Source organism: Sphaeramia orbicularis, chromosome 1 (assembly GCF_902148855.1).
Source record: "Sphaeramia orbicularis chromosome 1, fSphaOr1.1, whole genome shotgun sequence".
Classification (NCBI taxonomy): domain Eukaryota; kingdom Metazoa; phylum Chordata; class Actinopteri; order Kurtiformes; family Apogonidae; genus Sphaeramia; species Sphaeramia orbicularis.
Window position 1 is genome coordinate 58,182,325 of NC_043957.1, and position 144,179 is coordinate 58,326,503.

The 144,179-nt window shown below is 37.4% G+C and overlaps 3 protein-coding genes and 1 long non-coding RNA gene across 7 annotated transcripts; all 4 read left to right on the forward strand.

Annotated features, from left to right (window-relative positions):
- Positions 1-17,834: 17,834 nt before the first annotated feature.
- rasal3 (RAS protein activator like 3) lies at positions 17,835-67,300 on the forward strand. 2 transcript variants are annotated; one of them, XM_030142974.1, is made up of 19 exons: positions 17,835-18,040; positions 25,864-26,009; positions 28,391-28,469; positions 33,954-34,021; positions 34,118-34,203; positions 38,359-38,488; positions 41,020-41,118; positions 41,213-41,884; positions 43,334-43,478; positions 45,064-45,208; positions 46,040-46,276; positions 47,473-47,674; positions 48,611-48,702; positions 50,993-51,094; positions 51,184-51,367; positions 52,607-52,717; positions 52,810-53,000; positions 64,109-64,193; positions 66,725-67,300. In XM_030142974.1, exons 3-19 carry the CDS (start codon positions 28,397-28,399, stop codon positions 66,830-66,832), a joined length of 2,730 nt encoding a protein of 909 aa, XP_029998834.1. In that variant the 5' UTR covers positions 17,835-18,040; positions 25,864-26,009; positions 28,391-28,396; the 3' UTR covers positions 66,833-67,300. The 2 variants fall into 2 exon arrangements, with proteins under 2 accessions (XP_029998834.1, XP_029998845.1); XM_030142985.1 differs by lacking the exons at positions 17,835-18,040; positions 25,864-26,009; positions 28,391-28,469 and adding an exon at positions 31,385-31,565.
- On the forward strand, positions 66,047-94,077 carry trim25 (tripartite motif containing 25). Of its 2 annotated transcripts, XM_030143023.1 has the most exons (11): positions 66,047-66,051; positions 70,782-70,794; positions 71,126-71,744; positions 76,581-76,676; positions 76,801-77,034; positions 79,272-79,440; positions 79,535-79,585; positions 79,745-79,912; positions 80,035-80,178; positions 80,333-80,392; positions 93,154-94,077. In XM_030143023.1, exons 3-11 carry the CDS (start codon positions 71,133-71,135, stop codon positions 93,681-93,683), a joined length of 2,064 nt encoding a protein of 687 aa, XP_029998883.1. In that variant the 5' UTR covers positions 66,047-66,051; positions 70,782-70,794; positions 71,126-71,132; the 3' UTR covers positions 93,684-94,077. The 2 variants fall into 2 exon arrangements, with proteins under 2 accessions (XP_029998883.1, XP_029998891.1); XM_030143031.1 differs by lacking the exons at positions 66,047-66,051; positions 79,535-79,585 and having other exon boundaries at positions 70,682-70,794.
- Positions 94,078-94,499: 422 nt separating this feature from the next.
- On the forward strand, positions 94,500-94,988 carry LOC115425550 (uncharacterized). Its single transcript, XR_003936248.1, has 2 exons — positions 94,500-94,613; positions 94,806-94,988. It is a non-coding gene; the product is annotated as an uncharacterized LOC115425550 (long non-coding RNA).
- Positions 94,989-105,392: 10,404 nt separating this feature from the next.
- Positions 105,393-109,544, forward strand: LOC115425462 (tripartite motif-containing protein 16-like). Of its 2 annotated transcripts, XM_030143072.1 has the most exons (2): positions 105,393-107,337; positions 107,374-109,544. In XM_030143072.1, the coding sequence occupies exons 1-2, from the start codon at positions 106,134-106,136 to the stop codon at positions 107,913-107,915; spliced, it is 1,746 nt and encodes a 581-aa protein (XP_029998932.1). In that variant the 5' UTR covers positions 105,393-106,133; the 3' UTR covers positions 107,916-109,544. The 2 variants fall into 2 exon arrangements, with proteins under 2 accessions (XP_029998932.1, XP_029998922.1); XM_030143062.1 differs by having other exon boundaries at positions 105,401-109,544.
- Positions 109,545-144,179: the final 34,635 nt, after the last annotated feature.

Genomic DNA, 144,179 nt, shown 5'->3' on the forward strand with positions numbered 1-144,179 from the left:
TACACTAAAACAAAGTATAATTTCGCAAAAAAATGTGAATAACCTGAACAAATATGAACAACCTGAAATGTCTTAAGAGAAGTAAGTACAATTTTAACAAGATCCTGCCTGTTATTAAACGTTTGGTGTATTTTTTACATTATAATGTAAATGTGTAAATGATAAACTGAGGCAAAATATTGTTAAAATTACACTTATTTTTTCAGTTTTTTCATGTTATTCACATCTTTTAAAACGATAGTTTGTAGATGTAAACCTTTTCCTCATATAGATAATAATAATAATAATAATAATAATAATAATAATAATAATAATAATAAACTTTATTTGTATAGCACCTTTCATACAGAAATTGTAGCCCAAAGTGCTTCACATTGATTGAAAAAAATACAATATTAAAATACATTAAGATTTGATTAGAAATACAATAAAATAAAAGTAAATATAAAAACAGCGCACATTAAAATATTTGATTATGCATAGAATTTTTGAAGTGCAAGAAATAAGATAAAATTTGAGAGAAATACAATAAAATAAAAATAAAAGCAGCGCACATTATGCATAGAATTTTTGAAGTGCAAGAAATAAGATGAAATTTGAAATACAATAAAATAAAAAATAAAAACAGAAATACAATAAAATAAAATAAAAATAAAAAACCGCACATTCCTGGTTCCTGAATTGTGACCCCATTTTTATCTCCTTTCAAAGGCTGATGAGAATAAAAATGTTTTTAATTTGGTTTTAAATATATTCAGTGAACTGGCTTCTCTAATGTCTTTTGGAATTGTATTCCATAACTTTGGTGCATAGTTAGTAAAGGCTGCGTCCCCCATTTTCTTTGTAATATTTCTGGGAGTCACTAGTAACCCTGCGTTTGATGACCTCAGTGTTCTAGTTTGTACATAATTGATCAGTGAGTTTGCAATGTAACTTGGTCCGGTTCCATTTAGAGCTTTATACGTGAGGAGTAGTATCTTCAAATCAGTTCTGTAGGTTACCGGTAGCCAGTGCAGGGAAACCAACACTGGAGTAATGTGCTCTCTCTTCTTGGTTTTGGTTCATAACCTAGCTGCAGAGTTGTGAATCAGCTGAAGTCTGTCTGTGCTGCTTTTTGGGAGACCTGTAAGGAGTGCATTACAGTAGTCCAGTCTGCTGGAGATAAAAGCATGGACCAGTTTTTCAGCATCCTTTCCATTTATAACCAACATTACTTTGGCTATGTTTCTGAGGTGGAAGAATGACGTTTTAGTGACTTTCTTTATGTGGGACTTAAAGTTTAAGTCTGAGTCTATAATGACTCCCAGACTTGTCACTTCTGGTTTGATCCAGGAAGTGAGTTTGCCCATCCTACTCATCAGCATTTCCCTTTTTGCTTTTGGGCCAACAAGCAGGATTTCAGTTTTTTCCTCATTCAGTTTCAGAAAGTTCCTGCACATCCACTGATTCATTGCTGTGAGGCAGTTTGTAATGGAATGGATGGCTGTCACGTCATTGGGTTCTGCAGAGATGTATATTTGTGTGTCGTCCGCGTAGCTATGGAAGCTAACATTATGTTTTCTGATGATATCTCCAAGTGGTAGCATATATAAGGAGAATAGTAGTGGACCCAGGCAGCTCCCTTGTGGAACCCCATAGCATGTATCGTGTGTTTGACATGTGATCTCCAAGCCTGACATAGTCCTGTCTTCCCTTATACGTTTTGAACCACTGTAGTACACTGTCAGAGAAACCTACGAGCTTTTCAAGCCGATTAATCAGGATGTCATGATCAATTGTATCAAATGCAGCACTTAGGTCAAGGAGGACCAGGATTGAGACCTTGAGACCTAGATGAACTTTTTTTTTTCATTCTAAAACAGAGAAAAGTTTGGAGTTGACATTATTTCTATATTATTCTGTTATTATTTTACTGGTTCAGCCCACTGCAGACCAAATTTAGCCGAATGTGGAACTGAACTAAAATGAGTTTGACAGTGGGCGACACGGTGGTGCAGTGGTTAGCACTCGTGCCTCACAGCAAGAAGGTCCTGGGTTCGATTCCAACACCATTCGACGGGGGGTGGGACCTTTCTGTGTGGAGTTTGCATGTTCTCCCCGTGTCTGCGTGGGTTCTCTCCGGGTACTCCGGCTTCCTCCCACCATCCAAAGACATGCACTAATAGGTTAATTGGTTAATCTAAATTGCCCATAGGTGTGAATGTGAGAGTGATAGTTTGTCTCTACATGTTCAGCCCTGCGATGAACTGGCGACTTGTCCAGGGTGTACCCCGCCTTCGCCCCTATGTAGCTGGGATAGGCTCCAAGCGACCCCCGTGACCCTAGTGAGGATAAAGCGGGTTCAGAAAATGAATGAATGAATGAGTTTGACAGCCCTGCTCTAGATGTAAGGGAGCATAACATACATAAAATACATTATCATTCTATTATAAAACCCAAATGGCCTCTGTGTGTGCTTTATACATGATAACTGGACAGATCCAGCCTTTGCCTTGTGCAGAACTTTTATGTTTTAGGTCAAGGATCAGAGTGGTGAAAACAGTTCATTGGTACGACCAATACTTTCGGAGTTATTAGTTGTTTTTAAAATTACAATGGGCTTACAGGCGGCCTGCAGAGGAGTCCATTCACAGCTGCAAAGGGGGGGTTGGATACAGATCAACAGAACCACCAGGATGGTTCACTTAAACTAGGGGTGTCAAACTCATTTTAGTTCAGGGGCCACATTCAGCCCAGTTTGATCTGAGGCAGGCCAAACCATTAACATAACAGCATAAGAACCTCTAAATAAGGACAACTCTAAGTTTTCTCTTCGTTTTAGTGCAATAAAAACACTAAATTATGAAAATATTTACATTTAGAAACTGTCCTTTCGCTAAAAAGATGTGAATAACCAAAAAACCTAAAATTTCTGAAGAAAAATAAGTGCAATTTTAGCAATATTTTTTGCCTTATCCTTTGTACATGTGAATTACAGACAATGTTACACAAAGACTTGGTAACATGCATAATGTTGTTAACATTTTGAAGTTGGGACGTAAAATAAGAATGATTTGTACAAAATCATGTGTTAGATTATTATTAACAACTTACAGATCTGATCTAAAAATGCACAAAACATTTACTAGAATATGGTTAAAATTGTACTTCATTTCAGGTTTACATTTTATTGTTTATTTTATTCTTCAACTTGACATCACACAGGGCTGAATGTGGCCCCTGAACTAAAACCAGTTCAACACCCTGGACTGTTCATATCTTCAGTGTCATTTTTGCACTGTGGGCCAGATTGGACCCTTTGGCGGGCCGGTTTTGGCCCATGGGCCGCATGTTTGACACCTGTGACTTTAATGAATCAATTGAAAGATTGACCTGTGAATCCGAAGGTCGGACAGATATTTTTGATTTTCAGCTGTTCATATATCATACATAACAGAACATAGGACCTTCATTTTACACAGATCCATTCCCTAAGTCGCCAAGATATAGCACAGAAAATTTCTAATGAATATGATGATTAGTTTTTGTGTAATGGGTGGCCAAAAGTAGCATTTTAGAAGTTCGCAATGGATAAAATCTCAACTTTGTCATTCTCTGTAACATGTAATTATAAATTTTAAGTAAATATTGTCACATTTCTTAGGACTATAGATTCCTGTGAAATGGTTCTGAAAATTTCAGACCTCTAGCTCTTGTTGTTCAGAAGTTATAGAAGCCTGAAAATAGCCGAAAATTTCAAGTCTTAATTTTGGTCGCAATTTTAGGGTAGGCCCTACCTACTTCAAATGGTCATAACTTTGGAACTATTTACAATTAAACCTTGGAATTTTGGATTTTTTTTATCATATATAATGTACTAGAAGTATGTAACAATTTAGAAAAATCTGAGAGGGTCAGGTGACACTTGATGAAATGACATGGAATGACCCTACTATGAAATATTTAGTAGCCTTCTTCTCACTGCTCCTTTTTACCTGCCCTGCATCGTTCTTTTGTGTGAATTTCCTTCCTCTGTCGTTGGATGAATGTCTGGACTTTGCTTTGGCCTCTAAGCATCTGTTAGGTCGTCAGAGTTAAATACACTCACATCCTAATTATGTAAGAGGTTTAGCGGCGATGGCGGAGGATGATAGTGGTAAGGCGATTGTGTTCCACAGGGCAGGAGAGCGGAGTTTGTGCAGCTTACGTCAGGATGTGCCGTGATACCAAATGTTAAAGAACAACAGCAGAATGTGGGCCATTGTTGAATCTGTTATAGAGAAAAACAGCATTCAGTCCCCAAACATAAAAGAACAGGATGGAACAGCAAATATCACAGCTTTGGCACAGAAGGCCATGATGTTGATATTGTGTGTGTGTGTGTGTGTGTGTGTGTGTGTGTGTGTGTGTGTGTGTGTGTGTGTGTGTGTGTTATTCAGAGACTGTGGAGTGGGCTTAGTTAGATAAAGACAGATGCTATGAAATGTGCAGTATGTGACACCACAAATCCAGCCCGCTTTGGTGTTGAATATAACTGGTCAGCACTGGAGAAACTGAGACTATGGCAAATTAATACAGAGTCACACTGTAAAAAAAAAAAAAAAAAAAAAAAAAAAAGATTAAAGACAGTAAAAAAAAAAAATTATTATTCCGGCAGCAGGGGTGCTGAAAAAATACTGTAAAATAACGGAAAATAACCATCTCATAAAAATACAGTAATTTTCCATTATTAAAATACAGTTTTTTGCCCTAACTTTACATGAGATTTTGCTTTTTTTTTTCTTTTTAATGTTTAATAAAGAATATTTTCATGCATTAAAACAATCAAATTCCCTATAAATATATATAGAAATAATTTTCAATGAGACTCAGTTGTCCAATCCACTGATAAAAACTGTATTTGGACAGTTTATCAGTGCTTATACATGTTATACATTCACAAAAATACATTTATTCAACATTTTTGTTGTGAAACCTCCTGTAATTACACAAGATATTTGTCAATTAACAAAGAAGTCTGGTTAAACTGACAGAACAAATACTTCTTTTACGGTTAATTGTCAGTAATTTTATCTCGTTTTATTATAATTTTTTTTTTTACAGTACTAAACTTTAAATTAACAGTTTAATCTCATAAATAGAAAAGAAATATTTGTGAAATTATCACACATTTGCAAATGTATTTTAACTGTATTTTTCTGTGAAAAAAGAAAAAAATTCTTAAAAAAAAATTTTTTTTGGTTATTCACAGTTACATTTTTCGTGTTATTTTACATTTGACATGTAAAATCACAGCCTGTTTTTGGAATTTCATTGATATTTTCCTGTATCTTAAAAATACAGGAAAAATCTGTAAAATAAGCAGTGAAAATTCTGTTAAATTCCAGACTTTTTTTTTTTTTTTTTAGTGCAGTTAAGTGTTCTGATAGCTATTGTTGTTGTTATTTGACCAAAAACTCTGCATTTTTTCATACTGTTGGATGTATGTTACTTAATATTTGTAAAACACCTGACAGAAACAAATCTGATGAACACTCCATTCCTCCTTTGGAAATAACAAATGTCTCCCACAGTTTAAAAAAAAAACTCCAGAGTTTTCTTTCAGGTAAAACAGTTCAGTTTGATGCATCAAGTCTTCCAGTGCTATGGGAATCCCTACTGCCTGGTCTCTGATGTATGACGAAACATCAAAACATGAAAGAAGACGTATGGGTTGTAGGCATTCAAAAAGCAGATGTGAACAGCTGCTGCAGGCTAACGTCAGCTGGCCTTCGACGCTGAACTCTTTCGATCGACTGTTCTGAAGTTTTCTCAGTCTTGTGGTTTATGACACTAAACATCATTCAGATCCGACCACAGGACTGTAGACATGGGCTTTCTATTTTTCTGTCCAAATGATCCAATGTACTGTAGGTCATTTATGATATTCTATTTTTTTCTGAATTGTTTTTAATGTATTTTTTCTGTACATTCCACTTGTTTCCAGATGACAGACTGACACATGCACAGTAAAAAATGCAGTGTCAATATTTCAGAGTCAAATGATTTTAACCTACATCGAGTATTTCTAGCTCAATGGAGAGTAAACCAGCTCAAACAGTAGAGTTAAAAGTCAGTGTAAAGTTCTGCACAGATGCAGAGTAAAATTCAACTCTACAGAGTGATGATTAGTGCACGTCTGCTGCAATGCATTGTGGGTACTGGTCATTTTACTCATTATGTTCTATTTTATGTGCAGGGGTTGGGGGGGGGGTGTGTGTTAATGCTTATTTAAGTTAATGTGTCTGTTTTACAATGTTTATTGGCCTTTTCATTTTTTTTTAGTTATTATTATTAATGTGACACCATTAGTTAAACCTGTAGGCAGAACAACACCTTACCTGACTGTCACTGTGAAGCTGAAATGAAATTTTAAGTGGGAGGATGTAGTTCTTTCAAAATAAAAGCAGTTCCTGAAATGATTGAAACCCATGGTGCAATTTTTCTCCCCTCAAATTATAAATGTAATAATTATTCACTTTAGCTCTAATTACAAATTAAAAAGCTGCATCAAGACATTTCTGAAAATCATCTCTTGACCCCCACCATGGGAACCCCTGCAATTTTATATTGTTTCAATATTAACACATTATAGAGTCATTTTTAAACTTAATTTGGAGTAAAAATAGCTCTATAAAGTGTACTCATATTACTCTCACAGTGTGAAAATGCCACAGTGTTAAGTATCTTTATACATTTCATTATTAATTTTGATACTGAAGTGAGTAGAATTAACTCTGAAAATTTGACACTGGCCATAGAGTAAATTTTACTCTAATTTTGAGTGATGCCAAATGTTATCTGAAACAGAGTTAAATTCAACTCTGTAAGAGTTAAATTGATACTCTGTTTTTTACCGTGCATGTATGGTCAGTACAATTTAATGGAGACCCAAGACTTTAATACAGTACTGTAACTGAAATAAAATGAATCACCACTACTTCCTGAACTTCAGGTGGGTCCTTTAATTCTTATATTTCATTATTGGACACACTGATTAATCCAGGTGTGTCTGCTACTCCTTGTTGTGACTACTGATTAATTAGGCACACCTGGATTAATCAGTGTGTCCAATAATGAAAGACAGGAAATAAAGAACCCACCTGAAGTTCAGGAAGTAGTGGAGCTGTGCAGAGAGTCCATTAGATTAAATCAGTGTTTTTCAGCCTTGGGGTTGGGACCCCATGTGGGGTCACCTAATATTTCTAGTAGTTGGTAAAAAAAAAAACAAAAAAAAAAAAAAAAGAAAGAAAGAAAGAAAGAAAGAAAGAAAGAAAGAAAGAAAAAAACTTACAAAAAAAAAAATATATGGTGTGTTGACAGAGACAATCACAATCCATAACAGACATGACAAACTGAGTGTGAACCTGCAGCACTGTGGTTCTGTTTCTCTGTCACATGTTCATTGTGGTCAGTTTCAGATGCTGCAGCTCTTTCATAATTCATAGTTTCAGTTCTTGTTTGTTCAGTATTAATTGTCCTCCTTGTAAATCACAGCTGGACTGACTGGACAGATCCTGACCAAGGAAAATCACATTCTCCCTTTGTGCAGTAATCTACACCTGGATTTACTGCCTCTGTCCACAATAATAGACATTATATAGACTAAATGTCCTCTAAAATTAACGTTTATTTGCAACATTGTATAGCAAACTGTTACATGATCAAAAACAAATTAATTTTAGCAAAAAAAAAGTCTCCGTTTTGAATGTCTGGGGTCGGCAGAAATTTGTGATGTTAAGATGGGGTCACGAGCCAAAAAAGGTTGGAAACCACTGGACTAAAAACTTAGGTTGCATTTTGTACATTTGATTTGATTAGTACATTTCAGGTAATATTGCACCTTTAACTCTTTACCTTATTGTCATAAGTATGTTTTGTATGTTTTAAGTATGTTTTGAAGGTAAGGAATTACACACATACACAGGCTTCATTTTGTAAAAGAAATACTAATTTAAAAACTAAATGAATAATTCAACAGAAAAGATATTCTGAAGACTGAATTTGTGCATCAGTATCCTGTGGACATACTTTGATTTAAGTCGTTTGGGGTACAGATGGGTTTTTACACACATGTATTTTTGACTTTTAATGGTTTTCCTTTTTAAATGCTGCTGATTCTGTTTGACCCACTCGTGTGTGTTTTAATATCAGCACTTGTTCTCCATGTGTTTGTACCATTTTTACTGATGAATCTAAATGTGTACTGAGACTCAGTCAGTCCAGACCCTGAGCTTGTTTTCTTACTCAAATGCTAAATGTGATGGTTGCATCTATAACACATACTCCACATGGGTGTAAAACACTTCAAATGCAGAACTAAAACTGCTTCAAGTGGAAAAAGGAAGAAGAAAAGGTTTGATGTTGAAGTTTTCAGTTGATGTGCAGCGCATTCTGTTGGACAACAGCTGCATCTGCAGCAACGTGCAACAAAGATCTCAAAAGTGCAGTTTACTCAAATAAACCAGAGAGTTTTAAGAAATTATTATTTGAATTATCCCATAAAGACCCAAGCATCCATCACCGACCAAAACCATCTACTGATCTAAACTGTTTAATACCTGCTGATCCACTAATCCTGTCAATTCATGTCAATAATTGGCGTCAAATACAGTTCTTCATCTGTTCATGGTCATCAGATATGACCCATTTGGACGTTCAGAGGCTCCATAGTTACTGTGGAAACACCGTCATCTTCTACAGCACTGATTCACCAGTAAAAGCCATGGAGTTGGATCAATGACAGTGGATGGACACACTGGGTTTGTGTTCATTTAATGATGTATTTGACTGAAGTCATTTTTTTCTGCAGTTTTCTCTGTTTTTTATATAATAACCTTCAAGTTTAATCTGAGCTTTAATGAACATCTACACAATCAGTGAAGTAAATACAGAGAAATATCTGATTTATACTGAGAAAACACAAAATACAGGGGATAATATTATAAACAAATAAATAGTGATTACAATAAAATTAAATATTTATTTTGTTGTAATTTTCTTTGCCCGTTTGTTTGGGCTGCCACGGCACAGATGGTAGAGTCATGCAATAACTGAAGGGTTGGCGGTTCGAATCCCACTCTGCCCCAGTCATGTGCTGTTGTGTCTTTGGGTAAGACACTTCGCCCTCCTGTCCTCCAGTGTCACTCACACTGGTGTATGAATGTGTGTGAACGTTCAGTGGTGGTGGGAGGGGCCGTAAGTAAATTTTATTTATAGAGCCCTTTTCACAGACAGAGTCACAAAGTGCTTTATCAAATCAAATCAAAATCAAATCAAATTTACAGAAACCCAACAGAATCCTCCAGGAGCAAACACTAGTGACTGGTGACAGTGGAAGGAAAAAGTACCTTTAACAGCAGAAACCTGGAGCAGAGCCAGACTGAGGAGGATGGACGAGTGACAGGACCAGTTGGGTTAAAGAGAGAGAGTAAAGGAGGAGAAAAGAGAGAGCGATAGAGATAGAGAGAGACTGGGGGAGAGGGGGGAGGTAGGGGGAGACACATGGAGTACATGTAACAGTGTAAAGTAGTAACTTTACATTGTGAAAAACGAATAAAACAGTACAAATAAAATACAGTTAGAAGGCGCAGATTGGCAGCCACGCTTCCATCAGTCTGTGGATACGTACTGTGTGGAGTTTACCAGCAGCAGCAGCAGCACAGTGGGAATGTGTGAGTGAATGAAGAATGGAGCCACTGTGCATGCTTTGTGTATGCATTCATAGAAAAGCACTTTAGAAATCTAATCCATGATTATGTTTGTTTTTCTTTCTGCCCAGTTTACTCAGTTCTTGTTTAAGTAATTGTTACCATCATAATTATCACTGTGGGTATTTGTGAGGGTCTTCTTCCTTGTGCCCCCCCTCTTGTCAGGTCCAGCAATGAAATGTGGTTTAACAAAACTCAAAATAAGGACAGTAGAATATTCATATCAAGGGGAGCCTCATATACTTTCTGAAGTTTCCCTTTGCAAAGCAAATTTGTTCAGCACAAAAAGGAGCCAGACTACCATTCTGCTGTTAGGATGCTGGACAAGACAAGATAAAAAACAACAACAAATAAAATACAATAAAATAAAATACAATTAAAATAATAAATAAATAAATAAATAAATAAATAAATAAATAAATAAATAAATAAATAAATAAATGGTGACAAATCACTTAAGAAAGATCATTTGGAATTGACATTAAGTACCACTGGGTCTTTATGGGTTAAATGAAATAATTTATTGATAACATGTAATCTAATTTAAACTTAACTTTAGAATGAATATGATTTCCTCATTTTTAAAGTCATTTCATTTCATTTATTTATTTATTTTGAACATGGAAAGAAAAATAAAACAAAACAAAGAAAATTAAGACATAAACAAAATAACATTTAAATGGACAGAATCTATCTTCAAGCACATACAAGTCTGAATATTGCATGGTCGAAAAGGAGCAGGAAGAAGTATGAACTTATAAAGTCAGTCAGTGAGTTTTGTGTCCTTTTTTATGTTATTTTTTTATGTCTTATTTTGCATCCTGAACCTTTCATTTTTTTCTTTTTTCTTTTTTAGTGGACCCCAGGAAGACTAGCCTGGTGTTTGTGCGTCGGCTAATGGGGATCCTCAATAAAGAATAAACACAAATATGAGGATGAGATTCTTTTTCTGTGTTTCATAGTTAAAGTCAGAGATCGTACTTATTCATTTACCACCAGGTGAAGGTGGGGTACACCCTGGATGTGTCACCAGGTCACATGCACAGACAAACAACTATTCACTGTCACATCCGCTGTGTTCTGACTGTGGTAACCAGTGCACCACCGAGCCAACCCACAGACAACGTTGTCAAAACATATAATTTCCACAGCATTCCATAAAGTGTCCACCAGGTGGCCTCAGTAATCCAAAACACAGATGGAGGAACTTATTCTGACATTCATTTAACAGGTGTAAACATGTTTGTGTATTTTGCAGACAGACTTAAAAAAATAAAAAAAAAAAACCCTCAAAGATAAAGATAAATATTAGTTGTTCTAAGTACTATTTTTATATATATATTTTTAATTTGAAAGTCCTTTAGTGAATTGAATGTGTACCAGTGACACTGATAACTCTCTGTCCACTCAGGTCACTTTGCTCAGATGTAAGTACCATCAGTAATGTGTGTCTGTGATGGGAACAGGGCCGTAGAACTGCGTATGGACTCTATGGACCCGTCTCTACCAGTATCCATCCTCTACTGTGTACTCACTATCAGTCCAACCGCTGTCCGTAGTGTTTAGTTAATGATTCTGGCACACAAAGGGTTAACAGTCGCTCTCTGCTAGAAGTCCCGCCTCTAATGTAAATATCGCTCTCCGATTGGCTCTTTGGTTTTGTTAACGTACATGTGATTGGCCATCCCCACTGTCACTCCATCTACTAGTGATGGGACTGTTGGTTCTTTGAAGGGAGTCGTTCAATCAGGAGTCGTTCACTGGAAAGAGTCGTTCAACAGACTGGCTCTTTTATGTTTTTTGTATTATTTTGAAACACCAATGTTTTAATGACTAAATCGGCTACATGTGATGATTGACATTACATTTTAAAGGTGTTTAATTGACGCGGCAGTAAATATTATCTTACCGTAAAAAAGAATTGTTAGTTCAAATGTGTGGGTTAAATCCATGACATGAGAGGTGACATTAGACAAATGATGGAACTGGAGCAAAAACGTGACGGTACATTATGTGGACTAGTCTGTAGAATAAAAATGAAGAAGAAAATAAAACATTTTCTTCTGAAATAACATTTTATTCTCCTCAAAACAAGAACAATAAATGTGTGTAAACATATGGAAAAAACTGCACAAAACACAACTACATACTCCTCCTTTTCCTTTGGCTCATTACTCACAGGTGCTCACTCACTCACTCTCAAACTTTTCTCCGGTTTCGACCAGTCTTCCAGCTCCGCCTCCTCCAGTCTTCCAGCTCCGCCTCCTCCAGTATGCTCACCTCATGCTTCAAACTGTTGTTTTTTTGCTAACTTCTTGCCATGAGACATGCGCAGTGCACAAGCACTCTTTTTTTTCTGCTGGAACATTCTCCTCCTGCCCAGTGCCTCCTCAGTGACACTAAACTGACAGGCAATCGGACACTCCCTCCTTAAAAAAAAAAAAAAATGAACGGCTCTTTACAAAGATTCGGTTCCCATCGTTCATTTCAAAGAGCCGTTCAAAAGATTCGATTCGTTTGTGAACGTCACATCACTACCATCTACTTGTAAAAGGAACCTGCAGTTGGAGCACTAACGTAAATTTTCAGTATGTTTGTATTTGTTCTGTCTGAGTCACATCAGCTACATGGATTTGAATATCAGTGGTGATATACACATGTACATTTGGACATGTGTGTGTTTGTGTGTGTGCTCAATAATTAGGCTTTGAAGGACGTCAAAGAAAAGAAAACTGGACAGAAGACACTTCAGTAGGAGTCCCAGTGTGAGTTAGTTCAAGGGTCTAGAACTGTAGAGGCTCAACACAGATACTGAAGAAAAGACACTATTTAATACCAAACAGAAACACTTTTAAAAGTTACTTTACTTATTATTTTAATGCATTTCTATGGAAGAGCAACTGTTTAAAAAACACACATAAAGAAAATTTGCGGGGAAAATACAATAAAACCTCAGACTGTAAATGTGATTCTAGATGTGATTTTATCCATATTTTTGGGGAATAAATTACATGTAATAATTGAAACTAAAGCCTTTTTTTGCTCATGCAGTAACTGTACCATCAAACTGTATGATCTGTGTGTCCAGAATCTGTTCATATGTCATGAATCAACATATTTATGTCAGGAGACAGACAGTAGAGAGGAGGAGGAGGAAGAGGAGCAGAGGCTGTAAATTCCCAGTTGAGGTTCAATAATAATGCATATGTTTGTCATTAGAATAACTTTGCAGAATGCATTACATTCTTGTATTGTTGTTAGATAGTCAGATATACTTTATAAACTTGTCAGTTACTGAATTTTTTTTCTGACTATGATTGTTTGCTTGTTTGATCAGCTCTATGACATGAAATTATGATCGCAAATGCAAAAAAAACCTCATCTTCCAGGAGTGCTGCCTTGGAGCACTTGAGTGTCCACACCAGTGTCAGAATCAAACCTCCTGCCTTGGTTCCATCCCTGTTCAGTTTCTTCGACTTATACACATGCTGTGTCTATATGTCATCAGTTTTCCAATAAAAAACCCACGGTGAATGCATTTAGAACAGGGGTGTCAAACATGCGGCCTGGGGGCCAAATCCGGCCCGCCAAAGGGTCCAGTCCGGCCCTGGGGATGAATTTGTGAAATGCAAAAATAGAAATTACGAAACTAACAGTCCTTTTCATTCAGGTTCTACATTCACACCAATTCAATCTCCAGTGGGTCAGATCAGTAAAATTCTATCATAATAATCTATAAATACTCACAGCTGCACATTTTTCTCTTTGTAAATGTAAATATTTTCATGTATTTACACTAAAACAAAGTATAATTTCACAAAAAATGTGAATAATCTGAACAAACATGAACAACCTGAAATGTCTTAAGAAAAATAAGTGCAATTTTAACAACATTCTGCCTGATACTAAATGTGTTTATTAGTAGATCCACTGTGATCTGTATGTTACAATGAACATGTGGAAATGATCAACTAGATCGACAGAATAGTGTTAAAATTACACTTATTTTTTGCTGTTTGTTCAAGTAATTCACATTGTTTGAAAGGACAGTTTGTAGGTGTAAACGTTTTCATTGTTTAATTTTACTTTTTTCACCATAAAACACAGAGAAAAGTTTGGAGTTGACATTATTTCTATATTATTCAGTTATTATTTGTCTGGTCCGGCCCACTGCAGATCAAATTTAGCTGAATGTGGGTTTGACACCTCTGAGTTAGAAGCTCTCCACAGTGCGACGCCTCACCTGTTAATAAAGATGGCGTGCTGCTCCGACTCTGCAGTTGGGCTTCTTGAGTTTCTGGGACACGGTCCTCAGGTACTTTTTGAACAGCGCCCCCCCGCCTCCTTTCTGTTGGTCATAGGTCATGAATCAACATATTTATGTCAGGAGACAGACAGTAGAGAGGAGGAGGAGGAAGAGGAGGAGAAGAAGGAGGAGGTAGAGGAGGAGAGGCTGGAATTTCGCAGGTAAGGTTCAATAATAATGGATATTTTAGTCATTAGAATAACTTTGCAGAATGCATTAAATTCTTGTATTGTCTTTAAATATTCAGATATACTTTGTAACATGTCAGTTACTGATTTTTTCTCTGACTATGATTGTTTGCTTGTTTGATCAGCTTGACATGATGTGAAATTATGATCGCAAATACAAAAAAAAAAAAAAAAAATCAGCTTTCAGTAGTGCTGTCTTGGAGCACTTTAGCGTCCACACCAGTGTCAGAATCAAACCTACTGCCTTACCATAAAGTGTCCAGCAGGTGGCCTCAGTAATACAAAGCACAGATGGAGTCACTTACTCTGACGTATTCATTTAACAGGTATAAACATGTTTGTGTATTTTGCCCAGACTTAAAATCAAAAAGAAACCCAAAAATCTAACTATTTAAGAAGAATAAGATAAATATTAGTTGTTCTAAGTACTATTTTTTATATTTATTTTCCTAATGTGAATGTCCTTTAGTGAACTGAATGTGTACCAGTGACACTGGTAACTCTCTGTCCACTCAGTACACTTTGCTCAGACATAAGTACCATCAGTAATGTGCCGCTGTGATGGGACACACAAATATGGTGCAGGTGTGTACGAGTAGAAAGCAGAGCAGTGTGCAGGAAGTGGTTTTCAGAGTCTGACAAGCTGATCTTGGCAGGAAGTGCAGCATGGCTCTAACAGGAAATGGATCTTAACAGTCAACAGTCCATACACCCACAGGTATTTGAAAAGAAATGAGTAAAGACACTGTTTCACTCATGCATCACTGTATCGATCGGACCATATGACTGTGTTTGATCATGAGTTTATTAAGTTTATTTCCTCATTTAGTGCAATGTCAGTATTTTTTAACCTCTTCATCACCAGTGAACCTGTGTAGGGTTCAGGTTAGGACAGAAATCTGAAGCAAAACTACATGCACCAGACACCGTTTGAAAGGGAACATGTAGTTTCTGTAATTAACATGTGGCCAAAACACAACCTACACTGTAAAAACTGTAACTACACTGTAATTTAAAGGAATTTTCATTGTTTATTTGACAGATTTTTCCTGTGTTTTCAAGATACAGGAAAATATTAATGAAATGACAAAAATAGACTGTGGTTTTACAGTCAAATGGAAAAGAACATGAAAAAACTGTGACTGTGAATAACCATAAAATTTCCATTTTTTAAAAGAATTTTTTTCTTTTTTCACAGAAAAATACAGTTAAAATACATTTGTAAATGTATCAAAATTTCACAGATATTTCTTTTCTATTCATGAGATTAAACTGTTAATTTAATTTTTAATACTGTAAAAAAAACAAACAGATAAAATTATTGACAATTAACCGTTAAAGAAGTATTTGTTCTGTCAGTTTAACCAGACTAGTTTGTTAATTGACAAATATCTTGTGTAATTACAGGAGGTTTCACAACAAAATTGTTGAATAAATGTATTTTTGTGAATGTATAACATGTATAAGCACTGATAAACTGTCCAAATACAGTTTTTATCAGTGGATTGGACAACTGAGTCTCATTGAAAATTATTTATATATATATTTATAGGTTGTTTTAATACATGAAAATATTCTTTATTAAGCATTAAAAAGTTTTTTTTTTTTAAATATGCAAAATTTTATCTAAAGTTGGGGCAAAAAACTATATTTTAATTATGGAAAATTAATGTATTTTTATGAGATGGTTATTTTACGTAATTTAACAGTATTTTGTCAGCACCCCTGCTGCCGGAATATTACCATTTATTTTTAAAATGTTTTAATTTTTTTTTTTTTTTTTTTTTACAGTGTAACATACTTTAGCTAAACATTCAACATCTGCTCTTTTTACAGTGCCCTAGGGTTTGGGTTTGGGTTAGGTTTCCATTTGAGCCATATTTAAAGTCATATAGTTTCAGCCTCGTGTTAAAAATAATGAGGACATTTCTTGCCACACTAAGTTTAATACATGCATAAAAACAATGCACTTCTTCTGTTATAACTAACTCTACTCTAGATTCCAGGAGAGTAGAGGAAGTTCAAGTATTAATAACAAAAGACAAGGTGTGATAATACTGCTAAAATGGAAAGATAAACAACCTCCAACATTTAAATCTTGGTTTCTGGATCTTTTACATCATTTAACATTGAAAAAAATCAAATATTCTATAAGAGGATGTGCCGATAAGTTTTTCAGTACCTGGCAACCTGTTCTGAATCACACAAAAGAGGCAGATCCCTCACTTATTCCAGTGTAGTCTTATTAATACGAGTCTGTGACTAATATCTGTGTTCCTTATTTATTTATTTATTTATTATTATTATTGTCAATTATCTTTTTATTTTTTATTTTTTTGGTGCAACAGGGTGGGAATGTTCATGGGTTTGGGTTAAAAAACCAAAAAACAATGACTGTATTGTGCTTTTCTGTGACTTGATATGTAATAAAAACACTTAGAACATAAAAGATAAGGTGTGAGATGTAGTGAGTTTTTAGAATTCTGTCAGTTCAGTGATGGTAGGCTAGCATTCAGACGAAACCGTGAGTTCAACCACATTCAAAACCTGACAGACAAATGACTGAGAGGAAAAGGTGGAGCCACGAACTACCTATACCTAACACACACACACACACACACACACACTGTGATTACACACTTTTAAAAAGGTATCTGTGGACATTTCTTTGGATAAGGTGCAAACATAAGTGGGTTTTTTTTTTTAAATAATTAGTTTTTTCTAAATATCCTGAGTCATGTGTTCAGAACAGGAGCTCATCATTGGTAAAGGATACTTTTGGGGATAAAACCCTCAGACATAAAAGCAGAACAAGAAGTGAGGAAGAAGGGAAGTATTGAGTGAAAACATGAAGGGCTGAAAAAAATAGTGAGATTTCCGCAAATAGGTGAACTTCTCTGTGTCACTTCATGAGGAAGCAGTAAACGCGAGGGTTTAGGGCGCTGCAGCAAAGAAACCACAGAGTGCAGCTCATCTCATTTTGTTGACGGATGGCATTTTGTAAGACAGGAAACAAGAGAAGAAGACTGATAGAACCCATGCAAATAAGGACCAATAATCTGTCAGAACAACCTGCAAGAAGATCCTGTGTGCAACTTTGGATTTGAGGATTGTGATTTTTGTTTTTTTTTTTTGTATCTTTGAGAGACGAGGAAATATTATTAGTCCCAAAAACTAAATCTGAAATGGGCACCGAGGAGAAAGACTCAGAGCCAGCAGCTCAGCAACTGCTGAAAGAGCAGGGCTCGACAGAGAAGGAAAGTGATTCACCTGTGGAACATCCTCAAGGATCTGAAAACACCGACCCCCTCAACACATACAAGTGGCACACCGGCGCTAAGGGGACGCTGGACGAGGTGAAGGAGGAGGGACAGGCTCCGACGGCCTCCCCGACGTCAACCATCGATAAGATCCACAAAGCCTCCACCAACAAATGGAACAAAATGCAAAACTGGCGCAAAGCCCTGAGCGAGGACACTGGAGAGAAACTGTCTTCTGGTGGGAAAGGCGGAGACGGAGCCAAGGCCGACAAAGCCCCGAGCGGGACCAGAAAAAACCCCTTCAAAAGGGCCCTGTCCGAGCCCCCCGGGTCTCTGTTCGCGCCCTGTCCCCGTCCTCCGGCTCGTCCAGCTCAGCCCAGGGAGCTCCACCCTCAGCCGCTGCAGAAGCCTCGGGGGCCTCGGGGGCCACGGGGGTGTCCCCTACAGACCAGAAAGGAGGCGGGGGGGCGCTGTTCAAAAAGTACCTGAGGACCGTGTCCCAGAAACTCAAGAAGCCCAAACTGCAGAGTCGGAGCAGCACGCCATCTTTATTAACAGGTGAGGCGTCGCACTGTGAGAGCTTCAAACTCAGAGGTGTCAAACCCACAGTCAGCGAAACTTGATCTGCAGTGGGCCGGACCAGCCAAATAATAACAGAATAATATAGAAATAATGTCAACTCCAAACTTTTCTCTGTGTTTTAGAGCGAAAAAAGGAAATTTACATTATGAGAAGGTTTCCATCTACAAACTATCCTTTCAGAAGATGTGAATTACATGAACAAACTGAAAAAAATAGTGTAATTTTAACAATATTCTGCCTCAGTTTATCATTTCCACATGTACATTAGAACTTACAGATCACAGTGGATCTACAAACACACAAAACATTTAATAACAGACAGAATATTGTTAAAATTGTACTTACTTCTCTTAAGATGTTTCAGGTTGTTCATATTTGTTCAGGTTATTCACTTTTTTTGCAAAAATTATACTTTGTTTTAATGTAAATACATGAAAATATTTACATTTACAAAGAGAAAAATTTGGAGTTATGTGTATTTATAGGTTATTGGGTAGGATTTGACTGATTTGACCCATTTGAGACTGAATTGTTCTGAATGTGGAACCTGAACTAAAAGGATTGTTAATATCTTAGTGGAATTTTAGCATTTCACAAATTCATCCCCAGGGCCGGACTGGACCCTTTGATGGGTCAGATTTGGCCCCCGGGCCTCATGTTTGACACCTGTGTATTAAACAGTTTATATCAGTAGATAGTTTGTGTCGCCGGTGGCTGTTTGGGTCTTTAAGGGTTAATTGTTGTACATTTTCTGTACATTCCCGTTGCATCTTGGTACAGGCCCTGCGAAAGGCACATATATGGTCATTCTAACTGTGATGATTCAACACACTGTATGGTGGACCTCTGCACAGTACAGGATATTTGATTAAAATGGAGTCCACATGTTTTCTTCTGTTCATGAACGTGGTGTCACCTGTAAACACTGTACCTTTACCTGGGTATGTGTTATTATGATTTTTATTTAGCATTTGACTGGTCCCACCCACTTGTGGTTGAATTGCTCTGAATGTGGAACCTGAACTAAAAGGACTGTTCATATCTTCAGTGTAATTTTTGCATTTCACAAATTCATCCCCAGGGCCGGACTGGAGCCTTTGGGGGGCTGGATTTGGCCCCCAGGACGCATGTTTGACACCTGTGCTTTAAGAGGAACTTAATAGTGACAAATATCAGAGTGAGAAATGGGATTAGAGCAGTGGAAAACAAATCTGACTACAGTTAGTGAAGGTACCCAGGTGAAGGTACAGTGTTTACAGGTGACACCACGTTCATGAACAGAAGAAAACATGTGGACTCCATTTTAATCAAATATCCTGTACTGTGCAGATGTCCACCATACAGTGTGTTGAATCATCACAGTTAGAATGACCATATATGTGCATTTCGCAGTGTCTGTATCAAGATGTAACGGGAATGTACAGAAAATGTACAACAATTAACCCTTAAAGACCCAAACAGCCACCGGCGACACAAACTATCTACTGATATAAACTGTTTAATACACAGGTGTCAAACATGAGGCCCGGGGGCCAAATCCGGCCCATGAAAGGGTCCAGTCCGGCCCTGGGGATGAATTTGTGAGATGATAAAATTCCACTAAGATATTAATAATCCTTTTAGTTCAGGTTCCACATTCAGAACAATTCAGTCTCAAATGGGTCAGATCAGTCAAATCCTACCCAATAACCTATAAATACTCATAACTCCAGCTTATAACTCCAAATGTTTCTCTTTGTAAATATAAATATTTTCATGTATTTACACTAAAACAAAGTATAATTTTTTTCCAAAAATGTGAACAACCTGAAATGTCTCAAGAGAATTAAGTGCAATTTTACCAATATTCCACCTGTTACTAAATGTTTTGTGTGATTGTAGATCCGCTGTGATCTGTAAGTTCTAATGTACATGTGTAAATGATCAACTGAGGCAGAATATTGTTAAAATTATACTTAGTTTTTCAGTTTGTTCATGTTATTCACAATGTTAGAAAGGATAGTTTGTAGATGTAAACATTTTCATAATGTAAATTTCCTTTTTTTGCTCTAAAACATAGAGAAAAGTTTGGAGTTGACATTATTCCTATATTATTTTGTTATTATTTTACTGGTTCGGCCCACTGCAGACCAAATTTAGCAGAATGTGACCCCTGAACTGAGAGCTGTTTGACAGCCCTGGTTTAATACCTGTTGATCCACTAATCCAGGGCTCTCAAACTCATGTTCTTTCAGGTTCCACATTCAGCCCGATTTGATCTGCAGTGGGTCAGACCAGTAAAATAATAACAGAATAACCTAGAAATAATGACAACTGCAAAATTTTTTCTTTGTTTTAGTGGAAAAAAAAAAACATTAAATTATGAAAAATACTTAGTTTTAGAAACTATCCAAACAAAAAAGATGTGAATAACCTGAAAAAACTGAAATTTCTTAAGAAAAATCAGTGCAATTTTACCAATCTTCTGCCTCAACTTATCATTTCTTCATGTGCATTCTGGATCAGATCTACAAAGACACTAAACACTGAGGAACAGGAAGAAAAGAGTTCAAATTGGGCTGAATTTTCTTTAGACATTTCAGGTTGTTCATATTTGTTGAGGTTATTCATGTTTTATTGTTTCAGGATACTTTGTAAATGTAAATATTTTCATAATTTATTGGGGTTTTTTGCACTAAAACAAAGACAAACATTTGAAGTTGTCATTTTTTGTAGGCAAAATGTAATATTTTTTTTCACATCAAACCGAGAAGAAAATATGGAGTCATTCTTTTTTGTCAGTTATTATGTTACTATTGGACTGTGGATCAAATTGGTCTGTATGTGGAACCAGAACTAAAATGCGTTGACTGTAGAATTTTTGTACTTTGTAAATTCATCTTGCGGGCCAGATTTGAACCTTTGGCGGGCTGCATTTGGCCCCCGGGCCGCATGTTTGAGACCCCTGCACTCATCCTATCAATCCATGTTAATAATTAGTGTAAAATACAGTTATCATCTTTTCATGGTCATCAGATATGACCATATTTGGACGTTCAGAGGCTCTGTAGTTACTGTGGAAACACCGTCATCTTCTACAGCATTGATTCACCAGTAAAACCCCTGGAGCTGGATCAGTGACAGTGGATGGAGATGCATGTTTTTACATTCAGTTAGCAACATCTTTCCTGAAAAAGTCAAGTTTTTTCATATATTTCTGTTTTGATATAATTAACTTTCAATTTACTCTGAGTTTTCATGAAAATACATGAACTGCGAATTAAATATGGGAAAATGCGTGATTTACACCAAAAAATGCAAAATACAGAGGATAATAATACAGTGGCCCAGAGGTGCAACAGCCCAAAAAATGATCCACTGTAAGAAAAAAAAGAGAACAGCCCAAAAAAGTATCCACTATAAGAAAAAAAAAAAAACATCATCCACCTTTTCAATTAAGGGGGCACTTAGCCCAAAGGTCTCTTGCTTTAAAATTAAGGCCACCACAAAAAATAACAGCATAGGCTGAAAATTTTAAGGCCTTCAGCTAATGTGGCTAATGCTAATTTTTGGGCTGTTCTCTTTTTTCTTATAGTTGAAAATTTTTTGGGCTGGTGGATAAATTTTGGGTTGTTCTCTTTTTTTTTTCTTATTGTGGGTAATTTTTTGGGCTGTTGCACCTCTGGGCCACCGTATAATAATAATAATAATAATAATAATAATAATAATAATAATAATAATAATAATAATAATAATAATGATTATTTAAAAAAAAAAAAAAAAGTTAGTGATAAATCAATTAGGAAAGGTAGAAATTGAGAAAAAGTAATTTGGGAACTGCCACAGGAGTAGCGCTGAGTTTTTATGGGTTAAACAGTAGAAAATAACAGAAAACACACATCAGTGTGTCAAGTATTTAGTGTGACCTTCAACTCTTTATATGACAATATAAAATTTACAGCACTTATATTCTGTTGTTTTATATTTACATATCACATATCAGAGGTCACAGTAAATACTGACTTTAGCCTGTAGAAGACATTTACAGCTTCTTTAATGCTGTTCATATATTTCCTGTATTTTCTTGTTGTTCTTTGGAAACACACATGTATGTTCATTCCATCCCTGTTGAAGGGGACTGTTTTGTCAGTGTTGTGTGCTCATGTAAAAGTGTATCTTATACATTTTAGCATAAACTCTCAGTCTATTATGCAATTTTTTTAAACTCGCAAAAAAAGTGGCACAAGAGTGGAGGCATTAAGCAAGGCTATTACCTCAGCTCTAGCCTTTTTCAGTCAAATGAAGTGACCTTACAGGAAAAACAGAACTCCCTCATCTGTTTCAGTCCTCCTGCTCTTCAGCTTCATCCTTTTTCATCAGATTCATCAGGACATCACAGTCCATGAATTATCTCTGGCACCAATAGCACTGTATGTGATACACACATACCTGTGTGGAGGTTAAAGAACAAGAGTTTTGAATACATATAATAAAATGTAAGTAGCTGGGATAGGCTCCAGCAACCTCCGCAAATAGAGAGTTTAGAAGATGAATGAATGAATGAATGAATGAATAATAAAATGTCTGCTGACTCAGACATTTCAACAAGTGATTTAAGACAATGATCTCCTCTGACACGATATACAGAGCTAATCAACGCCCATATGACAGAATAGAATAGAATAGAATAGAATATATATATATATACGAGATAAAATAAAGAAAAAACAAGTTGCAATGTTATTATTCAGTGATAATATATTAATACATATAATAACATGTACTAAAAAGTATCTATGTTCAGCACAGATCACAAAACATAAAGTAAATATAGCAGGGGAAAACACTACAGAGAAACCACTGGATGTGAATACTTGAATCCTTCCTCCTGGTTTATGACGTAACAGACAGATAGCATCAGTTCAGACAGCTCTACAGATGGGAGTGGCCAAGGACTCACATGTAAAACAAACAAACAAAGCAGGAGCTGCGTGTGCCTGTAATTACTGTCAGTCTGCTGATGATATGGTCTGTGAGGAAGGATATCTGACATTTAGTGGTGATAAATTAAATAAAATGTTTGTGGTTTTATAGTGCAGATTAAAGTCTTACTGTTCAAAGACCAAATGCAGGGACAGGTCCTCTTCTAGAATCTGGACAGAATCGTCTCTACAGACGTTCAGTTCTTCACATTATCTCTTGCATGTTGCAGGCTGTAGACTGTCTATAGAACTGGAGTTGTCATACAGTTTTGGTTCATAACACAGTCTTGTCCATTGTGTCAGGTTTTGTACTTTAAAACATCAAAAAACAGAATGGTACATGGAGTTCTGTTTAGCATCAGAGCGTCAGATACTAACATGTTTTAAAATGAGTGTTTGCTGTGGAAAATCATTTCAACTGTGAACAGATGATCATGTTAGCAGGGCATAGCGGTCATTTAGGACGCCTGAAGGCAGGGACGTGCACACACAGACCTGAGGTGTCCCTCAAGACCTGCCCCTCTGGCCTCGGTGCCCTTCTGGTGATTGTTTTTTTTTTTTCCTCGTTCAAAGAAGACAATAGAGTCTGCATCGACATGACATTAAAATCATATTCTAATATTAAGTTAAATCCAAATAATTCCCAGTCCTCCTCCTGTCTCTGCCTCTCTCTCCTGCTCAGTGCGGTCGGAGCTAACCCTAACTCTATCATTTCGTTGCATCATTGCATTCTGGATCAGATCTACAAAGACACAAAACACTGAGGAACAGGAAGAAAAGAGTTCAAACTGTGCTGAATTTTCTTTAGACATTTCAGGTTGTTCATATTTGTTCAGGTTATTGTTACAGGATAGTTTGTAAATGTTAATGTTTTCACAATTTAATGTTATTTTTTGCACTAAAACAAAGAAATATTTGAAGTTTGTATTATTTATCGGCATAATGTAATTTTTTTTTTTTCACATCAAACTGAGAAGAAAATCTGCAGTCATTCTTTTCTGTCAGTTCTTCTGCTGTTCTTATTTGACTGTAGATGAGATTGGTCTGTGTGTGGAACCGACACTAAAATGAGTTCCACAGCCTGGACTGTGGATTTTTTACACTTTGTAAATTCATCCCAGGGGTCGGACTGGAACCTTTGACGGGACCCATTTGGCCCCTGGGCCGCATGTTTGACACCCCTGGTGTATTATGTGTGTTGTGCATAATTATAGTGGTGTCACTGAAGTTAACTACACTGTTAAAAAAAAAAAAAAAAAAATTGTAAAAAAAAAAAAAAAAAACCCTGGTATTATTCCAGCAGCAGGGGTGCTGAAAAAATACTGTTAAATAATGGAAAATAACCATCTCATAAAAATACAGTAATTTTCCATAATTAAAATGCAGTTTTTTGCCCTAACTTTACATGAGATTTTGCATATTTTTTTGACTTTTTAATGTTTAATAAAGAATATTTACATGTATTAAAACAATCAAATTACCTGTAAATATATATATAAATAATTTTCAATGAGACTCAGTTGTCCAATCCACTGATAAAAACTGTATTTGGACAGTTTATCAGTGCTTATACATGTTATACATTCACAAAAATACATTTATTCAACATTTTTGTTGTGAAACCTCCTGTAATTACACAAGATATTTGTCAATTAACAAACAAGTCTGGTTCAACTGACAGAACAAATACTTCTTTTACGGTTAATTGTCAGTAATTTTATCTCGTTTTATTATTTTTTTTACAGTATTAAACTTTAAATTGACAGTTTAATCTCATAAATAGAAAATAAATATTTGTGAAATTTTGATACATTTGCAAATGTATTTTAACTGTATTTTTCTGTAAAAAAAGAAAAATTTTCTTTTAAAAAATGGAAATTTTTTGGTTTTTCACAGTTACAGTTTTTTCACGTTATTTTACATTTGACATGTAAAATCACAGTCTGTTTTTGTCATTTCATTGATATTTTCCTGTATCTTAAAAGTACAAGAAAAATCTGTAAAATAAACAGTGAAAATTCTGTAAAATTACAGATATTTTTTACAGTGTAGTGTTAACAGTTAATACTTACTTCCAAAGAAAATGTCCCCACAGAGCAGAATGACGACAAAACAGGTTCAGCATCAGCTTTAATGGATGAAATACTGTTTCAAAATAAATGGGTTTATATTTAACACATTTATACATATTTTATCTGGGGATGGTGGTTATATCCCAACCCCCCCCCCCCCCCCCCCCCCCAGACCAAGGTTCTAATAGTTTTGGATTTTTCCTTATAGTTTAGTTTTACTTAGTTTTACCTTTTTTTCTGTAATTCAGTTCGTTTTAATTCGTTTTCAGAGCAGGTTTGATAGTTTTTATTAGTTTTCATTTTCTTCTCAATGCTTAGTTTTAGTTTATTGATTTATTTTTTTCATATCTTCACTGTGGTATTCAAATAAATCCCATGCAGGACTTTGGTCTCCATGTTTCCAGGTAGAGTGGGGACGAGAAGACGACTCTAAACGACAAGTGATGATGAAGTGTCGTATGGTGCCAGCAGCTAAAATTCCTCGAGCGAAATAAATCGATTTCATATCAATCCGAATTTGACAAAGACGAAAACGAAGGGAATTTTATTCATAATTTTTATACGTTTTAGTTAGTTTTGTAAACACACAGTACAGTATCAGTTATTTATTTTTTTATTTTTTTATTATAGCTTTTATTTATTTCAGTTAACGAAAATGTTTTTTCAATTCTAGTTTTCGTCATTTCGTTAGTTTTCGTTAACGATAGTAACCCTGCCCCAAACCAAACCTCCACCCTGGGTTTACATACGTCCTCATATGTGGCAGATGTGGCGGACGTGGCTGAGCCGGCTCCAGCTGTGCCCTCTGAACCCCTCAGACTCCCATGGGTCCCACCTCAGGAGGTCCCCTTATGGGACATCAGCAACTGTATCCTAGAAGATGGACAGATTCTCATCTCCCCAGAGGAAGAGGTACAGTCACACAAAAACAAACACAACTACTACTTCTGTGTGGTCAGCCCAAAAATGTTGAACACCTACAAAATATTCCATAAACATGTGAACGCACCATGAACTTACTGATATAATTATACAGTTAACCCTTTCATGCATACTGGTCACTCCAGTGGACAGTTGTTCTCCAGCTGTTCTCTTGTATATTCATGGAATTTGTTGTTTTTGTTGTTTTAGTTCCATATCAGCCGACACAGCGGACGCTTATGCACCATCCCATACACTGATATTCAGACCATTACTGGAACTGTGCTGTTCTTGATGAACCTGATCTGCACTAACATGTCTGAGTGTAAATCAATTGCTTGTTATTGTTATTAGTCTGTAATTAACAGTTTTTGTAAAAAGTTTTTGGTAACACTTTATTTGAAGGTCTAGTTTCTAATGCATTAAGTGCACATTCATAAGACATTCTAATGCATTTAGAATGCATTAGAAAAGTCATTCCAACAGTTTAGGATCATGTCCAACTTCTACCAAGGTTCATAAAGTATTCTAAGTGTAGGCCTAATGTATTCTAAATTCAGCTTTCATCAGGTTTTCTACATCCATACCAAAGCAGTGGGAAGGAATTCATTTTTTTAGGTGGGAACTTTTGTTCGGTTTTGTCACTGGTCTCTATACCCATCTATTTTAGGGATTTCATATTTATTAAAAAAAAAAAGTATGTGTTTGAATTAACAAAGATTTAGAGCTGCCACTTTATTTTTTATTTATGTATAAAACAACATGTAACACTTTTATTTACTGTCTCTGTTCTTTGAACTCTTTCATACATGAATTATGAGAACCTTAGTTGAGTTTTTATTTATTTATTTATTTTTGAGTATTTTTATTCCTCCTTAGGCATGAAAAAAACAATGAGATCGAGGGTTTTTTTTCATAGATTTCCAAAAATGTCCACTCAACTCCACCATGAATTTTATTCTTGAAGCTCACAAACATGTATTTCAAACCCAATATCATAAAGTGATGTGAAAACAGTCAAATGAAACCATGTTTAATGCTGCTAATCTGATGTTTTCTCACATTTGAACATATTCTAATACTAGTTAATACTCACTTCATGGAGATAATATGCAAAAAATAACAATTAACAGTTGATTTCCACTCCAGAACCAATCCAGAACAGCCCAGTTCCAGTAATGGTCTGAATGTCAGTTTATGAGATGGTGCAGAAGCGTCCACTGTGTTGGCTGATATGGAACTAAAACCACTAAAGCCATGAATATACAAGAGAACAGCTGGAGAACAACTGTCCACTGGAGTGAGCACTATACATGAAAGGGTTCATGTTTGGTTTTGGCCAAATCCAGAGTTCTTCCGAACCCTTGGATGTCTAATTTTGGACTCAGCCTTTCCTCAGATCCAGCAGATACTGCTCATACGTCATCAGACTTGTGTTCTAATATCATCCAACTGCTAAGAACCTTAGACAGTGTTGTCACTTTACTCAAAGCTCTGAAAGTCCTCCTGTAACTTATTCTTGATGTTTCTAAGGCGTTCTTCAGTTTCACAAACTCCATGTCACAGCAGTTCTCTGTGTGTTTAGAAGTGGCTCCAGTTCTGATGGTTCGAATGTGTTCTGGAACCCAGGACTGGAGATTCTTCCTCCAAACACTGGTGTCACTTTGGTATGGATGTAGAAAACATGATGAAAGCTGAATTTAGAATACATTAGGCCTACACTTAGAATACTTGATGAACCTTGGTAGAAGTTGGACATGATCCTAAACTGTTGGAATGACTTTTCTCATGCATTCTAAATGCATTGGAATGTCTTATGAATGTGCGCTTAATGCATTAGAAACTAGACCTTCAAATCAAGTGTTACCAAGCTTTTTTTTTTTTTTTTTTTGCATATTGTCTCCATGAAGTGAGTAATGACTGGTATTAGAGCGTTAAAATGTGAGAAAACATCAGATTAGCAGCATTAAAAATGTCTGCTAAAGGTCCATACTGTCTTCCACACATATTTTTTGTAGGTAATTCATTTATCAGACAAACTAGTAAAGCAGGTAAACAAACAACTACCCCGTCTGATAAATGAATTACCTACAATGAGCATTCAAATGTTTTTATTTCACACTTTTCACAAAATATATCAGTAAATACATGTTTCTTTGCTCCAAAAATTAAACGTGTGGTGTCCAGCTGAGCGGACACTTTTGCGGCTCCATGAAAAATAGGTTCAGAAGAAAATTAAACATGCCCAAAGAGGAATAAAAACACTCAAGAAAAAAATGTAGATTAAGGGTCTCATAATTCATGCATGAAAGGGTTAAATGTCCAGGGTTGTTATTCTGATTCAGTAACAGTTTGTGCTTTTTGTTTCTCAGCCAACGATGTGGACCCGCAACCGTGTCAGCAGCTGTCTGTCCAACTTCAGCATGCAGAACCTGGTAGACATCGAGTCAGGTCAGAGGCTTCTGTCACACACACACACACACACACACACACACACACACACACACACACACACACATAGTAGGGATGTAACCATATGAAAATTTCATATCACGGTTATTGTGACCAAAATTATCACGATTATCAAGATTATCGTGGTATTATTGAAACTGTGCTCAAAATGTTCAAAAAGTACTGATACACACACTGAAAGAATTTAACCAAGTTGTATTTGGAAAACAACAACAACAAAAAAACAAATAAAATAATTGGTACAATGTACTTTCTGTGTCAGAAACATTCAAATATTAACCCTTAGTGGTCTGAGTCTATTTTGACCGTTTTTCAGTCCTTTTGATTTTGCCTTTATATACTATAGAAACAAATGTTTACTATTTTATATATTTTAGCACAGCTTCATTCATATCATCTGCCTCTTATTTTTTTCACCTTTAACCTACTGTATCAACATAAAAGGACAGAAAATACCAAAAAAATACATAAAATCCAATTTGAAAAATGTATATAATTTATTGCATAAATAACACACAGATGCTTAACGAACCTTTTCACAGACTTTAAAAGTGAATATTGGTTCCAAATATTAGGTATGTACAATTAAAATTGTCATAAATTAAAGCTATACTCAAATATTTGACATTAAAGCAGATCTTTACATAGGCGTTTTCACTGAAAAAGTGTGGTAATCAAACACAGTTATCATGATAATTAGAATTTAAACGGTTAAACTAACCACCTGCAATTTTACCACCGTTTATCATTATACCGGTAATCGTTACATCCCCAACACATATACATAACTTCTAAACTGTAAAGGAAAAAAAAAACACACATATGTATTTTAACCTCCTCAAACCCAGGAAATGTCAGCAAACTACCAGCTTTTTTTGTTTTTATTAAATCAGTGCCTATATTAGAAACATCATGATGCAACAGTTTTTTCAGATGCACTTTTTACATTTTTATGGAATGTCCTTTGTGGTGGACAGATTTTACCTCCACCAGGAGGTATTGTGATCACTTTGCTTTGTGTGTTTGTGTGTTTGTTTGTTTGTTTGTTTGTTTGCTTGCTTGTTAGCACCTTTACAGGAAAACTTTTCCACCCATCTTCCCCAAATCTTCCCCACAGATAGGCCTAGGCCCTGGGACCAACCCAGTCCATTTTGGTCCCAGTAGGCCAAAGTTCAAGGTCACAGCAAGGTCACAACATCTACAATTTTCCATCTGTCATCATTGACACATTTTAGAAAATTCATTAAAAATTCAAAACAACTCCAATTAGCCTCCAATTGGATCCACCTGTAGCTTAGAACTAGGGATGTAACAATATGAAAATTTCATATCATGATTATTGTGACCAAAATTATCACAATTATGATTATTATCGCGGTATTATTGAAATTGTGCTCAAAATGTTCAAAAAGTACTGATACACACACTGAAATAATTTAACCAAGTTACATTTTGAGAAAAAAAAAAAAATAGGCACAATGTACTTTCTGTTGCAGAAACATTTAAATATTATTAATATTATTATTATATCAAATATACAAATGTGCATTAAAGATGGCATCTGAAAGCCACTGTCTGACCATTTTCCATATCGGGTTTGAGTATAGATAGATAGATAGATAGTCACTCTCTCTCTCTCTCTTTCAAAGTGTGTTAGTCAAACACGTTATCATGATAATTAGAATTTAAATGCTAATACTAACCATTGGGAATTTTACCACGGTTTATCGTTATACCAGTAATCGTTACGTCCCTACTTAGAACAATATCTTGTATCTGGACCTAAATTGTCCACATTCATTGTGGAATGTGGACTCTGTGGACATTTACACTGAACATTGAAAATCCCATTTACCACACATTTAAAATTAGAACTCAACTAATACTGATGTGAATTGAATCTAATTGGACAGACACATGACTGGGACCAAGCTTCAACTGTTTCTGCTGTATGGAACAACCTGGAAACTGTTGAATTTAAACAGAAACAGTCGATCCACACATGCACACTGTTCAGGGTGAAGGAGGAGGTTTGAGTTCTGAACACTTGTCTTTTCTTTGTTTTTGTATAAAGTGGTGAAACTCTTGTCCATGAATGTGGACAGAAAACCCATCGCTGGGTCTGAGCAAGGATCTAATAGTTTTGGATTTTTCATTCTAGTTTAGTTTTATTTAGTTTTGTCTTTGTTTTCTCTAATGCAGTTAGTTTTAATTAGTTTTCAGGGTAGGTTTGCTAGTTTTTATTAGTTTTTGTTTTTTTCTAAATGCTTAGTTTTAGTTTAGTTCTAGTATTAGCTTTAATTTTTTCATATCTTTTCTCTTCTTCTCTGTCGTCGTATTCAAATCAATCCCAGACAGGACTCTGCTGCTTTAGTCTCCATGTTTCCAGGTAGAGTGGGGACCAGAAGACGACTGGAAACCACAAGTGAACACAAGTGACGGAGCATCATTTTTATCCGTTTTAGTTAGTTTCGTAAACACACAATACAGTTTCAGTTAGTTATTGTTTTTTTTTTTCTTTTAATTCTAGTTTTTATTTATTTCAGTTAACAAAAATGTTTTTTCAATTCTAGTTTTGGTCATTTTGATAGTGTTCCTTAACGATAATACCCTTGGGTCTGAGGAGTTTAAAAGGCACCGAGTACAACAGAAAAACCACCCAAACCACTGAAGGATCCAGCAGAACACATACTGACATCACAGCAGCATTATGTGTAATTTAGTCGACAGTAACAGAGGAAATAGCTGAATGTTTCTGCGTGCGAGTAGTTGTCAAATTGCTTCCTCTACATTTTTTGGGGAAGATAACATCACCCAGGGGTCCAATGAGATCTTAGAGAGAAAAAAGAGAAAGAAGAAGTCTGTCTGTCTCCAAGGCATTTGACTCAGAGTACATGCATTTGCACGGTCGTAGAGGCTGGTTTTTGGCTAGCTGGTCTGACCAACACCAGCTGACACTTTACAGACTGAGAAGGGCAATGATAAGGACGCTGACGTCCAAGGAGAACGGCTGTGCTGCACCTCTGGACTAAATGATGGGGTTTAGACGATGGATTGTATGTGGTGGGGCTTTGGGTAAGCAACGACTATTTAACCCTTTCACGCATGAATTAGGAGAACCTTAATCAAGATTTTTTTTTTTTTCCTGAGTGTTTTTATTCCTCTTTAGGCATTAAAAAAAAAAAAAAAATAATAATAATAATGATGTGACTGAATTTTTTTTTATCAACCTATTTTTCATGGAGTTACAAAATGTCCGCTCAGCTGAACACCATGCGTTTAAGTTTTGAAGCGAAGAAATATATATCGTCGGTTTCCTGATAAAACCTGCTAAGTGACATTTTTGGTTGGGAATAAAAACCTGCTGTCTCCCCTGTTATAGCTTCAAATTTCAGTCTCCTGTGAAAGTTGTTTACATTCCATCATAAGTACTAACATTAAAGGAACAGATATTTTTTGTCATATTTCACAGTTTCCTGTTGTATAAAATGTTTTTTGTTTCTCCTGTAAAATTTGCCAAAAGTCACATAGCAGGTTTTATCAGGAAACCGACGATATTTACTGATATACTGTGTGAAAACTATGAAAAAAAAAACATTTTTAATGCTGATAATCTGGTGTTTTCTCACATTTTAACATACTCTAACACTAATTATTACTCACTTCATGGAGATATGCAAAAAAAAAACCCAACTTTTTGTTTAAAAAACTATTAATTACAGTCTAATAACGATAACAAGCAACTGATTTACACTCAAACATGTTCGTGCAGATCAGGTTTATCAAGAACAACAAAGTTACAGTAATGGTATGAATCGCAGTGTATTATGGGATGGTGCATAAGCGTCCACCGTTTTGGCTGACATGGAACTCAAACAACAAAAGACATGAATATACAAGAGAACAGCTGTAGAGTAACTGAATAACTGTCCACTTTTTAATTTATTATTATTATTTTTTTTTTTAAGAGAAAAAACTAAAATAAATTAAAATAAAAACCAAATAAAAAATAAATAAATAAATAAATATAAAATAAATGAAGTAAAATAAAATAACTAATAAAATAAAATAAAAACCAAATAAAAAATATAAATAAATAAATGAATAAATACAAAATAAATAAAATTAAATTTAAAAAAAATAGCTGTCTGCTGTAGTGACCACTATGTATGAAAGGGTTAAAATCTGCCACAAAATCTTACTATATTGAACTGAAAACATGTTTCATTTTTAACAGAAAGTGTGCTGAGGAACATCAATGAGTCTAAATAATAAAAATGTTCGCTCTGAGGATGTGTAAATTTAACAACCTGCAGCTCTAAGTGGAAACCACATCCTGTATTTGTTTGTGTTAGATAATAGGTTGGATCAGTGTTTTGATATTTAGTCCTCAGCAGTGGAAGTGAACAAATGACTAAGTGTAGAACAGGACAGGACTGTGAATTCTCCCAACTTTAGTCTCCATGTTGTCAGGTAGAGTGGGGACGAGAGGCCGACTCTAAATGACAAGTGAGCAGAAGTGTCGTATGGTGCCGCTAGCTAAATTTGCTAGCGCGAAATAAATCACTTTTGTATCAGTCTGACATTGACAAAGACGAAGACGAAGGGAATTTTATCCATAATTTTTATCCGTTTTAGTTTGTTTTGTAAACACACAATACAGTTTCAGTTAATTATTGTTTTTTTCTTTTAATTATAGTTTTTATTTATTTCAGTTAACGAAAATGTTTTTCAAGTCTAGTTTTCATCATTTCGTTAGTTTTTGTTAACGATAATAACCTTGGGACCAACCCATTACATTTTGGTCCCAGTAGGCCAAAGTTCAAGGTCACAGCAAGGTCACAACATCTACAATTTTCCATCTGTCATCATTGAGCAATTTTCCAAAATTTATAAAAAATTCAAAACGACTCCGATTCTCCTCCAATTGGATCCACCTGTAGCTTAGAACAGTATCTTGTATCTGGAACTAAATTGTCCACATCCACTGTGGAATGTGGACTCTGTGGACATTTACATTTAACACTGAAAATCCCATTTACCACACATTTAAAATTAGAACTCAAGAAATACTGATTGGAATTTAATAGAATTGGACATAATTATAATAATTGGACTGCATGGAACAACCTGGAAACTGTTGAATTTAAACAGAAACAGTCGATCCACACATGCACACCGTTCAGGGTGAGTGTGAGAACCCTGCTGTATATAGATATATATAGATATAGAATTTTTTGGGTGTCATTGTCACAGTGTTCATTTATTTATTTATTTGTTTATTTATTTATTTGCACATCACAAACAACAATAACAAAAAGAACAGGAAAGTGCAGGACAGGTTAGAAGCTAAAAAGGCTTATATAAACGCCTCCCCAAAAAATAAAGAAAACACACAAAAAAGAAAGAAAAAAAAAAGGAATACAAATGTGCTAATTTCTTGTCTTTGTTGCTCATGTCCAGAGTGCAGCCCGGACCATGTGGGTCAACCAGGAGGTCCTCGACCAAAGGTCCAAGACGGTGGAGTGAGGGTGAGTACACTGAGGGTCAGAGTCTCACTGATAGCCCCTCATGTCCTGTGTGTGTATCATCTGTAATGGCGGCCACGCTTCCCTTCTTCACCTCAGGCGCTCATTAAAAGACGTCTTGAGAGCAAGGCCAAGAGGAATAGCAACCCCCCGCCGAACCCCATGGGACTGCACAAAGGAAGCAGGTACAGTACAGAGGCTTCGAACGCACATATCTGGGTTCAGTCGCATCTGTGTTGCCTAGACTGTGTTCTCCAGGGGATTTACAATGAAACCATGACTAGGAGGGGATCTGCAAAGAGGGTTTTTTTTGTCTTTTGTGATCAAGTTTTTATTGTTTGCATCAGACATCATTATTGTACACTGTAAAAAATGACTGTAGAACTAACACCAAAAAGTTGTAAAATTACAACATAAAAAAACTGTCGGTGACAACACAATGCAAAGTTGTTTATTTGAAAAGACTTTTGTGTCAATGATTAAATCAAATATAGCTGTAGATTTTACAGGAAGAGTATGTGAACAAAACCAGATTAGTATGAAGAAATGATGGATTTGTATTGTTTTTAGAAAATAAAACTGTAAAATGAAAAACAATGTGGTGCCGTTTAAATTGCAAAGACCATAATGTTGAAATAACGGCATATTTGCTTTTTTTTTTTTTTTTTTTAATAAAAAAGTTATATAAAAAAGTAAACATTTAACATTTTAAATTTGTAACTGAATGTGTTGGTAGAGTTGGTAGAGCGGCTCGTCCAATAACCAAAGGGTTGGTGGTTCCAATCCTGGCTCTGACTGTCCATATGTCCAAGTGTCCATGGAAGACACTGAACCCTAAACTGGTCCCAGTTGGACCTGGTGGATTTGGAAAGAGCTGTGGACACCATGAAGGAGGAGAAAATGAGCTAAAGAAGTGCAGAACATTTACCATTTAAATCCACTGTTAAATCTACATGTTTAAAAATGTTAAATCTACATGTTTAAACTGTTAAATCTACATGTTTAAACTGTTAAATCTACATGTTTAAACTGTTAAATCTACATGTTTAAACTGTTAAATCTACATGTTTAAACTGTTAAATCTACATGTTTAAAATGTTAAATCTACATGTTTAAAATGTTAAATCTACATGTTTAAAAATGTTCAGTCTACATGTTTAAACTGTTAAATCTACATGTTTAAAAATGTTAAATCTACATGTTTAAAATGTTAAATCTACATGTTTAAAAATGTTCAGTCTACATGTTTAAACTGTTAAATCTACATGTTTAAACTGTTAAATCTACATGTTTAAAAATGTTAAATCTACATGTTTAAACTGTTAAATCTACATGTTTAAACTGTTAAATCTACATGTTTAAACTGTTAAATCTACATGTTTAAACTGTTAAATCTACATGTTTAAACTGTTAAATCTACATGTTTAAACTGTTAAATCTACATGTTTAAAATGTTAAATCTACATGTTTAAAAATGTTAAATCTACATGTTTAAACTGTTAAATCTACATGTTTAAAATGTTAAATCTACATGTTTAAAAATGTTAAATCTACATGTTTAAACTGTTAAATCTACATGTTTAAAATGTTAAATCTACATGTTTAAACTGTTAAATCTACATGTTTAAAAATGTTAAATCTACACGTTTAAACTGTTAAATCTACATGTTTAAACTGTTAAATCTACATGTTTAAAATGTTAAATCTACATGTTTAAAATGTTAAATCTACATGTTTAAAATGTTAAATCTACATGTTTAAACTGTTAAATCTACACGTTTAAACTGTTAAATCTACATGTTTAAACTGTTAAATGTACAGGTTTAAACTGTTAAATCTACATGTTTAAAATGTTAAATCTACGTGTTTAAACTGTTAAATCTACATGTTTAAAAATGTTAAATCTACATGTTTAAAAATGTTCAGTCTACATGTTTAAAATGTTAAATCTACATGTTTAAACTGTTAAATCTACATGTTTAAAATGTTAAATCTACATGTTTAAAATGGTAAATCTACATGTTTAAAATGGTAAATCTACATGTTTAAAATGTTAAATCTACATGTTTAAACTGTTAAATCTACATGTTTAAAAATGTTAAATCTACATGTTTAAAATGTTAAATCTACATGTTTAAAAATGTTAAATCTACATGTTTAAACTGTTAAATCTACATGTTTAAACTGTTAAATCTCCATGTTTAAACTGTTAAATCTACATGTTTAAACTGTTAAATCTACACGTTTAAAATGTTAAATCTACATGTTTAAAAATGTTAAATCTACATGTTTAAACTGTTAAATCTACATGTTTAAAATGTTAAATCTACATGTTTAAACTGTTAAATCTACACGTTTAAAATGTTAAATCTACATGTTTAAAAATGTTAAATCTACATGTTTAAACGGTTAAATCTACATGTTTAAAATGTTAAATCTACATGTTTAAAAATGTTAAATCTACATGTTTAAACTGTTAAATCTACATGTTTAAACGGTTAAATCTACATGTTTAAAAATGTTCAGTCTACATGTTTAAAATGTTAAATCTACATGTTTAAAAATGTTAAATCTACATGTTTAAACGGTTAAATCTACATGTTTAAAAATGTTCAGTCTACATGTTTAAAATGTTAAATCTACATGTTTAAAAATGTTCAGTCTACTTGTTTAAAATGTTAAATCTACATGTTTAAAATGTTAAATCTACATGTTTAAACTGTTAAATCTACATATTTAAAATGTTCAGTCTACATGTTTAAAAATGTTCAGTCTACATGTTTAAAATGTTAAATCTGCATGTTTAAAATGTTAAATCTACATATTTAAAATGTTCAGTCTACATGTTACTCTGTAAATATGTTTACAGTTGGATGTGTTTTTTACAGTACAGTTCTGGAAACCACAGCTGCCAGTTTTTTTTCCATAAAAACAACAGGATTTTTTTTTTACAGTGTATAAGATGATCAAGCAAAAAAAAGAGAAGTTGCCCAAATATTTACTTTAACCCCCCTTTATTACCCATCTCTCCTCCTCCCACCACCATTAAGAAAACGGAATTTTACAAGGAAACCACTTCCACAAGCAAATGGAATTCTAATTTCTTCAGTCAGTGATATCAAAAGACAAATAACAGACATGTACGGCTTTGGAAGTCATTATTAAACTGTGACAAAGACATCAAACATCAACAGTTTCATTATGCCATTTGTAAAGCCAGTAGGTTCACTTCTGTGCAAATGTGACTGAAAAATCTGGCAAAACACGTGTGAAATGTGTTTCTGTACATAGAAATAATCTGTATTTTAATTCATGATGAATGAAAACAGACAGACAAAAAATTCAAACTGAACATCAGATGATCTTGTTGAAGGACCATGACCCATAATTTCTATAGAGAGTTACAGATGGTCTAATAAATATTAAAGTTAAATAAAATACACTGTAAAAAAAAATCTGTAATTTAACAGAATTTTCGCTGTTTATTTTACAGATTTTTCCTGTATTTTTAAGATACAAGAAAATATCAATGAAATTCCAAAAACAGACTGTGATTTTACATGTCAAATGTAAAATAACATGACAAAACTGTAACTGTGAATAACCATAAAATGTAAAAAAAAAAAAAATTTTAAGAAATTTTTTCTTTTTTCACAGAAAAATACAGTTAAAATACATTTGAAAATGTATCATAATTTCACAAATATTTATTTTCTATTTATGAGATTAAACTGTTCATTTAAAGTTTAATACTGTAAAAAAAAAATCATAAAATGAGATAAAATTACTGACAATTAACCGTTAAAGAAGTATTTGTTGTGTCAGTTGAACCAGACTTGTTTGTTAATTGACAAATATCTTGTGTCATTACAGGAGGTTTCACAACAAAAATGTTGAATAAATGTATTTTTGTGAATGTATAATATGTATAAGCACTGATAAACTGTCCAAATACAGTTTTTATCAATGGATTGGACAACTGAGTCTGATTGAAAATTATTTATATATATATGTTTACAGGTAATTTGATTGTTTTAATACATGTAAATATTCTTTATTAAACATTAAAAAGTTAAAAAAAAAAAAAAAAAAAAAAAGTTAAATCTCATGTAAAGTTAGGGCATAAAGCTGTATTTTAATCATGGAAAATTACTGTATTTTTATAAGATGGTTATTTTCCGCTATTTTCCAGTATTTTTTTGGCACCCCAGCTGCCAGAATATTACTGTTTTTTACTTTTTTTTTTCTTTTTTTTTTACAGTGTAGCTAGAACGCAATTATGCACAACAAATTTCTATATTTATCAGTTCAGCTTCTGACCAACATTTTTGTTTTTGAAGGCATTATGGTTCCCGGGAATCTGTGTCGATCCCTCTGAGTACAGTGGGCAGTCTGGACCTGAGCGCGGACACCAGCACCGTCATCAGGCCCGTCCACAGCTCCATTCTGGGGGAAAAGTACTGCTTTGAGGTACAGCTTCACTTGGGCATTGTTAACGTGTTCTTTTTTTGGATGTTTCAGGGACAAATCTGGACTCAAAATCGATCTCAAAGTTGACAAAATTTATTTAGATCACAAATAAGGTGGACACTCAGCGCTGAGGACTCAAGAACAATGAGCCCCGAACATTAGATGAAATGTACATTTATTGACTGTATGGGAGTGGGGGGGGGGCTCACCCGGACAAATGGGTTAGTCTTTAAAGGTACTGGAGACTTTTGTGACCAATTTTTCATCAAATCTGTCAAACTTCAGTCATATCCTCAGTAGGGATGTAACAATTACTGGTATAACAATAAACCGCGGTAAAATTGGCAACGGTTAGTATTACCATTTAAATTCTAATTATCATGATAACTGTGTTTGATTAACGCACTTTTCTTGAGAAAATGTCCAAGTAAAGATCTGCTTTTATGTCAAATATTTGAATATAGTTTTAATTTTTACAATTTTAATTTTACATACCTAATATTTGGAACCAATATTCACTTTTAAAGTCTTTGAAAAGGTTCGTTAAGCATCTGTGTGTTATTTATGGAATAAAGTATATACATTTTTCAAAGTGGATTTTATATATTGTGTTTTTGTCCTTTTGTGTTGATATAGTAGCTAAAAGTGAAAAAATAATAGACAGATGAGATAGATGAATCAAAAGGACTGAAAAAAGGACTAAATAGGCTCAGACCACTAAGGGTTAATATTTGAATGTTTCTGCAACAGAAGGGACATTGTGCCAATTATTTTATTTGTTTTTTTTGTTGTTGTTGTTGTTTTTTTTGCAGAATACAACGTGGTTCAGTTCTTTCAGTGTGTGCATTAGTACTTTTTGAACATTTTGAGCACAATTTCAACAATACCGTGATAATAATGATAACCGCGATAATTTTGGTCACAATAACCATGATATGAAATTTTCATATTGTTACATCCCTAATCCTCAGTATCATGAATCTGTTCGTCTGTCTGTCATTACTCAGCTGAATCTCTTGCATCACAGTGAACAGTTTCTTGGTTCCATCCACCAGAAACAAACCATGTGTTTACAAACGAGCCGGGAGGGAACTCGGGCATCTTTGGAATTTTATCGCGACGTGCATTGTGGAAAACAAAGGCTGGAACAGACATGATTGGAAACGGCAGGAACTCCCTTCCTTCTATGCATATTCCTCCGGCCGTTTCCACGTTTCCGCGTGTTTGTTTCATCCATGTAATACCATATGGTCGCGCTGATGCTGCCGCTGTCAGGTGGCTGTGCGAACCTCCCTTTCCCACAATGCACGTCGCGACAAAATTCCGAAGATGCCCGAGTGACGTCCTGGGTCGCTTTGTAAACACATGGTTTGTTTCTAGTGGATGGAACTAAGAAACTGTTCGCTGTAATGCAAGAGTGAGTAATGACAGACAGACGAACAGATTCATGATACTGAGGATGTGACTGAGGTTTGACAGATCTGATGAAAGATTGATCACGAAAGTCTCCTGGACCTTTATCTTAGTGTTATCTAAAAAGATCAAACAGATGTGGGGCCTTAACTCTAAGTAAACTTATGCCAACAGGAAGTTTACCCTTATCTCCTATATCTGAAAACACTATGTGTGTGAATGTGTTTGTTCAGACGTGGATCTAGAAGAAGAAAAGAACCTACTGAACTCCTGCACAGTCCGATGTTTCCTATCTTAACCCTTTCATGCACGAATTATGAGAATCTTAATCAAAATTTTTTCCTGAGTGTTTTTATTCCTCTTTAGGCATGAAAAAAAAAACAATGCGATTAAAAATTTTCTTCTGAAAAATAAATAATAATAATTTCAAAAATAACAATGATAATTTAAAAAATTTAAAAAATACATAAAAAAAAAAGAAAAAAAAAAATTCTTATGAACCTATTTTTCATGAAGTTGCAAAGATGTCCACTCAGCTGGACACCACACATTTAATTTTTGACACAGAAACATGTATTTACTGATAAATTGTGTGAAAACTATGGGGAGGGCTTGTGATTCTGGGGATTTATGCTCAGGAGAGATTTACATAATGTTACCAATTCATGCCAGAAAAGATATGTAGTGTCTTAAAACTTTAATAAAGATATGTGTAAAAAACAACAACAACAACAACAAAAAGAACAACAAAATCCATGAATACACAAGAGAACAGCTGTAGAATAGCTGTCCACTGTCGTGACCAATGTGCATGAAAGGGTTAACAAGCTGAACCTAAAGATAACGTACTTAAACTACAACAGAGTACGACATAAACCCTGGTCACAAAGAACTCACTTTTAACATAATTGAAGTAAAACAGATTAAACAAAAGAATCCTACGGTAAAACAATAACTACTTAATACTAAAACAATTCATCCTAAAACTTCAACATCTAAAGTAAAAGTTATTTCAGTTTTCAGTCTAGTGTAAAATTAACCTGACACATCACATCGTCCCGGCCTGCTGTGTCCCACAAACCCAACTAAAGCCCTCTGTTGTTGGTTCTGACGTGCAGGTGATCAGCTCTGACAACAGTCACTGCTTTGGATGCTCCTCAGCTGCTGAGCGGGACCGTTGGATTGAAGATCTGAGACGAGCTGCCCAACCCAACAAGGTTTTTATCATTAAACATTTCTCCTGAAAAAAATCAAACCTGACCGAAATGATGCAAAATCCGAACGGTAACTTCCTGACTTTGTTCTTAACAGGATAACATCGAGCGCACAGAGAACTCCCTGAGTCTGTGGATAAACGAGGCCAAGGATCTGCCGCCTAAACGACGTTATTACTGCGAGGTCCACTTAGACGGGACCCTGTTCGCTCGCACCAGCAGCCGAGCGGTAGGCAAGCCGTCGAACCGGTCCAGCCTGGCAGGTGACGGCTCTACGGGTTCCTCAGGAGGTGTGGGCCCCGGTGGAGGTGCTACTGGATGTCAGCTCTTCTGGGGTGAATTCTTTGAGCTCGATAACCTTCCTGCTGTCTCCCAAATTACCCTGCACCTTTTCCGTGAGGAAGACCCCAAGAAAAAACGTCACTCCCGAGATGAGTCCAGCTTACACCCACTGGGCAGCGTCGCAATCCCTTTGGCTGAGATCCGTGGGAGGACCTACCAGGAGAAGTGGTACCCCATCACCCCCCATAAAGTACAGGGCGCAGCAGGAAACAAAGAACCACTGGGCCTTCAGGCTTCGCTTCGCATTAAGGCCCGTTTCCAGAATCTGCAAGTGCTGCCCATGGAGAAGTACAAAGAATTCGCAGAGTATGTGACTGTCGACTATGTGGAAATGTGCCGAAGTCTGGAGCCCCTTCTGACCGTGAAGGAGAAGGAAGACCTGGCAGGAGCGCTGGTCCATGTGCTGCAGAGTATCGGAAAAGCCAAGGTGAAGAAGGTTTCCAAATCACAATGGGAGCAAAAGTCACTCTAAGTAATGATGATTAAAAATAAGACACAAGGGTCATTCCATGGCAGTTCTGGTCCCCACATGACCCCCTCAGAAAAGTCTGAAAAAAATCACACTTGTTCACCTACCAGAAAAACGAACACATCCAGCATTTGAATGTCATATCTGTAATAGTTTAGCAGATACAGCCCTTTGAAAATTAATGTTTTTTTTTTAATTTTGCAAATTTGCTTTTGGTCCAACTTTGAGGAGCTCTATCTGCTTAGGTATTCAAGTGACACTTCTGAAACTGACTGTCTGGGCTGAAATCCCCCTGAAAAGACCAGGTTTGGCATCCAAATAATTGTGTGCACCTTCATGTTTGGTCCATGAGGCCTTGGAATCAGGCCCAAAGGCTCATTCTTCCAAATGTCCTCTCTTCAGGCTTGCACTGTGACAGAATGGATGAATGTACAGATCTCATTTTTAGTTTACCAGCCGACAGGCCGTAAACTGTCGTCGTCATGCGTCGTCAGCTTCGTCTGTCATCCGTTACAAAAATTTAAATCGTCTTCTTCTCCGAAACTACAATTCCGATTGACTTTAAACTTGGTATACAGCTTCTGTATGATGATGTCAACACAAGGTATTGAAATTATTTTGATCCGGATCTGATTCTGGATTTGGGGCCACTTTGAAAAATTTTCCCTTTATAAGAGATAGGAAGTGGATTGATCCAATAAATCAGTATCAATGATATCAAGATGGAATTTGAATGTTTTACAGATCTGATTGGAATATGAGCAAAACATGGGCTGTTTCTGTAATAGAAAATCACACAAAACTGGGTGAGAATAAATGGCATCTGGATACATTTCCCAAAGCTTTTAATTTGGCCGGTAAGATACAGGGTCATTGGTCTGATATTTTTTTGCATGGGTTCTTATGGTCCAGATGCAACAGTATACTGCAAAAAGACTACATTTCAATGAAAAGTGTTACTGTGAGGCAATGAATAAAATGGGTTGAAGAATGAGCCTTTGGGCCTGATTTCAAGGCCTCATGGACCAAACATGAAGGCACACACAATTATTTTGATGCCAAATCTGGTCTTTTCAGGGGGTTTCAGCCCAGACAGTCAGTTTCAGCAGTGTGGATGGAATACCTAAGCAGATAGAGCTCCTCAAATTTGGACCAAAAGCAAATTTGCAAAATTTAAAGAAAAAACATAAATTTTCAAAGGGCTGTATCTCCTAAACTATTACCGATATGACATTCCAATTTTGGATGTGTTCTTTTATCTGGTAGGTGAACAAGTGTGAATTTCTTCAGAATTTTCTGAGGGGGTCATGTGTCATGTGGGGCACTTTCTGAAATCTGGTCGATTTGGGATGGAATGAGCCCCTGTCACTAAATAATTATTGATCTGTTTTGAACTGTGTGTTTTAGGAGTTTCTAATTGACCTGGGGAATGCAGAAGTGGAGCGTCTTGGAGAGAACGATGCACTTATCTTCAGAGAAAACACACTGGCAACTAAAGCCATTGATGAGTATATGAAGCTGGTCGGCCAGAAGTACCTGTTCGATACATTAGGTAGGGGGGGTGCAGCGTTAAAGGCCTTTCTCAGGGTTAGGGTTAGGGACAGGTACTGTTCAGGGGTCATATGGGTGGGTTAGGAAAATTAACACTACAACTGCCAGATGTCTGAAAAGCCAGATTAATATATATGATTATGAAAAAAAAAGATAATATTTATCGGGTGTTACAGATGAATGTATGCTGTATGTAAATTATATTAATTTTAACTCTCAGTTTTTTACTCATGAATTACATTGAAACATCCAAAGTGTACGTAGATCACAGGTGTCAAACATACGGCCCAGGGGCCAAATCCGGCCCACCAAAGGGTCCAATCCGGCCCGCAAGATGAATTTGTGAAATGCAAAAATTACACTGAAGAAATTAACAGTCAATCGTTTTCCTTTCGGGGCCAGAAAAAGCCCTACTTTAGTCCCAAGTCAGTAAAATACTACCATAAAAACCTACAAATAATGACAATTCCAAATTTTTCCTCTGTTTTAGTGTAAAAAAGTGAAATTACATGAAAATATGTAAATTTACAAACTAGCCTTACACAAAAAATATGAAAAACTAGAAAAGTGTTAAGAGAAGTAAGTGCAATTTTACTAATATTCTGCCAGTTACTAAAATATTTTGTAAATTTGCAGATCCATTGTGATCTGTTAGTTTTAATGCACATTTACAAATGATAAGCAGAGGTAAAATATAGTCAAAATTGCACTTATTTTTCTTAACAAATTTCAGTTTTTTCATGGTTGTTCATGTTATTCACATTTTTAAAAGGACACTTTATAGATGTAAATGTTTCCATAATGCAGTTTTACTTTTTTCACTATAAAACACATTGAAATGTTTGGAGTTGGCATTATTTATATATTATTATGTTATTAATTCAGTGGTCCGGCCCACTTCAGATCATACTGGGAGGATGTGGCCCCTGAACTAAAATGAGTTTGACAGCCCTGGTGTAGATTTAAGAGGATCCAGTTCAATGAAATTAGATTAAGTATTCATAATCAGTTTTTTTAGAAGTGTATAATTAAGCAAAAATGAGAATCATTGTGTCTTCTATACCTTAGAATGATCCAGTAATATCTGCAGAAGGAGTGCAGTGCTGTCCTGTCCTTTTTTCTGTTTTATAGCTGATGGCATGTAGCACTGTGGGCCATTCCAATCCGTTATCTGTTTTTCATTCTGGTTTTGAAAATGAAAAACCAAAAAAACAAGTCATTTTTTTTTTTTTTTTTAGTTTTAAATTGAAAAACGAATGAACGAATGATACACGGATTCGTTCCATCCCTTTAACAGTGTTATCCCTTTAACAAAGTCAGAATGCACCATACAAACACTCTCTGCAAGGAGTGTATTCAGTTTCAATATGCAAATTTACCACCAAATGACATCAAATATAACACAGTGAACCTTTAGAAGAATGCATTTCAACATTATTTTTGCATAACAGAGAGAAGCCCACTGTGTGCAGCATGTTCCATGTACGTCTGTTGCACATGAAGGAATGAATACATGTGGTGGTAGGGTCTTCTGTGTGATGTTGTTTCTTTATTGGTGCTTCACTTTTCCTTCCTCTTCACTGCAGGAGACTTCATCAGTCATCTTTATGCCTCTGTGGAAAACTGTGAAGTGGACCATCGTAAATGTCCTGCGTCTGAGCTATCAAACAACCAGAAGCACTTAAAAGAAGTCTGTGAGGAAGTGGTGCAGAAGATTACTGAGATCCATGGGTGAGAAGACAGAGCTTATGTCAGAGATTAACTCACTCAGATTTATCAGGAAGTAGGGATGTAACCATATGAAAATTTCATGTCACGGTTATTGTGACCAAAATTATCACAGTTATCATTATTATTGCGGTATTATTGAAATTGTGCTCAAAATGTTAAAAAAGTATTGATACACACACTGAAATAATTTAACCAAGTTGTATTTAGAAAAAAAAACAACAAAAAATAAATAAATAAAATAATTGGCACACTGTCCCTTCTGTTGCAGAAACATTCAAATATTAACCCTTAGTGGTCTGAACCTATTTTGTCCGTTTTTCAGTCCTTTTGATTTTGCCTTTATATACTATATAAACAAATGTTTACTATACCCATGTTTGGGATCTGTTTTTTCAGCTAAACTTCATCTATTTCATCTGTCTATTATTTTTTTTCACATATAAACATAAAAGGCTAGAAAACACACAAAAAAAAAAAAAAAAAGTCTGATTTGATAAATGTATATAATTTATTGCATAAATAACACACAGATGCTTAACGAACCTTTTCAAAGACTTTAAAAGTGAATATTGGTTCCAAATATTAGGTATAGAAAATTAAAATTGTAATAAATTAAAACTATACTCAAATATTTGACATTAAAGCAGATCTTTACATAGGTGTTTTTTCCCCTAAAAGTGCGGTAGTCAAACATGGTTATCATGATAATTAGAATTTAAACGGTAATACTAACCATCTGCAGTTTCACCGCTGTTTATCATTATACCGGTAATCGTTACATCCCTATCAGGAAGTGAAGTCACTGAGCTGCTTCTCATTTCTTTCCCTCAGACCCTTTCCTGAAGAGTTAAACAGGATCTTCTCCAGCTGGGTGGAGCTTTGTGAAGACCAGGGCAGACAGGAAATCGGCCAGCGTCTCATTTCTGCCTCGCTGTTTCTTCGCTTCTTATGTCCTGCCATCCTCAGTCCTTCTCTTTTCAGTCTGACGCAGCCTTACCCAGAGCCAAACACCCTGCGGACCCTCACCTTAACGGCCAAAGTCATCCAGAACCTGGCCAACTTCACTTTGTGAGTGCTTTCTGATTTGCACACAAACAGACCGGTTTTGTCAAACAGTGCACTGTAAGCCCAGACTTTGTATTTACTACAACACTTTAATTCCAATGTACTTAAATGATTTCAGTTTTATTGCATTACAATAAAATGTTCAGTATATTCTACTAATTTGTAGATGTAGTCGAAAGAATGAAAAAGTGTACTTTTTTTTTCACCATATTTTTAGTGGTATTTAAGTTTTACATGACAAACAAGAATCAAAACAAAATAAACACGCATACACACACCCATTCACACCACGTAGACTTGCACCAAATGATATACAGATATACATACATAAATAACATACATATATTCTTATGAAACTGTGTACATAGATGTAGAAAAAAAATATAAATAAATAAATAAATAAAATTAAACAATGATAATTTGTGTAACATGTCCCTATTTTCCAGATACCATAATGTTCATATAAGGTTCCCATAACTGTACAAATTCCTCCAGTTTTCCGAAAAAATTTCAGTTGAATGGATTTAAATCACTCAGTTTTAGTCCTGACCACACCTTTGTATCTGTGCAGTGCATTGTGGGTATTGTTCCTGTTGTTGTAAATGTGTTGTTTTTCTGTGCAGGGTTCAGTGGGTTGTGCTGTTAGTGTTCATTTGGACTGAATGTGTGTGTGTCAGTGTTTATTGGCCTTTTTGTGTTTGTTTGTGTATTTTTGTACAGCTGCACCAGGAGTCAGAGCCACAGGAAGAACAAATTAAAAGCACTTCCTGTTCGGACAAATTACACTGAGCTAACTTCCTGCCTAACTTCCATCTACACTATAATATATTAATTTGAAAAATTATACAAAGCACTTTACATTATAATAGATTTTAATTTGAATCAACTTGGAACTGAGTCCAATGAGCTGATGATATTCAGTCTAATGATTCTACAAAACAACTGACACTGCAACAAATTTCTGGTTAAATTAACTTGGCATTTAGTTTGTTGGACTTAAAATAGTAATTCCATTCAAATCAAACATTTAAGTTTAATACACTCAAGTTTTCATTACTCATTACTTCATTTTTTTAAGGCAACGAGTTACCTGAGATGTTTTACGTAAACTCATCTATCCGGTCTGACAGTGTAAACCATGTCTGACCAGTATCTGTAACATAAGTGGCTAACGTCAATTTACTGTTGTTCTGATTCAGGTTTGGAGAGAAGGAGGAGTACATGCTCTTCATGAATGAATTTTTGGAACAGCACTGGGATAAAATGAGAGGATTCTTACAAACAGTGTCTGATCCAAACACTGAAATCTCCATGACATCCTTTGACGGTTATGTCGACCTGCCGCTGCGTTTGGCCGTGCTGCACGGCCTACTGGTGGACATCATCCACCAGAAGGACCAGGTAGGAAGGAAAACCACCAGGTCCAGTCTGGAAGGCACTTGGAGAGGCTGAGAAAAACTGTTAAAGTTAAAGTAGAAACTAACAGAGACAGTTCTTATATCTGTTGTCCCAGCCACACTGTTAATGCAGCCCTTTGAAAATCAGATGGTTTGAGATCCTTTCCGTTCATTTGGGAACTAAAGCTGTCTGATAAATACAGAGGGGTAAAATGTGCATTTTCCTCTGAAAAACTGTTGAGTAGAAGTATAAACTAGAAGCAGTCGGAGAGCGCAGACCTCCGCCAAGGCAGATCAGCCCCCCCCCCCCCCCCCCCCCCCCCATCACCGCCAAAATGTAAGCATTTGTTCCTTGTGCCAGTATCAACATTTCCTGAAAATGTCATCCAAATCCATCCTTAACTTTTGGAGTTATCTTGTTAGCAGACAGACGAACAAATAAAAAATCCCCCCCGCCCCAAAGATTGATCTGGATCCTCAATCTTCAATATCTGGTAGAACCCGTTGGGAACTTTTTTTTTTTTTTTTTTTCCCCAGGCACTCTGACCATGCGTTGTGGAGATACACATATGTTGAAAATATCCCTATCTCCCAATGATAAAGCATCCTTTTACAAATTCCTGGATCCAGACGGTGATCCGGATCATTCCCAAAATCTAATCATTTGTTACTCGTCCCATTTCGGACATTTCCTGAAAATTTCATCAAAATCCATCCATAACTTTTTCAGTTATGTTGCTACTAACATACGAACAAATCCTGGCCAAAACAGAACCTCCTTGGCAGAAGTAAATATGTTACAAACACCAGTAAAGTACAAATACCTGAAATTTGTACCCAAATAGTATTTGAGTAAAAGTACTTACTCAATCCCCCATAGTTGACACCCTGTTAATCCAACCCAGTGTGGGTCCTAACGTGCAGCTGCTTCCTTCTGCAGGACACCGTTGACAAGCTGCACCCTCTGCCTTCAATTTTAAACCAGATCACAGAGTCGCTGGGTCCTGAAGCCCCCCGGATCCTGGTTAACAGGTAGGACTGTGGCCCACTGTGGGTCACTTTACCCATACAGAGATGGGCTGTGCTCATAGGAAGTTTTATACAGTAGATTATCAACAGCAGTAGAAACGGACTTTGACAGTGAATAATGGTTAACATTAGGCTTCTAAACTGGAACTACTGACTTTGAGGGAAGCGATACAAAAGTATAAATGGCACCCTGTTGAGCCGCATTATGTCATAAATTCCCATTATGTAATAAAAGTTCAGAATGTAATAAGAATGTCACGTCATCTTATAATAAAGCCGCATTATGTAATAAACTGACGCGTTTTGTAATAAACTACATCAGCACATTATATACTAATTTTTTTCACATTATGTAGTAAGGGATTACAATTTGAAAAATTTATTACAAAATGCACTTGACACATTTTTATTTTAAAAAAAAAATGTCATAACATGGTTCTTTATGTAATAACAATCCAAATTAATATAATTTCAGAGCAGTTCAGAAGAAATTAGTCACAGGAGCTGCAGGTAATGGAATCAGAACTTTAACCACACAGTTTAAAAATGAAAATAAAAATGTGTCAAGTGCATTTTGTAATAAATTTCTCAAATTGTAATAAGTTACTACATAATACGAAAAATTTACTACATAATGCACTGAGGTAGTTTATTACAAAATGCGTCAGTTTATTACATAATGTGGCTTTATTACAAGATGACGTGACATTCTTATTACATTTTGAACTTTTATTACATAATGGGAATTTATTACATAATGCGGCTCAACACACCCTCTTTTTGGTATTAGGGTCTAGTAGTCCAGTATTTCAGTCAAGACCACAGAAGGACCAAGAGGAAACCTGTGCAGCACAATGAAAAGCAGGCATACAGCTTCTTCCTATGAGCGACAGTACAAACCATGCTGTCAGGTTTAAAGTTCAGTTTAGTGATTCACAGACTTCATTTAGGCTGTGGAATTATTTATTACTTTGACTTAAATGTTCATTCCAACAGGTTTCCAGATTGTAATAAAGTGAGAGATAGTAGTAATGCACTCAGTGTCCAAATCTGGGGTGAGTTGATATTATATTAACCCTCTGGTATCCTGTCCACCAAGGCCCTTACTAAGCACCAGGTGTGCCTTTTTTGCACACTTGTGGAATAATGTCAAAAAATTTTTCATACAGTTTGTTTTTAATTCTTTTACACTTTTTTCTATTTCATCAACTTGAGCCGTAAATAAAAATACCAAATACTCAATAACTGTCACATTTTTTAACCCTTTAAATACCATGTTTGTATTGTAAACAAACCATTTTTTTATGCAAAAAACACAAAAAATTATTTTTTTTCAATATACTACATAAAAAGTGGATCACACATTATTTGATTTTTTCATCCTGGCATATGTCAGTGATTAACAACATCAGTTAATTTGCATGATTATTTTTGGCGCTAGGTCAAATGTTCAAAAATACTAGCATCTGTCACCAGGTGTGCATAAAATGCACACCTATAAATCAAACTATTAAATATTATATCTTGATTGATTTTTCTGCTCTAATCTGATTTTATTTTTGTAAATCAAGGTCAGCCTTAATCATACAGATCAAATAATTATTAATTTTAGATTTTTTTAGCCCATTAAATGATCTCTTTTCATCATGATGTCAATACATTTTTTGATGCAAAAAACATAAAACATGTTTTTTTTTTTGTTTTTGTTTTTTTTTTTTTTCAAAATACTACATAAAAATTGGATCACATATTGTCTGATTTTTGCAGCCTGGCATATGTCAATAATTAACAGCAACATTAACAACGTTAATAAATTAATTTAGCCCCTCCCCTCTCAAATGAAGCCCAGATATCAGTAAAAGCAGGATTTATGCCTTAAAGGCTTTGGATCAAAAACAGTGGATATAATGGGAGAAATAGTGCATTTTAGGCACACTTGGCAGACAGATGCTGGTCTGGTCATTTTCTTTTGTTTACAATGTGCACATTTTAGTTGGTAGACAGAATTTTAAAGATCTTGCAAAAATGAACAACTTTTGAATTCTAACCTTATTTAAACTGTGAAAAATAATATGAAGTTTTTTAATACAAAGTGCAAAGTGTGCCTAAAAAGCGCACCCGGATACCAGAGGGTTAAGCAGATCATCTCCATCACTACCATGTCACCATGAGACACCCAAAATAAAGATAGTGGAATATCCAGGGCATGACCAGGACATGAGCAACTTGTGCAGTAATCTGAATGAAAAACCTGCTGTTGTTCCATGTGTGTGACACAGACTGTCCTTTGTAGCCAAACAGGACAAGCCAAGCCCACGTATGTCCCTCCTAAAGACCTGGGCAAATACAGCCCCCATCAGTCATCCCAGCAGCAGCTTCCTGTGGACTCCAGAGGGTATGGCAGATGTACTGGAAGATGTTTGGGTAGTCTATACTAAGATCAGTGCACTCATCCAGTTTGTTTGGAATTGTTGGTGTCATCAGAGACAACAGGATTCGGAGAAGTATGAGGGACAGAGAAAGGAAGCCGGTCACCAGAACCCAGAGCGCCCCGCACCGACGGCCCATGAAGCACACCATGAAGAGGCAGACCAGCTCTGAGAACCTGCCCACAGCCGAGCACCAGCCAGAGGAAAGCAACACACCCAGTATCACCTCACCACGACCTGTGAGTGCGAAGGACAAGTGTGGGCCTCACTCACTTATTTTAGCCGCTATGCTACAGGCCGTGGCCTCCACACAACATACACTACAACTATCCCACACAGCACAGGCTCTAAACCAGTGTTTTCAACCTTGGGGTCGGGACCCCACGTGGGGTTGCCTGAAATTTCTAGTAACTGATTAAAAAAAAAAAAAAATTACTAATTAAAATATACACTGTAAAAAAAACAAAAACAAAAAAAAAAACTGTAAAAAAGCAGTATTATTCCGTCAGCAGGGGTGCTGAATAAATACTGTAAAATAACGTAAAATAACCATCTCATAAAAATACGATAATTTTCCACAATTAAAATGCAGTTTTTTTGCCCTAACTTTACATGAAATTTTGCTTCTTTTTTTGACTTTTTAATGTGTAATAAAGAATATTTACATGTATTAAAACAATCAAATTACCTATAAATAAATAAATAAATAAATAAATATATATATATAATTTTCAATGAGACTCAGTTGTCCAATCCACTGATAAAAACTGTATTTGGACAGTTTATCAGTGCTTATACATGTTATACATTCACAAAACTACATTCATTCAACATTTTTGTTGTGAAACCTCCTGTAATTACACAAGATATTTGTCAATTACCCAATGCATATTTTGAATAAATAAATAAATAAATAACTGGCATAATGTCCCTTCTGTTGCAGAAACATTCAAATATTAACCCTTAGTGGTCTGAGCCTATTTTTATATACTATATAAACAAATGTTTACTATACCCATGTTTGGGATCTGTTTTTTTTCAGCACAACTTCATCTATGTCATCTGTCTATTATTTTTTCACTTAAACCTACTATAAAAATATAAAAGGCCAGAAAACACAAAAATATATGAAATCCGATTTGAAAAATGTATATAATTTATTGCATAAATAACACACAGACGCTTAATTAACCTTTTCAAAGACTTTAAAAGTGAATATTGGTTCCAAATATTAGGTATAGAAAATCAAAATTGTAATAAATTAAAACTATACTCAAATATTTGACATAAAAGCAGATCTTTACATAGGGTTTTTTCCCCTGAAGGTGTGCTAATCAAACACGGTTATCATGAGAATTAGAATTTAAACAGTAATACTAACCGTCTGCAGTTTTACTATGGTTTATCATTATACCAGTAATCGTTACATCCCTACACTGCTCTAAACATTTTTGGGCCATTTTGTCCTGTTTTTACAGAATGTCATTATCAAACACCCACCTGCACCAATTCCCTGGATCAAAGACCTGCAAAACAGAGAGTCTAGTGAGATGAAGGCTGAAAATGAACAGCTCAGTTTACTGGACCAGGTACCTGATGTCAGACCTGCATGGGTTTAGCATTACTTTTATTCAATAAATTACATTTTTAACTAAATGCCAGTTCCCCATTTTCCTGCCAGCACGCTCAAGAACTGTCAGAGCTTCGTCTGGGGATAGAGCAGGTAACGGAGCGGGAGCTGGACATGGCCAAACGCCTGGAAGACTTCATCATTCAGAGCCAGGACCAGAATGCAATGCTGCAGGCTGAAGTCAATGAGCTGCGGGACCTCCTGGCAGTGAGAGAAGAGCAGCTGGCCAGTGCCACCTTCAGGTAAGACTGGGAAACTCAGCAGGAGTCCTGTCTGTTATCTGTACGTAGCTCTGGGGTTGGAACCATATGAAAATGTCACATCACAGTCATTGTGACCAGAATTATCATGATTATCATTATTATTGCAGTATGATTGAAATTGTGCTCAAAATGTTCAAAAAGTACTGATACACACACTGAAATACTTTAACCAAGGTGTATTTTGGAAAAAATAAAGAGTAAAATAAAATAAAATAATTGGCACAATGTCCCCTCTGTTGCAGAAACATTCAAATATTAACCCTTAGTGGTCTGAGCCTATTGTGGCCGTTTTTCAGTCCTTTTTATTTTTTTATTTATTTTTTTTTTATTCATTCATTCCAATCTAAATGCATGGAAAGGAGCAGGATGAAGAAAACTTCTAATAAAACTTCTAATACCTGCCCCCTTCTTGAAACATCTGCTTCCATCAGATACGTTGCCCTTACAGTTATTAAAGTCAACAGTTTACATGACAGTCAATCCTAATAAAACAAATCCAACATCCATAAGTGAAATTATTTCATTCCATGCTTTTATACAGCTTCTCTATTCTTTCCTTATATAACCTCTTTAACTGATAAATATTTGTGCAGCTCTTCTCTTCCATTACCAATAAATTCCACATTCTGACACCCACAACACAAATACACATTTTCTTTTCATTAATCCGAACTCTTTGCTGTTTCAAATTAAACCTCCTTCTGTGTTCTTCATCCTGTCATGCTAAAACAAATAATCTCTGCAAATTTGCAGCAAAAGTCCATTTCTTGCTCTAAATTTTGCCTTTATATACTATATAAACAAATGTTTACTATACCCATGTTTGCTATCTGTTTTTCAGCACAACTTCATCTATATCATCTGTCTATTATTTTTTTTACTTTAACCTACTATAAAAATATAAAAGGTCAGAAAACACACACACAAAAAAAACAATATATAGAAAAAAAATGTATATACTTTATTGCATAAATAAAACAAAGATGCTTAACGAACCTTTTCAAAGACTTTAAAAGTGAATATTGGTTCCAAATATTAGGTATAGAAAATGAAAATTGTAATAAATTAAAACTATACTCAAATATTTGACATAAAAGCAGATCTTTACATAGGCATTTTTCCCTTAAAAGTGCGGTAATCAAACACGGTTATCATGATAATTAGAATTTAAACGGAAATACTAACCGTCTGCAGTTTTACCGCAGTTTATCATTATACCGGTAATTGTTACATCCCTACTGAGCTCCTAAATTGAATCGGTATCTCACTTTGTATATGTTGTGTGGTTATATTTCGCACATGCATCCTGTTTAAATACACTGTGCTCTTAACCATGCTCTGTCCATCTGTGGTAAAGATTCACATGATGATGACTACAGTCTGTGTCGCTGATGCTTACCATTTAAGATGTGTTGGAGAGAAATGAAGTCAGGTAATTCGAGACAAATTCCTGCAGTTTTTTTTTTGTTTCTTTTTCTTTTTTTTCCCTTTTTTTTTTTTAACAATTTTTTTTTGTATTTCATCAACTTGAGTCATACACAAAAATACCAAATACTCAATAACTGTCATATTTGTAACCCTTTAAATGCCATGTTTGTAATGTAAACAAGCCATATTTTTGAATGCAAAAAACCCTAAAAACATTTTTTTTTTTAAATTTACTACTTTTTTTGCAGCCTGGCACATGTCATTGATTAACAGCAACACTGATTAATATACTTTTTTTTTGTTGTTGTAGGTCAAATTTTAAATACTAAAATTTGTCAGTACATATTTTTTACTCACTTGGGAAAAAGGTGTTAGTGTGGTAATTTTCCATAGTTTACAATGTGCTGATTTTAATAGCTGGATCAGAATTTTAAAAATCATGCAAAAATGAACAACTTTTGGATTCTAACCTAATGCAAACTGTGAAAAATAATACAACTTTTTATAACATGAAGTGCAAAGTTTTCTTAATACGCTGACCCGGATACTGGAAGGTTACTAGGACACAGGTGAAACACACCAGGACGGAGGCAGCAATCAGTGGAAAACACAAGGAAATAAAACTACAAATATACCACAAACACCAACTGTACAGAATAAAACAGAACCATCACAGACTGTGCAATTGTGTAAGAATGTAAGATATGTTAAAAAAATTAACACACTGTCATGTTTCTAGACTAAGAGAAAGAAACCACAGAAACCGCACATGTGCAAAAACACGCTGCCTTGTGTTTTTAGTTCAGAAAACATGGGAAATTCTATTTTACATTTTTTTTTGTATTTCATCAACTTGAGCCATAAACAAAAATACCAAATACTCAATAACTGTCATATTTGTAACCCTTTAAATGCCATGTTTCTAATGTAAACAAGCCATATTTTTGAATGAAAAAACACTAAAAACTTCTTTTTTTTTTTTTTTTTTTTTTTTTTTTGCAGCCTGTTTTTGGTTGAATCTGGTTGTGTTGGTGGAGTTTACCGACTGGACTGGTTCAGATTTGTGCAGTTACACCTTGGATTAAACCAGTGGTTCTCAATCTTTTTCTGTCGGGCCCCCCTTTGGAGCACGAAAAATCTCCAAGCCCCCTCAACCCCAACAACATTGTACCTATGGTGCAATTATTACTTTTATTGAAAGAAACATCAATATTGTAAGAATACTTTTTGCTTTTCCCTGAATAATTTGTTGTGCAAATTAAAAATAACGTAGATTTCTGATTGAACAATACAAATGAACTCAACAAGACTGCCCCCTGAGACATTATTTTTCAAAATAAACATAGGAAGTGTGTAATTATCTTACAACTATGACAAGAAGGTAAATGTTTTTTAGAACATCAAAGTGCAAACTGTACAAACTGTGCAAAAACAGAAACATGTCACTTTTTTCTTTTCCAGTCCAGTCCTTGTCCACTCTCCAAACTTAAACTCTTTGTCCAGTCTAGTGTCAGATCACCATGGCAGTAGATTTGTTTGTTGTACGTCCCTAAAATGAGTCCAGGGTGCTCCAACGCTAAAACATTAGTTCCACCTGATACATGTTCGAACCTGAAGAAAAAATAAACACCTAGGAATGATCCCATGCCCCCCCAAGCAAGCCTTTGTGGCCACCCGGGGGGGCCCGCCCCACTTTTTGAGAAACACTGGATTAAACTGAGCTTCACATTCAACTGCACACACAAACATGTTTACATGAATGGTTTGACATGTTTGTTCACTATTTTTGTGTGTATTTGTTCTTAATTGCTGCCCTTTAATCATGTTTATTATTTCCTTTGCTGTTTCTTTGGCCGTCGTGCCACCACATCTACACATGTTCACATTCATATGAAGCTCAGATTGTTTGTGCATATGGAGTTGGTCTAGTATATTTCCCGGGTTTCCATCTTTTAGCCCGTATGACTTGGTACATGTGGAGTTGGTCTAGTATATTTCCCGGGTTTCCATCTTTTAGCCCGTATGATTGTTGGTACATATGGAGTTGGTCTAGTATATTTCCTAGGTTTCCATCTTTTAGCCCACATGACTGTTGGTACATGTGGAGTTGGTCTAGTATATTTTCTGGGTTTCCATCTTTTAGCCCACATTACTGTTGGTACATATGGAGTTGGTCTAGCATATTTCCTAGGTTTCCATCTTTTAGCCCACATGACTGTTGGTACATGTGGAGTTGGTCTAGTATATTTTCTGGGTTTCCATCTTTTAGCCCACATTACTGTTGGTACATATGGAGTTGGTCTAGTATATATCCCGGGTTTCCATCTTTTAGCCCACATGACTGTTGGTACGTAGGGAGTTGGTCTAGTATATTTCCTAGGTTTCCATCTTTTAGCCCATACGACTGTTGGTACGTATGGAGTTGGTCTAGTATATTTCCTGGGTGTCCATCTTTTAGCCCATACGACTGTTGGTACGTATGGAGTTGGTCTAGTATATTTCCTAGGTTTCCATCTTTTAGCCCATACGACTGTTGGTACATGTGGAGTTGGTCTAGTATATTTCCTAGGTTTCCATCTTTTAGCCCATATGACTGTTGGTACATGTGGAGTTGGTCTAGTATATTTCCCGGGTTTCCATCTTTTAGCCCACATGACTGTTGGTACATGTGGAGTTGGTCTAGTATATTTCCCGGGTTTCCATCTTTTAGCCCATATGACTGTTGGTACATGTGGAGTTGGTCTAGTATATTTCCCGGGTTTCCATCTTTTAGCCCACATGACTGTTGGTACATGTGGAGTTGGTCTAGTATATTTCCTAGGTTTCCATCTTTTAGCCCATATGACTGTTGGTACATGTGGAGTTGGTCTAGTATATTTCCTGGGTTTCCATCTTTTAGCCCATACGACTGTTGGTACGTATGGAGTTGGTCTAGTATATTTCCTAGGTTTCCATCTTTTAGCCCATATGACTGTTGGTACATGTGGAGTTGGTCTAGTATATTTCCTAGGTTTCCATCTTTTAGCCCATATGACTGTTGGTACATGTGGAGTTGGTCTAGTATATTTCCTGGGTTTCCATCTTTTAGCCCACATGACTGTTGGTACATGTGGAGTTGGTCTAGTATATTTTCCGGGTTTCCATCCATATGACTGTGGTTCAGATGGATTTCATTGCAGTTGAATTCTTGGTTTGTCAGTTGTTTGTGTGATCCTAGTGGTTGTTGGTTGAAGTCCTTCCTTGTTATATTTGCGTCTGTTTCTGTGATTGGGTCTAGATGTTGGTCCCAGTGTGACTCTAGATTGATGGTTTCGGTCGTCAATGACAAGACTATTTGTCTTGCGTTGGGTGTGATTTTTGCAGAGTTGCACCTTTTTTTGTAGTTTAATAAAATGACCTTCATATTTATCTGCACACTCATCCTTGTATTGTAGTTTCTGTAATATTTTTTCATTTATTTGTAGTTTCCCAGCATGCCTCGCCTCGTAGTTTGTAATAAATTGACTCTTTGTAACTGATTAGACTTTAATAAATAACTTCCAATTTGTAACTAAATACAAACTGAACGACTAGTGAACAGGAAATACTAACTGGAAAACCCCAAAACATGAATAAATACCAGGTTCATTACAACACTTTGAACATAACTTCATTTTAAAACTGTATTAAACATAATCGTATGTATGTGAACGCCTTCAGATCTTTGTCTTTCTTCTATTCAACTGAATTAAATCCATTCAACTCTATTCATAAACATATTTAAAACTAACTGGTTTCCTTCAGTGACATAAATATTCTGTGATGTTTTGTACTTTTTGTCCAATTTTTTCTGATGTTGTGTAATTGTACTTAATGTAATTGATCATATATAGTCCCTTCAGTAGGTGTAGAGTTATTCAGTGACAGCATTAGTAGTAAAGCTGTATTTATATTCATTTTTTTTTGTTAAATTGTGATCCTCAGTTCAGATATTTCATGTACAGTTGTGACTCAAATGGACTGAGTGGATTTCAACTTCAATACATTTTTATTCAGAAAATATTTGAATAATTGATGAATCCTTTCCATATATTTGGTCTTAAATATTATGGTATAACCTCCGTCTAAGCTGATGTGAAAATAATTACAGTTTTTACAATAATTACATGTGTTTGTCTACGAACAAATAGAAAACAACTCAGCAAACATTTAATATTTAATGGTTTTTCTCATTTCAAATGAAGACAGTATATGACTGTATTTACTAAAGCTGATCAACAGAATCATGACTGTTATTATTGAATATTGAATTCTCCTGAACACTTGTATCATTTAAATGTATAAAATTGATCCCACATTGTAAACACATTCCCAATCCCTACATTTGAATTCCAGTTCACATTCAAACACCATCATTATCATTGGATTAAATCACAGGCATCAGAATGAGTCAAACCAGGATTATTTTCAGCACAAATGTGAGTATTTCAGTGCATTTGGATCCGGATTCATACACGTTCAAACAGTTTACATCATCACTAAGTTTAGTGACTCCAGCAAATCTGAGAAAATCTGTGCATTTGATGAGTTTGTTCCTCAGTGTCTGACAGGAGTGATGATCAGAGGAGCAGAGTTTAGACCTCCATCATTCAGACCTGGATCAAAGAATGGGAGGAGTTTATCATTGAAGTAGCAGCCAATGAAGGAGCAGATGAGAACTGAAGAACCTACGTCATAAAAGGAGACCAGACCCTCCTCATAATCCACAAACACCCCCACCTTCTGAAGACCAGACTTCACAGACAGAAGGACAAAAGGATCAAGAAAAGCAAAGTACTCATTTCCCTTTATCAAACAGATGGTCCAGTATCCAAACAGAGGACTCGGTGGGACTGCATCTTTCCTGTCGATGGACTCTCTGACCACTCCTAAAGTCCAGTCAGTCTTTCCTTCGACCTGAACCTCGAAGTAAAACCTGCCTGAAGAGAAACTCTGCTTCGCTACGATGGAAGGGCTATTAGTGAATCTCTGTTGTTTGTATGGAAGGTTCTTCTTTACACCACCATCATGAACCTGTTTTCCATCATCAGACAGGATGAGATAAGTATGGGCAGTATCTGGATCCAGGGTCAGATCCACCTCATACTGTTGGACTCTCTTCAGCTCAGCTTTAACCACCTTCTTCATGTCTTCTGTGAGCTTCTTCTCCAGCTCAGACACAGCTCTCTCCACAGCTCTCCTCACAGTCCCTTCATATGAAAGTGGACGGACGCTGACGTCTGTCCAGGTCTTCATGGATGGAGCAGCTTTGACACATGTGAACCTCTGGACAAAGTGGAGGTGGTCTTCAGAGCCTGAGAACTGCTCCATCTCAGTGCTTCTCTTCTCCAGCTCACAGATTTCCTGTTCCAGCTCTTCGATGAAGTCTTCAGCCTGTTTCTCGGTGCTCCTCTGCTTTTCTTGGATCTCCTCTTTGAGCTGGTCCAGACTTCTCTGAACAGACTCCATCAGACCGGTGTAGACCTCCACACCTTCTGCTGTGTTTCTGTCTGCAGCGTTCTTACTGAGCTTCACTGATCGTTGGATCTGCTGGATCTTCAGTCGTCTCTCCTGGATCATCTGCTTCACCTCAGCCTTCTCTTCTTCACATTGATCTTTCAGAGGAACAAACTCATGGTTCTTGTGGTCCAAAACAGGACAGAGCAGACAGATACATGTGTGGTCGGTTTTACAGAACAGCTCCAGAGGTTTGTCGTGTTTCCTGCATATCCTGTCCTCCAGGTTCTCCACAGGGTGGATCAGCTGATGTCTTTTCAGTCCTGAAAGTGTCAGATGAGGTTCCAGATGAGTCTGACAGTAGGAGGTCAGACACACCAGGCAGGACTTCAGGGCCTTCAGTTTGGTTCCAGTGCAGACGTCACAGGGAACTTCTCCTGGTTTGGCAGCTTGTTGGTCTGAGCTGGAGATGTTTGGTTCATGTTGAGCTTCATGTCTGAACTGAGCCACCATCTCTGAGATGAAAGTGTTGATCTTCAGCTGAGGTTTTGTGTAGAATTCCTCTTTACACATGGGACACTGATATGGGACATTAGCCCTCCAGTGTTCACAGATGCAGGATTTGCAGAAGTTGTGTCCACATGATGTTGTGACTGGATCAGTGAAGACATCCAGACAGATGGAACACAGGAACCGATCTTCAGATCGGAAATGACCAGCAGCAGCCATATCTATGGACCAACATTGAAAATATTCAGGTATACAAAACATATACATTTTGAACAAACAAACATCAAGATGTCAAAAAGAAAAAGCATTTGAACAAATAACTTTAAGAAAAAAATGCATAGATTTAAAGACACAAGGCAGACTAGACAAATAATAGTATATATAAACAAACAATATATCTAACACGAATAAATAAATGCATCAGAGAGTTCAGTCTATTTTAAAAGGATAAAGGCTGGTAACAGTACTGTTTGTTTGTGGTAATGATGTAGCTGCTACCTGTCACAGCAGTGGGAGGGGCCTGTGGGAGGGGCCTGTAGGTCGGCAGTGGCGAGCACTCCCCTACAACAGTAGAATGGATGGTTCAGTTACAGTTAGTGTTTAGTCTGTCGATTAAAGTGTGTCTACAGGACTGCACTGAATGTGTGGATCTGAAAGATCTGAAAAATGACTGATCGATAGCAGACATAAGCTGACACCTCTGTTAGCTTCAACCACTTCCCCAAACAGAGTCATAACCTCCAAACTGGAAGGAAAAGGCAAATAAGGGGCACATGAAGGCAGCTTTCACTGTCGTTCAACATGTTCGTTCTCTCTCTCTCTCTCTCTCTCTCTCTCTCTCTCTCTCTCTCTCTCTCTCTCTCTCTCTCTCTCTCTCTCCTCTCTCTCTCTCTCTCTCTCTCTCTCTCTCTCTCTCTCTCTCTATCTCTCTCTCTCTCTCTCTCTCTCTCTCTCTCCTCTCTCTCTCTCTCTCTCTCTCTCTCTCTCTCTCTCTCTCTCTCTCTCTCTCTCTGTGGGGGCAGCCATGGCTCAGATGGTAGAGCAGGTCATCCAATAACCGAAGGGTTTACAGTTCGAATCCCACTCTGTCCATGTGCTGTTGTGTCTTTGGGCAAGACACTTCACCCCCCTTATCTCCAGTGCTGCTACTCACACTGGTGTATGAATGTTTGGTGGTGGTGGGAGGGGCCGTAGGCGCAGACTGTCAGCCACACCTCTGTCAGTCTGCCCCAGGACAGCTGTGGATACAGATGTAGTTTAACTCCACCAGAGGGAGGATGTGAGAGGGATGAAGAATGGATCCTCTGTATGTGCTTTGAGTATGTGTTCATAGAAAGCGCTCTAAAAAACCAATCCATTATTATTATTATTATTATTATTATTATTATTATTATTATTATCATTATTATTATTATTCTCTCTCTGTCTCTCTCTCTCTCTGTCTCTCTCTTTTTCTCACTCTCTCTCTCTACACTAAACACACATACCACATGTTAGTATATGTAAATGCCTTCATTTCATAACCGTGGTGCTTTTATTCCGCCCCTTTCTTTCACAACCCTATGCAGAACAGGAATTGATTTATTAAAAAAAAAAAAAAAAACACACCCAAAAAAGGCACTTTTTTATGAGGCAAAAAGGGTGGGGCAGAAAATGTTAGTGGAAACAAAAGCAGTAAGACCCATAGAACCCAAGTCCAGACCATCTGAAGTCCATGGACCGTTCTAATGTAGAATGTGTGTAAATGCTGTCGGTTTATCCATGTGGTTCAGTCAGAGGAACCACTTCAGCAGAGTTGGGTCAAATGAATCCAGTTCTATGTGTGAGTCTGCCTCCCTCTCTCTCTTTCTTTCTCTCTCTCTCTCTCGCTCTCTTTCTCTTTCTCTCTCTCTCTACACTAAACACACATACCACATGTAAATGCCTTCATTTCATAACCGTGGTGCTTTTGTTCCGCCCCTTTCTTTACATCCCTACGCAGAACAGAATTAATTTACTAAAAAATAGATCAAAAAAGGACCATCTGAAGTCCATGGGCTGTACTGTAGAATGTGCGTAAATGCTGTTGGTTTATCCATGGGATTCAGTCAGAGGAACCACTTCAGCAGAGTTGGGTCAAATGAATCCAGTTCTATGTGTGTTTGCATTTGAAGTGTGCTGTTGAAGCTCAGTTCAACTCACCGATGACTCTTGAACCAGATGTGATGAAGTCGGTTTCAGGTTTGTTGGACGGTTCCACAGACAGGTCTGCAGCTCTGATCACACTGACAAGAACTTCTGCTTTCATTTCTGGGAAATGATCTGTGTTCTGTTGAATGTGGCTCCACCTTGGATCTGTTTCCTGAATGATTTTTTTTCTTTTTATTCTTTGTTTACTTGGAAGAGCAGATCTTACACAACTTGTTTTGTCACATAAAAGTATAAATGCAGTGAGAACCATGTGACCACCAGCAGTCCAGAGAGATGCAGAACCTGAGAATGTGTGCTCTGTGCCATTCTAGTCATGTCAAATTAATTAAAGTAATTGCATCATCAAAAGAATACACTGTAAAAAAAAAAATCTGTAATTTAACAGAATTTTCACTGTTTTTTTTTTTTTTTTACAGATTTTTCCTGTATTTTTAAGATACAGGAAAATACCAATGAAATGACAAAAACAGACTGTGATTTTACATGTCAAATGTAAAATAACACGGAAAAAACTGTAACTGTGAATAACCATAAAATTTCAAATTTTTGAAAGTTTTTTTTCTTTTTTCACAGAAAAATACAGTTAAAATACATTTGCAAATGTATCATTATTTCACAAATATTTCTTTTCTATTTATGAGATTAAACTGTTAATTTAAATTTTTATACTGTAAAAAAAATAATAAAACGAGATAAAATTAATGACAATTAACCGTAAAAGAAGTATTTTTTCTCTAAGTTTAACCAGACTTGTTTGTTAATCGACAAATATCTTGTGTAATTATGGGAGATTTCACAACAAAATGTTGAATAAATGTGTTTTTGTGAATGTATAACATGTACAAGCACTGATAAACTGTCCAAATACAGTTTTTATCAGTGGATTGGACAACTGAGTCTCACTGAAAATTATTTATATATATATTTATAGGTAATTTGATTGTTTTAATACATGTAAATATTCTTTATTAAACATTTAAAAGTCAAAAAAATATGCCAAATCTCATGTAAAGTTAGGGCAAAAAAATGTGTTTTAATTATGGAAAATCACCGTATTTTGATGAGATGGTTACTTCCTTTATTTTACAGTACTTTTTCGGCACCCCTGCTGCTGGAATAATACAGTTTTTTTTACAGGTTTTTTTTTTTTTTTTTTTACAGTGTAAGTGAAGCCAAAAACATGAACCCCTGTTTGTCCCATTTCCCCTGAACCTCATCCCTGAATCAGAATGGGGGTTGGAATATTTAATACATTTGAGACAATTATTTTTTTGCCATTTTACTTGGCAACACATTTTAATTTTAAACACATATCAGACAGGAAAAGGAACTCTTACATGGTCTTAAAAGTTTTAGGTGGGTATCTTGGTAATCGAGCAAAAAATGTAAGTCATCGTTTTCATTTGCTCTGTAATGGTGTACCATTCTGTACTGTTTTCATCCACATGGGTACCCCCCCCCCCCCCCATCTGTGTTTTTTACAGGCTGGGTGTGATTGAGGAGGAGAGAGAGGAAGATGAGAGGAAGCTGAGTGTTGCCATAGCAGCAACTGAACGAATGAATGTGTTGGTAAGAAAGAAATGGACAAGAATGACATGCAAATGGTTTACAGCACGGGTGTCAAACATGCGGTCTGGGGGCCAAATGCGTCCCGCCAAAGGTTCCAATCTGATCCCTGGGATGAATTTACAAAGTGCAAAAATTCCACAGTCCTGGCTGTGGAACTCATTTTAGTTCACATTTCACATACAGACTAATATGATCTCAAGTAAAATAATAGCATAAAAACCTACAAAAAATAATGACTCCGTATTTTTGTCTCGGTTTGATGTGAAAATAATATTACATTACGTCTATAAATAATGACAGCTTCAAATATTTGTCTATATTTTAGTGCAAAAAACAACATTAAATTATGAAAATACTTACATTTACAAACTATCCTGTAACAATAAAATGTGAATAAATTGAACAAATACGAACAACCTGAAATGTCTGCTACAGTTATGCACAACGCACATTATACACCAGGGGTGTCAAACATGTGGCCCGGGGGCCAAATGTGTCCCCCCAAAGGTTCCAATCCGGCCCCTGGGATGAATTTGCAAAGTGTAACAATCCCACAGTCCAGGCTGTGGAACTCATTTTAGTTCCGGTTCCACATACAGACCAATCTGATCTACAGTCAAATAATAACAGCAGAAGAACCGACAAAAAAGAATGACTGCAGATTTTCTTCTTGGCTTGATGTGAAAAAAAAAAAAAAAAAAAAAAATTACATTATGCCGATAAATAATACAAACTTCAAATATTTCTTTGTTTTAGTGCAAAAAACAACATTAAATTATGAAAATATTAACATTTACAAACTATCCTGTAACAATAATGTGAACAAATATGAACAACATGAAATGTCTAAAGAAAATTCAGCCCAATTTGAACTATTTTCTGCCTGTTCCTCAGTGTTTAGTGTCTTTGTAGATCTGGTCCATAATGCACATGTAGAAATGATAAGCTGAGGCAGAATATTGTTAAAACTGCACTTATTTTTCTTAAGAAATTTCAGTTCTTTCAGGTTATTCACATATTTTTTGTTTGGATAGTTTATAAAAGTATTTTCATAATTTAATGAGGGATTTTTGCACTAAAACAAAGGCAAAAATTTGGAGTTGTCATTATTTCTAGGTTATTCTGTTATTATTTTACTGGTCTGACCCACTGGAGATTAAATCAGACTGAATGTGGAACCTGAAAGAAAATGAGTTTGAGAGCCCTGCTTTACAGTATTGACATTTTAGAGCGCAGGTGTCAAACATGTGGCCCGGGGGCCAAATCTGGCCCACCAAAGGGTCCAATCCGGCCCGTGAGATGAATTTGTGAAATGCAAAAATTACACCAATGAAATGAACAATCACTGGTGTCAAAATCATTTTAATTCAGGTTCCACACACAGACACATACAGACCGATTAGTTCTCAAGTGGGTTCAACCAGTGAAATATTATCATATTATCCTATAAATAATTTAAAAAAAGCAAATTTTCTCTTTGTTTTGGTGTAAAAAAGGAAAATTACATGAAAATGTTTACATAACCAAACTATACTTTTACAAAAAATGTGAATATACTCTGTAATGTGTGGGTGTAGCCTTAATTTTTAAAATGTTTCTAATTTTATGAATGCTGGTTCTATACATCTTACCCAGGTAGAACAGTTGAAAAATAGCCTTTGTGCTAATACTGACACATTTACAGAAATGTTCATTAATGTGTACTGTCCCTGCTAAATAAACAAACAAATAAAATAAATAAATAAATAACCTGAACAAATATGAACAACCTGAAATCTCTTAGGAGATGTAAATGCAATTTTGCCAACATTCTGTTCTTAAATGTTTTGTGTGTTTGTAGATCCACCGTGATCTGTAAGTTCTAATGAACATGTGGAAATAATAAACTGAGGCAGAATATTTTTTAAATTGCACTTATTTTTCTCAAGACAGATTCAGATTTTTAATGAAACTTTGTACATATATGCGGAAGCGTATTGCATTCACACAAAAAATAAAATTCGGCTCTGTTTTTCCGAATTCACGAGATAACTATCTCGTAATTACAAGAAAAAAATAATTTAAAAAAAATTATTCGGCTTTGTTTGTCTGAATTAACGAGATACTGTTTTCTGAAAAAATTTAAATTCTGCTCTGTTTTTCTGAATTAACAAGATAATTATCTCGTAAAAACTGAGCCGAATTTTTATTTTTTTCAGAAAACAGTATCTTGTTAATTCAGGAAAACAGAGCCAAATTTTTATCTTTATTTTTTCCTCGTAATTACAAGATAATTATCTCAATAATTTGGAAAAACAGAGCTGAATTAAATTTTTTGTGTGAATGCAATACGCTTCCATAGATATAAACATCATCATAATTTAACTTTTTTCACTGTTATTATTTTACTGAAATCATATTGGGCTGAATGTGGCCCCTGAACTAAAATGAGTTTGACAGCCCTGTTTTAGAGTCTCTATAAAACGTACAACTTAAATCACTGTCTAGTTCATTGAATGAGTGAATGAACACCTTCTTCTTTGTGTTAACAGGAGGAGCAGTTTGCCGTCCTGCTCAAGGACCTTCAGCAGCTCAACGAGGCCCACAGCGGACAACAGAACAAACAGCAACAGGAAAAGCCCCACATCAACAGCACCTGAACACAACCAAACAAAGAGCCACAGTAACAAAGCAGGTTTAAAAACTAATGTAGAAGGAACCTATCAGAAGATGGAACCCCAGACAAACCAAGGCATGGATTTTTTAATTTTTTTTTTTTTTTTATGTGGTTTGTCTTTCTCTAGGATGTGTAACAGAGATACACAAATTCACCAAACCTATCCTTTTGTTTACTTCATGAACACGTGCATAATGCGACTCATTGGCCTTTTAGTTTGGAATCTTTCTCAGCTGATGATGTATTTGACTTTCTGTTTTTAAATAAATAAAACAACTATTTCCTGTACTTATTTTGTTGAATGTATCCACACACAATAACATTATGTCTATGTCTTTCAATTAAAAAAATACAGTGTGTTATATCATTGATTATTTTTTTGTGCCCTAAAGAGCTGCTGCGCCTGAATCACTGAATTATATGGAAAATAAAACAGAAAAAAGGAACAGTACTGATGCCCTGAAACCACTGCCTTCATTTCTACACCAGATAACACAGGTTTGTCTTTGTGACAAGCCTTTGTGGAAAAAAAAAAAAAAAAAAGTTTGTAAATCACTGCTCTACACTGAGGTTATTATAGTTTTGGATTTTTCATTCTAGTTTAGTTTCATTTATTTTTGACTTTTTTTTCTCTAATTCAGTTAGTTTTGATTAGTTTTTAGAGCAGGTTTACTAGTTTTTATTAGTTTTCGTTATTTTGTAAATGCTTAGTTTTAGTTTCATTGTAGTTTAGTCGTCTCTTTTCTCTTCTTCTCTGTCGTCATATTTAAATAAATCCCAGACAGGACTCTGCTGCTTTAGTCTCCATGTTTCCAGGTAGAGTGGAGACCAGAAGACGACTGGAAACCACAAGTGAACACAAGTGATGGACCCTTAAATATCATATGGTGCCAGCAGATAAAATTGCTCGAGTGAAATAAATCGATTTCATATCAATCTGACGTTGACAGAAACAAAAACGAAGGGAATCTTATCCATAATTTTTATATGTTTTAGTTAGTTTTATAAGCACACAATACAGTTTCAGTTAGTTATTGTTTTTTCTTTTAATTATAGTTTTTATTTATTTCAGTTAACAAAAAATGTTTTTACAATTCTAGTTTTCGTCATTTCGTTAGTTTTCGTTAACGATAATAACCTTGCTCTACACTACTGCCTACTGCCTCCTTAAAAATCGTACACACGGAAACACTGACATGCAGAGCTTTTGAGCTTTAAAATAGTGGCATTATACACTGTATATATGAAACATTTGAACACTACCTCTAAAGGGGTCACCAATGACCTCCGTGAACGGGTGTAGAAAGAGACTGAAGACCAAGGAACTCTCAGAAGACTGGATGGATTACACCACAGGTGTCAAACATGCGGACTGGGGGCCAAATCCGGCCCGCCAGAGGGTCCAGTCCAGCCCCTGGGATGAATTTGCAAAGTCAAAAATTCCACAGTCTTGAATTGAATGAAGCAAAAAAGAAAAATTTAGCTTGAATTAAGGAAAACATGTTGAATTTAGCACAAAAAAAAAAAAAAAAATCTTCAATTAAGCAAAAAAAAAATCTTCAATTAAGCCAAAAAAAAAAAAATCTTTAATTAAGCAAAAAAAAAAAAAAAAAAATCTTAAATTTAGCAAAAAATCTTGAATTAACAATTTCAAAATTTTGTCTTTGTTTTAGTGCAAAAAAATAACATTAAATTATGAAAATACTTACATTTACAAACTATCCTGTAACAATAAAATGTGAATAACCTGAACAAATATGAAAAACTTGAAATGTCTAAAGAAAATTAAGCCCAATTTTAACTATTTTCTGTCTGTTCCTCAGCACAATTTTAACTATTTTCTGTCTGTTCCTCAGCACAATTTTAACTATTTTCTGCCTGTTCCTCAGTGTTTAGTGTCTTTGTAGTTCGGTTCCATAATGCACATGTAGAAATGATAAGTTGAGGCAGAATATTGTTAAAATTGCACTGATTTTTCTTAAGAAATTTCATTTCTTTCAGGTTATTCACATCTTTTTTGTTTGGATAGTTTATAAAAGTAAGTATTTTCATAATTTAATTTTTTTTGGTTTTTACTCTAAAACAAAGGCAACAATTTGGAGTTGCATTATTTATATGTTATTCTGTTATTATTTTACTGGTCCGGCTCACTGGAGATCAAATTTAGCTGAATGTGGCCCTTGAAAGAAAATGAGTTTGACACCCCTGGATTACACAGTGTCAATACATGACACTGAAGAACCTGGTTCTGAACGCACTTCCCATTGTACAAAGTAATAAAGTACAAATATCAGATAGGGACAATGTGTTTCTCCACACTGTAAAAACAAACCTTTAGAATCTTCTCAATAAAAATGAGGTGACAATTTGCACTCATTTTGGTTGTGTAGATTTTAGCCCATATTTGGAGTAAAATGTGACTAAATGTAACAACTATAACACACTAAAAGAAATGAGGTAAAATCCACCTAACATATCCCAATAGATTACACAACAAATTACTCATAAAAAGTGAGTAATATTAACTCTCAGTTGTTAATAGGAATATGTTCATCTACTTAATTTAGGGCAGGGAGGATCAATCTAAATACTGATAGTATCGATACTCAGGCATGTGTGCATTGGTACTGGATCGATACTAGTGTGATGAGATCGACACTTTTGTTACAGTTTCTCTTCTACACGTCCAACAAATCACTCGAATTTCCTTTCAGAGGAAACACATTCAACATTTACAATAATTGCATTGCACTTTTTTATTATATGTAAAACAAAGAGGTTAGTTTTATAATAAATGTTGATAAATCACTTAAGAAAAGTTAAATATAGAGAAAAATTAATTTGGGAACTGACATAAAACTGGAACTGGGTCTTTATGGGTTAGGCCAGGGCTGTCAAACTCATTTTAGTTCAGTTCCACATTCAGCTAAATTTGATCTGCAATGGGCCGAACCAGTAAAATAATAACATAATAATATATAAATAATGTCAACTCCACACTTTTCTCTATGTTTTAGAGCGAAAGAAGTAAATGTACCTCATGAGAAGGTTTACATCTACAGACTATCACTATAAAGAGGTGAATAACATGAACAAACTGAAAAAATAAGTGTAATTTTAACAATATTATGCCTCCGTTTATCATTTACACATGTACATTAGAACTTACAGATCATAGTTGATCTAAAAACACACAAAACATTTAGTAACAGACAGAATATTGGTAAAATTGTACTTACTTCTCTTAAGACATTTCAGGTTGTTCACGTTTGTTCAGGTTATTCACTATTTTTGCAAAAATTAAACTTTGTTTTAATGTAAATGCATGAAAATATTTACATTTACAAAAAGAAAAATTTGGAGTTGTTATGTGTTATTATGATTTTTATTTAGCATTTTACTGGTGGTGCCCACTTGTGGTTGAATTGGTCTGAATGTGGAACCTGAAATAAACGGGATTGTTAATGTCTTAGTGTAATTTTTGCATTTCACAAATTCATTCCAAGGGCCGGACTGGACCCTTTGGTGGGCCGGATTTGGCCCCCGGGCTGCATGTTTGACACCTGTGGGTTAGGGGAATGTTCAGTAATGTTTCTCATATATACATTTTTAGAGAGACAGGCCGTGGTATTTTTATTTCAAACATGTTCAACATTAACAATAATTACATTGCACTTTTTATTATCTCACTTTTTATTATTAAGTGAAATAAAATTTTAAAAAAAGTATATAAAAGTTTTTAGATAAAAGTTTTAAAAAGTCCGTTTTATTTTTTTTTTTGTTTGCTTGTTTGTTTTTTTAACCACCGACGTCACTTCCTGCCTCACGTGCACCTGATTCTCCTGCAGTGTCAGAACCGTGTGATCTGTCCTGAGTCTGATTGACCGAACTCTAACACCTGTCTCTACCCCTGACTGGAGTGATTTTTAGAGACGAGGATACAAGGTAAATGTAGTCAGAGTATTCATGTTTTTGGTGTAGTTTTAAATATGTGTAGCCTGTGTTTATTTAGTCGCGCGGTGTTTAACTTGTGCACCAGTTAACGCTGGTGTAATAAAGATGCGTCACGAGGACATTTAAATTTCAGACACTGAAGCTTATTTGCACCTGTTTTTACATTTTCCTCTAACAAAAGTCGGTAAACGAGAGAAAATACGGTACAGTCAAGTACAGATATTGCCTTTTATGTGAATTAAAGCTGAAATTAGTTTAGTTTCGTTTTCCTGGCTCTGATAAGTTTCGTTTGTCCCGTCCCGCCCTGCCCCGCCCCCTTCAGCCACGTCATGGCGGAAGTGGATGAAGGCCAGTTTTCTTTGCTGGGTCTGGAGGATGAGCTGACCTGCAGCATCTGTCTGAGCCCCTTCGACTGCCCTGTAACCATCCCCTGCGGACACAACTTCTGTCAGAGCTGCCTCAACGTCACCTGGACAGACAGTTACATCTGTCCCCAATGTCGGACCCACTTTGCCACCAAACCGGAGCTGAAGAAGAACACGGTCCTCAGCACCGTGGTGGAGACCTTCAAAGGCAGATCCGGCATCAGCGATGCCGGCAGCACCAGCCTGTCCAGGGAGCAGAGCCAGACCGAGGACAAGCCTGTCCCAGCCATCCGCTGTGACACATGCATGGAAGCAGAAGCCTCTCAGACCTGTCTGACCTGCATGGCTTCGTTCTGTGAGGAGCACCTGAGGCCCCACAAGGAGAACCCCATCTTCCGCCTCCATCAGCTGAGTGAGCCTGTCGGTGACCTGTCTGAGCGCATCTGCCCTGACCACAACAAACTGATGGAGCTCTTCTGCTGCCAACACAGCCAGCCCATCTGCAGCCTCTGCCTCCAGCAGCTCCACAAAGGCTGCCCCTTTGTGTCTCCAGAGGAGCAGAGGAACAAGAAAGAGGTGCGTGAATTTCAGCGCCTTAAGAAGTCAGATAGAATAGGCAAGGGAAGGCAAGGCAGGTTTGATTATAGAGCACATTTCATGTACAAGAGAATTCAAAATGCTTTACATAAAACATTAAAAGCATTGTGGCAGAAGCAATAAAAAGTATAGCCATGAGAAAAAAAACAAAACAAAATCAGATAAATAGATAGATAAAACAGATTAACAGATCAAACAGATTAAAACTTTAAACTTAAAAGAATAAAAAACTCTTCAAATGCAGCTGAGAACAGGTGGGTCTTTAACTTGGATTTAAATGAACTGAGTGTTTCAGCTGATCTGAGGCTTTCTGGCAGTTTGTTCCAGACTAGGGATGTAACGACTACCGGTGTACTGATAAACTGCAGTAAAATTGCCAACGGTTAGCATTACTGTTTAAATTCTAATTATCATGATAACCGTGTTTGATTACCGCACTTTTAGGGTAAAAAACCCTATGTAAAGATCTGCTTTTATGTCAAATATTTGAGTAAAGTTTAAACTTATTAAAATTTTAGTTTTATATACCTAATATTTGGGACCAATATTCACTTTTAAAGTCTTTGAAAAGGTTCGTTAAGCATCTTTGTGTTATTTATGAAATAAAGTACATACATTTTTCAAATTAAATTTTATATATTTTTCTGTTGATATAGTAGGTTTAAGTGAAAAAATAACAGGCAGATGATATAAATGAAGTTGTGCTGGGAAAAAAAAGATACCAAACATGGGTATAATAAACATTTCTGTATATAGTATATAAAGGCAAAATAAAAAGTACTGAAAAACAGCCAAAATAGGCTCAGACCACTAAGGGTTAATACTTGAATGTTTCTGCCAAGAGAAAGTGCATTGTGCCAATTATTATTTATTTATTTTTTTTTCAAAATACAACTTGGTTAAATTATTTCAGTGTGTGCATAAGTACTTTTTGAACATTTTGAGCACAATTTCAACAATACTGCGATAATAATGATAACCGTGATAATTTTGGTCACAATAACCGTGATATGAAATTTTCATATGATTACATCCCTGTTCCAGACATGTGGAGCATAGAAGCTGAACACAGCTTCTCCATGTCTGGGTCTGAGTCTGGGAACTGACAACAGACCGGATCCAGATGACCTGAGGGGTCTAGGGGGTTCGTACTGAGTCAGGAGTTCACTGATGTATTTTGGGCCTAAACCATTCAGAGCTTTATAGACCAGCAACAGAAGTTTAAAGTCTGTCCTCTGACGGACAGGCAGCCAGTGTAAGGACCTCAGAGCTGGACTAATGTGGTCTGCATTTCTGGTCTTAGTGAGAGAATGTCTGTTTAATGCAGTTTTAACCCACAAAGACCTAAACAAGAGCCTACTGATGTAAAATGTTTAATACCTGTTGATCCACTAATCCAGGGGTTCCCATTGTGGGGTACGTAAGCCCAGGGGTACTTGGAAGAAGCCCAGGGGGTACTTGAAATTTTTTGGGCAACATACATCAAATAAGTCATCATGTACCAAATACTAAATTATGAGAATTAATGCTGAAAAAATAAACACAATAAATACATTCTTATAATAGTTTTATTGTCAATCATCTTGTTGAAGCTTTGGTAACATTTGAAGAACATTTATATTTTGTATTATTCAAAATCAGTTTATTTATTTTTAGCTAATGAATTGTTTTTTGTTGATGAAAGGTTCATTTATTAATTAATGACAAATTTATTAATTTTTCGTATCAGTGAATGAGGGCACTTTTTAGTTTATATTTTAGACAAAATTTACTTTAAATTATTTCTTATATATTACAGTTAAATATGTTTGTTTACAAAGTGTTGAAAATATAAACAGACACTTTTGGCACAGAAACACATTTTGCCTCATTTTTTTCAATCAAATGCAGAAGCGAGAGTTGGGGGGTACTTGGATTTTTAAAAAAAAGTATATTTCAGGGGATACGCCACTGGAAAAAGTTTGAGAAGCATTGCACTAATCCTATCAATACATGTAAATAATTGGTGTAAAATGCAGTTTGTCATCTTTTTACGGTCATCAGATATGACCCATTTGGACATTCAGAGACTCTGTAGTGAACATACAAACACCTATTAGTTCACCAGTAAAACCCATGGCAGTGGTTGTATGAGCTTGTTTCATCGTCAGTTAATGATAGATTTTGCTGAAAAAGTAATTCTTCTAGCTTCTTTTCTCTGTTCTGATATGATAACCAATGAATTTACCTTCTATTTATTCCTTTAAAATACCTGCTTTACAGTGAATGCAGAAGATAAAATTATAATAAATGACAGTAAATCACAAGTAAGAATACAGTCTTACAAATGTGGTTGAACAAAGAACTTGAAAAATTAGCTACATCGTTCAAGTCAAACAAACTACTACTAAACATTAAGAAAACAAGCTTTATATATTTTGGTACAGAATCTAAAAGTTTTAACCCTTCTATGAAAATCCAAATTGATAATATCCCCATTAGGAATGTTAGTTCTGCTCGTTTCCTGGATCAATCGCTAACCTGGAAACCTCACCAGAGTTTCATAAGTAGAAAAATTGTCAAAGCTGTGGGTATATTGGAAAAATCCCAGCATCTGATTAATACAAATGTGGCAATTATGTTGTATTATGCAATGAAGTATCCTTATATTAATTACTGTAATATTGCTTGGGCTAGCACCCATAAAAATAAACTTGTGCCTATTCTTCGTCCTCAAAAGTGAGCTTTAAGAATAATAATTTGTGTAGATTGAAGACACCCCCTCAGCCCCTGTTTGCTAAAGCGAGTGTGCTTAGTGTTTACCAAGTTAATCATTTCCAAATTGTGCAATTTGTTTCTGGCTCTGTTAAAAAGCTACTGCCTCGACATTTCAATAATATTTTTTCCTTTAACACTGAAATCCACAAGTATTCAACTCGTAGCTGTCTTATTAGAGCAGCCTTTGCAGGTACCAGTCAGACTCCGTTCGGTGTTCTATACAGATAACCCAAAATATGGAATAATCTGCCAGAGCTTCCTCAAATTCAGTTTAAAAAGCTGTGAAAACTCTGCTCCTGAGTGATTGTAATTTTCCACATGGGATACATTTCTAAGCTTGGTATATCATCAAATTTTATTTGTTGAAAATGTGCTTTTGCGCAGCTTGCAAAATTTTTCCTATGTTTTTAATTGCAGTGTAAATAATCTTGAGGGCTGTTGGTAACCATCACAATTTTTAACCAACATGTATTTATAGGTATATTTTTTACCATGTGAAAATTAAATAAATAGATAAAGTGAACAAAACTTAAATGTGGGGGAAAATTCATTTAGACGTTATCACAAATATATCTTTGGGTGTTTGTGGGTTAAACATACATTCCAGTACATCTCAGAGACAAACATTGCACTTTTTCCTCCACTAGGTTTGTGTGATAGCTTTAAGGCCTATTCATGCTCACTTTACATATGTAAATAGGTACGTCCGTTTCAAACAGTGTCGAGCATCACTGCCATTACATTTCATACATCCATTACATTGGAATGAGCATTTGGCAGTCAGTCCACCAGAGGACGCTGCTCTGAATTAACATCCTGGCCAGATACCTCAGAGTGGAGTAGAGTTTTCTGAGAGAAGAAGAAAGTCAGTAATAACAAACATGGTTATGGCAGAGGAGGTGTTACTAATGTTGATAATGAGAATGTTAGTTGTCATAAATATGTCAGTAGTTTTTTTTTTTTTTGAAAACCAACTCACATGGTTCTTTGAAAAGTTCTGCCGAATGTATTCTCTTCAAATGTTCTCTCAAAAAACCTCTACTCTTCTTCGAGGTATTTTACCAGTATGTTGCAGTTTTTCACAATCGCTAAGACACATTTTTTTTCAAAGCTACACCCCTTTTCTCAAAACTGTAAACTAGGGCTGGGTGATAGGGGGAAAAAAATCATATCACAATTATTTTTTTTCCTATCAGACGATATCAATATGTATCATGATAAGTCAAATCACTATTTTTATCAAGCTTAAATTTTCTGTTGCTTATAAGTTAGTTGCGAAGACATCAGAGAGAGAGAGAGACAGACAGACAGATGGTACTTATGGAGAACACCCCCCCCCACACACACATTATTATGTATTATTCCCCCCGTTTTATTCATCTCCCCCCAGCACCCCATCTTAAGATTTATCGACCCCTGTCTTTTAGGCATCTTAAGTTTTATTTTCAGGTTTCCACCCCCCACCCCCCCACATCGACCTCTGCATAGCTCTGAATTTGCAAAATATTGGTCTTGTCTACTTGCTGTTTTCACTAGTCTTCCTTGACCAAAAACACATACGTATGCCAAACTGCAGCAGTCAGCTCTGTACAGATTTAGTGTGATGCCCAAAACACACAGAGTCCACTGCCCTTTTATAATATAGATGATTCCACAATGAGGAAGTGAAGAAGGAATTGTCTAACACATTGCATAAACTAAGTGAAACAACAACAACAACAACAGTGAATGTGTGATATAATCAAAGCTAAAGGCAGTCCAACAAAATATTAGAGCATGGGACCTTTTGTTTCTGCTAGGCTGTGAACTTCTTCCAAGGCTGGTGTCAGATATTTACTGGGCGTGTACAAATTTAGGAAAAAGTACAAACCATCCCTTCAGAAAAACACAATACGTAATATCTAATACTTTCAGCAATGGTGTTTCTCCACTGAACGCTATTCAAAGGGAAATGGGTGACAGTGCACATTGTCCGATCAGTCCTTTGTGCAAAATGGATAACAAAAACTTCAGCTATGGGTTTGAATGAACAAATGAAATATGTTTTTCTGTTTATAGTCTGACCTGAGAGCTAATTTGGACGTCCTGGATGGGAAGATTATGAAGAATGCAAACGTCTTAACTCAAATGAAGAACTTGCAAGACACCCTTAAGGTAATTATAATATTTATTTTAAGTCTGTTGTATTTTAAAGGTTTTTATTTTATTTTGTGTAACCCTTGTATTCAACATATGTCTCCTCATACTTGCCAATCTTGTCATGGCTTCACACCTACAGGACTCGGCTACCAACAGGAAGAGGGCCATGGCAGTGAAGTATCAGCAGATGCGGGAAATGTTGGTCCAGGCGGAGCACGAAGCTATGAATGCAGTGGACCGGGAGGTGGAGACGGGCCAGACCAAACTCAGTGGCCTCATGAAGAAGTTGAATGAGAACATTGAAAAAATGAGCAAGGCTAAAGAAGACATCCACAGTCAGCTGAAACAGACCCAAACCCTGGCCTTCCTCAAGGTGAGACATGTCACAACCACAAACAAGTCCACACGTTTTGTCAGATAGAACCATAACAAAAGAGCCAAATACAGTCTACTCTCGTTATACCGCCAACTTCCGTTCACGGCCAAATTGGCGGTATAGCGAAAATGGCGTTACAACGGGTTGCGTCCATAATGTGCATGTCTTTACTATATAATGTCTATGCTGCCTCCGTTAACCCGTTCTAATTGCGTTTCTAAATAAATCTTGATTCTGTTATGTTGTAAGGCAGGGATCGGCAACCTTTAACACTCAAAGAGCCATTTCAACCCGGTTTCCACGGAAAAGACAACACTGGGAGCCGCACCTCGGAGGTGCCGTGCCGCGCCGCTGGCTGTATAACAGTCGGGAAATCAATGGTATAAGTGTTGTTTGTGCATGGAACTGGGCTGGCGGATGGCGATAAGCGGAAATGGCGGTATAACGGCGGGCGGTTTAATGAGAGTAGACTGTATTAAGAACAGGTGCTATGACTCTATATACAACCACAAACCAGTGTGAAACTAGAGTCTAGTGTGTTTCTCTGAGCTACTCTGGCTCTCCATTTCAGTGCCAAATGACAACATGTCACGTCCGACTCATGTCTACAGCCTCTGCACCACTCACTGTGGTGTAACCTGTGGTGTATGACCTGACCCAAGATGGTTTTATTTAGTCATAGTTTAAATCTGATGTCAAAATAGATTAGTAGCCGAGTCATTAAAAGAGTGTTGTGAATTTAAAAGATGATACATATGCTGTGAGCTGTGTGACAAGTGTAGTAGTGGTAGTAGTACTAGTAGGAGTCGTGGTGGTAGTAGTAGTACTGGTGGTGGTAGTACTAGTAGGAGTAGCAGTAGTAGTGGTGGTAGTTTGTAGTAGTGGTAGTAGTAGTGGTGGTGGTGGTAGTAGTGGTGGTAGTTGTAGTAGTGGTGGTGGTAGTACTAGTAGGAGTAGCAGTAGTAGTGGTGGTAGTAATAGTAGTGGTAGCAGTGGTAGTAGGAGTAGTAGTGGTGGTTGTAGTAGTAGTAGTGGTATTAGTGGTAGTGGTGGTAGTAGTTGTGGTGGTGGTAGTTGTAGTAGTGGTGGTGGTGGTAGTAGTAGTGGTAGTAATAGTAGTGGTAGCAGTGGTAGTAGGAGTAGTAGTGGTGGTAGTAGTATGGGTAGTGGTAGTTTGTAGTAGTAGTGGTGGAGGTGGTAGTATGCAGGACTAGTAGTAGTGGTGGTGGTAGTAGTAGTGGTAGCAGTGGTAGTAGTAGCAGTAGCAGTGGTGGTAGTGGTAGTTTGTATTAGTGGTGGTGGTAGTAGTAGTCGTAGGGGTAGTGGTAGTTTGTAGTAGTGGTGGTGGTAGTATGCAGTACTAGTAGTAGCAGCAGTGGTGGTGGTAGTTGTAGTGTGCAGTAGTAGAACTGAGACTTTTATTCTGGGATTTTTATATTAATACTTTGCAAGTTTTTGCAAAATTTTCCACATTAATACGTCATGTGTTTAAATTCAACATCTTGCATGAGTTCAAGAAAAGAAATAATCGTTTTTACTATTGTATGGAGTATATAGACATACCAGGAATTCTGTCCATCTGAGGTTTTTATCCAACCCATTTCTGGAAGACTGTTCACCTGATTCTTCTCAGATTTGACTGGTATGTTCTGTACCACTAGGAGAGGTGCAGCGCACAATTTAATAATTTAATTAAAATTTTTGGATTTATTACACATTTTTGAAAATGTCAACTTAAATTTGTCCAACTGATTTCTTGGACACTATTCACCTGATTCTTTTCAAGGTTCACACACATGTTCTTTTCATGTGCCTTTCTCCCACTTTTTGCATTTTTTTAAATTTTTTTTTTACACATTTTCAAAAAGTTTTTCAGAAGATTGAAAGTAAAGACTCAACATTCATTCCTGTGTAGGCAGGGTATCGGTGAACTAGAGGGGAAAATTTGTTGTGGTGGGGATATTAGTAAGCTCTGCTTACTTTTTCACTTTTTGCTTTTTATAATGAGATCTGATCACATTCAGCTGCAGATGTCTGAATTTTGTTGTGTTGTGTTTTGTTTACTGTAATTGTACTGTACTGTCTAATTTATCATGTTACCATTAACCTTAAATCTTTTGGAATAACGAAACCATGAGAAGGCGACAGTGTAGTGCACTACTGGGCCTAGGACAAGACAAACAATTATATTAACTATATTGTTAGTATTCTGAAAGAAGTGTTTTTTTCCTCAGGGTTCGTATCAGCTGCCCCAAGCTGTGAACTTTGACCCATACACCCCTCGAATCAGCCTGGACTCTAAGAAGGTTTTGGCATCACAGGCCTTTACTACTGCCCTGAAGGAATATCTGACAGAGCTTCTAAATAGACCTGTTGAGGCCAGACTACCACTGTTTACAGCAGGTATTTATGCATCTGTGATTTAAGAGGGTGATTTGACTGATTTACGATGAGTTAGGAAATAATAGTGAAGCTGATGATGTCAATTGTGTTCCAGAGTTCTCAGCTGTCAGTGTTGAAAGAGGGGAGACTGGGCCATTTGGAAAAGGTGGAACCAAAAATACAGATACAATACAAAATGAAAAGAATTGTTTAAAAGTCTACCTCAAACTGGAATTGATTGATTGTGGTGATGGTGTAAGGGGGTCATTCTGTAAAGTCATATGGATTAAGGATGATTCTATATAAACTTTCTTTTGTGTTTCAGGTGAAAAGCCGACCTCAGCCTCAGGATTTAAACCTTGGAGTTCTGGCCCTCAACAGGTTTATGGCTTCACTCCAGATATGCTTTTGCCAGGACCTACAAAACTCCCAAGGTCTCACAGTCCAGGTCCAAATTCTCAAGCTAAAGGGCAGCAAAAGAAGAAACCTCAGAGTGAGAAACTGTATTTAATGATGTCTAGATAAACAGACACATGCTGATTACATTCATGATTCTATTGATCATAGAGCCCATTATTTTCAGTTGTATAATTCTTTATTTTTTTTGTCTTTCAGAACCAAACAAAAAAACTTTGGAGCCTTCAGAAATCAATATGGCAATGAAAAATCTATCTCTTTCCATGGAGCAACTGCCAGAAGTCAGGGAAAGTGACAAACCCAGAGGCCGTCCGGCTACAGCTAAACCCAAGGAGAAATCAGGTAGACAACATGGATACAAAGAACCCTCAACAGTAGCACATGAATTCACAGAGATGCTGAAGCAAGACAGCAATTCAGAAAAATGTACAAAAACACAAAAATGAATTTATTTATGACTAGTAACAAATGACTTGTCTCATCTTCTCTGCTGTAGAAACTGCAGACATTCCCCCAACCATGATATCTGCTGAAAAAAGAAACGAACTTCTGAAGTGTGAGTACACCCTCCTTATACAGTACATTTTTAGGAAATGTTTAATGTGACTTTTCCATCTCAGTCAAACCAACCAATCACAGAAAAGACACAGAAAGGCAAGGAGTAATCTTTCTGGTAGTCTTAATGGTGTTCTGATGGTCCATCTTCTTCATAATGTCAGTTTGAAAACCAGTGGGTCACAGTGGCCCTACAACTTAAATATAGTCTCTGCTCTTCAAAATGGCTGCACAATTGACCCTTCTCTAAGTCCTGTGCTAGAACCACCGCTGATCAATCTTACATTAGCAATGGTAACTAAGAGAGGAGTGCCTGGCAAGCATTCATCTCCGGAGCAAAATGCCTAAACAGTACATGTACTGGACTTGCAAGTCCGATGAAAGATATTCAGAACGTTTGGGTGATGCTGTATTTTTTGCCTTCCCAAAACCGAAAACACAACTGGAGAGATGTTGAATATGGAATAAACAGTGTAGAAGACTTCACTCGCAGCTACTGTGCAACTGCTATGTGTGTTCTAAGGTAAGATGCTAATGCTAACTAGCACACAGTTGCTAGCTACAAGACCGTAGTACAGGGGTCACCAACCCTGGTCCTCCAGAGCTACCATCCTGCATGTTTTAGATGATTCCCTCTTCCAGAACACCTGATGGTGGTTCTCAGGCTTCTGCAGAGCTTGATGATAGGCTTATCATTTTTATCAAGTGTGTTGGAAGAGGAATACATCTAAAACATGTAGGATAGTAGCTCTGAAGGACCAGGGTCTATCACCACTGCTGTAGTAGAATATTGATTAAAAGATAAGATACTTTGTTGTGATTATACAGAATGTACAATGAAATTTAGGTGCACTATCAGGATATGGACTCATAATTAGTAATAGTAATAAATAGTAATAATAACTATAAATTATAAAATATGTAATAAAAACAAAATTTGCATCACTCACATATCAACATCCATACATTCATTCCCTCACACATCCACCTCCTTCTTTATCACACAGCAATACGTCACATACACATCCCGTCAGTGCCAGTGTATACAGTGCAATGTATAAAAAAGTGCAATTAAGAAATGTCTGTTTTTTAGTGCATATGTGTCAAACTCAAGGCCCACAGGCCACATCTGGCCTGGCCTTTTAATTATATTCGGCCCGCAAGATCATTTTGTATAGATGTATTATTATTGTTATTAACGGCCCAGCAATATGAAGTGCTGGTAACACACAAACTACAGATCCCATAATGCAGCGCTTCAGCTGCCTTGCCGAACACTGCTTGCTGATAAACTGAGCGCACTGTGCACTGAGTTCGCACGGCGCTTTTGTGACTTCGAAGCCCAAAAAAAGAATTTTGAGCTGCTTCGCAACCCATTTGCCGTTGACGTGGAAACTGCGCCTGCACAGATTCAGATGGAGCTGATTGAGCTGCAGTGTAATGGGACTCTAAAGGCAAAGCATAACACTGTAGGCCCGTACAGTTTATTCGCTTCATTCCTGAAGCAATGCCCCAGCTCTGTCTATATGCGGTTCAAACCTTGTGCATGTTTGGTAGCACATATGTGTGAGAAGCTGTTCTTAGTGATGAAGATAAACAAAACAGCACACAGAAGTTGTCTCAGCGATGAACACTTGCAGTCCATCCTGAGAATCTCCACAACACTGGACCGTACACCAAACCTAAACCAACTTGTTGCCAAAAAAAGATGCCAAGCATCAGGCTCTGACAAAATGGCATAAGAGAAAAGAAAATGGAATTTTTATTTGTTGTCATTTTAACTTTTGCTGAAAGCACACATTTTATTTATATTTCCAGTGTTTTGTTTTTTGGGGGTTTTTTTGTTTTGTTTTTTTGGCAGCATGCTCATATTTTGAAGTCGTTTAATTTTGACTGGATACATTTTTATGGAGAGCAAAATCTTTCTAGATATTTAAAGTTTAAGTTTATTTTTATAAAATGGCATAAGAGCAAAGAAATTTCAATGTTTTGATTCATTATTTTAACATTTACTTAAAAGCACAATCTTTTTTTTTTTTTTCAGGATTTTTTGCAGTATGTTCATATTTCTAACTTGTATAATTTTGATAGGATGTATTTTTATGGAGAGCAAACTATTTTAAGTTATTTAAGGTTTGAGTTTATTTATTCTGGAATATTATTCCTGTCCATTTTTATTCATATTTATGTTAAAAAAAAATTCATTTTTGTGTGCTCAATAAGTCTTTTTCTTGTTCGGCCCACAACCTGAAGTATACTTTGAGTTTTGGCCCCCTGTGCAATAGAGTTTGACACCTCTGCTTTAGTGGTTGAGTTCATTGTTCAGTGTAGTTATGGCTGTGAGGTAAAAACTGCTCTGAAATCGTGTGGTGCGTGTTTTTATGGATCTGTATCTCTTGCCAGATGGTAAGAGTTCAAAGAGGTGGTGGGCAGGATGGAAAGGGTCTTTGCGGATGTTACGGGACTTCTGCAAAAGTTGCTAATATTTCAACATTGAGTTAGTTCCACGATGTGGGAACAATATCCTGGTGCGCTGTATCAGATACCGAAAACTATAGGGAGTCGTAACTGAAAGTTAGTTTAAAATTAAACAATATAGTGACTTACCCTGCGATGCAAGAACGTTGTTGTTCCTATAAACGTCTGTTCTGTATATGAATCATCAAGACGTTGAGAAATCCATGGTTACATGCCAGCAGGAATGAACTGCAAGAGAAAGCTTGCCAGGCCTAGCAACTGTAACCATGGGGGGCGGGACTTGGCGAAGGGTCAATTAAATTACAATCAAATTAAATCAAATTTCAATCAAACAGTTGCAAACAGCTGGGGTTTAAAGATTTAGGAGGATTTAGGGTCATGATATGTGATAGTTATATTTTTGTACGTTCATACATACATTGACATTTCTAAGTAGATTTCCCTCGATAACTCAGCAAGTAGACACAAATCAAAATCACAAGATTGCCCATAATGATCAGAATGACTTCTTCAACAAATTGTGCCGTTTTTAAGGAGTCCTTCATCTCAAACACCATTAATATCCTCACCTCAGAAGCGGTTTGTGTCCTTCCTGTCCCTGCCTGTCCCAGTTTCATAGACTTCCTCAGAAGTAGTTGAATGTTTGATTCCTAGTCGGATCCATCTTCTGATTCCATATATTGATCTTGTCCAACTCTCTAAACCTCCAGATGCTGAACTCAGCCCCATTTGACATCACCTTGAACCACCAATATTTCCTCCATATCCCATCAAAGCTCTAATGCAGTTGGATCCACTTCTATATCATTCATGCATATAATACTGAAATAGTGCCTTTAATGCGTATCCAGCTCCATAGAATGACCAAACATGACCTTTGACCTGAACTCATTTGAATATCATGGTGGAAAACACAGTCAAATTATTAGGTTGAACTTTTGAAATCTAACAGAACATTCTTGTCCACCTTGGAGATTCTATTGGTGTAAATACAGGGTGTCCCAAAAAATGTATACACACTTTAAATAATTGTAAAGTAGGTGTTTATTAAAATGTAATAGAATTTCCAAACATCATAAAAACAGTCTAGTGCTGTGAGGTTGGTTGAACTTGCTGAACAGGTGGATTGGACGGAGGGGTTTGGTTTGTTATGCCCAGCTCGTATGAGAGCATAACAAAAGAAGGGAAGGTCTGCACAGTGACAATTAAAGGTAATGTATTTTAATAAAGATAAGCAAATCAAACTTACTCAGGTCAAAAAATCAGTAATCAGTGGTGAAGTGTAGGATGTGTGGATGCATGTGAGAACAAAGAAACCAGAAAAACCAAACAAACAAAACCAAAAATCAGACGGCCATGCTGGGAACCCCAGGTGTCATCAGGCAGGCAGGAGGGAGAGAGCCATTTTGGTTTCCAGCACACTTATATAGGGTCTGGCCAGGTGTGCCAAACGAGCAGGGTGGAGCCAACCAGAGCTAAAATGGAGGAAAACAAGGAGAACCACAGGCAAAATGGCCGACGGCCATCACACCCCCCCCCCCCATACACACAAGACCCCACTAACAGGGTCTTAGTGTAGCATCAACAAGGTGCCCTAGAGAGTGCATCAGCCATTACATTATCACTACCTTTAATGTGACAAACATTCAGTGTGTAAGGCTGTAAAAATAACAGCCATCTCATAAGCCTACTATTGGCATTGTGCATGCTATTCAAAAATGTAAGTGGGTTATGATCAGTGTATACAGTCACCGGCTGTGAGGACCCAACATACACCTCAAAAAACTTTAAAGCCCAAATTAAAGCCAGAGTCTCTTTCTCGATAACTGAATAGTGCAACTGGTGACGATTAAACTTACGAGAGAAGAAGCACACAGGATGGTCAAGTCCCCCCTCCCCTTCCTGGAGGAGCACTGCCCCAGCTCCCACATCACTCGCATCCACCTGGATCTTAAAAGGTTTATGGAAGACTGGAGCTGCAAGCACTGGAGTGGAGCATATCAAAGTTTTCGCACATTCAAAAGCATCTTGACAGGAGGATGACCAGACGAAAGGTGTATTCTTCTTCAGCAGGTTAGTCAGCGGAGCAACCACAGTGGAGAAGTTGGGACAAAAGCTGCGGTAATACCCCACTAACCCAAGGAACCTCATCAGCTCTTTCTTAGATGCAGGCACTGGATAGTGAAGCATAGCCTCCACCTTAGCCTGCACCGGACGGACTTCCCCCTGACCAACCACTTTGCCCAGATAGGTAACTGTTGCTTTAGCAAACTCACACTTTGCCAAATTAACAGTTAAGTTTGCCTGTGTCAACCTGTCGAACACTGCCCCCAGCCGCTGAACATGAGCTTCCCATGTGTCACTGAACACTATCACATCATCCAAATAAGCTGAACACCCCTCCAACCCAGCTAAGACTTGATTCATAAGACGTTGAAATGTGGCTGGAGCGTTTCGGAGGCCAAATGGCATTACAGAATAGGAAAACAGACCCCACGGTGTAATAAAGGAAGAAATCTCCTTGGCCCTGGCTGTCAGTGGCACTTGCCAATACCCTTTCAGAAGGTCCAGCTTGGTCACAAATTTTGCCCCACCCACCTGATCAATGCAATCCTCAATCCGAGGAAGAGGGTAACAATCAGGCTTGGTGACTGCATTAACTTTTTTGAAATCAGTGCAGAACCTGTCTGACCCATCTGCTTTATCTGCTAATAGACATGGAGAAGCCCATCCTGAACATGATGGCTCAGCCAACCCATGCTGTAACAAATACTTCACCTCCCTCTCCATACGCTCTCGCTTCCCCACTGGCATCCTGTAAGCACGCTGCCTTACTGGCAGGGCATCCCCCACCTCTATGTCATGCTCAATCAGGTTGGTGCGAGTTGGTGTATCTGAAAAGATAGACAAGTGAGATGAGATCAACTGCACTAGATCCTGTTGCTGAGTCCCTGCCAGATGATTAAACTGACTGGGTAGACGATCTAAATACTCTGAGTTTTTAAGCTTCCCAGTCAAAATAGGATCAGAGGGTACATCAAAATCATCTGAAAACCCAGCCCCAACTGCGGCCACTGACTTAGTCTCAACCCCATCCACAGTCAGCAGACCATCCTCCTTTCTGTTTGAGGGAGAAAAATAAGGCTTCAACAAATTTACATGACACCACTGCACTTTCTTCCTTCTGTCAGGTGTAATAATCAAGTAGTCCCGGTCAGACACCCTGCTCTTCACAACATAAGGACCACTGAATCTTGCCTGAAATGGTGAGCCAATCACCGGCAACAAAGCCAGAACCTGGTCCCCTGGCTCAAACAGCCGGAACTCAGCTTTCTGGTCAAAAACCTCTTTCATTTTCCCCTGAGCCTCACCCAGGTTCTTATGAGCAACAGCACAGGCCATGTAAAGTCGACGGCGAAAATCATTTACATAGTCCAAAATATTCTCAGGAGGCTCCCTAGGTTTCAAGTCAGCCCCCAGCACTGCTAGTGGACCCCGAACAGCATGTCCAAACACTAACTCATTGGGACTGAACCCAGTACTGAACTGTGATACCTCCCTTATTGCTAACAACAACCATGGCAGGCCTTCCTCCCACTCATGGGAGAGCTCAGTGCAGTAGGAACACAACATAGATTTCAATGTCTGGTGAAAGCGTTCCAAAGCCCCCTGAGACTCAGGATGGTAGGCACTGGAGACACGATGCTCAACCTTCAACTGTTTCAACACCTGAGCAAAAGTGCGGGACATGAAGTTACTGCCCTGGTCAGTTTGTACAGTCCTTGGAACACCAAAAGTTGTAATAAAGGATGTCAATGCCTTCAGCACAGGTTTGGTTTTAATAGAGCGCAAGGGAAATGCTGCAGGATAACGTGTACTCTTACACACGACTGTCAACAGATACTGGTTACCAGCCTTACTCCGTGGAAGCGGTCCTACACAGTCCAGCAGCAGATATTCAAATGGCTTCTCCACAACAGGAATGGGATAGAGTGGAGCTGGCTTGATCTTCTGATTGGGTTTCCCTGTCAACTGACATGTGTTACAGGTTTTACAGTATGCAGCAACATCCTTCTTCAGACGAGGCCAGAAGAAGTGGCGAAGCACCTTATCATAAGTTTTCTTCACCCCAAGATGGCCTCCCACACCATCATGAGAAGTGCTTAACACCAGATCTCTGAACCTTAAAGGAACCACAACTTGAACCACACCATCAATTTGCACTCCCGCTACAACTCTGATCCACTTCCTCAACAGTAGACCATCACTGAGAATATAAGCCCCTGAGGCATTTCTGAGTCTACTCTCTGAACCAACCAGTTCAAACAAAGGTTTCAGAGTGGTATCCACTGCCTGCTCTTTAACCCACTCCTCTCTAGAGACTTCAGGTAAAAGGACAGAAAAATTACACAAATCCTTTGCTTCTGTTAGACCTGCCTGAGAACACTGGCTCTGCTTTGACATAGCCTTACTCTGGGCCCTAGTTACCACACAGGAAGAAAAAACTGTAGAGTGCTCTTTAGCACTCTCTGCAGGATCTCTAGACCCTTGCAAGACTGAACCCTCATATCTCCATGGTGGACCATTTTTCCAAATCCTAGCCCCTGCTAAATCATTCCCTAGGATGATGTGCACACCCTTAATGGGCAACTGAGGACGGACGGCCATGTCAACTTCCCCACACACCAATTCAGAGTCTAAATGAAAATGATGTACAGGAACCCACAGTGGAACCATCCCCACACCAAGGACAGGAGCTTTAGCCCCAGTAGCTGTACTGGCTGAAAATGGCAGAATACCACTTAAGATTAGACTCTGAGAGGCACCCGAGTCCCTCAAAACCTTAACAGGAACTTTTCCCTGTCCCATCAAAGACACAAAACCATCAGAGACGAAAGGAGCATACAAGTCATCTATAGGCTTAGATGGTAGAGACTCTGGTGGAGGAACAGTTGTGGGCCTTGTAATATGAAATGTAGATGAAATCAAGCCAGCTGGCTTCACATATACACTAGAAACCACAGATTTCTGACCAACCCCACTCAGAGGACACTCCCCTTTCCAATGTCCCTTGTTCCTACAAACATGGCAGGTTTTGACTGGATCAAACTTGCCATCTGTACCAGGAACTTGTCTACCCCCCACCTGAGAAACTTCATGACTTTCTGAAGGCTTACTAGGCCTAGGCCTCAAACTCCCCCTCCACTGTCCCTCTCGATGACCCTGACCAATTGTGGAATGACTGCCATGTGTTAGAACATATTCATCTGCCAAAACCGCAGCTTCCGCAGCTGTTGTAACCTTCTTTTCAGTGATATAAGTAGCTATATGGGCTGGCACTGAACCCTTAAACTGTTCCAACACAATCAGATTACAAAGACCTTCATATGTATCCACTCCTGAGGCTGAACACCAACGATTGAAATGGGTTGAAATGTCCTGAACAAATTCAACATGAGTCTGCTGATCCCTTCTCTTCCAGTTCCTAAACCGTTGCCTATAGGCCTCAGGCACTAGTTCATAGGCCTTAAGGACTGCAGCCTTAACCTTAGCATAATTGGCACCTTCAACAGGACTAAGGGCAGAAAAAGCTCTCTGGGCCTTCCCTGTTAAGATACACTGCAGCATTAAAGTTTGGTGGGTATCAGACCACCCCCTACTACTTGCTACCCGCTCAAACAGCGCAAAAAATGTGTCAGGGTCCTTCTCATCAAATTTTGGCAGCAAACGTAGACTCTCAGCCACATCAAATCCACGATGCCCCCCTGCAGCCTCACCTCTACCTTCCATCTGCAGCTCCAACCTCAGCCGCTCCAACAGAAGTCGTTCCTTCTCCAAAGCAACTTCAGCCTTCAGCTTCTCCTGCTGTAGCTGAAACTGGAACCTCTCCCTTTCCAATTTAGCCTTTTCCTTCTCCATCTGAAGACACTGATCAAAAGACCAATTCTCATTAACAACACCTGGAGTTTCCTGAACAACTGGAGCTTGAACCACCGCCTCCAAAAGCTGAGCGGAGACCGCTAACCCCTCAACAATACCCCGAAGCTCCGCCTTTTTTGGCACCTTCTGTGCTTTAGCCCAACCCAAATGCACAGCCAAATCAACCAAATCACCCACTGCAAATTGAGCTAAAGTGTCACGAGATGGCCGCTGGAGGAACTCCGAAACCAAAGAATTACTGTGTTCAGTATCCATGTTAACTTGACCTCAACCCAGCCACAGACAGAGACCTAACTCAAGGAAGAAGAAAAAAAAAATCTCAGTTACACAGCAAAAACCACAGGGAGATTGAGTGATAAAGGAGCGCCCCCTCCTAACTGCCTAACCTTACTGGCTAACTGCACCCTAGTCTTCATGTGCGCACTGGCGGCGGGTAATTATGCACCTGTAAACCGTCTGTATTGGGGAGACGACGTGTCTCAGCCAATACTTCGGGGTGCTCCCGAGACAACTGCTGCTAACCACGCGGGCAACACACAAAAATAACAAACAGCCCTTAAAAACAAAAAAGAGAGCAACCCCTCCTTGTGAGAGAACTGCCACTAAAGCCTATCTGGGGGTAACACATGCTCCAGCCAGACAGCTCAATGTGACAAAGCTATCAAGCTACAACCTCCCCATAGCTCCACACTGTGTAACTTACAACCCTTCTTCCCCTTAAGAACATCTCAAACGCAAGCCCCAAAAGAGAGAACCAGATTTTGCCTCCCTACCTGAGTTAACATTACATTTAAAGTCACCGTGAGCCTCCCCTTTGTTACTATCATTCTCAGTTAACAGATAACAATAGGTTCAAAAGGACGAGCCCCCACTGTTATGCCCAGCTCGTATGAGAGCATAACAAAAGAAGGGAAGGTCTGCACAGTGACAATTAAAGGTAATGTATTTTAATAAAGATAAGCAAATCAAACTTACTCAGGTCAAAAAATCAGTAATCAGTGGTGAAGTGTAGGATGTGTGGATGCATGTGAGAACAAAGAAACCAGAAAAACCAAACAAACAAAACCAAAAATCAGACGGCCATGCTGGGAACCCCAGGTGTCATCAGGCAGGCAGGAGGGAGAGAGCCATTTTGGTTTCCAGCACACTTATATAGGGTCTGGCCAGGTGTGCCAAACGAGCAGGGTGGAGCCAACCAGAGCTAAAATGGAGGAAAACAAGGAGAACCACAGGCAAAATGGCCGACGGCCATCACAGGTTGAATACCCGCTGCGTTCACCAGACCTCACACCACTAGACTGTTTTTATGTGGATCCCTAAAAGACAAAGTCTACGCTATGAGACCTGCAACAGTCGCTGAACTGAGAGCAGCCATTGAACGTGAATGCACACAAATACCAAGGGAACTGTTTGGTGATGTGTGTGATTCCACTGGTTGTCGTTTTCAGCAGAGTCTGGAACAGAACGGACGTCAGTTTGAGAACAGGTGGTGACAAAACAAGAAAATGATGTTTGTAAATTCTGTTACATTTTGAAAATTAAATTAATTTTAATAAATACCTATGTTACAATTATTTAAAGTGTGTATACATTTTTTTGGGACACCCTGTATGTTCAACACACTATATTTATTCGTCAAATATATCAGCTGTCGAATTTACGAGGACGGAGAGATGTTCAATTTGAAGGACAACTTAGAGGGTTTAACACTGATCCATTCTGTGCAGAAGTGAATGGAACATCCAACTGATCACCTAAACACGTCTGATTTACTCATGTTTGTTGTTCTTCTGATCAGAAGGATTAGTTGCTTTAATGGAACTCCTTTCCAGTTGAGTCGATCATGTCCCTATGAATCCAACAGAGTTCAGACTTAGTTTTACAGACATGATCAGGACAAAGGATCCATTTGGAGATGACAGATATGACTGTTTTACTGCAGTAACAGAGTCATGCATCACTGAACATCTACCAAAATGATTTTATAGACACAATTATGTGTTTGACTGAGACACACACACACCTATTTATAAAATACATCCAAAGTGGGATAAACAGATAGACCAGGACATGTCATTTAATCCAAGAAGGATGATACGTTCTGCTTTATTTTGAGAGCTAACATGTATAATGTGTGTTTGCAGTGTTTCCAACTCCTCAGTAAACAAAGTATCTATTGTCTGTTCTGAAAGTCACTAGAAGTTGCTAAATGACGTCCTCACCTATTTTGCATAATTGGAAATGTGCATGTAATTGTATGAACGATGTAGGAGAGAAGAATAATATTGTGTTTTGAGACAAAAAGTGAGAATAAAAACACCCTAAATATGTTTAGAACTACAAAGGAGACACCCTGGAGGAGTTACTGAGGTTATTTGTTTGTTTGTTTGTTTGGTTAGTTTTTAGCTTCATTTTCTTAAGTTTGGGTTGGTTTTGAACCTTACAGTCCACTTAATAGACTACAATAAGCCACAGTAAAACATGAACATTTTTGATCATAACATTTTTAACTTTCAGTCTACTTTAAGAATCGAAATGGACCAAAAAGAGACAATAGATAAAACTGTCAGTGTCAGTGGGTGTGACTTATATTCAGTGAAGTGATTTGTTTTAGACAAAAAGTCTCCAAAATAACTCTAAAAAACTTTTTTGATAAAGAGTTTGTAGAGGGGTCTGAAAAATCCCTAAATATACCAACGAAGTGGCTGAGTTGGAAACACTGCATAACTCATGATGGACCTTTACAGCTGCAGACAGACCGTGGGTTTTTCTGACTGACAGAAAAACAGTTGGTGTCATTTAAAGGGAAAATGTGTGTTTTAGCATCTGAGTCACTTTTCAGAAGTTTTTCTGTTTCTAAACAAATCTTAAAGTGTCTAAATTTCAATGTGATATCATGAATTGCGTACAGAAAACACGCCACTTTTAATTGGCGTGTTATCTGTACGCATTGTAAGCTTTCTGCATGAATGTTCACACCGTGTAAAATAACTCACAATTAGCAGGATTAGTGGTTAGGGTTAGCGGTTAGCGCGATTAGCAGTTAGGGTTAGGTTTAGGGTTAAACTTAGGGTTAGCTGTTATGGATATGTAAACCGGAGCTCTTGGCGTACATTGACACGCAAAAGGATGAAAATGCGTACGTATAACACGCCACATGCCATAAGAACTGGAGTGACATATAATGTGATTTACTGCCAGGTGCTTTTTGAAAAAATAAAAAGAGTTGCTAGGGTAGTCTGAAAAGTTGATGAATTTAACAACAAAAGTGCTAAGTTGGCATCAACATGTGTTTGTTCGACACATCCATGACATCTGTCTCTCTTTTTTTTTTTTATACTTTATTTACATAATAGCATATACACATAGAACAGAACATGGCATGGAGAAAACATAATGCTCGAGGTGAGGCGGGAAAAAATTAAATATAAATACATATGTAGGTAAGTAAATTAAATAAAAGTAAAGGAACAAACAAGAAGGGAAAAATAAATAAATAAATAAAATAAATAAATAATTAAATTTTTAAAAATGACAACTTAAATTCATCACATAAGGCTTTAGTCTTCACAGCTTTAGGGTTAGTGCAAAAGTTAAGTGTGTCTAGGTAGGATTTTAAATAAGATTTAAAGACCACAAAGCTGGGTTTCTGATTGGATAATTTTCTGGCATGTATATGAAATTTGGCTAATAAGGAAATGAGATTAAGAAAAAACAGTTTCTGAGTAGGCAGATCAGTAATAACGAAACCAAATAAAATATCTTCAGTTTTGAAGTTAAAAGAAATATCCAGCTTTCTATTTAAAAAAATATTGATATCACACCAAAAAATTTGACAAAAGGCACATTCCCAAAACAAATGAGTTCATGTTTCATCCAAATTATGACAAAATGAGCAAAGAGGGTCGACACTGATCTTATACTGAACTAAAGCTGAATTAACTGGATAACACCTGTGGAACAGTTTTAAAGATACCTCTGTCACCTTATTCAAAATAAAAAACTTCCTTGATAATAACCATACCTTTACCCATTCCACATCAGAATATAAATTACTCCAAAAAAAGATAGAAGCTGGCTTACAAATTGTGTCCCTTTGAATCACTTCTCTAATGCATTTATTAGTAGTTTTTTTTACTCAAGAATGGATCTAAATTTCCTGTGTATAATTCTGATTGCACAATTTGAGGGGTAATGGTTGTTGAAGGTCTAATAGTAGAAGATAGCAGAGTTTTGAAACCTGAAGGGATAGCATCAAACACAATGGCATATTCCATCTGTCTGTCAGGAGTGTCGTAAACAGTTGGAATGTGAGCTTACCTCTTTGTTTTCTGTCTTTTCCAGATGGTACAGTCCTCACTTTTGATGAGAAGACAGCCCACAAGCGCATCATGCTGTCTGAGGGCTTTACAAAGGCTTCTGTGACAGAGCACATTAACTACCCCGACTGCCCAGAGCGCTTCGCTGTCTGTTCTCAGGTACTTGCCTCCAAGGGCTTTTCTAGAGGCCGCCATTACTGGGAGGTGAAGCTGAGCTGCAATAACTTCATCGGTATCGGTTTAGCTTACGGCACCATGAACCGCAAAGGTCCCACGAGTCGCCTGGGTCGCAATGACCAGTCCTGGTGTGTGGAGTGGTTCAATGTGAAACTGTCGGCTTGGCATAACAGCAGTGAGACGGTTCTGGTCAATCCCAACCCGAAGCGTGTAGGTGTGCTGCTGGACTGTGACGGCGGCACTGCCACCTTCTATAACGTGGCGGACAGGGCTTATCCTTTCCACTCATTTGTGTTCCCCTTTGCCAGTGCCGTGTATCCAGCCTTCTGGATTTTCTCCAGTGGCTCTTCTGTTTCTCTGTGTAAGCTGCAGGGATAAGATACACATGCACATGCACACATGTTTCCACATAGGCACACAACTGTACACACCTAAGGGGTTTTGGTTTTTGGTATGCAACACTTGTTTGATACTTAAAGAAGATAATTCCCTCTTCATTTTTGGAAACCAATTGAAATCCACAAAAACATACTAAATTAGCTGATAACTCCTCCCCTAAATTTGCAGATAACTCCTCCCCTAAATTAGCTGATAACTCCTCCCCTGAATTAGCTGAAAACTCCTCCCCTGAATTAGCTGAAAACTCCTCCCTTAAGTTAGCTGATAACTCCTCCCCTAAATTAGATGATAACTCCTCCCCTAAATTAGATGATAACTCCTCCCCTAAATTAGCTGATAACTCCTCCCCTAAGTTAGATGATAACTCCTCTCCTACATTAGCTGATAACTCCTCCCCTAAATTAGCTGATAACGCCTCCCCTAAGTTAGCTGATAACTCCTCCCCTAAATTAGCTGATAACTCCTCCCCTAAGTTAGATGATAACTCCTCCCCTAAGTTAGCTGTTAACTCCTCCCCTAAATTAGCTGATAATGCCTCCCCTAAATTAGCTGTTAACTCCTCCCCTAAATTAGCTGATAACTCCTCCCCTAAATTTGCGGATAACTCCTCCCCTAAATTAGCTGATAACTCCTCCCCTAAATTTGCGGATAACTCCTCCCTTAAGTTAGCTGATAACTCCTCCCCTAAATTAGCTGATAACTCCTCCCCTAAATTAGCTGATAACTCCTCCCCTAAATTAGCTGATAACTCCTCCCCTAAGTTAGATGATAACTCCTCCCCTAAATTAGCTGATAACGCCTCCCCTAAATTAGCTGTTAACTCCTCCCCTAAGTTAGCTGATAACTCCTCCCCTAAGTTAGCTGATGACTCCTTCCCTAAATTAGCTGATGACTCCTCCCCTAAATTTGGTGATGACTCCTTCCCTAAATTTGCTGATAACTCCTCCCCTAAGTTAGATGATAACTCCTCCCCTAAGTTAGCTGTTAACTCCTCCCCTAAATTAGCTGATAATGCCTCCCCTAAATTAGCTGTTAACTCCTCCCCTAAATTAGCTGATAACTCCTCCCCTAAATTTGCGGATAACTCCTCCCCTAAATTAGCTGATAACTCCTCCCCTAAATTAGCTGATAACTCCTCCCCTAAATTAGCTGATAACTCCTCCCCTTAGTTAGATGATAACTCCTCTCCTACATTAGCTGATAACTCCTCCCCTAAATTAGCTGATAACGCCTCCCCTAAATTAGCTGTTAACTCCTCCCCTAAATTAGCTGATAACGCCTCCCCTAAATTAGCTGTTAACTCCTCCCCTAAGTTAGCTGATAACTCCTCCCCTAAGTTAGCTGATGACTCCTTCCCTAAATTAGCTGATGACTCCTCCCCTAAATTTGGTGATGACTCCTTCCCTAAATTTGCTGATAACTCCTCCCCTAAGTTAGATGATAACTCCTCCCCTAAATTTGCTGATAACTCCTCCCCTACGTTAGCTGATAACTCCTCCCCTAAATTAGCTGATAACTCCTCCCCTAAATTAGCTGATAACTCCTCCCCTACGTTAGCTGATAACTCCTCCCCTAAATTAGCTGATGACTCCTCCCCTAAATTAGCTGATAACTCCTCCCCTACGTTAGCTGATAACTCCTCCCCTACGTTAGCTGATAACTCCTCCCCTAAATTAGCTGATGACTCCTCCCCTAAATGTACAGTTATTTTTTACCTCTGAACTGTGTGTGTATCCTACAAATATTTGTCAGTGATTGGTTGAAATAATTGAGAAAAGTCCAAACTCCAGGTTCTCCACATACAGGTCAAACACAGTCCATCTGTTGGATTTGAACTCTTTACCCGTTGCTTGTCGTATGTTCAATAAGGCCATTCTTTCATCATTCAAAGCAGTGTTTCTTCATGCACTTGAACTGTTGGGTGAAACTGTCGTCACCACCGTCACAGTAGAAGTGGATGCCTTTTGAGTTGTTGGTGATGGTAGCTGTGATTTATATCGGCTCCATCTGTGGTTGGGAAGGATATAGTTTGCAGTGACTCTGCCTTTTTAGTTGGTTTTTCAGAACACAGTTGAGGAGATATATGTTGTGTTTGAAGCCTCCAACATGTTCAGCATCAGAGAAAACACTGACAATAATGCTGAGGGGCGGGGTCAAGGCCATCCTCTGTTCAGGGGTCGAATCAGTTATGCATCGAGTGGTTTGGTTGTGTTGGTTTTTACGGTTTAAGGAATTTAGCCACTTTGTTCAGAAGGATCCTAACAGTGCACACACAGTATACACATTTATAGCCTGTGTTGGTGTGTATTTACTGTTTAATGTGTTTCGTACATTGTCTGACTGTTGAATGTGCGTTGATAAAGTAGTGAATAATTCACTTTGCTTTTGGGCACACGTCAGACCAGTGTTTCACTATCATATTGTTATGAAGGAATGTGGCTATAAGGTCAATAGGTCTGGGTAATGTGACGAGATAAGCCGTCTACCTGGTAGTGTATACTAGAGACAAAGACAGTGGGAGGGCAGAAGCTAAAATGTAACCAAACGAGTGTCACAGGACAGATGGGCTGATGCAGAACAGTAGTGCCAGATAATATGCAGATAAAACTCTTATCTAGATCCAAACAGAGCTGGGAGGGAACTCAGGCATCTTCGCAATTTTGTCATGACGTGCATTGTGGGAAGCCTCCCTTTCCCACAATGCACGTCACGACAAAATTCCTCAGATGCCCCAGTTCCCTCCTGGCTCTGAATGTAAACACATGGTTTGTTTCTGGTGGATGGAACTAAGAAAGTGTTCACTGTAATGCAAGAGATTCAGCTGAGTAATGACAGACAGACGAACAGATTCATGATACTGAGGATATGACTGAGGTTTGACAGATCTGATGAAAAACTGGTCATGAAAGTCTCCTGCACCTTTAAGGTAACACAGGTTCACTGGATCAAGCTCTATCAAACACATGAAAAAAAAACAGTAGAAGACACCCTTCAATCAAACTGTTCGCTGTAGCAGCAATTAAATACAGATGAAACAAACAGAAGTCAGCAGCTTTTCTCCACACAGTGGTTATAGAATTGGTCTGTCACTCATGACAGCAGGGCCACAGGAGGTAGTAACCAGGGTGGGGCACAGTGTGAAAAAAAGGGGAGGGGCTTAGTATGAGTAAGCTTTGCTAACTTTTTCACTTGTTAACCCAGTGTCAGTGCTGAGATCCTCTTTGTGGAGGAGGGTCTCATCAGAAGTCCCAGATGTGGTGTGAGATCCAAGTCCTGGTGCTGTGGTTGGAAAAGCCCTGTTTCCATCTGTGTTTTCATTCGTCCTTTGTCCTTTGCATTGCCCAGACCTTATAAAGCCACTTCCTAAACTCTGCCGGGCTGATGAGAACAAAAGTCATGTAGACATTTTGCTTTTCCAGTCCTTCCAGTTTCTCCTGTTCTTCTGTTGGTTTGACATTTAGATGTGGAGTTCAAGTTTCAAAAACTATCAGAGGAGAGGGAAAGAGATGGCATGCAGCAGACGTAGGGGTGTGTATTGGCAAGAACCTGGAGATATGATCCAAATCACAATACTAGGATCACGATATATCATGATACTGTTAAAAAGACAATTTTTTGTTTGTTTCTTTTTTAAAAAATTATTATTTCCTGGAAAAATGGAAATACCAAACACATTTTTATTTGATCCCAACAGGATCTAATGTTCTATCACAAAATGTTCCTGTGTTCAAACTGAAAATCTGTTTTACAGACATTACAGTTTCAGATCCTGTTCAAATGTTCATATTCTAGTAGTTCAGAACTAACATCAGAACATTATTTTAGTCCAATCCGAACAAAGGAACGGACATTATTTAATAAAAGAGTGTGAAATAATAATAAATAAAATATAAACAATAAAGAAAACCAAAAACCAAAAATGAAACTCTGCCATATCTGCATTTGAATAAATACCTAAAAATATCGATACAGTACTTTTTAATATCGATACAGTATTGTGAAATGAAATATCGTGATATATTGCAGAGCCGATATTTTCTTACACCCCTAAGCAGACGCATGCTATGCTGCATAGAAATAAAATGTATTGCAATTTTCTATCTGTGTTTCCACTGAAGGGGGCAGGAAATGCTGTTTGCTCCTCAGTCAGGTTGGTTGTTGTGTGATACAGTTTCTGCTGTAACATAGTTTTGTTGAAGTTCATCAGTGACAGTGATTTGTTGATAGAACCCTTCTGATGGCTGCCAAATGACTGAGTGCCAGGCAGTGCAGAGCTTCAAACTATATGTGTGTTTGGAGAAGCCAAGTACTGTTTCCAACATGACTGTGTGTTCTTGGTGACAGTCAGATCTAGTCCCAGCTTCACTTCAGCTGAGACGCTGGGAAAGGTTCCCATATTACAGCATCTGTGGGGAAGGACTCTGAGGAACATGTGAGGATCCTGTATTTCCCTGCATGTGTGGGAACGACTCTGAACCTGTGGTAAAAGCTGTTGTTTTGACCGGCTGCCTCTGCTTACCTCTGCATTGGACAGCTGTGGTTTGACCACAGAGCACAGGTGTCAAACATGCGGCCCGGGGGCCAAATCCGGCCCGCCAAAGGGTCCGATCCGGCCCGCAGGATGAATCTGGGAAATGCAAAAATTACACTGAAGATATGAACAATCAGTGGTGTCAAAATCATTTTAATTCAGGTTCCACATACACACACATGCAGTCCAATTAGATTTGAAGTGGGTCAGAACCAGTCAAATATTCTCATAATAACCTATAAATAATGACAACCCCAAATTCTGTCTCTGGTTTTTAGGTGTAAAAAAGTGAAATTACATGAAAATGTTTACATTACCAAACTGTACTTTTACAAAAAACATGAATAACCTGAACAAATATGAACAAACGGAAATGTGTGAAGAAAAGTAAATGCAATTTGACCAATATTCTGCCTGTTACTAAATGTTTTGTGTGATTGTAATGCACATGTGTAAATGATAAACTGATAAATAGAGGCAGAATATTCTTAAAACTGCATTTGTTTTTCTTAAGACAATTCAAGTTGTTCATGTTATTCAGATTTTTAAGGAAACGCTGTAGATGTAAACATTATCATGATGTAATTTGACTTGTTTCACTGTTATTATTTTACTGGTGCGGCCCACTGCAGATCAGATTGGGCTGAATGTGGAACTGAACTAAAATGAGTTGGACAGCCCTGATATAGAGTGTATATATGAAGGCAGATTAAACCTCCTGCCTTCATGTACAAGTGAAGTGACAGTGTTGCGCTTACAGAACTGTCTTTTTTTACTTCTGTGATGCATTTTTGAAGAGGACCTACTGATCCATGACATACCAGTATGGTCAGTACCACACATGTGGAGATCCAACACTTGCACTGTGGATTGGTTCAAAAAACCATCCAAGTGTCTGCAGAAAGTGAACATATGAAGGATTTATGAGGTGAATGATGGTGGGATCTACCCAGGTATGACCTTTATGGCCCTGAAATACTCTGGAAAGCAAAACCCACCGATAGCATGTTTGAACCAGAGCTGGCAAGTGAAGATACAGGAGTGGGCCGAAGCCTGTTTGAGAAACACTGGATGACTGGTGCATCTGGCACATCCTGTGTTCAGGCTTCATGACTAGGGCTGTGGATTGGCAAGAATCTGGCAATACCACACAAATCACAATACTAGGATCACTATACGATATATCACGATATTGTTAACACGGTGATTTTTTTTATTTGTTTGTTTCTTTTTTTTTTAAGATTATTTCCTGGAAACATTTATAGTTCAGCATTTGGATAAATAAAGTTTCAGCATGCAGCTTTACCAGTACAAAAAACACACAAATAAATAAATAAATAATGTTTTACAGACATTACAGTTTAAGTTCCAGCTGAAATGTTCTTATTCTATTGCGAAAAGAATACATAGTGTTCAGTCCCTGAACGTCAGAACATTATTTTTGTGCATTCCCAATAAATAAAACAAACATTTACCTCTTTCAGACAGTAAAAAGAGCTTTTAAGGATGCTTGAATTATCCATTATTTAACCAAACAGGGTTACCAGTTTTTTGTTTTTTTTAAATTACATTTATGACCCGCAATATCACAATAGTACTTTTGTAGTAAACAAACAACAGAACAAAATACCCATGTGAATATAAAAATAGCTTGAAAAACAAAAAACAATGAACCTCCACGATGTCTGCGTTTGAATAAACACCTAAAATTATCGATATAGTACTTTTTAATATCCATACAGTATCTTGAAGTGAAATATTGCGATATATTGTGATACTGATATTTTCTTACATCCATGTTCATGACCTATAGCACAGGTGTCAAACATGCGGCCCGGGACCAAATCTGGCTCGTGGGATGAATTAGTGAAATGCAGAAATTACACTGAAGAAATTAACAATCAATGGTGTAAAAATCATTTTAATTCAGGTTCCACACACAGATCTCAGTTGGGTCAGATCAGTAAAATAGTATCACAATAACTTCTAAATAATGACAACTGCAGATTTTATCTTTGTTTTAGTGGAAAAAAAGTAAAATTACATGAAAATGTTTACATTAACAAATTATCCTTTTACAAAAAATGTGAATAACCTGAACAAATATGAACAAACGGAAATGTCTTAAGAGAAATGAATACAGTTTTACCAATATTATACCTGGTTCTATATGTTTGGTGTATTTGTAATAGTAATGTAAGTTGTAACACACATGTGTAAATGATAAACTGAGGCAGAATACTGTTAAAATGACACTTGTTTTTCTTAAGATGTTTCAAGTTGTTCATGTTCTTCAGATATTTAATGAAACGTTGTAGATGTAAACATGATCATAATGTAATGAGACTTTTTTTACTGGTATTATTCTACTGGTCCGGCCCACTGCAGATCATATTGGGGTGAAAGTGGAACTGAACTAAAATGACTTGGACAGCCCTGACCTGTAGTGGAACCAGGGGAATTCCACTTCAGCTTCAGTTTTCTGAGGACATGTCTGTTTCTGAAATGGATTTGACCTGGTTTTATTTTCAGTAATAAATGATGGAACTGCAGCTGCTTCATGGAACATGTGGCTTTGTGCTGTCGTAGGATTCAGGCTGTCATTGTCTTAATTTTGTCATTTTTTTTCATCTTGTACTGAAATAAGATTCATTATTGTTTTTTGCTTCGTTTGCATCCGATATATTGAAATGTTCAAGTGCTGTTGTTTTGGTGATTGTACTCAACAATCTGTGGTGTTAAATGGTATTTATAAACAAAAAAAATTTTAAAAAAATTAAACATTAAAAAAAATAAAAAAGGTATTTCCGGTTTTGTGAGAGTACAGTAATATGATGATAATAATAATAATGAGGCTTTACTTCTATAACCTGCTCAGACCAACTTTGCTATTGTCTTGATTCTATATTCATTCCACATACAGTCGTGTAAAAAATTATTAGACCATCCAAAGTCATCAGAAACAATAATTATGCAATCCAGTCCTAACTCCTGTGTGGATCATGTGACTAAAACAGACAGAAAAGAAAACATGGAATGTCTAAAAGCACTGTTTTTGTCAGAACAATGACTTAGATATTAATGGAAGAACTGAAGTGATTTTGGTTATTATTAAGAAAACATGTTAAATGGATAAATATCAGCTCTGAAATTAAACTATTATGAGACATTTTTGTTGGTATCATTATATGTGTCCAAACAAATGGACCTTTAGTTGGACCAGGCATTAAAATGAATAAAAAACTGAAGAAAACAAGGGCTGGTCTAATCCTTTTTTCTGCGACCGTATCTTCAGATCCTGCTCACTCGTATCCACAACAGACATTTGCAGTGGTAGCAGAGCGTGCACCAGAATGACTAAAAATTCACCGGCTGAATCACATGCAGGTGTTTGGGTCCAGGCTTTTGTTTCCGTTGTTCCGGTGCTCGGTCACGGCTCTGTTAGGACACGCCCATCCTTCATGTCATCAGGATCAGATGTGTTTTCCACACTGAGATGAACCAAAATGTCTGCTGGGGAAAAGGTGGAAGTGCACGTAACAGGACATGTGACTGAAATACACCTGATGTGAATGTCTTAAATACTGCTTTACTTCTGTTTATTAATGAATGTGAATATTGGATTGAATAAAAGCATTTCTCTCAGATGTTGCTTCTTTTCCTGGTCTTTCGTATCTAGAAGGAACAAGTGACCGATTAAAAACCTCTTATTTTAACACTGTATCAGTTCATTTCAGAGAACATTAGGTATTTACATTCCCTTTACCATTTGTGTTTTCCACAGACTTGAATTGTTTGTTTTTTCCTATTTTCAAGGCAGTCGGTTTGATTCTGACACTGGTGTGGACACTGAAGTGCTCCAAGGCAGCACTCTGGAAAGATGGTATTTTTTACCTCCGCCAAGGAGGTTATGTTTTTGCCAGGGTTTGTTTGTTTGTTTGTTTGTCTGTCCGTTACTGTGCAACATAACTCAAAAAGTTATGGACAGATTTGGATGAAATTTTCAGGGTTTGTTGGAAATGGGATAAGGAAGAAATGATTAAATTTTGGTGGTGATTGGGGGTGGGGGGGCCCACGGGGGGGGCCACTGATCAGCCTTGGCGGAGGTCTGCGCTCTCCGAGTGCTTCTAGTTTTGCATTAGCGATCATAATTTCACATCATGTCGAGCTGATCAAACAAGCAAACAATCATAGTCAGAAAAAAAATTCAGTAATTGACATGTTTATGAAGTATATCTGAATATTTAAAGACAACACAAGAATTTAATGCATTCTGCAAAGTTATTCTCATGACTAACATGCATTACACTGGGTTAAAAAAAAAGGTTTTTTGCAAGTTGTCTAGGTTTTTTAAACTGAATCAGGACCATTTTGCACCGCTAAATCCAAAAATGAAATCTGTTTTTCTCAATCAGGTCAGGTTTTTTTTGCTAATTTGATTTTGAAAAATTTGATCTTCTCACAAAATATAATAATTAATACCAAAATCAGATTGGTAAGCACACTTTATGAAACTTGTGACTTGATTCCTGTTAGGTACAATGGTGTATTCAGCGCAGATGGAGCAGAATACGTCAGAATTATTTTTGCCAGATCTTCTAGTCAAAGCCATTTCATTCACCTGTAATATTAAAAAAAACAATCATAAATTGGCAAAAGTAAAATCTTCAGAACTCGTTTATTACAAGAAATATGAAAGAATTTTGTATCATATGATGTGAAAATGCCCATAAATGTAAGCAAAAATGTTCAAAAGCCAATATGTAGCATAGTTCAGAAAGTTGACCTGATTGAGCAAAATTAATGTGATTTTTGGATTCAGCACCAAAATGATCCTAAATCAGCTCAAAAAACTGAAACAATACATTTGTGACCGGTGAATTTCCAGCCTCTCCTCCTCAAACTGCAAATTTTCCTCTTTGGATTAGTTTAAAAAAAAAAGTAAAATTACACAAAAATGTTTACATATACAGACTAGACTTTTATAAAAAAAAATGTGAATAACCTGAACAAATACAAACAACCTGAAATGTCTGAAGAGAAGTCTGTGGAATTGTACCAATATTCTGCCTGTTACTAAATGTTTTGTGTATTTGTAGATCCACTGTGATCTGTAAGTTGTGATGCACATGTAGAAATGATAAACTGAGGCGTAATATTGTTAAAACTGAACTTATTTTTCTAAATAATTTTCAGGTTGTTCATATTTGCTCATGTTACGTTCAAGTACAGTTTGTAGATGTAAACATTTTCATGATGGAATTGTACTTTTTTCACCCAAAAACAGAGAAAACATTGGAGATGACATTATTTCTAAGTTGTTATTCTATTATTTATATTATTTTCCTGGTTAGGCCCACTTCATATCATATTAGGCTGTATGTGGAACTGAACTAAAATGAGTTTGACACCCCTGATCTAGTTGAATACAATATATTTGTGTACGATTGTCAGTGCAAAGAGGGACAGATCAGGAAGAACCAGGTAAGTAAACAGATGAAAGAATAGTGACAAACCAGGAACTGTTCAACTGAGAAAGAAAAACATTCCCTTCACTAGAGAATTTTATTTATACACCATGGATGTTCTGTGTTCTCCCTACATCAAATGCTTTGTAGAAGCACATGAACACTTAACATGTATCAATGGACTCCACTGATATAAGTTTTCAAGGTTATTTGTATTTATTTCTGTATTTGTATTCTATTTGTATTTCTTTTACCTTTATTTAACTTGGAAGTCCCATTGGAATTAGAACTCTGTTTTTCAAGGCAGACCTGGCCAAGGTATCAGCCATACAAAGACCAAATAACCAAACACACACGATACACAAACAATAAAACACAATAACTATTGAACCATAATGGCATCCACAGAAACAGTGACATTCCTCCTTTACTGCATTCTCCATGATACTTTTAAAATCCTGAACAGAAATGAGTGGATGTGGTTTATAATACAGACTATACTAGACTGTATTTGTGTTCACATATTATGTTTCAACCATGTACTGTATATGAACATTGATCTGTAGTGTTATTTCTACAGCGATCATGAACATTTAAAAGGCTCATAAATGAAGTTCAAGTACATTTGAACAGGCCATAGATAGATAGATAGATAGACAGACGGTCAGATCATCATCATTTCTTCTGTAGAAATGGTCGTATTTTAAACCAAACCTGATTTGATTCCACTTTTGTCGGTGACGTTAACAGAACTGAAACACTTCCACAACTGTTCCAAAATAAAAGTCCTCTAGTGTTTGAGTGGATGGAAACCATTCACGTCTTAAAGGGGTGTAGAAGCCGATAATGGAACAACAGCCGATAATGTAATAACGGCCGATAACGTAATGACGTAAAAATGACATTTTAGATCAGGGGTGTCCCGGGGGCCACATTCAGCCCAATTTAATCTGCAGTGGGCCGGACCAGTCCAATAACAGCATGATAAGCAATAAATAATGACAACTGCAAACTGTTTTACTGCAAAAAATAACATTCAGTTATGCCAATGTTTACATTTAAAAACTATCCAAACAAAAAGGATGTGAATAACCTGAAAAAAATGGAATTTGTTAAGAAATATAAGTACAATTTTGTCAATATTATGCCTCGACTTTATCATTTCTACATGTGCATTATAGGTCAGATCTACAAAGACACAAAACATTTAGTCACAGGCAGAATATTGTTCAAATTGCACTGAATTTTCTTTAGATATTTCAGGTTGTTCATATTTGTTCAAGTTATTCACATTTTAAAGGATAGTTTGTTCAAGTAAACATTTTCATAATTTAATGTTTTTTGCACTAAAGAGAAAATATTGGTTTTGTCATTATTTATAGGTTATTATGATATTATTTTTGAGTTTGATGGCCTAACTTTCACTTTGCAAATTGATCCCATGGGCCGGATTAGACCCTTTGGCGGGCCGGTTTTGGCCCCCGGGCCGCATGTTTGACACCTGTGTTTTAGATGAATCAAGTCAACTCTGGCCTGTTCAAAAAGTTATCACTTTTTGGCTGGTTATTACATTAAAGTCCTGGTAAAAAAAAATTCTTTGCAAATGTAATAAGTGAGCCAATAACGTAATAAGTTACAACGTTTTTGGCCAAAAGCTATTACGTTATCAGTTCAGGACTTTTATTACATTATTGGACAGATATTACATTATTGGCTTATTACATTTTAAAAATGGTAAATTTATTACGTTATCAGCTTTTATTACGTTATCGTTGTTCTTCCATTCTTGGCTTCTACAAGGGGCTTTTATTGTGTAAATGTGAACTTCCATGAATGTGTGTCAGTTTCTACAACATTCTACTTGTCTTTTTTCTTTTGTTCTTGTTCTAATTCCATAAACAGAAGACAAAATGAGCGTCATTAGCCTTAGTTTGGACAACAGTTTGAACTTTTCAGCTGAACGTTCACCTACACACACTGAAACTGTCCTGTTTAGTCAGACTGAAGCAGAGTTGATCTGCTTTGTTTTCACTTCATTTCCTCCTTCCTTTCACCACCAGCTCCTCTTTTCATGCCTTCGTCTGAACATGATCTGAATATTGTCATGAAAAAGGAGCTTTAAACACACCCTCCACAGGGTTCATTATTGATCCATAGTGTTCTTTCTACAGCGGTCACTGACCTTTACAAGGCTCAGAAATGTAGTTCATGTCCATTTGAACAGGCCACAGTTGACCTGATTCATGTAAAATGTCCTTTTTAATCTGGGGTTGGTGAAACTAATGAGGGGACAGTATCTTCAAACCAGGATCCACAGCAGCTCCACTCCGTCCTCACATGACCTCCACTCCTCCCCTGTAGATCTGACAGTTTACAGGTGGGCGGAGCCAACAGGAGGCGGCTCCAGACAGCAGACAGGAAACACCGCCCATGTTGAACAGATCACAGCTCAAAGTGCTTTCACTCAAAACAAAACTCAACCAGTCGTCGAGACACGAAGCAGAAATGGAGCAGAAAGGAGCTGAGCTGGATCAGGAAAATATTTCCTGTTCCATCTGTTTGGATCTACTGAAGGTTCCGGTGACTATTCCCTGTGGACACAGTTACTGTATGAGCTGTATTCAAACCCACTGGGATGGAGAGGACGGGAAGAACCTCCACAGCTGCCCTCAGTGCAGACACACCTTCATACCCAGGCCTGTCCTGGTCAAAAACACCCTGTTGGCAGATTTAGTGGAACAGCTGAAGAAGACTGGACTTGGAGCTGCTGCAGCTGATCACTGCTACGCTGGAGCTGAAGATGTGGTCTGTGATTTCTGCACTGGGAGGAAACTGAAAGCTGTCAAGTCCTGTCTGGTGTGTTTGGTCTCCTACTGCCACAAACACCTTCAGCCTCATTATGAATCTGCCGCCTTTAAGAAACACAAGCTGGTGGATCCGTCGGAGAAGCTCCAGGAGAACATCTGCTCTGGTCACAATGAGGTGATGAAGATGTTCTGCCGCACCGACGGTCAGTGTATCTGTTATCTGTGCTCTGTAGATGAACATAAAGGCCACGACACAGTGTCATCTGCAGCAGAAAGGACTGAGAGGCAGAAGGAGCTGGAGCTGAGTCGACAGAAAATCCAGCAAAGAATGAAAGACAAACAGAAAGATGTGAAGGTGCTTCAACAGGAGGCGGAGAACATCAGTCGCTGCGCTGACGAAGCGGTGGAGAAGAACCGCAAGATCCTGAGCGAGCTGATCCAACTCCTGGAGGAAAGAAGGAGCGATGTGGAGCGGCAGATCAGATCCAAGGAGGAAACGGAAGTGAGTCGAGTCAAAGAGCTGGAGCGGAAGCTGGAGCAGGAGATGACTGAGCTGAGGAGGAAAGACGCTGAGATGGACAAACTGGCACAAACACACGACCACAACCAGTTTTTACTCCAGTATCCATCAGTGTCCACACTCAGAGAAGATCCAGACTCATCCCACGTCCACGTCCGTCCTCAGAGTTACTTTGAGGATGTGACCACAGCTGTGTCAGAGCTCAGAGAGAAACTCCAGCTCAGTCTGACAGAAGAATGGACCAACATCTCACTGAGCATCAGTCAAACACAGGTTCTACTAGAACCAGAACCACAGACCAGAGCAGGATTCTTACTAGAACCAGAACCACAGACCAGAGCAGGATTCTTACAATATTCACGTCAAATCACACTGGATCCAAACACAGTGAATGAAGATCTGTCACTGTCTGAGGAGAATAGAAGAGGAACACGTATGAGTCAAACACAGAACTATCCTGATCATCCAGACAGATTCAGTGACTGGTCTCAGGTCCTGAGCAGAGAGAGTCTGACTGGTCGATGTTACTGGGAGGTGGAGTGGAAGGGGAGGGGTGTTGTGGTTGCAGTCGCATATAAGGATATTCAGAGAAAAGGAGGCTCTGATGAATGTCTATTTGGATACAATGACAAATCTTGGTCTTTATATTCTAACAATAACTCTCCTTACTTTCGTCATAACAGAGTCAGTTCTTCTGTCCCAGGTCCACTTTCCTCCAGAATCGGAGTCTACCTGGATCACACAGCAGGTATTCTGTCCTTCTACAGCGTCTCTGAAACCATGACTCTGATCCACAGAGTCCAGACCACATTCACTAAACCTCTGTACGCTGGACTTTGTCTTTGGCTTGTTGGAGACACCGCCCACTTTCCTAAACTCCATTAAACTCATCGCTGACTTTGATCCAGTCGATCAGATCAGTCTTTTCGTATCTGTCTCTAAATCACACCACACAAAAACAGATCAACTTTTGATTTTTCCCTGAACTCACAATCCAGACTTGGTCCCATTCAGACTTTTTTGTGAGGATTCTAATAGTCCAGTGTGTGTGAGTGTCAACCAGCCAATAGTGTGTTTGTAGACCCATCTGTGATGTTCACACAGCTGTCATCAACTGAGGAGCACACAACCAGACTGATGGTGTCTGTGCTTTGGAGGAAGTCCAACAAAGTGGAGCCGTTTTTCTCCTTTGGACCAGTTGAGTTCAAATCCACTGTTCCTTCCTGTTTCCTACAGAAGAAGTGTGGACTGACCAGGCTCAGTCATGTGACTGGAATGGCTTTCAGATCATACTGGAACCTGATGGGTTCACTTCCAAATCCACGGACGTGGATTTGGAGACCACGATAGAAGCGGAGATGGTGAACCGACTCAGACTGAGGCTGAGCTCATGCACGGAAACCTGTTCATCTGATTGAGTTCATTCTGTTCCATCTGAGCATGTGCGAGAAAAGAGAACTGAGACAAAACACAAGTGATTTAGTCAAACATGAGCTGAAGACCAGAACAGGAAGTTGGATTCTATCGTCACTACGTATGTACAAACCCCCAAAGAAATCCAATAATGGACTGAAACACGGAAACAGGGTTTTTCCATGATTTGTGAAGTGCATGTAAACGCATCATATCTGATTCTTCCATTTATCTGATTATTAAGAGTTATTGTTTTTTTATGGTCGTGTAAACGGGCTGAAAATGTTGGATGATCCAGTTCAATAGACAGATGTCCACCATCTGAGAATAGAATAGAATAGAATAGAATAGAATAGAATAGAATAGAATAGAATAGAATAGAATAGAATGTCTTTATTGTCATTGTACAGGTACAACGAAATCAAAAACTGCAATTGTCCTAGGTGGCATAAAAAAAGTATAAATAATGTATATAAAAGAGTATAAAAAACTAAAATATAAAAGGAAAACCCTGATGGCATAAATATCTAAAAAGTAGCATAAAAAAAAGAGTGTTACTAAAAGTATAAAAGACACATAAAACATCATCAGAGTATATGATGATGTTTTATGTGTCTTTTATACTTTTAGTAACACTTTTTTTATGCTACTTTTTAGAAAATGGACACATTTGTCCTTAAAGTCTGAGGTGTGACTTAGTTCAATAACGTAGAAAATACTGATGTTGTAAATATGAGCAGATGTAATATTAGCAGAATTATCAGTCATCACATAATGGGGAAGTTTATGGAAAAATGTTGATTTGTGTTGATTTGTAAAGCCTGATGTGACGTCCATTCAGTGGAAGCTGCACCAGTTGGTTCCATTATAGATGGAAAACTGATCCACTGAAGGTTTAGACCAGGGCTGTCAAACATGCGGCCCAGGGGCCAAATGCAGCCCGCCAAAGGGTCCAGACTGGCCCCTGGGATGGTTTTACCAAGTGGAAAAATTCCACAGTCTTGAATTGAATTATCCAAAAAAAAATTTAGCTTGAATTAAGAAAAAATCTTGAATTAAGCCAAAAAAAAAAAAAAAATCTTCAATTAAGTGAAAATAAAATCTTCAATTAAGCAAAAAAAAAATCTGAAATTTAGTAAAAAATCTTGAATTCAGCCAAAAAAAAAAAAAAAAAGAAAAATCTTCAATTCAGCAAAAAAAAAAAAATCTTCAGTTAAGTAAAAAAAAAAAATCTTGAATTAAACCAAAAAAAAAATCTTCAATCAAGTTAAAATAAAAATTTTGAATTAAACCAAAAAAAAAAAAAAAAAGAAATCTTCAATTAAGTTAAAAAAAAAAAAAAAAGTCATCAATTAAGTAAAAAAAAATCTTGAATTAAGCCAAAAAAATTCAGTTAAGTAAAAAAATCTTCAAGTAAAAAAAATGTTCAATTAAGGCAAAAAAAAAAAAAAAAAAAATTCAAATTTAGCAAAACATCTTGAATTAAGCCAATAAAAAAAAAAAAAAAAAAAAAAAAAAAATCTCAAATTGAGCAAAAAATCTTCAATTAAGCCAAAAAAAAAAAAAAAAAAATCAAATTTAGCAAAGAAATCTTGACTTAAGGCTTAAAAATCATCAATTACGTAAATAAATCTTCAATTAAGCCAAGAAAAATCTCAAATTTAAAACATCGTGAATTAAGCCAAAAGAAATCTATAGTTAAGTAAGAAAAAAAATCTTGAATTAAGACAAAAAAAATCTTCAATTAATTGAAAAAAACATCTTAAATTAATTTAAAAAAAAAAATCTTCAATGAAGTAAAAAATATCTTGAATTAAGTAAAAAAAGATCTTCAATTAAGTAAAAAAGAAAAATCTTGAATTAAGCAAAAAAAAAAAAGAAATCCTTAAGTAAAAAAAAATCTTGAATTAAGCCCAAAAAAAAAAAATCTTCTATTAAGTAAAAAAATCTCGAATTACCAAATTAAATATTTTTCTCTGTTTTAGTGCAAAAAATAACCTTAAATTCTGAAAATAGTGACATTTCCAAACTCTCCTGTAACACTAAAATGTGACTAACCTGAACAAATGTGTCCAACCTGAAATGTCTGAATTAAATTCAGTCCAGTTTGAACTCTTTTCTTCCTGTTCCTCAGTGTTTAGTGTCTTTGGAGATCTGATCCAGAATGCACATGGACTAATGAGAAGTGGAGGAAGAAGATTGTTAAAATTGCACTCAATTTTCTGACATTTTTAAATTTAAACTTCAGTTTTTTCAGGTTTTTTTGGATAGTTTCTAAAAGTAAGTATTTTCATAATTTAATGTTGTTGTCTTTTTCCAGTAAACCCCAGACAAACATGTGCAGTTGTCATTATTTGTAGGTTCTTGTGTTCTTCTTTTCCTGCTTGGGCCCACTGCAGATCACATTTGTCTGAATATGGAACTGAACTCAAATGAGTCGGACAGCCCTGGTTTAGACGATGAGACTCTGAGCAGACTGTGAGGTGAACAGGTCAAAGGTCAAAGCCATATTTGAATGGAGGGTTGAATGTAGATGTGGTGTTTTTGGGCCGTATATTCACAGCCTCCTCTTACTGACTGGACACACTGACCATATGGATCAGTGATTCAGTTCCTTTCATACTCAGTCCAGGTTGAATCCATGCAGCTTTGGAAGCTTTTCCATCTTTAATGCTCCGTGGATCCAGATCTGCTTCTTTGACTCTGTTCATTATTATTAGGACTTGTATTTAGGCCTCCTGATTCCTGTCCATTCAACAGTTGGATTAAAGTCTGTGTGGGAATATTTGTGTGTTCTTCATTCCAGCTTGAACAGGTTCCATCAGTTCCAGGAAGAATCCCACACTGAGCTGCAGTTTGTAGTTGTATCCACTAGAGGGCAGTAGAGGACAGCAGCACAGGACCAATCAGTGACAATAGAAGTCTGAAGGAAAAACTACAACTTGAACCCTTTCATGCATCAGTTAGGAGAACCTGAGGCAACATTTTTGGGGAACACTTGATTTGAAGGTCTAGTTTCTAATGCATTAAGCGCACATTCATAAGACATTCCAATGCATTTAGAATGCATGAGAAAAGTCATTCCAACAGTTTAGGATCATGTCCAACTTCTACCAAGGTTCATCAAGTATTCTAAGTGTAGGCCTAATGTATTCTAAATTCAGCTTTCATCATGTTTTCTACATCCATACCAAAGTGACACCAGTGTTTGGAGGAAGAATCTCCAGTCCTGGGTTCCAGAACACATTCGAACCATCAGAACTGGAGCCACTTCTAAACACACAGAGAACTGCTGTGACATGGAGTTTGTGAAACTGAAGAACGCCTTAGAAACATCAAGAATAAGTTACAGGAGGACTTTCAGAGCTTTGAGTAAAGTGACAACACTGTCTAAGGTTCTTAGCAGTTGGATGATATTAGAACACAAGTCTGATGACGTATGAGCAGTATCTGCTGGATCTGAGGAAAGGCTGAGTCCAAAATTAGACATCCAAGGGTTCGGAAGAACTCTGGATTTGGCCAAAACCAAACATGAACCCTTTCATGTATAGTGCTCACTCCAGTGGACAGTTGTTCTCCAGCTGTTCTCTTGTATATTCATGGCTTTAGTGGTTTTAGTTCCATATCAGCCAACACAGTGGACGCTTCTGCACCATCTCATAAACTGACATTCAGACCATTACTGGAACTGGGCTGTTCTGGATTGGTTCTGGAGTGGAAATCAACTGTTAATTGGTATTTTTTGCATATTATCTCCATGAAGTGAGTATTAACTAGTATTAGAATATGTTCAAATGTGAGAAAACATCAGATTAGCAGCATTAAACATGGTTTCATTTGACTGTTTTCACATCACTTTATGATATTGGGTTTGAAATACATGTTTGTGAGCTTCAAGAATAAAATTCATGGTGGAGTTGAGTGGACATTTTTTTAAATCTATGAAAAAAAACCTCAATCTCATTGTTTTTTTCATGTCTAAGGAGGAATAAAAATACTCAAAAATAAATAAATAAATCAAAACTCAACTAAGGTTCTCATAATTCATGCATGAAAGGGTTCAAAGAACAGAGACAGTAAATAAAAGTGTTACATGTTGTTTTATACATAAATAAAAAATAAAGTGGCAGCTCTAAATCTGTGTTAATTCAAACACATACTTTTTTTTTTTAATAAATATGAAATCCCTAAAATAGATGGGTATAGAGACCAGTGACAAAACCGAACAAAAGTTCCCACCTAAAAAAATGAATTCCTTCCCACTGCTTTGGTATGGATGTAGAAAACATGACGAAAGCTGAATTTAGAATACATTAGGCCTACACTTAGAATACTTTATGAACCTTGGTAGAAGTTGGACATGATCCTAAACTGTTGGAATGACTTTTCTAATGCATTCTAAATGCATTAGAATGTCTTATGAATGTGCGCTTAATGCATTAGAAACTAGACCTTCAAATCAAGTGTTACCCATTTTTTTCTTGTGTGATTTTTTTTCCTCTTTAGGCACGGAAAAAAAATATGACACTGAATTTTTTTTACGACCCTGTTTTTCATGGAGTCACAAAAATGTCCACTCAGCTGGACACCATGTGTTTCATTTTTGAAGCGACATACTGTGTGAAAACTATGAAATTAAAACATTTTTAATGCTGCTAGTCTGATATTTTCTCACATTTGAACATACTCTAATACCAGCTATTACACACTCAGATAATATGCAAAAAAAAAACATGTTTTTTAAAACAAACTGTTAATTACAGTCTAATAACAATTAGAAACTGATTTCTACTCAAATGTGTTAGTGCAGATCAGGTTTATGAAGAACAGGAAAGTTACAGTAATGGGATGAATGTCAGTGTATGCATGAGTGTCCACTGTGTTAACTGATATGGAACTAAAACAACAAAAGCATGAAAATACAAGAGAACAGCTGAAGAACAACTGTCCACTGGAGTGACCAGTATGCATGAAAGGGTTAAACATAGAGGGTGGAAATATGCAAACTATAAAATCAATGAATAAGGTTTGGATTAGTGATCAATTATTTAAACAAACAAATTCATGATGTGAAAAAGTCCATTAAACTTGGATTGGAGGAAAAAAAAAAAAAAAAAGCCAAATTGAGTAATTTTCCAATTCTCTGAAAAAACAAATGTAAACACTGATAGTAATCCATTACAATGAATCAGTAAATCCATTTAAACATGGATCCTAAACACTGATGTTTGATTGAATTGAATCTGTGACAGTGGATGGATTTCTATGACATATTATGATCTGAGTTTAGTTTGACCCAAATCAAGGATGTAGAAGATGATGATGTCATGAATACAGCTCATGTTCAATTCTTTTACAAGTGAAAATAAGTGAAGACGTTCAAAGAACACGGAGGGACTTTTCAGATCAATAAGTGGACATTTATTGAACAAACTTCATGTGAATATTTGCTGGTAAATCCAGTCTGTGTCATGGACAAAAGAGCAGAAATGGACAGTTTGACCAATAGAAGAGTGGACATGAGGACTAGTACTGGGAAAGGAGAGGGATGGATGGATGGATGGATGGATGGATGGATGGATGGATGGATGGATGGATGGATGGATGGATGGATGGATAGATAGATAGATAGATAGATAGATAGATAGATAGATAGATAGATAGATAGATAGATAGATAGATAGATAGATAGATAGATAGATAGATAGATAGATAGATAGATAGATAGATAGATAGATAGATAGATAGATAGATAGATAGATAGATAGATAGATAGATAGAGTGTATCAATGGACTCCACTGATATAAGTTTCCAAGGTTATTTGTATTTATTTCTGTATTTGTATTCTGTTTGTATTTCTTTTACCTTTATTTAACTTGGAAGTCCCATTGGAATTAGAACTCTGTTTTTCAAGGCAGACCTGGAAAAGGTATCAGCCATACAAAGACCAAATAACCAAACACACACATGATACACAAACAGTAAAACACAATAACTATTGAACCATAATGGCATCCACAGAAACAGTGACATTCCTCCTTTACTGCATTCTCCATGATACTTTTAAAATCCTGAACACAAATGAGTGGATGTGGTTTATAATACAGACTAGAAGAAAAAAGGCAGACAAACACTGAAGAAGTCCATCTGTGTTCATGTGTTTTACATGTTCATTACATTTCAAATCAAAGTCCAAAAATAAGTCCAAGGTCCATTTTTGGTGTTTTTGGTTCTGACTATCGGGGCTGTTTTACTCCAGAAACATACATGAACTGTTAATGTGTTTGAACTATGGAACCATCTGCCTCTGCACATCAGACAGACCTCCTCTGTCTGTTTTTAAATCCCTTCTTCAAACCCATCTTTTCTCCTTGGCTTTTGAAACCATGTGAGATGTGGAAGGTACTATCTTTATTCTATTGTTTTTATTTGGTAGTGGTTTACTGTTCTAATTTACCTATCTATCGATCTATCTATCGATCTATCGATCTATCTATCTATCTATCTATCTATCTATCTATCTATCTATCTATCTATCTATCTATCTATCTATCTATCTATCTATCTATCTATCTATTTATGTTTTTAATTGTATGGCTTTTTAATCTATTCTTGTATTTTATTCTTTTATTTGGGTTTTATTTACTTTTTTCTTTTTTGTACAGTTTCTATGTCTTTAAATCTATTTCTGTATTTTATTCTTCTATTTTGGTTTTAATTATTCTTCTGTACAGAACTTTGGTCCACTGCAGTTGTTTCAAGTGTTTTATAAATAAAGTTGGATTGGATGTGTATGTGGAGGAGCTGCTGTATCTGCCTCCAGAAATTAGGCTCAGGGTTTGTTTCTCTTATGATTCCAATCCATTCCTTTTTCACTGTGGCTCAGGTTTTAAATAACTTTGATCAGATTTGATGGTTTAGTCACAGTTTCTCATACCCAAAAAGTGTTCTGCTTTCTTTCACAGATGTGGGAGTGATGGTCCAAAACGGCATTAACATGTACAAAACAGTGACATTTGTCTTGTGTGTTTAGGCAGGACTCTGTGGTGTCAGAAACCAGTAGTTTAATCACAACTATTCAATTTGTATTCAGAAGTATATCAGGTCCAGCAGGTGGCGCTGGAACATCAACCTCTGACATGTTTTAGACTCAGCTTTTGTCTCTGTCAAATAAATCCAACTGCTTTCTCTTTCTTCTTGTTTCTACAGTGAAGTTACAAAAACATGGTTTGTGTTAAACTGTGACATTTAAACCTTCTACAGCTGACATGGAACTGCGGTGGTCCAGAGGTGCAAAAGGCCAAAAAATTATCCACTAGATGAAAAAAATTATCCACTATAAGAAAAAAAAAGAGAACAGCCTAAAAAAATTATCCACTATAAGAAAAAAAAAAGAGAACAGCCTAAAAAAATTATCCACTAGATGAAAAAAATTATCTACTACAAGAAAAAAAAGAGAACAGCCTAAAAAAAAAAATCCACTAGATGTAAAAAAAAAAAAAAAAATCCCCTATAAGAAAAAAAAGAGACCAGCCAAAAAAAATTATCCACTAAAGAAAAAAAAAAGAGAACAGGCAAAAAAAAAATTATCTACTAAAATTATCTACGCGGCACCAGCCGAGGTGCCGTGGTGCCACGGCTCGGTGCCAACCACTTGCCGTGGCACGATACAATTTTTTTTCTTTCAAATCACAAAACAACACGTTGTCTGATTAAAAAAAACACAACACAAAGTTTATATCTGAAAATATTTATGGGAATGTCATCAGATTCAAAAGACCACGTACATTACATTCACATCCATCCAAATCTGTTGACATTTGCAGTAGCAGATTCACCAAAACCATTTTTGTAAACACTCTACTTACATGATTGTTAAAAATAAAACCTCAGTTGATCCTTTTACAGTGGACTCATTGTCAGTTTCTTTTTGGCAAAGGCCTTTCGAGGCTCGCTCAGATCACATGACTTGGACTTCTTACACATTCTCATCAGTCTTCTCGGTCACTTTGCTTTTCGTGTGTACAGATACTTGACAGTAAAAGTAAATTCACAAATATACATGTATTTCTAGAGCAGATAAAGGTAACGGAAGCATTTTCATACACAACAGTGAAATGTGAGCAGCGACTGGATGTGAAGTTCAGATTCTCAGCGCTAAAAAGTTCATCAGACGAGGATCGGGTTAACGCATTTCATACACAGTGTCTTCAGTCTGAAACACATGCCTGTCAGGAGGAGTTATTACTAAGACCTGGAAGATTCAGAGCATCCTCCAACATCACAGGCATTTTCCTCCATCACTCACAAACCTTCTAAAGCAGCCACGAAAAAAAACAAAGATCTGGAGTTCGATCTGGAACGTCTCAGTTTAGTGGCTAATTTGAAATTCAACATCAGTCTCACATCTGTATTTTTATTTAACCTTTAGTTGTTTAAAAGTTTCAGTATTTGTTTTAGTTTGGACTCTACAGGGAAAATCACTGATTTAACCCTCTGGTATCCAGGTGTGCCTTTTACGCACACTTTGCACTTCACGTTAAAAAACTTCATATTATTTTTCACAATTTAAATAAGGTTAGAATTCAAAAGTTGTTCATTTTTGTATGATCTTTAAAATTCTGTCCACCAGCTAAAATGTGCACATTGTAAACAAAAGAAAATGACCAGACTAGCATCTGTCTGCCAAGTGTGCATAAAACGCACTGTTTCTAACATTTGATCTGTATGATTAGGGCTGAGCTGGATTTACAAAAATAAAATCCAATTAGAGCAGAAAAATAAAACAATATATAATATTTAATAGTTTGATTTATAGGTGTGCATTTTACGCACACTTGGTGACAGATGCTAGTATTTTTGAACATTTGACCTAGCGCCAAAAATAATAATGCAAATTAACCGATGTTGGAGTTAATCACTGTCATATGCCAGGATGAAAAAATTAAATAATATGCGATCCACTTTTTCTGTAGTATACTGCAAAAAAAAAATTTTTGTGTTTTTTTACATCCAAAAAAATGGTTTGTTTACATTACAAACACGGCATTTAAAGGGTTAAAAAATGTGACAGTTATTGAGTATTTGGTATTTTTATTTATAGCTCAAGTTGATGAAATCGAAAAAAGTGTTAAAGAATTAAAAACAAACTATATGAACATTTTTTTGACATTATTCCACAAGTGTGTGAAAAAGGCCCACCTGGTGCTTAGTAAGGGCCTTACTGGACGGGATACCAGAGGGTTAACTGAAATACTTTGGCCTTATTTCACTGTTTAAGTGTACAGCTGCTTTTATGTCTTTTTAATCTATCCTTGTATTTTTAGTTTATTATTTTGCTTTTATTCTTCTGTGCGACACTGTTTGAATTGTGCAGCTGTTTTATGTTTTTAATCTATTCTTGTATTTTTCTTTCGTTTTTGGTTTTTCCCCTGTAAGTCACTTTGGAAAAAAGCGTCTGCCAAATGCATGAATATAAATGTAAATGTTAAATATACAGATCTATATTAAAAAACAGATTTGTCAGCGCTAATAGGACATTTCACAAACTAGTTTTATGAGCAGCACTGGGCTCCGACAGTGGCTCAGATCAGACTTCTGAACTGGACAGGAATACATGCACTTCCATCAGCTCTTATTTAAAGTGTCAAATTCAGTTTCAGATGTTTGGACTGATCACTTTGTTTTAAATTTTGAGCTCAACAGTGATCTGGTTTCACAGTAGGGATGTAACGATACGAAAATTCCATATCATGGTTATTGTGACCAAAATTATCACGGTTATCATTATTATTCTGGTATTACTGAAATTGTGCTCAAAATGTTCAAAAAGTACTGATACACACTGAAATAATTTAACCAAGTTGTATTTTGGAAAAAAATTATAAATTAAATAAAATAACAGGCACAATGTCCCTTCTGTTGCAGAAACATTCCAATATTAACCCTTAGTGGTCTGAGTCTATCTTGTCTGTTTTTCAGTCCTTTTGGTTTTGCCTTTATATACTATAGAAACAAATGTTTACTATACCCATGTTTGGGATCTGTTTTTTCAGCACAACTTCATCTATATCATCTGTCTATTATTTTTTCACTTTAACCTGCTATAAAAACACAAAAGGCCAAAAAACACACAAAAAAAATTAAATCCAATTTGAAAAATGTATATAATTTATTGCATAAATAACACACAGATGCTTAACGAACCTTTTCAAAGACTTTAAAAATGAATATTGGTTCCAAATATTAGGTATAGAAAATTAAAATTGTAATAAATTAAAACTATACTCAAATATCTGACATAAAAGCAGATCTTTAAATAGGTTTTTTTCCCCCAAAAGTGCGGTAATCAAACACAGTTATCATGAGAATTAGAATTTAAACGGTAATACTAACTGTCTGCAATTTTACCGCGGTTTATCGTTATACCGGTAATCGTTACATCCCTATTTCACAGACTATATTTTTTCACTCAGATCCTGTAAACCTCCAGATTCATGCTGCTGGTGCCACTAAGAACCTCCAACTACTCATCAGCCCAACTGTCGTTTCAGTGCAACACACACATAACAGGTGCTTCTGTGAAACTGGGTTTATTTTAGTTTCTGTCACTTTTCCATCGTTTTAGACCCAATGATAAAAGGTAAATGTAGACAGATTTACCCCAGGATGGACCTAGTGATGACCTCAGAGAAATGCAATAAAAAAAATTTACATACTCTTGCTCTGAGCCATCCCAACATTCCTGAATTTTTAATCAAATACTGGGTCCGAAAATAGGACCCAGATATGGACATTAACTGTCCCTAGGTGTCAGTGCATTAGCTGTGTAAACATGTGTAAATGCTCTGCTATAGACTAAATACAGACACTGTGTTCACTGTGTGGATCCTGGTGGGTTTTCTAATCCACACATGTGGGTTTGGCATCAGTCTCAGTTTCATTCCAGGTTTGGTGTGGAACCCATCGTGTCCACTGGTGTTACATACAGAACCGGAACATTTAAACACAAATGAATCACAAGTGATTTTGCAACAGCGGTCATTTTTGTCAAACACTCTGGCTTGAATAATTAGTTCAATTCCCAAAATGCATCTGTGAGAGAATAAAGAGATATTAGGAAGAATAATAGCATGTAATTTCCGTGTCCTTTTGACTGTGTTACCTGTGGATTTTTGTAAAAAAATAATGTAAAGTAATATATAAATGTGTTTTATCTGAAAAATAGTTTCTCTTTTATCTCAGTAAATATTTATTTTTAACCTCCTCAGACCCAGGAAATGTCAGCAGTACCAGCTTTTTTTTTTTGTTTTTTTCAGTGCCTATACTGGAAACATTATGATGCAACAGTTTTTTCAGATGCAGTTTTTAAAATTTTGATGGAATGTCCTTTGTGGTGGACAGTTCTCTTTTCTTTTTTTGTGTAAAGCTGTGAAACTCTTGTCCATAAATGTGGACAGAAAACCCATAGGTGAGTCTGAGGAGGTTAAAATAGACCCAAAGTGTTTCCAAACCTGCTTCGTAACATTCGTCTACATCTGGTTTGAATATTTAGCCCCATGTCCTGTTTTTCGACCAGTTTCACAGAAGCACCCATCTGGTAAACACAGGTGAAAAGGGAAATGTTCAGTAAGATGTCTGTGCGAGAAGACATTCACAAACAAATGACCAACAATGAAAGCACGAGGCATTAGGTGCATAATCTAAAAGAAGCAAAGGCATCACACGACTAACGGCGGTCATCTGTTTTCAGCCGCTCGGGTTCAGCGAACATTCTACAGACTGTTCGGATACGGATCAGCAGGTGAACAGGAGCAAAAACATCAGCCCAGACACAGAGGGACACAAACACACGTCCTACAGCTGGACTACAGCAGTCTGCCTCAAATTGTGTACATTTTTTATGGAAAAATACATTAACTTCATGAACTGAATAATTAAAAAAAAAAAAAAAAAAAGAGAATTAATGCTCATACATATAATAAAATTGACTCTTGACCTTATTTTATTTCAGTATTTTTATTTTCTATATTATTATTGTTTGTCATCTTGTTTACACTTTGGTACAATTTTAAGAATATTTCTATTTTATATTATTCTGTATGAGTTTATTTGAGTAATTAAGTAATTATTTTGTGTTGATGAAAGGTTCATTTATTCATTAGTGACTGATTAATTTTATTTTTCTTCCCAATGGAGGAGGACACTTTTCAGTTCATATTTTTGCACATAAATTTACTTATAAAAAATTGTTATTTTTAATATGTTTAAGTTCAATATATGTGGTTTCTTTATAACATTTTGTACATACAAACAAACACCTTTGGCACAGGAACAAATTTAGTCTCATTGTTTTCAATCAAACATGCTGAAGCGAGAGTTGGGGGTACTCGGCTTAAAATATAGATTTCAGGGGGTACTACACTGTAAAAAGTTTGAGAAGCACTGGACTAGAGCACACTAACACCTCCTGCACACACTGCAGGTCAGGTGTGGGGGGTGATGGGGGGGGGGGGGGCTTCAGAGCTCAGGTAGGGGTTTCAATAATAGACATAATCTCACATGAGCCTGGACAAAAAAAAGAAACAATAAATGATCATGAGTTTGTTTTAGATCATATTGTGACGTCATTTTAAACTTCATACAGATCATTTTTATTGAGCGTCAACACAGTATTAAACTGTCATTAATTACTGTTCCTGTCATAGACTTTTTTCCTTTGGGGTGGTTTCTTCTTTGAACTTTACACATATTTAAGTTGGAAATAATCTTTATCATTAGAATAGTTTTGAAACCTCTTGATTTGTGGCTGTTTGGTTTAATGTTTGTCATGTTCTGATCATATATAAGAGTTTAAAACCACAAATAATGGTTGAGGTTATTTGGTTTTACTCAGCCTTTAAATGAGAAGGAAACAGTATCGACTGACTGACATTTTTAATCAGAATAACGTCTGTAGTTAAATGATTCAGCTTCGATGTCACATGACTTTCAAACAGTTCTGCTACTGTAAGAAAACCAGGACAAAAACCAACCATTAGAACAGTCATCTGAGCTGGTTTGGATGTGCTCCACACTGATATAGAATTCATTTGACTTAATGACCTCGGCTTCGTTACGGTGGGGGAAACGCTAAAGAAGATACAGCAGCGAGAAAAAAAAAAATCAAAAAAATCAACAGGTAGATCACATGACCAGACTGCAACACAGAAAACATGCTGTGAAGTTCTGAAAACAGGGTCTAAGTCTGCCCCCTGGTGGCAAAAGGCGAACGAGGAGGGGTCAGTAAACACAAATATGAGTAAATAACTACATGTGACAGCGTAATCTCATCAGCAGTTTTCAGTATCAACAATAACATTAAACATCAACTCAACGATTCTCTGAATAAGTTTACTCTGAACTAGTTCAGTATCAAGTGGCAAAAACAGAAACCAGTGCAACAGCTTATGTAAACACAACAACGCCAAGGAGCGGACGAACAGAAGGTTCGACATGGAGGCAAAACAAGGAGGACCTGACCACACCCAAGATACACCTGGAGAAAACGAGCGCGCTTCCTGTAGTTTAAATATGTGAGCAGTGTGGGAGCTACAGCAGCTATAGCAGCTACAGGAGCTGCAGGAGCTACAGGAGCTGCAGGAGCTACAGCAGCTGCAGGAGCTACAGGAGCTACAGGAGCTACAGCAGGTACAGGAGCTACAGCAGCTACAGCAGCTGCAGGAGCTACAGCAGGTACAGGAGCTACAGCAGCTACAGGAGCTGCAGGAGCTACAGCAGCTGCAGGAGCTACAGCAGCTGCAGGAGCTGCAGGAGCTACAGCAGCTGCAGGAGCTACAGGAGCTACAGCAGCTACAGCAGCTACAGGAGCTACAGCAGCTACAGCAGCTGCAGGAGCTACAGCAGCTGCAGCAGCTACAGGAGCTGCAGGAGCTACAGCAGCTGCAGGAGCTGCAGGAGCTACAGCAGCTGCAGGAGCTACAGCAGCTGGAGGAGCTACAGAAGCTACAGGAGCTACAGGAGCTACAGGAGCTACAGGAGCTACAGCAGCTACAGGAGCTACAGCAGCTGCAGCAGCCGGTGCAGCTTGAATGAAACCACCAGTGATTCAGAACAGAACTGACGCCGTCTCCACACTGGACTAAGCACTAGTTCATTATTTCACCATTAGTTGTGCAGACATATGTGCATTTTATTTTTGTCTTTTCAGATGTTTTTGTTTTTTTTTTTTTATAAATTTGGTTAAAACAAATATTTAGTTTGCACTAATTTTCATTTAATGTGCTGGTTTTACTCAACAGAAACACTAATGCACAAAATGAGAAGTCAGGTTGGGTTATGTTCTGTACAGGACTTTCATCGTGTACATTTTCATCTTTTATGGCATTTTTTGTCATTTTTTGCATCATTTTCATCTTGTTTTGTGTTTTTTATACTTTTGTCCTTTGTCATCTGTTCAGTATTTTCATTTTGTATCATTTTATTTCTGGTTTTCATCTCATTAGGACTTTTAGGAATAATTCAGAACAAATAACCTCCGCATTTCTTCAACTTTCACTCAAGACCAAAACTCAGCCTTGAACTCAAAAGAAACGAATTGATCTTTTCTGACACATTTAGAAATCAGGAGAATTCTTATGGTGACAACATTTCAGCCAGTCCTGCTGACAAACACCTGAAACCTGACAGCTCATCCCAGCGGACATAGAAAACAGCAGACGTATAAAACTACAAACACTTGTACGTTTCACCCACTGTCTGATAGTGAATATCTGCGGTTGGATCGTTCACTCTGTGCTCTTGAATCCACTGCTGAAGGCTGTCTCCACATGTCAGAGACGCTGCTGTTTTCTCCTGTTGCTCATTTCCACATGGCTTTGATGAGGAGGACATGGCTGCAGAAATACAGTTTCATCAACTAGCAGAACATCCTATGGCACAAGGGGTCAGTGCAAATTGGATCTATCTTTGTCTAAAACATTCCCCTCCCCCCTTGGGGATGTGGAGGGTGAACTGCCTGAGCTCTGGACATGGGGAGACAAAAGAGAAAAACCAGCCCCGCGTAAACGAACCCACGTGAGCCGGACACACGACAGGACGACGGGGAAATGACGCATGTTTCATCAGAGGTTTCAGTGTGTTCAAAACTCAAACTTAACTGGAGCCGGTGAACGACAGAAGCTGAGCCCAGGAAAGAGGGCGGAGTGATGGGGGGGGCGGGTCATGCGTGGGCGGAGGCTGGTTCCGTGGGCCTGGGTGAGTCGTGGGGGGTGGGGCTCTCTGTTTCGGAAGCGCTGGAGTCGTCTTCGTCGTCGTCGTCCGTCTGCTCGGCGCTGTGGTACAGCATGAGGGCCTGGGTCTTGTGCATGATGGTGACGGTGCAGGGACCCTGCGCCCACGGCTCCCCGTCCACCTGCATAGGCATCTTAGAGCTCTTCAAAACCAGCTGGAGACACAAACACAAACCACAGACACTTTATGTCAGGGGTGTCAAACTCCAGTCCTCGAGGGCCGGTATCCTGCAGGTTTTAGATGTTTCCCTCTTCCAGACACACCTGGTTCAATAATGCTCTGCTCATCATCATGCTCTGCAGAAGCCTGAGAATGATGGAATGGCTTCCAGGTGTGATGGAAGAGGGAAACATCTAATGCCGCGTTTCCATTACGTGGAACCAGCTCGACTCGGCTCGACTTGGTATTCCTGGAGACCGTTTCCATTACAAGATACTATTACAAGATACTACTTTTCTTAAAACACTTACGTTTGTTCATATTTGTTCAGGTTATTCATATTTTTGTAAAAGTATAGTTGGGTTATGCAAACATTTTCATGTAATTTTACTTATTTTACACCAAAAAAACAAAGAGAGAATTTGGGGTTGTCATTACCTCCGCCAAGGAGGTTATGTTTTTGCCAGGGTTTGTTTGTTTGTTTGTTTGTCTGTCCGTTAGTGTGCAACATAACTCAAAAAGTTATGGACAGATTTTGATGAAATTTTCAGGGTTTGTTGGAAATGGGATAAGGAAGAAATGATTAAATTTTGGTGGTGATCGGGGGTGGGGGGGCCACTGATCAGCCTTGGCGGAGGTCTGCGCTCTCCGAGTGCTTCTAGTTATTTATAGGTTATTACGATCATATTTTACTGGTTCTGACCCACTTGAAATCTAATTAGACTGTATGTGTCTGTATGTGGAACCTGAATTAAAATGATTTTGACATCACTGATTGTTAATATCTTCAGTGTAATTTTTGCATTTCACAAATTCATCCCGCGGGCCGGATTGGACCCTTTGGTGGGCCAGATTTGGCCCCGGGCCACATGTTTGACACCTGTGGACTAGAGTAAATGAAGGAATTTGAATTTTAAACTTACATGTATTCTACTGAATGCGCCAAATAAATGAATGAATGTATTGTAAAGACTTATACGTCCTTTTAAATTAAATATTAAATAAATAAACAACATGTATGTGCACATTTATATACACACAGACAGATATATAGATATATATATAGAACTGACATAAATATTTCCTGTTCACTCTTGTCTTTGTGCACTTTTGTTTTTTGTATTGTTGCTGCTGCTAAATTTCCCTACAGTTGGATCCAAATGTGTTGAAGACTGCAGTGCACATACTGTTTGTACATGTTATTGGACTGGTCTGTTGTTGTTTATATCTAGGTATTTTTATACAGGGGTTGGACAAAATAATGGAAACACCTAACATTGTGGCATCATAGAAGGTGTTTCCATTATTTTGTCCAACCCCTGTATATACTTTTATACAGCCGTTATTGCTATAATTTCTATATAATACATTTTTTCTATATCCTTTTACTTTTCTACTTTTTTGTTGTCTCAGCTGGTTCTGGAATAAAGAACCAGTTATTTGTCACTTTCAGACGTGTGTTTCACATTTTTACTATTTTTTTACACTCATTCAAAAAATCGTTTAATCAAATCCAAACAAAATAAGTGATGGATTAATTGATTACAAAGATAATAGATAGCTGCAGCTTAAGTCAGCATACATATAAATCTCTGTTGATTTTGTAATCGTTCAGTTGAGCTGCATTAACACCTAGTTCTACACAACAGATTAATCATATCAAACGCATGTTTCTAAAAACTCCAGACGATCACTGATGGCGTCAGGTGTTCTTCTGGGCGTCGGCCTGTATTTTACCCATGTGTGGTTCCAGAACTAGTCAAATTAGTTCCCACTATTTCCTGGTTGTATTTCCTGTTGTGCTGATGGCCTGTGGTCTGCTGCACATGGATATCCAAATATGAGTGTGTGGGAACAGCAGCAGCCTCTGACTGGTGGAGATTCAATTGTAAAGCGCTCTGAAAAGGGAATTAGCTCTGAAAACAAATCTGAGTCTGTCATTGTCTTCTTCCACACACATTTATGGTCGTAAACAGGAAGCACTATGGTGTGTATGTGTGTGTGTGTGTGTGTGTGTGTGTGTTAGGGCTGCATCATATTGGAAAAAACTGACATTGCGATTTTTTTTTTTTACCCTGCGATATGCAGGGTAAAAAAAACCCCGATATATTTTGAAAAATTACCCCCAGTTCTGCATTTGATAAATTTTGCTTTTATAATTTTATATCATCTGCCTATTATTTTTTCACTTTAACCTACTATATCAACATAAAGGACAGAAAACACCAAAAAAATATAAAATCCGATTTGAAAAATGTATAAATGTGTATAATTTATTGCATAAATAACACAAAGATGCTTAACGAACCTTTTCAAAGACTTTAAAAGTGAATATTGGTTCCAAATATTAGGTATACACAATTAAAACTGTAATAAATTAAACTATACTCAAATATTTGACATAAAAGCAGATCTTTACATAGGTGTTTCCTCCAGAAAAGTGTGGTAATCAAACACGGTTATCATGAGAATTAGAATTTAAAAAGGTAATACTAAATGTCTGCAATTTTACCATGGTTTATCGTTATATCGGTAATCATTGCGTGTGTGTGTGTGTGTGTGTCCGTCCTCACCCTGACGGTATGGGCCTGTCCCAGCCGTACGGGGTTGGCCAGTTTGACCTGGATCTGAGCGCAGTGGAAGGAGCCGAACACACCCACCACCTCCAGCAGACCGTCATCCAGCCTGCAAGAAACAACATGCTGCTGGTCACCGGTCGTCACGGTAACCCCAATCACTTGAGATAAACACTTAAGTCCTGTTTGGACCAAAAGGTGATTTGAAACTTGACATTAGTTGTAACGTTCCAGTCTGCAGCGTTCTGAAGACCTTCAGTTCGCATAACAACGAGCCTTTCTTCCTGTTGTAAATGTAGATTTTTTTGTTTTTTCATGTAGTTGGATACTGTTTGTAGTTTATTAGAATACAAATGAGGATGGTAATAGTGAGATATTTTCTACAGCACAGGTGTCAAACATGTGGCCCAGGGGCCAAATCCGGCCCGCCAAAAGGTCCAGTCTGGCCCTTGGGATGAATTTGTGAAATGCAAAAATCACACCAAGATGTTAACAATCATTTTTGTTCAGGTTCCACATTCAGAGCAATTCAATCTTAAGTGGGTCATAATAACCTATAAATACTCACAACTCCAATTTTTTCTCTTTGTAAATGTAAATGTTTTCATGTATTTACACTAAAACAAAGTATAATATTGCAAAAATGTCTGAATAACCTGAACAAATATGAACAACCTGAAATGTCTTAAGAGAAGAAAGTGTAATTTTAAGAATATTCCACCTGTTATTAAATGTTTTGTGTGTTTGTAGATCCACTGTGATCTGTAAGTTATAATGAACATGTGGAAATGATAAACTGAGGCAGAATATTGTTAAAATTACACATTTTTTTCACTTTGTTCATATTACTCACATTGTTTGAAAGGATAGTTTGTAGATGTAAACATTTTCATTATGTAATTTTACTTTTTTCACTCTAAAACACAGAGAAAAGTTTGGAGTAAACATGATTTATATATTATTATATTATAATTTCACTGGTTCGGCCCACAAATTTATCTGAATGTGACCCTTGAATTAAAATGAGTTTGACACCCCTGCTCTACAGTTTGAACAGTTCAAGTACTGATGACACAAACACTACCTGACCTGGGCTGATGAGCTCTTAAAACCTAAATGAAACACTGAACTCCAGCAGTCTGCAGGTCTTACCTGGTGGGGGGGGCAGGGTTCATCCCCCATCCCCTCCCAGAGTCTGCAGCCTCCACCCCAGTAGCCGATGTTGCACACGATGATGCCCTCCAAACTGGGCAGGGCCACCCTCTCCCCATCCAGCTCCAGCTGAGGTCACACACACACACACACACACACACACACACAGGTATGTCATTAGCTTTTACAGCAGCAGGTATGGTGGATGTTTAACAGCCTGTAGTAGCACATTAGAGACGGAACGATTACCAGTGTAACGATAAACTGTGGTAAAATTCCAGACAGTTAGTTTTATGGTTTAAATTGTAATTATCATGTTCAATTACTGTACGATTTGAGAGAGAGAGAGAGAGAGAGAGAGACAGAGAAATATGGGACGGAGGTATGCATGGACCCTCTGTCCCACACATCTCTCTCTCTCTCTCTCTCTCTCTCTCTCTCTCTCTCTCTCTCTCTCTCTGTGTGAAAAAGAAACTAAAACAACTCAAACTGATCTGGAAAATGGTCAAACCGTCTCCACTGTGAGCTGTCCAACTATTTTTGTTCCCACTCAAAAACCCACTCAGGAATCAATAGGAGAATTGATAAGGGATTGGCTTGGTGAACAGAATGGATAATGGCATTGATATTGATCAGATCCTATCAGTTCCACCCCTGGTGCAGATATCGGTTCTGTCCATGAGGTTCCATCTTTAATGCACATTTGTATGTTTGATGTTTACATGTTAATATTTGAAAGTTTCTGCAACAGAAGGTACATTGTGTGTGTTATTACCTCCGCCAGTAGGTATTGTGATGACTTTGCTTTGTGTGTTTGTGTGTGTGTTTGTTAGCGAGATAACTCAAAAAGGTATGGACGGGTTTTCAGGAAATTTTCAGGAAATGTTGATACTGGCACAAGGAAGAAATGATTAAATTTTGGTGGTGATCGGAAGGGGGGGTTGGGGGGGCAGATCTGTCTTGGCGGAGGTCTGCGCTTTTCTTGTTTGTTTTTGTTTTTTTCAAAATACAACATGGTTAAATTATTTCAGTGTGTGTGTGTGTAAGTACTTTTGAACATTTTGAGCACATTTCAACAACAAGAAAAGCACTCGGAGAGCGCAGACCTCCGCCAAGACAAATCTGCCCCCCCTCCGATCACCAACAAAATTTAATAATTTCTTCCTCGTGCCAGTATCAACATTTCCTGAAAATTTAATGAAAATCCGTCCATAACTTTTTTGAGTTATCTTGCTGACAAACAAACAAACATGGCAAAGCAAACACAATATCTCCTGGTGGAGGTAATAAAGCAATAATAATGATAACCGTGATAATTTTGGTCACAATTGAAAAATGTTCATCTTGTTCCATCCCTTTAGCACATGTACAGTTTCCTCAGCTGATGTAACTGCTTTCAACATACGTACTGTAACATGAACCAGGCTACTGTACCTCAATCCTCTTATCCAGGTCCTTACATTCCTGCACTAAACAATCTTTGGTGCCATACAGAAAATACACAGCCTAGAGAAGAAATAAAGGAGAGTGCATTAGGAACAGAGGGCATGAATACAGAGCACCAACAGAAAACACACGACCACGTTCACAGACAAAGCCTTTGGATTATTATTAAACCACAGCGAATATTTGCACATGATCATGTATTCAGCTGACTCCCTCTGACCTTGTTGATGATGCGGCTGGAAAAGAAGGAGGGGGTTTTCTCACGGTGAGTGTGGAAGTTGAGTGCCATCAGAGCGTCAGGTCCCACCGAGAAGTAATTATTCATGGACAGAACCTGGAGCACATGTTTCACACAATGTTTCAACAACTTCGAACAAGTATTATTATTATTTTTCTATTGTTTGATTTTTTATTTGTCTATTGTTTATTATTTTTATTTTTGTTCCATATGTTTTGTATTATGTCTGCGTCTGAAATAAAGTAACCTAAAACCTAAACTTTCACACAGTAAAAACAACCCACAGACAAAAGAAGACTGATGTGAAACAGAAGATGAAGAGAAGCTCCAGAAATGTCATTCAGATGAGACGCATAAAGCAGCTGCAACAACAAATGGAACAGACTGATACAGACTAGGACAGTGGTTTTCAACCGTGAGGTCGCCTGGAAATTCTAGTAATTGGTAAAAAAAATACATAAATAGAACTTACATAGAAAATATATGGTGAGTTGAGAGACAATCCCGATCCATAACAGACATGACAAACTGTGAGTCTGAAACTGCAGCACTGTGGTTCTGTTTATCTGTCAAATGTTCATTGTGGTCGGTTTCAGATGCTGCAGCTCTTTCATAATTCATAGTTTGAGTTCTTGTTTGTTCAGTATTAACTGTCAGCCTTGTAAATCCAAGCTGGACTGACTGGAAAATTAAATTCTCACTTTGTGCAGTAATCTACACCTGGCTTTTCTGCCTCCGTCCATAATAATATACGTTATATAGACTAGACGTCCTCTAAAATTAACATTTATTTGCAACTAGGGATGTAACGATTACTGGTATAACAATAAACTGCCGTAAAAATGCAGACGGTTAGTATTACCGTTTAAATTCTAATTATCATGATAACCGTGTTTGATTATCGCACTTTTATGGGAAAAAACGCCGATGTAAAGATCTGCTTTAATGTCAAGTATTTGAGTATAGTTTGAATTTATTACAATTTTGATTTTATTTACCTAATATTTGGAACCAAAATTCACTTTTAAAGTCTCTGAAAAGGTTCGTTAAGCATCTGTGTGTTATTTATGCAATAAAGTATATACATTTTTCAAATTTTATATTTTTTGGTTTTCTGGCCTTTTTTTTTTATAGTAGGTTAAAGTGAAAAATAATTAACAGATGATATCAGTGAAGTTGTGCTGAAAAAACAGATCCCAAACATGGGTATAGTAAACATTTGTTTATATAGTATATAAAGGCAAAATCAAAAGGACTGAAAAACAGCCAAAATAGGCTCAGACCACTAAGGGTTAATATTTGAATGTTTCTGCAACAGAAGGGACATTGTGCCAATTATTTTATTTTATTTTTTAATTTTTTTTTTCCAAAATACAATTTGGTTAAATTATTTCAGTGTGTGTATTAGTACTTTTTGAACATTTCTGAGCACAATTTCAATAATACCGTGATAATAATGATAACTGTGATAATTTTGGTCACAATAACCTTGACATGAAATTTTCATATCGTTACATCCTTACTTGCAACATAGTATAGCAAACTATTACATGATCAAAATAAGTTCAATTTTAGCAGAAAAATGTCTCCATTTTCAATGTCTGGGGTCACCAGAAATTTGTGATGTTAAAATGGGGTCACGAGCCAAAAAAGGTTGGAAACCACTGGACTATGACAAGACATCACAACTGGCACTGAAAAATAAGCATGATTCCACCACATACTGACTATCCTCATTCTTCTAACATTAACGGCCCATAGTTCAGAGGTGAGCGTGCCTTTGCTGTAGCAGCTCCTAAACTATGGAACCATCTGCCTCCATATCAGACACAGGTTAAAGACCCACCTGTTCTCAGCTGCATTTGAATAGAGCTTTTAATCTTTTAAGCTTAAAGTTTTTATTATCTGTTTTATCTATTTATCTGATTTTGTTTGTTTGTTTTTCTCATGCCTATACTTTTTATTGCTTCTGCTGTAACGCTTTTAATGTTTTATGTAAAGCACCTTGAATTGTCTCGTACATGAAATGCGCAATAGAAATAAACCTGCCTTGCCTAAATAAATAAATAAAATAAACCTGCCTCCTCTGTCTGCTTTTAAATCTCTTTTTCAAACCCATCTTTTCTCCTTGGCTTTTGAAACCATGTGAGATGTTTGAAGGTATTATTTTTATTCAGTTGCTTTATTTGGTATTGGTTTATTGTTCTTATTTGTTATTTTTACATTGTGCAGCTTTTTATGTTTTAATCTATTCTTGTATTTTATTCTTTTATTTAGGTTTTATCTATTCTTCTGTATTTTTATCTATTCATTTATTTTTCCTTTTTTTCTTTTTTCTTTTATTTTTACAGTTCTATGTCTTTTAATCTATTCTTGTGTTTTACTCTGTTATTTTGGTTTTTATTTATTTTTCTGTACAGCACTTTGGTCCACTGTGGTTGTTTTAAAGTGCTTCACAAATAAAGTTGGATTGGATTATCTATCTATCTATCTATCTATCTATCTATCTATCTATCTATCTATCTATCTATCTATCTATCTATCTATCTGCTATTATTTTACTGGTTTATCAGAATATTTAGGAAGACACCGGTGACCAATTGGCTCTGTTAAATGTTTGCTCAGATGACATAAAACCTTTTGTCAAATTAAATTTGTTAGTTTTCTAACTCCGCCATTTAAATAAACATTTTCAAATGTGGAATTTTAAAATATGCACTAAACATTTTTAAGGAAATGCACACACACTGAAAACACAAATGATCATTCATCAACTGTGTTGTTTTGAAAAAAAAAAAAAAATTGCTCAAAATGATTATCATTTATTTGTCATTACAAATGTTGTAGGGAGTTTGTAGAATCAAACCATAACCAAAGCTAGTGTCACATTCTGTTGAAAGTTCCTGCTCTATAATTTAGATTAGATTGTCTTTGTGTAAAACTTATTACATACATATTATTATGTGACAGTAGTCTGATATTAGAACTGGACAAGGACATTGGACCTTGAAAAAGTAGGTCAAAGGTCACATATGTTCAATATTCTTCTGCTCTATGCCAGATGCATCCACAGGATAAACGTGGTGCAGATATGTCAATGCATTCTACAGATAATGTGATCATGTGTGAATGGACAGACAGACAGACGACAAAACGATTACAATACCCCTTAGGCGAGGGGTGAAAAGTAATAAAACACAATTTTAATCAAACACGTACCTACAAATAATAAAACCAATGGTCGCTTCATTTCTTCCTGAGCTGTATTTAACATTTGTCAAACTCACCTTTGGTTTTCGGAAGTACACGCCTTTGGATGCGACCTGCACTTTCCACCTGTAAAGGATGAGCAGAACAGTCAGAGCAGTAACAGGGCTGTAGCTAGTAGAGCCCGACCGACTAATCTGCCTGCTGATTAATCAGGCCAATTATAGTGTTTCACTGATTAATCAACATCGGCCAATATGTAGCCGATGTATTAACTTTTTTGCTGCACGAAGATTCTGTCGCTCACTGCTCCTGTGTGAGTGTGTGTGTGTGTGTGTGTGTGTGCTGCCCAGAGAGTTAGAGGAACAGTAAAGCGTGTTAGTTTCACTTTCACTTCCGCTCAGATAATGACGCTATAAACCCTACACACACAATTATGTAATTATGGAGCTACACCCCGCTCGCGCACTCTTACTGACAAGGATGGACGCTTAACCCCCCCCCCAAAAATCACGCCCCCCCTCGCCTTATGAAGTATTCACCCCCCCACACACACCCATGTCCGTGCACTTCCTGTCTACCTCACAGTTTCATTCTGCCGACAGGCCTGGGTGTTAATAGTGTAGGGGAGACTGGGGACAGTTGTAACACGGGTCAGTTGTAACTCTTGTAATTGCTCCAATCAGGAACAACTTAGGACTCATCTAATTCACTCTGCACATGCTCAGTTTAGTCCTTAGTCCACATGGCAAGTTGTAGTGTCGTGAGGCAGACACATCCAAATTTGTGAGTGAAAACAGAATTGTGTGCTCAGTCATATTTTTTGCTCTAACTATTTTTGTGATTGCATAGTTTGCATTTGAAAGTTGTGTCAATTATATTTGTGAGATAAACAAAGATTTATGCAACTGTTTCTCCACCTGTCCACAATTATCTAATATAAGATTATTATATCCTGTGTAGATCAGTGTTCTTATTTCATATATCGGCCAATATATCGGTTATCGGCCGATATATTAGATATCTGCTTTTTTTAGCCCCCAATATTGGTATTGGCCCCAACAATCCCATATTGGTCAGGCTCTAGTAGCTAGTTTACATCTGTTCATAAATGCTCAGAACAGTAACAGGGCTGTAGCTAGTTTATGTCTGTTCCAAGGTTATAGTAGTTTTGGATTTTTCATTATAGTTTAGTTAGTTTTGACTTTTTTTTCTCTAATTCAGTTAGTTTTAATTAGTTTTTAGAACAGGTTTGGTAGTTTTTATTAGTTTTCTTTTTCTTCTAAATGCTTAGTTTTAGTTTAGTTCTAGTATTAGTTTTAGTTTTTTTAAAACTTTTCTCTTCTTCTCTGTCGTCGTATTCAAATAAATCCCAGACAGGACTCTGCTGCTTTCTATCAACTTTAGTCTCCATGTTTCCAGGTAGAGTGGGGACCAGAAGACGACTCTAAACGACAAGTGACGACAAATGACAGACCATCATTTTTATCTGTTTTAGTTAGTTTTGTAAGCACACAATACAGTTTCAGTTAGTTATCGTTTTTTCTTTAAATTACAGTTTTTATTTATTTCAGTTAACGAAAATGTTTTTTCAATTCTAGTTTTTGTCATTTCGTTAGTTTTCGTTAACGATCATAACCTTGGTCTGTTCAGAACGGTCAGAGCAGTAACAGGGCTGTAGCCCGTTTACATCAGTTCTTGAAAACACTGAAAACACTTCTGATTCGGACCTGTCCATCTTCACCACTTCTGCGTCCAGGATGTTCCTCAGAACCTGCTCCACTGGGATCTCTCCGGCATAGCCTGCACCCCAGCCCAGAGTGTTGGAAAGGTCATTTCCGGTCCCCAGGGGGAGGATGGTCACCCTTGGGATAAACTGGTCCTGACCCTGGCCCAGTTCAAAACAGGAACAGCAGGTTTATTATTCATTTGGCTCAGATGGTCACAGAACGACGCTCAGGGGAAACAGAAAAATAAACCCCTCACCTTCAGCTTCATAGTGTCGATGGCGTCCAGCACCCAGCCCACTGTGCCGTCACCCCCACACACCAGCACCCGCACACTGCCGGGGGGCAACAGGGTGCAAAGCTGGAGGGCTTTGGAGGGATTCAGCTCTGTCAAGTCAAACACCTGGAAAAAAAAAAAACATTTCAAGTCCAAAATCCCAAAATAGTACGACATGCAATGCTTCTAAAGTGTGTCTTGTATTAAAAAAGATGAAACGTGTGGGATAAAATAAAGACTGGTTAATAAAAGAAGAAAAATATACATATAACAAATGAAATAATACCCCCGGCCTGGTGCACAACACCATCCCTGCTCACTGATACCCTGACAACCCATTTAGAATTTTAAAGATAACTGTAAAGTGGATTAAACTAAATAACTGTCCTTTTGGGGTAGCCAGTTGAAGTAGCTCAGAGTGAGACATCCCACTTTTTCCAAATCTTTGCTGCACTGACAGCACACGTGCACTAATGACCAGGAACAGAAGAGGCAGCAGCAGCCACTGATGCAAAACCAAACCCAAAACAAGCGCCTGGACAATTTCATATGTGGCACATCTCAGAAAACAGTCCCATGCCAGATCTGTAAGCTGATCCTGGTGTACCACAGAACCACTTCATCTACGCAGGAACATTTAAAGAGGAAACACTTTTGGAGGATTCAGACGCACCTCAGTAAGATAAGCTTCTGTGCCATTAATGAGCCTACTATTATTAGGGCTGTGTATCGGCAAGAATCTGGTGATACAATACAAATCACAATACTAGGATCACGATACAATATATCACGATATATCATGATACTGTTAAAAAGGCAATTTTTTAACTCCTCGCAGATAAGAGGGAGATGGGAAGCAGAGGCGAACATGGACATATCTGAGGATGACTGGCGCGATGTGTGTACGGAGGCACATCTGGTTACAAATTCTAATACATGGAGGGAATTCAAATGGAAAATAACCACCAGATATTTCAGAACACCAGAAATAGTGTCTAAGATGGGTCCCCAACATCCCAGTTCATGCTGGAGGAACTGCAGAGCCCACAGAGCTGATCACACTCACATGTTTTGGGTTTGTCCTGAGTTAAGTGTGTTTTGGAGGGAGGTGTTCAATGCCCTGAAGGAGGTTTTTAAAATGAACGTCCCACAAAGCTTCACAGTGGCAGTTTTGGGAGTAATACCTGAAGGTCTGGATAGAAAAGCAGATAAATACCTTTTGAATATATTATTCACCGCTGCCTTAAAGTCTAGAACCATGAGTTGGTTGAAACCAGAACCTCCCTCATATAATATATGGATTCAAAAAGTTTGGGATATTTACCAGATGAGCAGATCACATACTTGCTCAGGCTTCAGAAAACCAGATTTACTAAAAGATGGGAACCTATGTTACCTTTACTACTGCAATAATATTTACTGGTGATGTAAGAATACTCCATGTTATCAAGGTGCTGTCATTCTACCTCTGACGAAGATTTATATTTACAGCCTTTTTTATTTATTTTTTTATTTTTTGGAATGAACATTGTTTGCTATAATTGTTATTACTTTCTCAAATTTCATCATATGTGCCTGTGGAGGTGTATGAGAATACATTTTCAGCTGTGTAGGGGGAAAACAAACTAATTGAACTGTACTTGAATGTATAATTGTACTGTACTGAAAAAAGAGAAAATCTAATAAAAATTAAGTTTAAAAAAAGGCATTTTTTTGTTTGTTTCTTTTTTTTTAATGATTATTTCCTGTGAGAATTGAATTACACCAGAAATATGCACAAATACTAAACATACTTTTATTTGATCACAACAGGATCTAATGCTGTATCACAAAATGTTCCTGCGTTCAAACTCAAACTCTTTAGAATTTATTTGGTTTTGACTTTTTTTCTCTAATTCAGTTAGTTTTAATTCACTTTCAGAGCAGGTTTGATAGCTTTTATTAGTTTTCGCTATTTTATAAATGCTTAGTTTTGGTATTAATTTTAGTTTTGTCGTCTCTTTTCTCTTCTTCTCTGTGGTCGTATTCAAATAAATCCCAGACAGGACTCTGCTGCTTTCTCCCAACTTTAGTCTGCATGTTTCCAGGTAGAGTGGGGACCAGAAGACGACTGGAAACCACAAGTGACGGACCCTTAAATATCATATGGTGCCACTAGCTAAAATTGCTTGAGGGAAATAAATGGATTTTGTATCAATCCGACATTGACAAAGGCAAAAATGAAGGGAATTTTATCCATAGCTTTTTTTTCTGTTTTAGTTAGTTTTGTAAACACACAACACAGTTTCAGTTAGTTATCGTTTTTTTTCTTTTAATTATAGTTTTTATTTATTTCAGTTAACGAAAATGTTTTTACAATTCTAGTTTTCGTCATTTCGTTAGTTTTCGTTAACAATAATAACTTTGAGGTGTGATCTGCCCTGGTTGAATGTACAGACTGACCTGCACAGGGTTGAGCAGGGTTCGAAACTCTCCCAGCAGAGCCTCCCCCATGTTGTTACCGCTGCGTGTATTAGCCAACACTAACACGGGGGTCCAGCCACTGCCACAGGTAGACGCCAGCTGCCAAAACACAAACACAACCATGGCATTACTTTAAGCAGCTCTGAGATGGTTGGTAGAGAACACGGAGGATGACAGTGACGGTACGACAGTCCACCTTGCTGTATTCGTCGGGGTGTCTGCGGCGAAGCTTGTTGACACGATAGAGGTAGTGAGGAGGGATGATGAGGCTGCGGAACTCTCCCAGGTCCACTGGTTAGCATCCTCCACGTTGTCCATGCAGTCATGCACTGTGGTCTGACACCACACACCTGAGAACAGGACACACACACACACCACACACACACACTTAGAGGAGAAAACTGACGATGCAGAGGAAACTGGTTTGGAATTCTCTTAGCTGAAAACATTTAGATCAGGGGTCTCAAACATGCGTCCTGGGGGCCAAATGCGGCCCACCAGAGGTTCCAATCCGGCCCCTGGGATGAATTTACAAAGTGCTGTTGAACTCATTTTAGTTCAGGTTCCACATTCAGACCAATCTGATCTACAGGCAAATAATAACAGCAGAAGAACCCACAAAAAAGAATGACTCCATATTTTCTTCTCGATTTCATGTGAAAAAAATATTACATTATGCCTGTAAATCAGGGATGTCAAACATGCGGCCCGTGGGCCAAAACTGGCCCGCCAAAGGGTCCACTCCGGCCCGCAGGATGAATTTGCAAAGTGGAAAAATTACACTGAAGATATGAACAACCAATTATATCAAACTCATTTTAGTTCAGGGGCCACACACTGACCAATGTGATCTCAAGTAAAGTAATAGGAACACAAGAAAAGCACTCAGAGAGCGCAGACCTCTGCCAAGACAAATCTGCCCCCCCGATCACCAACAAAATTTAATCATTTCTTCCTTGTGCCAGTATCAACATTTCCTGAAAATTTCATGAAAATCCACCCATAACTTTTTCAGTTATCCTGCTAACAAACAAACATATAAACACGCACGCACGCAAACACACAAAGAAAAGTGATCACAATACCTCCTGGCAGAAGTAATAACCTATGACTCCCAATATAATAATAATAATAATCATCATCATCATCATCATCATCATAATAATACATTTCTTTTATATAGTGTTTTTCTAAGTACTCAATATCCTTTTTCATTTAGTGTGAATAACAAAAATATTACATTATGCCTATAAATATTATGCCAAATAATTGTTTGTTTTAGTGAAAAAAACATAATAATTTATGAAATATTTACTTTTGCAAACTACCCAAACAAAAAAGATGAGGATAACTTGAAAAAAACTGAAATTTCTTAAGAAAATTAAATACAATTTTTTAAAATATTCTGTCTTTTGCTAAATGTTTTGTGCCTTTACAGATGTATGAATCATAAAGCTGCAACCGATTAATCGATTAGGTGCTTGAAGCCAATGCAAAAATTCACGATTCGATTAATCAACTTGAATTGATTGAAGGGAGATATTCTGTTGCAGTTTTCCTGAATTGAGGCTTCTCTGTGCATCACAATAAGCGTCCGTGTGAAACACAACAGTGGAACCAATGTTTAACAGCAGAGAAATGAAGGAAACAAAGCTTTGATTCAGGAGAACTGTGGTTAAACAATTTTTTTGGATCACTTTGAGTCGATTAATCGGTTGCAGCTCTAATAAATGATACACTGAGGCATAATATTGTTAAAATTGCACTTTTTTTTTTCTTAAGAAATTTCTGTTTTTTTCAGGTTATTCTTGTCTTTTTTGTTTGGGTGGTTTGTAAAAGTACATATTTTCATAATTTAATGTTATTTTTTTTGCACTAAAACAAAAGGAAAAGTTTGGAGCAGTCATTATTTATAGGTTATTATGTTTATTTTACTGGTCCGGCCCACTGCAGATCAAACTGCCCAAATGTGGCCCCTGAACTAATAGGAGTTTGACACCGCTGATGTAAGTGGACTTCACCCACTGCCACTGAAGGCTTATGAACCATTTTCAGCTGACTGAACATCAGCAGCCAGTGGAAAAAGTTTCTCCTTGGACTTGAATGAATTTACATCCTTAAAAATTATAGACCACAGATTTTCCCAGAAACCTTTCATCATTTTACTACATTATTCCAGGTCTAGAAAACAAGGGTTTGAAGATGTTGTGACTTCTCCTGGTATTCATAACTGTGGGATCCTGGTCTCTATCTTCAACAGGTGCTGGTCCGTCTCTGACCTTGACCTCTGACCTTTGAAACTGGTTAAAGTGCCATTAGTAGGATTGTGAAATAATGCATCTGCTGAAATCGGATTACAGCAGCCTGCTCTGTGCAGAGAACAGCAGCAGTCCATTAGAGCAAATTAAAGATGGATTAAAATGAAAGGTCACTGAGCCTCGTTATATGATGTGAACCTCTCAAGGCCTTTCGAGCAGACAGCTGGACTTAATTTAATCATTTTACGCAACTTCTACTTATCCAGCTGCAAAAAAGAATATCTGTTCAAAGGAGTTTTTAAGGACCAAGACAATATTGAAAGGTTTGGTCCCGCTCCTTGAAATGGAAACAACACATATGACAGTTTAACCCTTTCATGCATGAATTCTGAGAACCTTAATCAAGATTTTTTTTTACTGTTATATTCCTCTTAAATTTGGCATTAATCGTACAGTTTTTTTATGTTTTTAATCCATTCGTGTATTTTATTCATTTATTTAGGTTTTATCTATTCTTCTGTATTTATTATTTTTTATTATTTATTATTTTTACAGTTGTTCTATGTCTTTTAATCTATTCTTGTATTTTACTCTGTTATTTTGCTTTTTATTTATTTTTCTGTACAGTACTTTAATCCACTGTACTTTACAAATAAAGTTGGATTGGATTAAAAAAAACAATGTGTTTGAAATTTTTTTTATGAATCTATTTTCACGGAGTTGCAAAATGTTCACTCAGCTGTATAATTTTTGAAGCAAAGAAACATGTATTTACTAATATAGTGTGAAAACTATGAAATAAAAACATTTTCCATGCTGCTAATCTGATGTTTTGTCACATTTTAACATACTCTAACACTAGTCATTACTCACTTCATGGAGATAATATGGAAAAAAAAACAAACATTTTAAGTGTTAATTACAGTCTAATAAAATAATAAGCATTACTTTACACTTAAGCATGTTACTGAAGATCAGTTTTATCAAGTACGGCAAAGTTACAGTAATGGTATCAATGTCAGTGTATGGGATGATGCATGAGCGCCCACTGTGTGGGATATGGAACTAAAAAAAACAAATCCATGAAATATGAGAGAAACAGTTTTGAACAGCAGTCCACTGAGGTGACCACTATGCATGAAAGGGTTAAGAGCCATGGCTCTGATGGTAGAGCAGGTCGTCCAGGCCGTCGAATCCCGCTCGTCCATGTGCTGTTGTGTCCTTGGACAAGAAACCCTCCTTGCCTCCAGTGCTGCTACTCACACTGGTGTATGACTGCGTATGAATGTTTGGTGGAGGTCGAAGGGGCCGTAGGCCACACTTCCATCAGTCTGCCCCCCCAGGGCAACTGTGGCTACATATGTAGTTTAACACACCAGAGCGAGGATGTGAGAGTGAATGAAATGAATCCACTGTGTGCGCTTTGAGTATGCGTTCATAGAAAAGCGCTATATAAATCTAATCCATTATTATTATTATTATTATTATTATTATTATGTATGTATGGATTTCACCCACACATTTGAACTAACTTATTTTTTACGGTAAGATAATATTTACTGCCACGCCAATTAAACACCTTTAAAATGTAATGTCAATCATCACATGTAGCCGATTTAGTCATTAAAACATTGGTGATTCAAAATAATACAAAAACATAAAAGAGCCAGTCTGTTGAACGACTCTTTTCAGTGAACGGCTCCTGATTGAACAACTCCCTTCAAAGAACCAACAGCCCCATCACTATTTATGATGTATTATTTGACTGGTTCGGCCCAGCAGACCTAATTTATCTGAATGTGGAACTGAACTAAAATGAGTTTGACACCCCTGCTTTAATCGAATCGAAAAGAGGAAAATGGTCGATATATTGATCCTAACACATAATGGATAGTTCCATCTCCCTCTGCTGTCCACTGTGGGACTGTAACTGTAGTCTCACACTTTGGGGTGGGACTCTACCTGTAGTCACAGTTTGGGCTGGGACCGTACCTGTAGTCTCACAGTTTGGGGTGGGACCGTATCTGTAGTCTCACAGTTTGGGGTGGGACCATATCTGTAGTCTCACAGTTTGGGTGGTACCGTACCTGTAGTCACAGTTTGGGCTGGGACCGTATCTGTAGTCTCACAGTTTGGGGTGGGACCATATCTGTAGTCTCACAGTTTGGGGTGGTACCGTACCTGTAGTCACAGTTTGGGCTGGAACCGTACTGTAGTCGCACAGTTTGGGCTGGGACCGTACCAGTAGTCTCACAGTTTGGGGTGGTACCGTACCTGTAGTCACAGTTTGGGCTGGGACCGTACCTGTAGTCACACAGTTTGGGGCTGGGACCGTACCTGTAGTCACACAGTTTGGGCTGGGACCGTACCTGTAGTCGCACAGTTTGGGCTGGGACCGTACCTGTAGTCACACAGTTTGGGGTGGGACCGTACCTGTAGTCACACAGTTTGGGGTGGGACCGTACCTGTAGTCACAGTTTGGCTGGGACCGTACCTGTAGTCGCACAGTTTGGGTGGGACTGTACCTGTAGTCACAGTTTGGGCTGGGACCGTACTGTAGTCACAGTTTGGGGGGGACCGTACCTGTAGTCGCACAGTTTGGGCTGGGACCGTACTGTAGTCACACAGTTTGGGGTGGGACCGTACCTGTAGTCACAGTTTGGGCTGGGACCGTACCTGTGGTCGCACAGTTTGGGCTGGGACCGTACCTGTAGTCACAGTTTGGGCTGGAACCGTACCTGTAGTCACACAGTTTGGGTGGGGACCGTACCTGTAGTCACAGTTTGGGCTGGGACCGTACCTGTAGTCACAGTTTGGGCTGGGACCGTACCTGTAGTCACACAGTTTGGGGGGGACCGTACCTGTAGTCGCACAGTTTGGGCTGGGACGTACCTGTAGTCACACAGTTTGGGCTGGGACCGTACCTGTAGTCACAGTTTGGGCTGGGACCGTACCTGTAGTCACAGTTTGGGCTGGGACCGTACGTGTAGCACAGTTTGGGCTGGGACCGTACCTGTAGTCACAGTTTGGGCTGGGACCGTACCTGTAGTTACACAGTTTGGGGTGGGACCGTACCTGTAGTCGCACAGTTTGGGGTGGGACCGTACTGTAGCGCACAGTTTGGGCTGGGACCGTACCTGTAGTCACAGTTTGGGCTGGGACCGTACCTGTAGTCACAGTTTGGGCTGGGACCGTACCTGTAGAGCACAGTTTTGGGGGGACCGTACCTGTAGTCTCACAGTTTGGGTGTGGTACCGTACCTGTAGTCACAGTTTGGGCTGGGACCGTACCTGTAGTCGCACAGTTTGGGCTGGGACCGTACCTGTAGTCGCACAGTTTGGGCTGGGACCGTACCTGTAGTCGCACAGTTTGGGCTGGGACCGTACCTGTAGTCGCACAGTTTGGGCTGGGACCGTAACTGTAGTCACAGTTTGGGGTGGGATCGTACCTGTAGTCACAGTTTGGGCTGGGACCGTACCTGTAGTCACACAGTTTGGGCTGGGACCATACCTGTAGTCACAGTTTGGGCTGGGACCGTACCTGTAGTCGCACAGTTTGGGGTGGGACCGTACCTGTAGTCGCACAGTTTGGGCTGGGACCGTACCTGTAGTCGCACAGCTTGGGCTGGGACCGTACCTGTAGTCACAGTTTGGGCTGGGACCGTACCTGTAGTCGCACAGTTTGGGGTGGGACCGTACCTGTAGTCGCACAGTTTGGGCTGGGACCGTACCTGTAGTCACACAGTTTGGGGTGGGACCGTACCTGTAGTCACAGTTTGGGCTGGGACCGTACCTGTAGTCACACAGTTTGGGCTGGGACCGTACCTGTAGTCACAGTTTGGGGTGGGACCGTACCTGTAGTCACAGTTTGGGGTGGGACCGTACCTGTAGTCGCACAGTTTGGGCTGGGACCGTACCTGTAGTCACAGTTTGGGCTGGGACCGTACCTGTAGTCACAGTTTGGGGTGGGACCGTACCTGTAGTCGCACAGTTTGGGCTGGGACCGTACCTGTAGTCACACAGTTTGGGGTGGGACCGTACCTGTAGTCACAGTTTGGGCTGGGACGTACCTGTAGTCACAGTTTGGGGTGGGACTGTACCTGTAGTCACAGTTTGGGGTGGGACCGTACCTGTAGTCACAGTTTGGGCTGGGACCGTACCTGTAGTCACAGTTTGGGCTGGGACCGTACCTGTAGTCACAGTTTGGGCTGGGACCGTACCTGTAGTCACAGTTGGGCGGGGACCGTACCTGTAGTCACAGTTTGGGGTGGGACCGTACCTGTAGTCACAGTTTGGGGTGGGACCGTACCTGTAGTCACAGTTTGGGGTGGGACCGTACCTGTAGTCGCACAGTTTGGGCTGGGACCGTACCTGTAGTCACAGTTTGGGCTGGGACCGTACCTGTAGTCATAGTTTGGGCTGGGACCGTAGTAGTCGCACAGTTTGGGCTGGGACCGTACCTGTAGTCACAGTTTAGGCTGGGACCGTACCTGTAGTCGCACAGTTTGGGTGGGATCGTACCTGTAGTCAGTTTGGGTGGGGACCGTATCTGTAGTCACACAGTTTGGGGTGGGGTCGGACCTGCGTACTGTAGTCACAGTTTGGGCTGGGACCGTACCTGTAGTCACAGTTTGGGGTGGGACTGTACCTGTAGTCACAGTTTGGGGTGGGACCGTACCTGTAGTCACAGTTTGGGCTGGGACCGTACCTGTAGTCACAGTTTGGGCTGGGACCGTACCTGTAGTCGCACAGTTTGGGGTGGGACCGTACCTGTAGTCACAGTTTGGGGTGGGACTGTACCTGTAGTCACAGTTTGGGGTGGGACCGTACCTGTAGTCACAGTTTGGGGTGGGACCGTACCTGTAGTCACAGTTTGGGCTGGGACCGTACCTGTAGTCGCACAGTTTGGGCTGGCTTCCACACTGCTGCTTACACACTGCGC

Excerpts from the sequence above, each read along its gene's own strand:
- rasal3 (XM_030142974.1), top strand. The coding sequence starts at position 28,397 with ATGTGGACCCGCAACCGTGTCAGCAGCTGTCTGTCCAACTTCAGCATG. Across the intron at positions 51,095-51,183 it reads CTTCCTGTGGACTCCAGAGG|AGACAACAGGATTCGGAGAA; the intron begins GTATGGCAGATG and ends TGGTGTCATCAG. Across the intron at positions 51,368-52,606 it reads GTATCACCTCACCACGACCT|AATGTCATTATCAAACACCC; the intron begins GTGAGTGCGAAG and ends CTGTTTTTACAG.
- trim25 (XM_030143023.1), top strand. The coding sequence starts at position 71,133 with ATGGCGGAAGTGGATGAAGGCCAGTTTTCTTTGCTGGGTCTGGAGGAT. Across the intron at positions 77,035-79,271 it reads AAACCCTGGCCTTCCTCAAG|GGTTCGTATCAGCTGCCCCA; the intron begins GTGAGACATGTC and ends TTTTTTCCTCAG. Across the intron at positions 80,393-93,153 it reads AAGAAACGAACTTCTGAAGT|ATGGTACAGTCCTCACTTTT; the intron begins GTGAGTACACCC and ends TGTCTTTTCCAG.
- LOC115425462 (XM_030143062.1), top strand. The coding sequence starts at position 106,134 with ATGTTGAACAGATCACAGCTCAAAGTGCTTTCACTCAAAACAAAACTC.